The sequence below is a fragment of the Adiantum capillus-veneris genome, chromosome 7 (genome assembly GCF_014529385.1).
Source record: "Adiantum capillus-veneris isolate H3 chromosome 7, ASM1452938v2, whole genome shotgun sequence".
Lineage (NCBI taxonomy): Eukaryota > Viridiplantae > Streptophyta > Polypodiopsida > Polypodiales > Pteridaceae > Adiantum > Adiantum capillus-veneris.
In genome coordinates this window covers 26,077,663-26,221,841 of record NC_140937.1, presented here as the reverse complement: position 1 = coordinate 26,221,841, position 144,179 = coordinate 26,077,663, and the positions used below count along the sequence as shown (strand labels likewise).

The 144,179-nt window shown below is 42.0% G+C and overlaps 1 pseudogene; it reads left to right on the top strand.

The window, feature by feature from the left end:
- The first annotated feature begins 18,574 nt into the window (after positions 1–18,574).
- LOC147453584 (uncharacterized) lies at positions 18,575–19,741 on the top strand (annotated as a pseudogene).
- Positions 19,742–144,179: the final 124,438 nt, after the last annotated feature.

The window sequence follows — 144,179 nt, the reverse complement described above, 5'->3', positions numbered from 1 at the left end:
AGTCATTTTGGTGGGCTACCAAGTTGCCAAGGAAAGTCTCCCTCTCTCTCTCTCTCTCTCTCTCTCTCTCACACACACACACACACACACACACACACACACACACACTGTAACAGTGACACGCACGCACACACAGAGCGTGTACACACACATGCAAACTATCACGTACACAATTTTGGCTACTACAATCTGTATGTTGTTGAAAGAGGTTGGATCTGCATATTCTACATTGTCTCTCTCTCTCTCTCTCTCTCTCTCACACACACACACACACACACACACACACACACACACACACAGATTGACAACAACTTGTGAGACTCACAAATTTGACTATTGCAAGTCGATGGGAAAGGATGGAGTTGCAATTTGAACTACTTTATGCAATTTTTTAAGGCTGGGACTCAACATCTTAATATCGGCATTGATCCAACGGGCCATGCAAATCAACCAAAAATGCGACATGTGGAGGCCCTCTCCTTCCTCTAATTTGTTGAGGCCCATTATAAAGAGTATAGATAATGGACTATTGAGTAATAGTAGAAAACTATTCTGTACCCAAGTGATCGAGAAAAACCTAGGTTTAGTGCAATCCCACCTACAAATTTCTCAACTATATCTTATGCACCTTGGAGGCCCCTACCATGTGACATAAGGAAAGGGCTTTGGGGGGGAGGGGGGGTGGAGGCCAAGGCAAAGAAAGAGAGAGAATGGATTGGGTGCCAAGGAAAGGGGCATCTCTCTCTCTCTCTCTCTCTCTCTCTCTCTCTCTCTCTCTCTCTCGGACGGGCCACACACTTGTAAAATGTAATTTAAAGATTAGGACACCCACAACATCGCAAAAAAAACATAGGTTTAGTGTAATTCCACCTACAAATTTCAAGATTTACCTCTAATTTTTTTAAATTTTTTGTTTTCAACAGCACTCACTCAACGATATTGAATTAGAAACATAAAAAATATAACATTGCCACGGTCCAACTGAGCCATGGATGCAAAAAGAATGACACTTAACATCACAACCTTAACTTTTAAATTGAAAGACCACCTCCAAAGTTCAAAGAAACGACAATGTTCAGGAAACCTAAATCAAAGTTTAGAGAATCTACAAAGGCAAAGAAGTATAGTGCAAAAACCTTCAAATTTTATAGTAAATTTGCCTCTAATTTTTTTGGGAAAAATCATAGTATAAACAAATGCTCGGAAAAACCTCGATATAGTGTAATCTCACCTACATATTTAGAAAATTATCTCTATATGTACAAAGTATTAAAAAATTGAGTGTAAAAGCCTTCAAATATAATAAAGTTATCCCTAAAATTTCTCATACCTAAGTTTTACATGTTTTTGGGAAAAAACATTGCGCCTCAACTCGATTTAGTATAACCCTTCTTACAAATATTTATGATTTGCCTCAAGAATTCTAATTTGCCTTTAAGCGGTTGAAAAAACCTAGGCTATGTGTAATCCACCTACAAATTTTGAGATTTACTTTTAAATTCTAAGTCAACCCGAAGGAAACCACAAAGCTCACAAAAATGTAACGTAAAAACCTTCAAAAATATCGAAGAGTTGTTGGAGTTGCCTCCCATTGTCCGCCTTTGCCATCTGTTGAGGTCCGCTCCTGCCTTGGGTATGCACGCTTTCTGCCTTGGATTCATTGGATCAAACTTTTTTTATTACGTGGATTCTCGATTCTGTAGATGTCAATTATCAACTCTCAATTATAAATTTCATCGATTATTGATGTAAGACCAATGTTTATTCTCCCTTCCCTTCGACTCTAGTTCCGTTGTGAGAGCCCTCTCTCTCTCTCTCTCTCTCTCTCACACACACACACACACACACACACACACACACACACAACATGATTCGCATGGACCATTCTCTATTTCTCAGAACACTCATCCACACATAAAAGTATAGAATGGTTCTCTTTCTCTCTCTCTCTCTCTCTCTCTCTCTCTCTCTCTCTCTCACACACACACACACACACACACACACACACACACGCACACGCACACGCATGCATGCACGCGCACATACACACATGTACACACACAATGTGTCTAAGACATCCAAAACAAATTATTAGACTCCCATGGATGAATTGTCGAGCTCATTGCACTTCATTAATGCAATGCAAATGTGGAAGACCTCCGCAACGCTCCAATACCACAGCAAATGGCACGCCAAACTCTATCTCTCATACACACACCTACCAACGGGTCTCTCTCTCTCTCTCTCTCACACACACACACACACACACACACACACACAAAAACAGATATGCCGAGATCGAAGATCATTTACCGCATGGAAAATTCATTGTGAAAGCATGTTGAGAGAGGTTCATTGTGCAAGCGTGTTGAGAGAGGTTAATTGGGTGACACATAGAGGGGACTTCTTCATGGCTTTGAAAATGCAAAGTAGAGCTACTCTTCAAATGGCTTTCAGCACCCTTGACATTTTGAGGGTTCAAGTGAAACTCCATGGCCTTCCCAAGAACTGTAAATAATATAAATGTAGATAGAGTACTACTTTTTTGACTTTGAATTACTAAGATTAAGTTCTAATCTTTTGACTTTACATTGTCAACAATCAATCAATCAAAAAGTCTTTTCATTTTTTACCATCTAAGTACTTAACTCTTCACTTTTGCATTTCAAATGAATCGAGTGTGACACGTGGAGGCTCTCTCCTTCCTTCAAAATTTTAAGCTGCATTATAAAGAGTATAGATATAGAAGTATTGATGCTAAAGTGAAGCTTCACCTTGCATAATTCTAATAAATTCTACACACACATATATTAATTAGTTCTTTTTATTTCACCTTTCATTTCACAACTTCTCATGCCTTTATATTTCTTACATTTTATAGCTTGATTCCAATTAGTGTTAACATTCAAGAAAATCTCTTTTATTAAGCGGCTTATATTAATTAGTTCTTTTTATTTCACCTTTCATTTTACAACTTCTCATGGCTTTACATTTCTTGCATTTTATAGCTTGATTCCAATTAGTGTTAACATTCAAAAAAGTCTCTTTTATTAAGCGGCTATTGAATCAAGTTTCTTCCTCACAAAGAAAAAACGAGAATACAGTTTCTTCCTCACAAAGAAAAAACGAGAATACCAGCAAAAATTTTGAGATTTACAAAATGTTTGTACGACTTTCTCACATATTTTATCCGTTTTTCTTTCGTTTATCATGGTTTGCACCTAGCTAGTCTCGATTTTCAATCGGCTCAAGACTAAGCTAATGCAATCCTTTCCCAAAAAACTGTTGCCACTTTAAACAATTTTATCACTTTCTTACTGTTTTTGAAAGCCGTCGTGACCCTTTCACTTGTTACCAAGAGCATTAGGTAGTTCAAAATTTTTATAGTTTTTTCAATTTATGTGAATGTTGAAATCAATCTTGTCTACTATGTCTCAACGATTTTGGAAGGGCTTCTTTAGCGAGAATCAAGAAAGACGTTTTTTGTTGCTTCGAGGGAAAAAACAAGGGGAAGAGAGAGAGAGAGGGAGAGAGAAAAACATTTTCCATGTCACTTGTGCAACAACGATAGCGAGAGAGGAAACACAATCGCAAGTTGCCATCCGTCAGGACAACCGGGAATTGGGACAATTGATAGACACCATCCGTTAGAGGATTTCTCACCAGCAACATTGGAAACCTGTCAATCATCCTTTCGCTAACACAGCAAGCCTCCCGTGCATGCCTTGTTGCACACCAGGTGCGTCACCTTATTCTATACCAACTCGCCTTGCATGACACTCCTCAACCCATAATAATTATTAGGAGGTAGAGGGAATATAGTAGTGATCCACCTCATCGACAGAGTGCTCAATTGAGCAAGTTGCAACAAATGCAAGTCGTGGGATGGATTGCTGACGGTGGCAACGCTTGTGTGGAGAGACGAAGGGCATGGCGGGCTGTGTTGGTGCATTAGCATGGTTGGGGGCAGGGCAGGGATGACCAAGAGCGTCGAGCTACAGGGCGAGGGGGAGAGTGGGGAGGATGGGCGTCATGCATGTCAGTGACGTCAGTGATGGAAGGGCATAGCATCAGCCGCAACTAGGGGAGCATGATCAAAGTTTGGGGCGACAACCTGATTTTTTCATTGTGGACGCGACATTTTCATTGGGGCGCGACAAAATCTGTTTAGATTCCAACAAATAAAGGTGAAATGGAGTCGGTAGTAGGTATGTCTAGTATATCCTTTTCTTCACCTTTAGTATGCCCATCATATCTTTTTCTTCACCTTTTTTCTTCACGAGTGTATGTAAGGTTTAAACACTCACATTCAAGGGTGGTACATTTTCCTGAGTCAATATTATTGTGTAGTGTGTTTGAAATAGAACAATCGCTCTAGACCAAAGAGTGTTGTGCGTTTCGACGAAAGGGTAGTCACTTTTGTGACTTTTACCCTTCCGCTTACTACCGCTGTGTGCACGATTGGCTACGTGTCTCACCCGTTCTAAGGTATCCAGTGAATTGAACCCAGCACCTTTGTGTAGTGTGTTTGAAATAGAACAATCGCTCTAAACCAAAGAGTGATTACTTGCTCGAGAACCATAATTTTCAAAAAAATAGAGCTTTGATGGTGGCATAAAAGGTGAAAAGAGAGGAGGATCTCCTGACCTCGACAACTATGCTTATAAATCAAATTAATTTTTCTAAACTCTGATAATTTGGTGGCCTAAGCATGCTTAGCCTAACAATTACATGGCAGATTTTGCAATTTTATCATGTATAACCATAAGTGTGAATTAGTATATCATAAAGAAATAGTTGTTATATCCGAGTACCCAAAGATTGGTAGTAAATAAGAGGTGGTGTACAAAACATTCGTGAGGTGTTTTTTTTTTTTTGGGGGGGGGGGGGGGGATACACTTGACATTTTGTAGCCCGAGCATCTATCTGAGCCAATCCTCTGGCAAGAATCTTGATGCATGCTAGCAATGCCCCCCAAAGCACCTTCCACAAAAAGATCTTCATTGATAGCGTCCACTGTGGATATCAAATGTTATTAGCTACCACCACCCATCTAGATTCCGGCCATTGCATGCTCCATAGAACCAATCAATCATGAAAATTAAAGTGTTGTGTATACTCTTGATTTGCGATTTATAGAAAGGTCTGCTCTTGGGCCATCTCCAAGCTTTCTACTAATAAGAAGCCATTGAGGTGAAACTTACTGCTAGGTATGGAGTCCTTTGTTATTAACCTTTCTAGCAATTTCTCTCTAGAAAGGGCTTGTCAATTTTATTCTTTCTTAAGAGAGCCAAGGGGACCAATGTGATATGGAGTTTTGGAAATATCCAACCATTTTTTCCCACTTCGGTATTTTTGTTGCTCTAATACACTTGCGTATCAGTTCGCCCATTGTGCCAACTAATCTAAGACTAGTCGACTGAGGGTCTAGCAATTTGTCATGCACCTTTATCTCTTTTCACTCACAATTGTGAGTTAAAAAAAAAAAGATGTGTTTTGAGTGGTAGTTGGTAGCCCATAGTTAACACTTTGTGAGTATTTGTGTCAAAGATTGCTTCTTTCCTTTGGATTCCTTAGAGTTTTCCACCGGTAGAGAGAATGCATTCCTTTCTTTCGTAAATGATTTATTCAAACTAGTACAATCGTCCCCCCCCCCCCCCCCCCCCCCTCCCCTGCCCCCTCCCTTCTCTCTCCCTTCTCTCTCTCTCAGAGCTGCAAGCCACACCCACCGCTTGAAGTTGTTGCTAACGCGTGACAAGGAGGGGGCCACGGAATCCCTCCCCCCATTATGAGTAGTATAGATTTGGTTGTGTCACAAGGCTTCTTTCAAATATTCAAATGTTTCTTTATTTCCAAGCTTCTTTGGTATAGCAAAAGCAAAGTCTGTGCAAGTTAGAATGGTTTGGTTATCAAAAACCTTTTATGATAGAATTAGACCATTCTTTTGAGCACTTCTGGGACAGTGTCAACGAGAGTTGGAAAACCATTGACCTTATGATTGCCCAGTACCAACTTAATAGCTTGGAGGTCTTGCTTGTCCACAAAGTGATGAAAGAACTTGACAATCTAGTGATGTCAATCTGTGACTCGGAGTTGGACTGGAAAGCCTGGGAATGGCCCGGAAGCAGTCTCTTGGGGAAACCCCATACCAAAATCATTTATTAGACAATGATGCAAAAGAAGAATTGGTCTAGACCCCTTAATAAGCTATGGAAAAAGCAATGGCCGGAGGAAAGGTGGGAGCATATAATGGAGAACATATGGAAGCCAAAGGTTCCACAGTACATGAAGGTGTTCCTATGGAAGGTTATTTCGGGTGCTCTACCGACGAGGGTGAAGATTCAGGAGAGAGGGATTGGGTCAGATCGATTCTTGGGGTGCAGGTTGACTAGTGAAGATCTGGCGCACCTTTTCATGGACTGCCCAGCTATAAAAGGCCTCGTAGGGAAAGTATGCAAGTGGGTGCAGAGAACATGGAAAATTAGGATTTTCAGCACTGACCTATGCTTTGGAGGTAAAAACTCAGGTAGTCCTGCACTCCTCGTCAGCACCCAGATTGTCAGATACTTCTTCTTTCATAATGTATGGAAAACAAGGAACCGCCGTGTTTTTGAAGGTGGATGTGAGGTGGCAAGCTTTGCAGAAATTATACAAGAAAGCAAAGTGTTGATATGGACACTCGGGCGCAAGCATCACTCAGAGGCTTGGTCTAGGACTACTTGTGCCTTGTTGTCAGCAGACGAAATACCTAGGAAGGGGGCAAACCTTGGCCATCTATAGGAGTGGCTACCCTAATAGCCGTTGTAATTATGATTCCTGGATGTTATCATGGCTTAACATGAACATGACAAAACCTTGTAATCTTTTCGGCTGCTCAATATAATTCACTCACAATTGTGAGTTATGCTATAAAAGAAAAGAAAAAAAAAAGAATTAGACCATTCTTGATCTTCCAAGTCTTTTGCACCCATTTGCAAATTTCACCTCTAAGACCTCCTATGGCCATGTAATGTAGTCTTCGAATAGGGACAAGGTATTCAATTATCACTTTGCATCCCGTAAGTTTGTGCCTAGTCCTCTACCTCTTTTTTTTTTTACACACCAGAGGGCCCATCGCGAGCCTCAACACTAAGTAACACCCATATTTAAGAGGGGGACGCAATGGGATCAAAGGCGGAGAAGCTCACACGTGAAAGCCAAGAAGATCATAGTCGCAAAAATCAAATAAAAAACGAAACGTGGATACACACTAAACCTAGACAGCCTAGGTAATGCATGTTAAATTATAATATAATGTTGAAAAAATGGTTGTGGATACACAATGCATGCACGGGTGAGGTGGTTAGCCTATGTGACCCTAAACTCAAACAACCAGGTCTTGGGTTCAAATCGCCCCATCGTGTCGCATTTTTCCCGCTGGCCATGTTTAATATGCCTCGCTTTTCCCGCTGGCCATGTTTAATACGCCTCGCTTTTCCCGCTGGCCAGGTTTAGTGCGCTTCAAGATCCCGTCCCCCAGCCCCGACTGTTGATCCCATTACCCCTCCCTGTATTAAATATAGGTGTCACTTAGTGCCAAGGCACCGTGGGAGGTGCTTATCCCTTCCAAAATATTAGCCATGTTACATGGTCGGGCAAGGGCCGCGTACGATCAGGCGCAAGAGGCATGCATAGGCATCACCATGGCCACCTAATTGATGCACCACATAATGGGAACCTTCAAAGAGAACTCGTAGTAACCAGCTAGGAACCTCCTCCTCGGATGACCCACCCGAGGAGGAGGATGCACTTGAGTGTCCAAAGGCAAGAGCCCTAGCAACTTGAACATCAGGTGAGCACAGGGTGTCCCTCTAGAGTGTGACCCAATGGGGGATTTGAACCCACAACCCGTAGGTTGAGAGGCCAAAGAATTACCGTTAGACCAAATCTTTGGGGACAGTCCTCTAGGTTTTAACTTTATCCCTGTTGGTAATGCCCCCCATAGCACTTTTCAAAGTACTAACATCATTATGCTAGGCCATGGAGGATCCCACTTGTTACTTTCAACTACCGCCCGCTTTGGCTTAGGCCACATGAGCCTCCACTGTTTGTTAAGTGGTGAGAACTAATCTAGTTTATAACTAAGCTTGATGTATGTTCCCCTTATTTGTGGTAGAGAAAAATTTCTATCTATGGACTGACGTCAAATTAGGCCTCACAAATAAGTGCTTAAATATTACTCACACATTTCGATCAAATTAGGCCTCACAAATCAGTGCTTAGATATTACTCATACTTTCAACCACTTTGTTTAGAAATAGACTTTAAATTTTTTCCAGATTGTACTGGATAGCTAGCTAGTGTGTTTCTTTTGAGCTTAAGCTGCTTCCTGTTAGCCCAGGCTGTTTTTGTCCCAGAATTGAGTTCGAAGAATTAATCCTTGGTTGTTGATTTTTTTGGCTATTTCTCTCTAAAAGAGATTTACTGAATCACCTCTAATCTTGTTGAGCTAGGGGGATTAGTGGATGATAGAGTTCTTGAAGTATCTGGGTCCCCCCCCCCCCCCCCCCCCCCCTTCCTCTAGTGCTTTTGATGCTTTGGCGCACGTGCGTGCACACACACACACCATGTCACATGTGATGCCTCCTATCTTCACATTTGCTAAGAGTGACCAGTTCGTTGTGAATCCTCAAAAAACCTTATAAGCCTTATCAAAATAACAATAATGAAGAATTTCTTGTGAGGTAATTCTTGACGGTGGCATGTGAGCATAGATAAACTTTAGGTAATTTATATGAAACTAGTATGAGACCCGCGCGTTGCTGCGGCCAAGAAAAAGTAAGTCCCAATTTTGGTAACCCTCCTCTTCCCCTCCCCCCTTCAAGGTGAAAACATGTGCAAACATTCTCAATGCGTCCACAAGGTAGTGCCAATTTTATCTTGAATGCTTCATTATCAAAATAAATTATCCTATCCAATGCTCTAATAAGGTTCTCCATTCAACTATCAATAAATAGTGATCTTGTGTAGGAGGTGGCATCTCAAAAAGACAATGCAATGAAGAGCCATCCATGTGCTCAACTTATTTTTCTTTTGTTGTTGAAATATAAAATTAATTGCTAATTTTTTAAGTAGTTACATTGTCCCATGGAACTTTATAATGTTAAATGTTGTTTGATAGCGATATGGACATGAGATACAACTTGGAGCTCCTACGATGATAATTGTTTCAGGGTCTAGATAGTATGTATAGCCATGGTAAACTTGGTGTTTAAGCTATGAAGATTTATAGCTCTACATAGCGTGTCCTATTCCAAACACATTCGAATGATTCTTCAAAACACAAGCAAAGGTGAATGCATTTGGATGTTGCATATCTTCTTGCATTTTCTTATGACCAAACCTTCCTCATCTTGCCCTTGTAGTGGGCATATCTTGCATTCAATGTAGTTCAATAGATGCTAGCTCATACTCAAATTGTAAGTAAGTCAAAGCCTTATTGTACTTTCAAAAGAATGAAACACTTTCAAAATCGTCTTGCCAATACTGCCCTTCACCTCCTCTGAAAGCATCACACAACTTCCTTATCATTGTTTGCAATTGATTGCATATCAAGAGAAGCCCTTGCTTTGCCTTCCCTAAAAATAGCAAAGAGCTTCCTCACCTTTTTGTAGTGTTTCCCTCATTGAGCATAAGCACAGTCCAAGAGCATATAGCACAACAAACAATGCAATCATAGAGGAAAAGTTTGGAATGAGATCCGGGAAGAAGCCCTTTCTTTTCCTCCTTTGAAAGGATCCTAAAGCTAATTGAGAAGCCCTATCTTTGCCTCCCCTAGAAAGAGCCCATAGCTTCCTCACCGTTCTCTCGTCTTTCCCTTGCTTGGAATACAGGCAACCAAGATCATATATTGCAACAAACAATGCAATCCAAGAGACAAAATTTTGCATAATAAGACCTCATCAATGGCTTTTTAAACATCACCACAATTGACATACATGTTGGCCAAATAATTGCCAAAACATGATGTTTTCTTCTAGGAGCCCCAATTACCATCACATTATAAATTTATCTGTCATGTCAACTTCTTGCAGAGTGGCAAATTCCATTAAGTTGCAACATTGCAAAGAAGCCCTTTCTTCAACTCGTCTAAAAGCATCCCAAAGCTTCATCATCATTCATAGGTAATTGTCTAGAGAGAAGCCTTCATGTTGTCTTCCCTAAAATAGCCCAAAGATTTATCACCTTTCCCTCATGTTTCCCTCACTGGGCATAAGAGCACTCCAAGAGCATATGCTAAAACAACCAATCGAGTCCAAGAGGCAACATTTCAAAATGGTAGTGCAGTGTCAAAATCTCATGCTTTCAACAGTACAAAAAACTTGAAAAACAAAGCTCCGCCAAGAACGATGATACTACTTTCCAATAGCCCTTGACTACTCATCTCATCATGAATGTGCTCACCCATTTTATCTTCTTGCATTATGTTGTGTGCCTTCAAAATGCAAGTGTAGATGACTGCATGAAGAGAGGGTCCCTAACTACATATTTGTTTAAAATAACCTGCCTGCCCATGTCGGTGGACCGTAAAGTAAGAGTAGTCCAAGATCTAACATCCTGGACATGAAGCTCATCACAAACATGAAATTTCATTTGGAGAGAGTCTATCCCTATGCATTAGATGACAACGATCTACAACTTGTTTCATGTGTCCCACACCTGACATAAATCTCAACTAAAGCAATGTCAAGGTCAATCAAGATTGTCATCGAGAACTCGTTGTGCTTCAAGAATACACCACACTCGAAAGACACAACAACCAAAGCTCTGCCAAGCAAGATGTTGTTTTCCAACTGCCTATATAGATTAGACTTTGTCCTATGCTTTACTCGTCAAGGCTATAGTAATACCTTGTGTGTACATGTGTGCAAGTGCCTATGTATGCATATGAAACTTGTGAATTGATATAAAGTCATGATTGACACTTGAAGTGCTTGCTTTTTTCATGAAAAAAGAGCCAAAATTGTGGTTGTAGATCTTGTGTGAGTGCAAGGTGCAATTCGGGGACAATAACAACTTCAAGTTGTAAAAAAACATTAAATACAACATTTCAAAGGGGAAAGGTGCAATTCGGGAACTATAACAACTTCAAGTTGTAAAAAAACATTAAATACAACATTTCAAAGGGGAAAAACATTGACAGCACATGAACCACACCAAAAGATGAGATAGGGATAAAGGGATAGCCTTCATGAAAAAGTTTCAGGAAACTTGAATAAGAAAATCTAACAATTGCTTTCATATTGGTAAGGGTAACAAAAAACTCTATATGTGAAAGGACCATCATACAAACTTGTATATCTAAAGTACATTTGTAAAAGTTACTTGTGGCCTTGCTAAACATGTAAAGGAAAACCAATTCTTCAAGTGATAAACCTCATATAGATGACCTCTAAACTGAAACACAACATAGAAATGGAGTATTGTTATCCAATGTGATTGTAAGAATATGTAAGGAAACTCTTAGCTTTTGCATGAAGAAAACAAAAATGATGACATGCACTTGACTTTCCACATGCAGATACTATCTTGCAACAACAAATTTATCAATTGCACATCACTTTATAAAAGATGGCAACACACATGCTCTCTCTCTTGTGCTAGATGAGAACTTTTGTGTGTGTGTGCAGAGCGAAGGGAGTCGTGCATGGAGATTTAAGAGAGAAGCAAAGAAGTATTGGCTCTCATAGATACATCATATATGTGGGCTATCGTTTATAGCTAAACATTGAGCGGGAGATCATGCCATTTTGGTCCTCAATAGGCCATGTAATCGCGAGCATCTACTACACGCTCAATGCCACCGTGAAATGCTACAGGCTCCTCTCCCAACACACAATGCATAGAGGTGTTCTCTCTCTCTCTCTCTCTCTCTCTCTCTCTCTCTCTCTCTCTCGCACACGTGCGCACACACACACATACACACGTACGTGCATACAAAATTGGGTTGCACATGCACGTTCAAGAGTGAAGTGATTTGACGACGCATGGGAGTCTCCATCGCTTGAGAATTTCTCAAGCTCAATAAAGGATAGTAAAGATAGATTTAATTTAAAATTATTTCAATCAAGAAATTTTTTATGGCACTCTCTTTGAGAACCCCCCCCCCCCCCCCCCCCCTCTCTCTCTCTCTCTCACACTCACACACACACACACACACACACACACACACACACAAACACATACACACACGAACACACGCTCACGTCCTTCTTTTGGGTTTATTCGAAACCAATGTTCGATTAAAATTGGACTTTAGTGTATTAATTAAAAAATCCGAGCTAGATTTCAAGTTTATCTTTCGACAAAATTTTGCTAGTGTGTATACGAAGAATTTCTTAAATTTTAAAATTCTATGGCTATTGGCTTTCCAAAAGAAAAGTTGAGCCATCCTTCAAATAAGGAAAAATAAAGTTGGAATAGTACAATCAAAAAAAAATTTAATCCTTTGAAAGGTTTAAAATTGAAAGAATAGTATAGATAGATTTACTTTAAAATTATTTCAATCAATTTTTTTTTTGCCACTCTCTTTGAGAGACACCCCTCCCCTCTCTCTCTCTCTCTCTCTCTCACACACACACACACATAAACACACACGCACACAAACACACAAACACACTTATACGTCCTTCCATTTTGGGGTTATTCGAAACCAATGTTCTTTAAAATTAGACTTTAGTGTATTAAATAAAAAATCCTAGCTAGATTTGAAGTTTACCTTGAAGCAAACGAACAAAACTTTGCTAGTGTACATACGAAAAATTTCTTAAATTTTGAAATTTTATGGCTATTTGGCTTTCCCAAAGAAAAGTTGAGCCATCCTTCAATTAAGTAAAAGTAAAGTTGGAAAAGTACAATCAAACATTTTTTTTATGCTTTCAAAGGTTAAAAATTGAAGGGTTGAAAAGGTTCTTTTCTTTGAAGTGAAGTAGTGAGTGACACATGGAGGGTCTCTCCTTGCTTGAAAATTTTAAGCTGCATTATATATAGTATGGTACTAGTATGTGACCCGCACGTTGCTGCGGCCAAAGAAACATTGTTTCTATTCTTGTAGGGATATCTTCTCTTCCAAGTGAAACACTATCAATACTGTATTCCTACATGTATATTCTATTATATTTCTAAAAGTAATGCATTACACAACCGCTTGAGGATTCTAATAAACATAAATATATGTAAGATTATACAAAGCATTCCTTGATACCAAGCTTGGGAGCTTCTCATAGACATTGTTTTCATAAGGTGCTAGCCCTTGTTTAAAAAACTTAGGAGTGCTCTAATTTTATTGTGTTAGAGAGAGAGAGAGAGAAAGAGAGAGAGAGAGAGAGAGAGTCTCCTCCTTCTGGTGTATCTTGATTTAGCAATGCTACCAATGTTGATTATACAGATTAGGTAGTTATCATGGTATGAAGAGATGAAAGCCGTCTGAAATCAATATAACAATAAAGTGTTTTTTGAAAATGGAGTGGGTTCTAGGATTGGTTTCAACAGTATGAACACAATTGAATTTAATGTCTCTACTCCATTCTCTTACTTACTTCTATCCTTGCGTCTTTTTTATAAGCAAGACATGGTAGAAGTGTGCATCATAACTTCTTATATGGCAAGAAGACCATCTTTCCCTTGATCTATCTATAGTTGACAAAAGTGGTACCAAGTTGAGAAGTATAAACTGGGTAAGCCAGCAAGTTTTTAAAGATGAAGGCCCATAATTGCTACATTGTGTAATTATAAAACTTTTAATGTCTAAGAGTAAAGTTGTGAAAATATAAGGGCTCACAGTTTCCTATGTACCAAAAAAGCTTCAAGTTTCAAAGACATGAGATGACGTTCTTTTAATATTAAGAATGTGATTACATCTATGCTTCTCTCTAGATGCTTCCCTTGGATCTCTATCTATGTTCACAAGCATGGTAATGGTTTACGTCATCACCTAATCACAACAGTGCATAAGCAACTTAGTATAATAAGGTGCGCACTATTTGTTCATGTACACTTTCACATCATTTGCATCTTAAAATGTGATAGAAATGAAGGCAAAGTAAGGTTGCTCAATTGTTTATTTTTGTAGGAGTTTTGGGCATTATGCTAAACTGAAGGACCTGGTGTAAAATTGAAGCTGTGACTAAAATCATGCATGCCATTGATATCTATCTATCTTTATCCTCTAATTACAAAACCATATTCCTCTTTTAGAGAGCAGATTGTATTCAACCAGCTTGAGCCTATTTCCTTCCGTACAATCTATATTATACCAACCATTTGGTTTAATTGTTGCTCTGTTAAATGTGTGACTGCACATTGAGGCAATGTAGGACATCCTCTTTTTATGTACACATTAGGTTCCTTGAAAATTTTAGAATATGAGTATCATACCCTACTTGAGTAAACACACACACACACACACACACACACACACACACACACAAATACATACTACATATATGTATAAAGATATGTACATACATTTATATATACACGTGTGTATGTACACACACACACACACAGAGCCACACATACATGCATATATGTGTATTTGTGTATGTGTGTGTGTGTGTGTGTGTGTGTGTGTATATATATATATATATATATATCTATATATATATATATAGTGTGTGTGTGTGTGAGAGAGAGAGAGAGAGAGATAGATAGATAGATAGTTCTATTATCGTCTTGGGAGGTCAAATATGACCTATGGGACCAAATGAACATGTCACGTGGTGTGAGTGGAGTTCATAAGTGACTCTCTATGCTAAAAAATGGCTGAAATGAGCGTTGCAATAGAGAGTCCACATCGTGGTTGGGAGAGGAAGGTATGTAGGGAGAGACCATGGCTGAATATATGCGGAAAAGAGGACCTAATGTGGTCAAAAGCTGAGCACTCAAGTAGTGTGTGGTACTCACTCTCTCGCACTTGACGAGGGCATAAGGTGCAAAGTCTATGACACTCCTCGCCAGTGCCCCAACGTCCTGTCTCGCAGCGTAGAGAATGGGAGCTAAGACGAATGGAGGCAATGGTGCGGATCACACTCAACGGGATGGGCTCAAGGATGTAGGAATGGGTTCGGTTACCTTGTTCCGAGAAGAAGAGAGATTTGTAGTTTGGGGCAACATGTGTGGTGTAATGGCTGAAGCGAGAACCTCCGGATTTCTCCCAAGCCATGATACATTGGTGTTTTAAGAAGGTTTCATTAACTTGGGAGTCGATCGACGCATCCTTGACCAAGTGACATGCATCCCATCTTCCAAACCATTTCTTGATATCAAGCATCCACCCCGAACTTAGTATTTTGCTCTTGCATGTCTTTTGACCCATTTGATTTGCTTTATATGCGATTCTAGGAAGTCGATGCAAAGGGCTACGTTGTGTCTTACGTATGTACTCCACAACCCTTTGCATGCCCAAGACCTCAATGGGAAGCAATTCGGACTCAAGAAGTAAGAGCATGTAGAGTGTTTGTGTCTTGACTTGGAGAGAGAGAGAGAGAGAGAGGGTTTGGGGAGGAGGAGGGGGGGGGGGGGGGGGGGGGGGGATGGAGGGAGGATAAAAGTTTTAAATGTCATAGTTATTGTACTATAACAACAACAAGAGGCTTCAAGACCTATGTGATAAATTTTGATATAAGAATACACACACACACACACACACACACACATGTATTAGATGGATAGCAGTTTGCATGGAGCTCATGTGTGCATACACGTATGACTTGTCAGAGTGGTATAGTAGTTGAAAAATTGGCACTGCGGTTAAGGTCATGACCTCAAGTCAATGCATGAAAAGGATGACCAAACTCCTTTTTCTCAATCTCTATAAAGAAAAGCATAAATGGCTATGATTGGTCTCTCTCTCTCTCTCTCTCTCTCTCTCTCTCTCTAAGGTCTTTGAACTTAAGACCATCGAATAGATCTTTGAGATCTCATTGGATCGCTCCTACAACATTTTAAATTCTTCTTCTTTCAAGACGTGTGTGTGTGTGTGTGTGAGAGAGAGAGAGAGAGAGAGAGAGAGAGAGAGAGTTAGAAAAATAACTTTATTCTCATCCAAGTTTCCATTTATATCTTCTAGGATTGTTCCTAAGGGATTTTTTTAAAAAATTATTCTTATTCTTCTTCTCTTCTCTCTCTCTCTCTCTCTCTCTCTCTCTCTCTCCTTCCTTTCTTTCCATAGATATTCAAGTGTTAAAGACTTGTTGTGTAACTTTAACGTCTTTTTAGATTGTTCTTACGTCCTTAAATATTTTATTCTCTCTTTCTCCTCTTCTCCCTTCTGCTTGCTATGTCATTTCTCGACGCTAGAACATTTTTCTCTATGTGTGTGGGGTTGATTTTTGATAGTCACCTTTGCCTATCAAAATTTAAAGAATTTATTGTTTTTTAAGATTTTTCCACGGTTTAACTCTTAAAACCAAAAAGGACAAAATATTCAAGAACTGGTAAAAGGTACGTTAACTGGGCAATCTCTCTCCCTATTCGGGGTGCTAATGTGAGGGTTGATTTTTGTTGGGCATTTTATTTATTTTCTATGGGTGGAAAATGTTAGCTACCCTTTTGAAAATACATTATTACTCTAAGAAAACCATAATATCTTGGAAATTTGACTTGGTGTGTCACTAAATATAAATTTTGTATATCCGTGCGTTCAAGGACCATTTTTAAACTCCTTATCTTTGAATTTTTGACAAATAATTTAGTGTGTAAAAGAAAAATTTCAATTACATTTTATGGTACCTTTTTGTATGTGAAAATGGGAGAAAAAAATTTAATAACCCCTTCTACTGTACTCACGTGATAGTCGCATAAATATTAAGTGACCCCCCCCCCCCCCCCCGATAAATTTAAAGGGCTTGAAAGGTGTCCTTGGTGAGACGGAGCCTTATGAGATTGAAAGAAAAATCTCTCTCTCTCTCTCTCTCTCTCATGTACACGTACACGCACACACATGCAATGCGACTCTCTCTCTCCCTCTCTCCCTCTCTCTCTCTCTCATGGTCAATAACATGGATAACTACTCCTTCATTTGCACGTATTTTCTCAAAGTGAAACTACCCCAAGTCGACATCACACAAACTATTTTCTCTTTTTTCAATCTCTTTAAAGAAATATTTTTTTTTTACAAAAATATATCAATATTGGTTTTGAAAAAGACCTCTTGAAAAGAAAAAACCAAATATATTTTCAAAAATTAAATTCTCATTAAATGATAAAATCTCCACTAAATTTATCTCCTTTTTGTTATGTGTATTTAGACCAATAAGTTTATTCTATGTAGAGGAGAAAGTCTTTGAATTTCCATGACTAAAGCACTTTCTACTACGAAAGAGAAAGAAATTCTTTTGATTTTACATTCTGACAAAGCTGAAAAGCTGCTTGCTTGTTGTTTCTTACAATCTTACTCTCCCTTTTGCATTTTAGAGAGGTTTTCTCTTAAGTGAAGCAGTGAGTGACACATAGAGGGTCTCTCCTTCCTTGAAAAATTTAAGCTGCATTATAAAGAGTATAGAAGTATAGAAGGGTTTAGGTTTTGTAATATCAAAAACTCAATTTTAAGGGATAATTTACTTCATAGCTAGAGAAGGATCAAAATTTTAACTTTAATAGTTTTGACTCATGCTAAGAACTTTTTGAATGCTAGGGGTCAGGGATCTCCTTAATTATCTAAGAAAGTGTTTTTTTTTGGTTCACCCCTTTGTCTTCATTACCCTAGGGAGAGTTCATAAGACACTGACATGACTTCTCTTGTTATCCTTTAAGACATATTTTGGTGCAAGACCTCACTACACTTGTACTAGGGGGGGATTGTCTCATGACTAACTTACACGAGGTCTTAAGTGAAGGGCGAGAGGTGGGATTGAGGGCAGGGAAGCCGGGCGCGAAGGGAGAGGGGATCTCGACGCTTCACGTCAACGTAAAATTTGTAAACATGGACAGGCCTGCTGATGTGGCAGGGCTGGTGGCGTGGTGGGACTAAGTTGGACAAAAAATTTGGATTTTCGTTGGGCGCGAGGCATATTTTTGAGATTGCAAACGCTAAGGGAACGCTATGCGCACCTACTTCGGGTGCAGGGTGATCCTTGCTTGTTGCAGATCAGGCATCCTGTGCACTCCTGCTTCTAGTGCAGGACCACCCTCCTTGCTTGTTGCAGAATATGGGGCTGGATGCAAGCTGTGCCTGTCAAAGAGAGGACTGTCGAGTAAGGCAGCGGAGGCTCCTCAAAAATAGCCGTTAAGTTTTAGGGCTTGGGAGGGGCACCATCTGGTTCTTGTTTAGGGTTTGAGAAAGAACAGAAAAAAGTGCCCTTGACAGGCTACACGCAATATAGTCCGATGGGCATGTCAACCAGGTTCTATTTTGATCTTTTTCTCTACAAATGTCTCTCCCTTGTGTGTGCGTTGCAATAAGCATCTAATGTCTCCACTATTTTGCATGTCTCTTTGTCTACCAAAGACTCACTAATTTGTGCATGTTTAATATCAGCAAGTTGGGTTAGTTCGGTTGCCTGCAAGGGGTTAAAATCATCAGGCTTGCATTGTTATGCTCCTGCAGGTGCATGAAGCCAACAATGCAGCCAATCTTTCATTTAAAGATTACCTTGGTTTTGCGACCACTACGGAGGGTGAATCAAGCGATGATGATTTGGATCAATACGGGTTTTTGGAACACCATTCTCTTTGGGATGAGATGGATGTTTGTATGGATTCATTGCCTGATGTTGAGGACCTGGGGGATTCATTAGATGCATTTCAATACTTATCAAACACATTCTTCTCATTTGATGAGAAGATGTACTCCTTAATGGTGAATAATTTGGCTGGGACAGTCAGAATGTCGCTCTCAATTCTAAAAGCAAATGATGTGAGAGGGATGATGAATCTAAAGAGGTGGAATAGAATGAGAGATGATCTCTCCCTTTGCCCAATTGCCACCTCACAAAAACTCTACTTGCAAATCATCAGGCCTAAAAATCGCATACATAGAAGATTGGGCGCGCATTGTACGTGCAGCCCATTGTCCCTCAAGGCATGAAAAACACTTGGGAGTGGTTGCCACTATTAACGCAATCAAGACCGAATGGTGCATTGACATGAGAAAACATGGGATATCTCATGACTACATGAGAGATTCGGTAATTGCGTGTGGTTGTTTGTTGGAAGAGAAAGCTATTTCCCATGATGTCTCCTCTTGGCCTGCTTGTAGCTGGTCTACTACTACTTCGAGCACATCGATTGAGACAACACTATCCCAAGAGGAGCCACAATTGGCAAACATCATGATAAAGCATCAAACAAGGCTTGTCTTGGTCAGATCAACAAAGAAGCATGGATTAAGCAAGTGGGTGCAAGAATACATGTGTCATCGATGGGGTACAGAATCCGACTAATAGTTCAAAATCACTTTCCTCAACTTCTATGTATTTTTCCAGTTCTTGATAGCATACATGCCTTCAACCATGTGGTTCGAGAGGCCAATGCTCAAGCAAGGGAGCAAGATGCAATGATGGGGGACCAAGATATGTCAAGCCAGCTACCCACCATGGCCGAGGAAAGTGTAGCCATTATTGATAACCAGATTCTTGGATGCATCTCAGACTTGAAAGGACCTTTACAAAGATTTGAAGAACAGTTGGGACAGCGTGATAGTGACCTAAAACTGATCCTCTTTAACGGTTGTGCAACTCAAGGGATTGCCTCTCCACTCTGATTGTCCCAAAGCGCATCGACTTGCCAGCAAACATGCTAAATTAGACATATCCAAGCACATGTAACACAAACTCGTCTTGGTCATGGTGTGGCATGAGAAGCCGATGGATGTGGAGCTGAAGTTGGGCTGGTCTCAGTTGTCCCTCCAAAGTCTAGGACTACTGGCGTTTTAAGACGCAAATATCAGCGAGGGAGGAGCCGAGTACGCTTCGAAAAGAGACGTAAAGTGTTCTGCTTCCATTGTTGTAGCAACAGTCTTTTTCTTGATCCAAGAGAAAGCCACTCATGCCATACATGCCATGCTCTCTTACCCTTGACACTTCAGCAAGCCCCAGCTGGTTCAGAGTCTCCTCTTCTAAACTGACATGTTACTCTCTTCAATGATGTCATTCAGAGGGGGCAAGTGATTAGATGTGTACATGGAGATCTTGGTACAGAGGAGAGGAGGTTTACAATTCGATGTGGGGACGGATCAATACTTGATGGGGTCCTTGCATCCCAGCAACGAATGGTTCTCATAACATGAGAAGCGAGGCTGCTACCGCTCTTTGCCCTTCGAAAATATTGCTATTGGATAACAAAGCAGTACATGCCGTGGTTTACGCCGCCGAGCCAAGATTGTAAGTGGCTCTTCATAATGCATGTTTGTATTCATACTACTTTGACTGGGAGTTTTAGGGATGTAGTGTTGTCTTAAATTGTCATTGCTAGGCAGTCTTGCTGGATGTTGACGGTTTTTGTCTTCCCTTTTCTTTGGACATGCAAGGATTGCTTACATACCAAATTGGTGGACAACTAACAATGCAGTAATTTTTGGATCAATATTTGGAGATTTTAATGCGTGGTCATTTATTCAATTGATGTTTGCATCGATATCGGTAGCTTTGGAGGCCTTCTTACATACCAAACTTTTGGGCAAATGAGCAATGTTGGGTCTAAGGTTGAAGTAGTGGTGGGTTGATATTTGTAGCTTTCAATGCCCGGTCACTTATTGCATCAATTTTTGGATCGATATCTATAGATTTTAAGGCCTGCTTACATACTAAACTTTTGGGAAAATAAATAGTGTTGTGTCTAAGGCTGAAGTAGTGGAGATGGGTTTGGAGGTTGATGGCAAATTGCAATTATTGCATATTTGTCTGGGTTGATATTTGTAGCTTTCAATGCATGCTTATGTACCAAAATTTTGGGCAGATGAATAGTGTTGTGTCTAAGGCTGAACTTTTGGGGAAATGAATGTAGTGTTGTTTCTAAGGCTGAAGTAGTGGGGATGGTTTTGGAGGTTGAACATTAATTTTTGCATCGATTTTTGGGTTGTTATTTGTAGCTTTTAATGCCAGTTCTCTTATTGCATCGATATCTGTAGATTTCAAGGTGTGCGTACCATGCTTGGTCACGTATTGCATCAATTTTTAGATCGACATCTCTTAGCCTCGGAGGCCATACAAAACCGTTGGGCAAGTCAGTAGTGTTGTGTCAAATCGATCCATCATGTCTCAATGTCTCATGCATTGAGGAGTCAATGCTATGTTGGTGACAATAGCCGTAAACAAGTTCGAATCCACCATGGTCAAGTTTCGGTGACCATAGCCAATGACAAGGGCTAACGCCATGCTGGCTGTAATGATTATAACCTATAAACGTGGAGAGCGACCAAAGCCCTAACTCTATCTATTGAGAATACTTGCATAAGAGACTTAAGACTTGAAATAAAGAATGCGAAAACCATAACCAGTGACTAGAGAAATGATGATCATAACCAACATATTGAGACTTAGCAACCTTAACTAGAAAAATCAAATGTGCTCGAAGATGGCAATGGTCGCAACTTCACTTCTGAGAACACAATCGCATGCTATAACCTTGTTGCATACCAAGCCCTAACCAACAGATTCAATGGCCAGGACTTCAACACATTTCAATTTTACCTTTACAGAATGCATTCGCAAACCATAACCTTCAAAGCATAACCATAACCAACAAAGCCGGGCACTGCGAATTGAAATAAAAATTTTGCAACCACAGGCAATGACCTTGGTCAATGCACAGTTCGCGTAATCACTGATCATATTCGAGACGTAATGGGCGCACAACTAGAAAATTTAAATGGGCGCACAATGAGGCGACAATGGCCATAACTTGTGAGTTCGAATATGAAGACAATCGCAACCTCACTTGCGGAGAACACAACCGCATGCCATAACCAACAGATTCAAAGGCCAATAATTCAACACATTTCAATTTCACATTTACGGACGCAAACCATATCCTTCAAAGCATAACCATAACCAACAAAGCCGGGCACTGCGAATTGAAACAAAAAGTTTGAAACCACAGGGAATGACCTTGGTCAATGCACAGTTCGCGTAATCGCTGGCCATATTCGAGACATAATGCTAGAGACAACACAAAATGACCATAACCAGCATAAAACTAGAAAATTTAAATGGGCGCACAATGAGGCGACAACGACCATAACTTGTGAGTTCGAATATGAAGACAGTCGCAACCTCACTTGCGCAGAACACAACCGCATGCCATAACCAACAGATTCAAAGGCCAGGACTTCAACACATTTCAATTTCACATTCGTGAACTACATTCGCAAACCATAACCTTCAAAGCATAACCATAACCAACAAAGCCGGGCACTGCGAATTGAAACAAAAAGTTTGAAACCTCAGGGAATGACCTTGGTCAATGCACAGTTCGCGTAATCGCTGACCACATTCGAGACATAATGCTAGAGACAACACAAAATGACCATAACTAGAAAATTTAAATGGGCCCACAATGAGGGGACAATGGCCATAACTTGTGAGTTCGAATATGAAGACAGTCGCAACCTCACTTGCGGAGAACACAACCGCATGCCATAACCAACAGATTCAAAGGCCAGAACTTCAACACATTTCAATTTCACATTCGTGGACTACATTCACAAACCATAACCTTCAAAGCATAACCATAACCAACAAATCCGGGAACTGGGAATTGAAATAAAAAGGTTGCAACCACAGGCAATGACCTTGGTCAATGCACAGTTCGCGTAATCACTGACCATATTCGAGACATAATGCTAGAGACATCACAAATGAGAACACATATCAATTCAAATTGCAACACATTTCAAGTTCACTTTTCAATCGACGACCATATTCGAAACATAATGAATATAACTGACAGCCCGGGAGAAGGCAACCTAAACCATAAAACCCCCAACCGAGACATAATCTGGGATGACATCCCAGCATTAAACCATAGCATTTTTTAGAGTGAAACCTTTGCGAGATAACGAGTATAACAGTAAAAGACCAATAAGTAAAGCATCGATTCAGAAAAAAATACATATAGCCATGGTCACAAAGCTTCTATTACAGCCGAAAGCCCAAAATCACAAGTTGTAAAGCAAATCATATATTATGTCGCTTATACAGTTGTCGTAGTCATTAATGTTGTTAAGCCTAAGTAGAGTTGGGACACAATAACCCTATATCGAGGACAAGCACTCCATACACCAATCATGGAGCTGTTGCTTCATGTTGCATACTTCGTCATGTTGAAACCAGTTCCGTGTCAGCCAGTTCCTTCGTGGCCTCTCCTCCAATCCTCCCACAATAAGCTCCCTACAAAACAACCCAATTGTTTGTAAACCTTCCAAGAGATACACATAAAGTACACTTGATGTGTGCCTTGGATAGTCAGCTACTTGATGTATTTCGTGACAGAAAATCCACAATCAATGCTATTCGCCTGTTGCGGGGCATCCACAAACTTGAGCTCAAGCTGTGACTCATCACCCAAGGCACGCTGAAGGGCTGTATCATCCACCACTTGAGCAAGGCTCTGAAGGCCACTACAAAACATTCATGGCAATAAATGGGTTGGTTGCTTGAGGTCATGTAGAAGAAAGGAATGTTCATACATAGGTATCAAGAATACTAACATGTGCATAGCGTCAAGGCACTCAAACGGACTCGTGAGATGTCAAGAGTCAAAATACAGAAAATCGTGCTTCTTTTCGGGCAAGCGAAGGAGCTTTGCACCTCTATTAACATAAAGAACAAATAACGACCAATGGTGCCTAAAACAAGAAGATCACAACTGTGAGTAAGAGTATTTAATCTTGAAGTCGTGCATGGTGTCTTTCTTGGATGTGACCAATACCTGCAAATTATTGGCCAATAACATAATACCATTTCCGACAAGTCAAGGCTAGCAAACTGTGTTGATAGAAATTTCTCGAGAAGGTGGCTAGAAATTGTGTACCATAAAGCATCAACAAAGAAAACCTTCTTAAGAATAGAAGGTGGCAAAACATGTTCCATCCACCTGCATACAAACAACCCCTCCTGGTGATAATTAAAAGAAAAATTTGCAAGCAAAGAGAGAGAGAGAGAGAGAGAGAGAGAGAGAGAGAGAGGGAGAGAGGAGATCTTACTGGCCAAACAAGTCTATAGTCCGAGAGCTAGCCTCTCCGTGCAATATAGCATTGACTAGGGGCTAATCTACATTCGTGGACAGTTTGAATCTTGCGGAATTGAATGTGATGCTAGCATTAGAAGCAAGCCTAAAAGAACAACATGCAAGACTTAGAATAATGTGAATTAGTACTGACACTCTTTAAAAATGCAAAGCTGGGATATGAAATCACCTGGCTTTCGCAATATTTGTCCGTGAGGTGACAACCCTACCGCCCCCCTCCTGAGAAACGCACACTTGGCCATTCTTGATGGTGAACTTAAGAGATACATGGGTCTCATGGCTCGGTGATGAGACATCGATAACCACACTTGTCTTTGAGATGACCGAATTGGCAACTTTTGCCGATGTTCCATTATGAGTCCCTGCACAAAGTCATATTCAGCCCATCGAACAAAAGCACAGCCGCCATCAGTGACAACCTCAAGATCTAGCAAAAAAACACAGCCATAATTATTGACAACCCAGAAAACCAGCAAAAACACAGCCATAATCAGTTTTACCTCATTTTGGAAAACACCGATGTTCAATGTCATGGAAGAAAATCTATCAAAGGTGTCCACAATGTGCTCATTGTTGGGGTCATCACATTGGTGACCCTCAGCCTCGACCACTGGAAGATCCTTGGCATCATCACGGGGTGGCATCCCGTACAGTGGTGTATCTCCAAGACCATAATGGGAGCTAGAGCTAGTAGACCCGCTACTAGTTGCAGCCTCACCTTCCTTCGCCTTGGACCCTTCTCCCTCCAAGACCCCTCCATCTTCCTTCTTCTCTTCTTGTAGATTGTCCTCTCCTGGCTCATTTGGGATCTCATCATCACCAAGGTCATCTCCCTCTTTCTCTCCTTGGAGATTGTCATCTCCTGGCGCATTTGGGATCTCATCGTCACTGGAGGTTCCTTCCTTTTTCTCTCCTTGGAGATTGTCCTCTGCCTGCTCATTTGGGATTTCATCATCACCAAAGTCATCTTCCCAAAACACATCCTCATTGTGATCTTCTTCACTGGTTTCATTCCCCTTGTCGCCTTGCATATCGTTGTTTTCCTTTTCTTCCTCAATGTCATCCATCATCACATTCAGGCAGGGTGGCAACACCTTCACTCTCCTTTGCATCAAGACCAAGCATAAAATAATGGGGTCAATACATTAAAAAAAGACTCAAACTCCAGAAAAACAATGCTTTGGATCAGTCATGAAGTGAGATGTCCAGCTTCTACAAGACCAGACATAGAGAAACTTCAACAACGCATTAAAATCAAACAAAAACTGGACATGTAGAATCCTTGTCATGCACATGTGCATCAAGACTAGACATAGACAAGCTGCATCAATGCATTAAAACCAAACAAAAACTTGATAAACCATATAGCAGGATGCACGGGTTCTTTTTTATTATGGGATGCATGTAAAATCCTCATCATGCACCTCAGCATCAAGACCAGACATAGTTAAATGGAATCAACGCATTAAATTCAAACAAAAACCTGATAAACGTAATGCAATAAATCGGCCATGGCGTGGGATGCACCTGTTCTTTTTTATTATGGTGTGCATGTAAATTTTCCTCATCATGCACCTCTCTATGCATACCAAACATAGACAAATGGAATCCGCGCCTTGAAAACATAGACATAACAAAAATGCTGAAAAGTAAACTTGAACCTAAAAAGTAAACTCGGACACATGTAAGGGTTCGCCTTTAGCTTGGCACCCCCACCTAGGACAATCGAGGAAGAGTGTAGATAAACAATGGAAACTCAAAGTATACGTGAACATGGTTTACTTGGACCACCTCTCCTATTGTGTCCTCAACGAGCCTGAGGCCAGCCTCATGACTAAGTAACACGGGGTCTTAAATGACCCCGAGCGGTGGGATCAACGACTGCGGCTGAGTGAGGAGAATCCCGAGGACGGCGGACGACACACAAAAAGTCAACACGAGGTCGCAAACAGGATTTGAACCCAGGCGGCTGCAGGGAGAGGGACACGCTCTAACCTCGTGCACGCGGGCGTTTGGTTGTCCATGATGGGAAAACATAAATATATAAATTAAACAAAAATGTTGAAAAATAAACTAGGACAAAACTAGGCCGCCTGGGTTGAAATCTCGCTCGCGACCCCACGTAGACTTTTTGTGTGTCGTCCGCCCTGAGGACTAAGTAACACGGGGTCTTAAATGAAGACCACGTCATGGGATCCATGACGAGCAACTATGCGCACAAAAGCAGAGGCACACCCGGCCGTCTGATTTTAAACGGACGTGTCCGTGTTTATTTTTTTCTGTCCGTGTTTACTTTTTCCCATTTAAGTTTAGCTTATATAGTTTATTTGGCGCCTTGTTGACACCGAAATGCATGCGCATGCGTGGTTAGCTCACCAAGCTGCCATGGCCAAGGTGTTGGGTTAGAACCACCAGACGGACGTTGAACTTTGTTTTTTGTTGGACGTCCATCTCCGTCGGGATTCGCGCTTGCCACACCCGCCGTTGATCCCAAGACGGGGTCTTCATTAAATACCCTGTGTTCTTTAGTCATGTGGGTCGTCCTCAGGACTAAAGAAGACGGGGTATTTAATGAAGACCCCGTCATGGGATCGATGGCGGGTGTGGCAAGCGCGAATCTCGACGGAGATGGACGTCCAACAAAAAATGAAGGTCAACGTCCGTCCGGTGGTTCGAACCCAACACCTTGGCCATGGCAGCTTGGTGATCTAACCACACATGCACGTGCATTTCGGTGTCAAGGAGGCAAGAAATAAACTGTATAAGCTAAACTTAAACGTGGAAAAGTAAACACGGACAGAAAAAAATAAACATGGACACGTCCGTTTAAAATCCGACGGCCGGGTGTGCCTCTGCTTTTGTGCGCATAGCTGCTCGCCATGGATCCCATGACGAGGTCTTCATTTAAGACCCCGTGTTACTTAGTCCTCAGGGTCGTCCGTTGTCCTCGAGATTCTCGCCACTCAACCACAGCCGTTGATCCCACCGCTCGGGGTAATTTAAGACCTCGTGTTACTTAGTCATGAGGCCGGCACGGGGCCATGGGATCGACGGCGAACGACAGATGGCGTGGATCTCGAGGAGTTCCGACGGTAAGTCAAAAATTGAGAGCTAGTGCCCTCCTAGATGGGAGCCTTGGCATCCATTCCCCTAACCGGATGCCGCGTGTGCATTTCATTGAAACGTAGGTGTGTTTACATCTGCTTATGCTGGTTTGAGGTTACTCTCTTGGGATGTCGGAGTTTACAAAACTTGTATGAGTTTACTTTTTGGGAAGTAAACTCAGACAAGTTTTGTAAACTCGGACATCCCCAAAGAGTAACCTCAGACAAGCATAAGCATATGTAAACACACCTATGTTTCAACGAAATGCACACGCAAATCCGGCTAGGGGAATGGCTGCCAAGGCTCCTGTCTGGGTTTGAATCTAGGACGACACCCGCCACCAACTTTTTGTTTTCCGTCGGATCTCCTCGAGATCAACGCTATCCACCGTCTCACCATTGCTTCTCTAAGATCAAGAAGGCTGCCCCTCATCCAAAGGCCAAATGCTCATTCTTGATGGTGACAGGCTGATTTCAACCCACAATCCGATTGCCATGAAAACTATAACCCAAAGTTCCCTGTGGCAAAAAAAATGGCGCTTGGTAAACTAGGACAAGTATAAATGAACAAGGACAAGTCTAAGGATACTTGAACCATAACTCGCTGATTTCAAGGTACACCCCAATGACCTCTTGGGTTGTCAGTCCTCGATTTCATGGACATCAAGTGCTGGGTTTCATGGTCATCGAGGTCCCCATGGCAAAAAGGGTGAAGATTGGTAAACCATGACCTAGGACAATCAATGACAAATATAGATAAACAAGGACAGAGTATACTTGAACCATGGAGGCACACAACATATGGTTGGATGGGGACGGCATGAGAAGAGAGTGGCTACTGCCATCATAGTGTGAGAGCTCAGTATAATGAGCTTGGGCTTGAGGGTATGGGCTGAAGTTGCATGCATTGAACCTTTGGTGGATGAAGCTTCAGAGAAGTCCTCAGGCTACTTGCTCATTTTCTAAGGACAATCTTTCTCTAGATGGCCATATTTGTGTCAAAATTTGCATTAAAAGTAAGCATGAGGATTGCTCTTACCGCCATGATGTTGTCGCTAATGACACCATGATTTAAGTTTGAATGGTAATAGGGGGGGAGCGTACTGGTGTTGCAGGAGCCTTGGTGTTTGGAGGTATTTCCGTGAGGCTTGGCCGGCAAGTGCCAGTGGTTGGGCTCCCGTAGATTGACCGAAGAGAGCTTCTCCTTGAGTATTTTGGCCACCAAGGGTTGCACTTGTAGGTCCACCCTATGTGGTGATGAATGCCTACCAAGAGGATAGAAGGGATACCATCAAAATAATGGTTTGTAATGTCTCAGGGATGGCCAATCCCCAGATAATGACCTCATCAAGAAGAACCTACCAAGCATCCATACACTTGGCAGTGATTTGTCCTTCTTGCATGTTGGTGTTCACCAATCTCTTGATCAAGTAATCTTAGTAAACTAAGTCGGTATGCTCATATGTCTTGTGAAAGAAAGACCGTATAGCTTAAGCCGACTTCAAAGCACCATTGGCACTCGTCAATCTCCGCAATGGAGAATGATCACATAGACTCCACTGACACAAGACTTGGACCTAGAGTCGAGACAACATCCCATAGTAGGAGCTCCTTGACACAGAGCTCCATCTTCAACCCTCATACTTGATAGTCGTTACCATTAAGTTTGTCTATGGTTTGATGTCTAGCTTTAAGAGAAGGGGTAGAAGAGATCTCTTCCATGCCTTCAGGTTACGGATATCTTGGAAGAGAGGAGCAAGCAGCATGACGAATGTCACTAAGAGGGATTTTTCGTATGCCTTGGAAGAGAGGAGCAAGCAGCAAGACGAATGTCGCTAAGAGGGATTAAGGATAAAGGATCTAGTTGCTTGCAAGCTTGAGTGAGCTATTAAGCTAATAGGGGCTCTGATACCATGTAGGAAAAACCAAAACAAACACTAAAACAATAATTGAAGCTAATGACTAATGTGCGTAATGAATAGAAAAGAGTACTCAGATGAATGTATTGCCTCAATTGCACAATAACATGGCGAATTGATGCAAGACTTGTTTATATACATGAATGGGAGTTCATTGTGCGTGATATCTAGAGATAACTAGGGCTGCAATGTAGGAGCTAATATAGGAAGGTAATTGGCCACTAATTTAGGCGTGATTCATGAGAGAAAATAGGACCTACTTTAGCTAAGAAGTGGGATGGCACTCCCAATTACAAAGAAAGACAATGGCCATGAAACTTATAACTTTCTCACATGCTTCATGAAGCTTCAAAACATGCAAGGAACTTAAACATTCTCATAAGCAAATGGAGCAACACTTGGACAATGGTGGGTGGGTAAAATAGGCCCATAGTAACAAACAAGCGCGAGGAAAGACCTAGTGGCCATGAAAGCTACAACCAGCTAACATGCTTCATGAAGCTTCAAATAATACAAGAAATGTAAGTTAAATTGTAGCATCCATAAGCATAGAAACAGTTTGAACATGCTAACAAGCTGCCCTTCAAAACATAAAAGCTGTGAAATTACCTAACCTTTGAGACTTAAACGCTTGTCATAGCAACCATAAGTAAACAAGGAACTTAACCATGCTAACATGATAAAACTTCAAACATACAAGGGACCTAAACAACATACATAGGCATGCAGGAAAGAAGTCACTTAACCAATTAATTAACCAGCTTACATGCACATCATAGCCTTCGTCGATACGTTTTTGAATGCGTGCAAGGCGCAATTGAGCTGATGCATGGTAGGCAGTCATGTACTCCTTCATAATATTCTCCACAAATTGCTCCTTTGGCACAATTCTAAACTCTGGTCTGAGCTTGTCCCATTTCTCAATTGCTTGAAGACGATGAAGATCCTAAGCTTTTTTTACATTTATTGTGAACTTCCTCTCTTTGTCCTCAAACCGCTTCTTTGCCCACTTCTGCCATTCAGCTTTCTCTACTCTCGACCTTGGTGCCTTGGATCTTGAGGGCAATTGAGCCTGGGAAGCACGACCCGACTTTCGTACTGGGATGTGTATGTCAAGGCCATGTTCTCTCTTGAGATGCCTCTCCATTCGCCACCTCACCAACTCAAAGCGAAACTGTCCAGGGCATTCATCACTTGCAGGACATTGTCGGGCAATCTTCCCATCGGGCAAGAACACCTCCACATATGGCATCAACCCGAACGACGTGAACTGCATGCTACTACCCTCAATCTCCTTGTCATCTTCTTTGCATTCACCTGGCTGGCCTGCTTTCCTTTTTGTATCATTCGGCTGCCCCTCCTTCAACTTGGTGTCACCTACCTCCTCATCAAGGACTTGTTTGCCTTTCCTTTTTGCAACTACAGCCTCTGCTGCTTTTTTGTGGTAGGACATGCGTTGTGCTGGCATCTTCTCATCCTTCTCCTCATTCCAATCAAACGCCTTCTCCAACTTCTTCCTAGGTTGTGGATTGGTAGAAGCAGGCATTTGGGGTCGGCCTTCTTCAAAAGGGTTGGCTATGGGGTTGGCGTTCAGGTCTATGATCTGCCTTGCTCTTAGACAGGGGCTACTTCGGATAAGTTTTGTAGGCGTGGCCACCCCTGCAGCCTCCCCAACCGTGGATGCCTGCTCAACACCATGCCCGCTCCTGGCCCCTTTCTTGCTGGAACGCTGTGTTTTTCCCCTTGTTGGCACCATTGGGCTTCTCCAACACCCCATACTTCCTATTGCTCACCTATCCCCTCCACAAAAAGGATATGCCAGACTCACAGCGCCCTCCTTGTGCGCAATGCCCCATTGGAAATCCCTCAACAATCCTGCTCGATAAGAACCGCTCCCTCAGATTTTGCATGCAGAGCCTCTTGCATGCCCAAGGACACCTTCCCTCTCCCCCCAATCATGTGCCCCGCGCCCAACGCCAATCCAATTTTTTTGTCCAACTCAGCCACCATTCGGACAGCTCAGCCCCGCCACGCCACCAGCCCCGCCACATCAGCAGGCCTGTCCACGTTTATAAATTTTGTCCATGTTTACTTTTTACGCTGACGTGGAGCGTCGAGATCCCCTCTCCCTTTGTGCCCGGCTTCCCTGCCCTCGATCCCACCTCTCGCCCTTCACTTAAGACCCCGTGTAAGTTAGTCCTGAGGGGGGGATTGCTCCTGAAGGGATATTCTCTTTATTTAGATCAATCATCATCTCCTTGACCAAGTTATTTACCTGGACGTCAAGGTCAAAGGAAACTTCTTGATCTTCTCATTCAAAAGAGTCTAAATCTTGTCAATCACTAGTAAAACAACATGGCCCCTCTTACCCTCAAGCTCCTCACTCTTCACAAATTTCTCGAACACTGCTCATGATGCTGCCGAGACGTCACTGTTTAGAGAAGTAGGGCTTGTAGACATAGGAAATGATCATCAACGCTGAGGCTCACAACCCAACTTTCATATCAATGCAAGGACCTTCTAACTCAGTGGGTAGAAGCGTAGAACCGTTCGAAGGTATGACTGCTGAGAGAGAGAGTGACTGAGAGACAACGGAGCCGTTTTGTGAGTTTAAACCCGCCAGCTTGCGAATTACAATCTCATAGATAAAAGCGAATGCTTTTCAGCATGTCAGGAGCACTATTAGTCTCTCTCTCTCTCTCTCTCTCTCTCTCTCTCTCTCTCTCTCTCTCACGCACGCGTCACACAATCTCTCTCATAACGGCTTGTATTATACATTTCTACGTAGGAGGAGGGCAACCAACGATAGTGTGGCAGGCACCTCGCGCGCACTGTGTGGAGTCTCCCTGTGTGGTCCCTGTGTCGCTCAATTTCATAATTCACTCGCAGGAGCAAGGAATGAACAACACGTGTCCGATCGCCTCTCTCTCTCTCTCTCTCTCTCTCTCTCTCTCTCCGCACAGGCAGTCCATGTCTCTCTCTTTTAGAGCGCACAACTACAGGCTACACTACCAGATGAAGCTCGTTCCATCACATGGCCGAGGGGGAGGGGGACCGGAATCCCTCCCCATTTTATATTATAGATAGATTGTCATAAAATCTAATATCTAACCAACCCAAATCATTTTCTCATATTAAACTGATCATTTAATGTGGGATAATAAACGGGAACAAGGGTTAGAATATAGACATGTGCTTACGGATCTATCTCAACACGGGGCCAATGGTAAAGGGGTCCAAATGAGAGATGGTCTATCAAAGCAATGCAACCTAATGGAGCTTTAAAAGACCTTAGGGTTAGCTTCATTAAAGACCTCCAAAAGTTATTGTTCAAAAATCCTTTGACCTTACGCAAGCTAGGGCTAACCTCGAAGTGGGAATCATACCCAAGAATGAGGTGCTAAGACGCTTAAAGTGAATGTGAGAACCTTGCCCAAAGCTTGAGGTGATTTTTATGTTTAAATGATTAAGGTTTTTGAAATGTTAAATTCAAAGATAAGTGGATGTCCATGCTTGATTGAATAAGTCCTTGAAGTATCCCATTCAACCAAATGACTTAAATAAGCATAAAAGACACATGCTTGCTTGATTGAATAAGTCCTTGAAGTATTAAATTCAACCAAATGACTTAATAAGCATAAAAGACACATGTTCAAATGATCCTCCACATGTGGCCCTCATGATGTGCTTGAATGCTATTGGTTAGGTATCAAAGGGGTCCAATGAGAATTTAGATACATAAAAATAAATAATTAAGTTCTTTCTCTCAAAAGAGGAAAAAGAGGACACATGTCCAAAGGAAATAATAAAATAATATAAGAGAGAGAGAGAGAGAGGTGTGGACCAAGCATGAGAGGGGGGAAGGTATACTCTCCCACACATACACACACACATTATCTCATTGTGTGGATTGCAAAAGACAAGAGCTCCATCTCCTTCTCCAAGTTTGTTGAGAAGTGGAGAGCCTACACCAACACTCATGGCTATGGAATGCAAATCCAACCAAGAGCCATGCCTCAATGCTTAAGCTTGCCATCTTCTTCATCTTCATTACTATGCTATTAAGCTATGCTAAGCAAGAAGAGTGATGATAAGTGAGAAACTATTTCTTCCTCTTCCCTACCCTCATTCCCCGCTAGCTCTCTCCACCTTCGAAGGTGTTTGAGGCCTTGGGATAGTTAATGCTTTTTGCAAAGTTTATGTTAAGCTCGTGATGCATGAAGATTTCCATCTTCATAGTATCACCAAGGTCACGAAGAACACAAAGATTGTATTGTAACAAAGTCTCTCTTGATGGGAGAATCTATAATACAAGCGCCTTTTGGAGGGGGGACCGGATCCAAGTAAATCCGGTCCTCATCTATTGTCATGTTCTCTAATATTCTCTCTCTTGTAAAAGTATTGTTCATGCCAATTTAATTAAGTACTATGTTTATGTTGCTACCATCAATTAAGTTCACCCTCCATATTCTCAAAGTAATCTCACAAAAATGCTCACTCTTATTCTCTTAATTTCATTATTCTCAAAGTTCATAGGCCATTTGCAGTACATTGATATCAAAGCCTTTGGTTTCTCTTTTCTTGCTTAAGAAGATAGGTCCTTAAGTAGCATATTAATGGTTGATTTTGTTAATTATACTAGGGTAAGTGGGATAGGGATTTATTATCGGTTTTATTGAGTCCACTATGTGGGATATGGTGCACACCTCGGGATCTTTGGTCTTAATAATGGAGTCTTCTTAGACTTGCGTACGGCTTTACCATTATTGAGCCATAAGAAGTCCGAAAGGAGCTATCCCTTGGCAACTTCTCTATGCTAGACCCACTCCACTACTCTCTATAATTAACCAAGCCGAGCCGTGGGTGTAGATACTTAAGTGCCTATTTTCAAAGGCTAAGAGGAGTAGCAACTAAGGTTTTGAATTGCCGAAGCATACACTAAGTAAACACATAAGTTTAATTAACATGGCTGACAATAACCAAGAGAGTAGAATGAACATTAACAACTTTGATTTTTCGGATGAAGGTGCTAATGATGATGCCCCCATGTTTGTTAATTATCTTGTTACTAGGTTGCAACAAGCTATGGACAACCCCACTTTGCAAGCCGAAGTTACTCAACAACTTCGTGATTATGGGATTTCCTTTCCTCTCCAAGAGGAGAGAGAGCTTAGGAGGCCTCTTGATGAGACCCCCAAAAGAAGACTCTCTCCCATACGAGAGGAGGAATCCAAAGATCAAGAAAGTAATGAATCCCTAAGTTCCTCCGAAGATGTGGCTCCATGAAGAAGGCAGACTAAACGATCGCCAACTCCTTCCAAGAGGAAACGGTTAACCCATAGTCCTTCTCCTCGTCACTCCAAAAGGGAAGAGAGGAAACAAAGGAATAAAAGGGCAAGAAAGAGGTCACCCTCTTCTCCTTCTTCTTCACCTTCCTCCTCTACCGATGAAAGCTATGGCTATTCTCCTAGAGAATACAAGAGGGGAGGAATCTTACCATGCATGGTGAAGGTCACAAAAGCTAAAGAAGTTCAAAGAAGGAGGAAAGAGTATCTCTTTTCTCACCTATGATGGCACCTTTGGTGCTACCGACAAAGTATTGGCCTTCATCCAACAATTTGATGCAGCCTTTGGAGACGAGGGCTTCATGGAGTCCTCCAAGCTACGCCATGTAGCTATGCACTTCCAAAAATCGGCTCGTCAATGGTGGGCTAGCCTTTGTGGAAACGGTGAAGCCCCAAAGACATGGAAAACTCTATGAGTTTCCATCACGAAGCAATTCCTTGCAAGCAATGCAAAGGACAAAGTGCTCACCGAATGGCGGAGATTGAGGCTTCTCTCTCATGAGTCTATGCACAAATAGGTGGACAAGTTTTGGGATCTACATCTCAAGGCTACTGTCTTTCAAAAGATAGACTTTACCGAGAAAAAGCAACAATTCTGTGTGGGATTACCCGAAGAGATGGCCGAGCATGTCAAATCTCAATGGCCTAGTTCTATCAGCGAAGTAATCCACCATACCATGGTTGCTTTGTGCATAAATTTTCAACAAGTGGCTAGACAGAATGTCAAGCCCATGGAAAATAAAGACAAAAGTGATGCAAAGGGAAACATTAATGCCCAAAATTCTTCCCAAGGCCATTCCAGCAACAACAACAACAATCAATCCAAGGAGAAAGGAGTTTACAAAGGTAAAAATAAACTCTCTCATGAAGAGCTTGAAACTTTTTGCAAGGATCACAAATGTTTTAAGTGTGGGGAGAAAGGACATGGTTGTCGTTCTTGCCCCAAAAGAAATGCTCGTAATGAGACTCCTAGAGCTTTCACTATCGAATCTCCAAAGGAGGATGCTCATTGCAAAGGATCACCTCTCTCCTATGCTTGGGGAAAGGTAAGGGAGCATGACGCCTGCATCTTATTTGACCCTAGCTCTACTCACAGCTTCATATCAACGGAGTTGGCCACCAAGTTGGGCATTCATGCTTTCGAGATGGGAGATATTGTAACGGCTGACACATCTTGCAAGGGACACTGAGCCTCCGTTACTCCCTTGATTGGGAAATTGAGGCTTCATGTCCAAAGTCGACAAAGAAGACTTTTTCATCTCTCATCTCCAACATGAGGATGCTATCCTAGAGGCGCCATGGTTTGATCGCATGGCTGTCAACATGAAGCTCTCTAAAAGGAGAATCTACTTCACCTACAAGGGAAAGAACATGTATAGAGATGCTAATGAATCTGGTCGTACTATACCACTTGTAAATCCACCAGCTTTTGATAAGTCAATGAAAAGCTTGATTTCTGCGTACATGAATACACTAATGATGCTAATGGTTTATCAAGTGAAAATAGTAGGAATGAAGAAGAGTTAGACTTTTCTAACTTTCTAAAAGGATTCCAAGATGTGTTCATTGATGATATCCCTATGGACTTGCCTCCAAAACGAGGGGATGATGACCATCAAATTGAGCTCCTATCAGGAAGCTCACCACCTAACAAGCCTCCTTATTGAGTTTCCCAAGCTCAACAAGATGAGACTATGAGGCAAGTACAAGAATTGGTGGACAAAGGGATGGTGATGCTTAGCTCCTCTCCCTTTTGTTCTCCAGTCCTTTTAGTGCAAAAGAAAGATGGTACATACCGCATGTGTGTGGACTATCGCGCACTAAACCATATCACTATCAAAAACAGATTTCACGTACCTCGGGTAGAAGATCTGTTTGATAAGCTACAAGGCTCTACCTACTTCAGTAGGATTGACCTTAAAAGTGGCTATCACCAAATAAGGATAGTGGAGGAAGATATCCTAAAGACCGCGTTTCGTACCACGTTTGGTCTTTATGAATATCTAGTCATGCCTTTTGGCTTGACCAATGCACTTGCCACATTCAATTGTTTGATGGAGAAAATATTTAGACCCTACCGCAAGTTCATTGGAGTGTTCTTTGATGATATCATCATCTACTCCAAGTCCTTGGAGGAACACAAGCAACATCTCCAAGTGATTTTTCAAGCATTGAGGGAGAACAAGCTTTTTCTCAACCAAAAGAAAAGCGAATTTTTTCTTCAAGAGATTCAATACTTAGGTCATATTATATCTCAAGATGGTATCCGTATGGATCCATCAAATTTAGAGGTAATAAAAGCATGGCCTAATCCAAGGAATCTACATGAGCTAAGAACCTTTATTAGTATGTGTGCATACTATAGACGCTTCACAACAAAATTTTCTCAAAGAGCAGGACCATTACATGACTCAACAAAGAAGAACATTAAGTATTCATGGACTGCTAAAGAGCAAAAATATTTTGACAAGCTCAAAGAGAAGCTTACCTCTCAACCACTCCTCATGCTTCCGGATCTCTCAAAGTCATTTGAGGTCCAATGTGATGCTTGTGGTGATTGCCTTGGAGCAATCTTGCTTCAAGAAGGGCATGCCATAGCATATGGGAGCCGAAGGCTCAATACGGATGAACAGGTCTTGGGAATTTATGAGAAAGAGATTTTAGCTGTTCTACATGTCCTAGACACATGGAAGCACTATTTATTGGGGACTCCATTCATTTTACGAACAGACCATCAAAGTCTCAAGTACTTCATGACGCAAACAAAGCTTTCTGACAAACAAATGAAGTGGACAAATTTTCTTTCGCAATTTAATTTCCACATTGGTCACATTGTTGGTAAGCATAATCAAGTGGCTGATGCACTTTCAGGACGACCAAAAGTTAATGTTGTGTCTATAGCAACTCACAATGATCTATCTTCTATGATATATGAGTATGCTACTGACCCTGACTTTAAAGACATAATGTCCGCCCTTGCTTTGGGGAAGAAAGAGGAACCATTCACCTTGCAGGATGGTTATCTTCTCCATGGCAATAGGCTATGTGTTACCCACTCCCTTCATGAGAAAGTCATGTATGAATCCCATGCTCCTCCATATGCGGGGCATAGAGGCATTCAACCTACTCTTCGAGGAGTAGAGACGTACTTTTATTGTCCTACCATGAAAGTGGACATACAAGAGTATGTTTCAAAATGTGTGGTATGCCAAAAGACTAAGTATGATAGAGGGAAGCAACCTGGATTACTCCAACCATTGTCAATCCCTAATTCACCATGGGAGAGTATATCCATGGATTTTATCTTTGGATTACCTAAGTCTATCCATGGGAATACGAGAATATGGACATTAGTCGACAGGTTTAGCAAGCAAGCACACTTTATCCCTGTCAAGAAGACTATTAAGGCACACCAAATGGCCACTCTCTTTATATCCTAGATTTTCAAACACCATGGATTTCCAACATCCATCGTATCGATAGAGATCCTAGAATGACCAGTAATTTTTGGAAAGGTCTCTTCAAAAATCTAGGTACAAGATTGAATTTCTCTTCGGCCTATCACCCACAAACAAATGGCCAAAGTGAGATAGACAATCTTACGATTCTTGATCTACTAAAGACCTATGTTACAGAAGTAGATCAACACTCACAATGGGAAAAGAACTTACCTCTTGTAGAGTATACGTATAATAATAATATCCATACTTCTATCGGAAAAGCACCTTTTGAAATCATAGAGGGAAGACCTAAAAGTCCCTTGCTACTTAAAGTACATGGGAAGATCTTCGTTGTCGATGAATATAGCCGTGACCTGCAAGCATCTTTTCAAAAGATTAAGGAGGCTATATCCATCTCTCAACTAAGGCAAAAAGTTGTTGTGTTGACAAGCACAGAAGGGCCTTAACGTTCAAAAAAAATGATTGGGTCTTACTTAAGTTTCCTAAGGCTCGATTGAGGCAAACGATGGGCAAAAATCCTACGGGCCATCAAAAGTATTATGCTAAACTATCAAAAAGATACTATGGTCCTTTTCAAATTTTGAATCCAATCAATGAGGTGGCTTATCAACTCAAGTTGCCTAACCATTGGATCATACACAATGATTTTCATCTGAGCTTACTTAAGCCCTACAAAGGAGAGCCTCCAAATGAACCAATTATTGAAGACCCTCCCGAAATTGAAGACCAAGAAGAGGTACTACAACCCGAAGCTATCCTTTGGCATGAAGATCAGGTACTACAACATGGTAAGATTATCCGAAGGTATCTTATTAAGTTCAAAAATTATCCTTTTGAAGATGCTAGATGGATGCAAGGAATCCAACTTAAGGATAGTACATGAACCTTGTTAACGCTTACAATGCTACATTAGAGTAAGAAAATGTACATGTTTCTTTTAAATGATCAATTTTTTAATCTTACAAGACTAATTCTCTCTTTATTGTGCACAAATTTAAGTAGTATGCATACTAAGAATCATGTTTATGATGACGACGTCTCTCAAACACCATGTAGAATTTGTCACTCTACTTAGGAGGTTGAAATGGACTAAAGAGCATGCTTACGGCAGCTATGTCGCCCAAGCACCAAATGGATTAGTCATCCATCTTGGAATGATATCGTAGGGTAAAAAGGGATCCTCTACCCGCTAAGACAAATTGACTAATGACTATGGCTTTATTGCTTTTACCTCATAGTCGAGGACGACTATGATTTCAAGAGAGAGGTAATGTCATAAAATCTAATATCTAACCAACCCAAATGATTTTCTTATATTAAACTAATCATTTTATGTGGGATAATAAATGGGAACAAGGGTTAGAATATAGACATGTGCTTACGGATCTATCTCAACACGGGGCCAATGGTAAAGGGTCCAAATGAGAGATGGTCTGTCAAAGAGCAACACAACCTAATGGAGCTTAAAAATACCTTAGGGTAAGCTTCATTAAAGACCTCCAAAGCTTAGTGTTAAAAAGTCCTTTGACCTTACGCAAGCTAGGGCTAACCTCAAGGTGGGAATCGTACCCAAGCATGAGGTGCTAAGACGCTTAAAGTGAATGTGGGAACCTTGCCCAAAGCTTGAGGTGATTTTTATGCTTAAACTATTAAGGTTTTTGAAATGTTAAATTCAAAGATAAGTGAACGTCCATGCTTGATTCAATAAGTCCTTGAAGTATTCCATTCAACCAAATGACTAATTAATAAGCATAAAAGACACATGTTCAAATGATGTGCTTGAATGCTATTGGTTAGGTATCAAAGGGTCCAATGAGAATTTAGATACATAAAATAAATAATTAAGTTCTTTCTCTCAAAAGAGGAAAAGAGGACACATGTCCAAAGGAAATAATAAAATAATACGAGAGAGAGAGAGAGAGAGAGAGAGAGAGAGAGAGGTGTGGACCAAGCATGAGGGGGGGGAAGGTGTACTTACACACACACATTCTCTCATTCTGTGAATTGCAAAATTCAAGAGCTCCATCTCCTTCTCCAAGTTTGTTGAGAAGTGGAGAGCCGACACCAGCACTCTTGGCTATGGAATGCAAATCCAACCAAGAGCCATGCTTCAATGCTTAAGCTTTCCATCTTCTTCATCTTCATTACTATGCTATTATGCTATGCTAAGCAAGAAGAGTGATGATAAGTGAGAAACTATTTCTTTCTCGTATAGAATGTTTCTTCTTCCTCTTCCCTACCCTCATTCCCCGCTAGCTCTCTCCACCTTTGAAGGTGTTTGAGGCCTTGGGACTGAGGCTTGGGATAGTTAATGCTTTTTGCAAATTTTATGTTAAGCTCGTGATGCATGAATATTTCCATCTTCATAGCGTCACCAAGGTCACAAAGAACACAAAGATTGTATTGTAAAAAAGTCTCTCTTGATGGGAGAATCTATAATACAAACGCCTTTTGGAGGGGGGACCGGCTCCAAGTAAATCCGGTCCTCATCTATTGTCATGTTCTCTAATATTCTCTCTCTTGCAAAAGTATTGTTCATGCCAAGTTAATTAAGTACTATGTTTATGTTGCTACCATCAATTAAGTTTACCCTTCAAGTTCTCAAAGTAATCTCACAAAAATGCTCACTATAATTCTCTTAATTCCGCTATTCTCAAAGTTCATAGGCCATTTGCATTACATAGATGTTCGGGAAAAATGTGTCTCAGCTTAATATCATGTAATTTTCAATTTAAGAAATGGAGATTGAGGGCAAGGGGAAAAAGAGAAATTCCACCTCAAAATAGATAAATATAGTGTGAAAACCCGAAAAAAAAACCTAATATTATGAAATTTCCTCTTGACAAAACGAAGGAATGGAAATTTGTATGTTTGGAAAAATGATTTTTCTCTCATTGCTGGTACCGTTTGCTAACCTTACTCCCCATTGGTACTTGGTAGTATTCTCTCTCTCTCTCTCTCTCTCTCTCTCTCTCTCTCTCTCTCTCTCTCTCTCTCCCCCCCCCCCCCCTATACTGGCCAAGAATGCATGCAGTTACCACTGATCAATGTTCGGGGAAAATGTGTCTCAGATAAATATCATGCCATTTCCAATTTTATTAATGCCGATTGAGGGCAAGGCGGAAAGGAGAAATTCCGCCCCAAAATAGAGAATAATAGTGTAAAACCCTAAAAAATACCCTTAATTTTCTCTTCGCAAACTGAAGGAAAAAGGAAATTTGTATGCTTGGAAAACTTCGTGCACACCCACTCACCAGTATCCTCTCTCTCTCTCTCTCTCTCTCTCTCTCTCTCTCTCTCTCTATCCTCCTGTACGGGCCAAGAATGCATGATAGTTACCATTGACCAGTGTTCGAGAAAAATGTGTCTCAGCTTAATATTGTGTCATTTCCAATTTCAAAAATGCTGGTTGAGGGCAAGGGGGAAAGGAGAAATTCCGCCCCAAAACAGAGAAAAATTTTGTGTGTGTGTGTTTGTGTACGGGCCACAATGCATGTAGTTACCATTGACCAGTGAATGTGTATCAGCCAAATATTGTGCCATTTCCAATTTCAAAAAATTCCGGTTGAGGGCAAGGGAGAAAGGAGAAATTCCACCCCAAAATAGAGAAAAATAGCGTAAAAAACCTCTCTCTCTCTCTCTCTCTCTCTCTCTCTCTCTCTCTCTCTCTCTCTCTCTCTCTCTCTCTCTCTCTCTCTACGGTCCAAGAATGCACGCAGTTACCACTGACCAGTGAATGTGTCTCAGCTAAATATCGTTCTGTTTCCAATTTCAAAAAATTTCTATTGAGGGAAAGGGAGAAAGGAGAAATTCCACCCCAAAATAGAGAAAAATAGTGTAAAAACCTCTCTCTCTCTCTCTCTCTCTCTCTCCCCTCCTGTACAAGCCAAGAATGCATGCAAGTTACCACTGACCAGTGTTCGGAAAAAAAGTGTCTGAGCTTAATATTGTGTCATTTCCAATTTCAAAAATATTGGGGGTACTTTGGGAATTTATGACAGAATATTGGGGGTACGTTGGGAAATTTTTAAATTGGAAGGGTATTTTGGAATTTCCACAAATTAGAGGCTAAGGCGGGGGGAAGTGGATAGACGTCATGCTAGGTTACCTTGTTGAGAGACCTGAAATCAACGCAGAAGCGGTATGAACCATTGTCTTTTTTGACCAGATGAGGCTCTGATGCCCAGTCGCTACGTGACGGAACAATCACACCCTGCTGGAGCATGTCATCTACAGCTCGATTTATATAATCCGTTTCAGTTGGGGACCTTCTTCTCATAGGAGTCTTGATTGGAAATGCATTGCCTATGCGGATGGAATGAGTGACATGGATATTTATTGTAGAAGATGCGCTGGTTTTATGAAAAAAAGGTGGAAACAATGTGTAAGAGGTTTCGAATATCTTTTGTGCGTTGAATAGTGTCTAATGTTTTGTGCTTTGCGTGAACAAATTTGGGACCTATGAGATGAGATAAAAGGTATTGTTAAACTATGGGGGAAACCGAGCGTCTTTAAACTATGGGGGAAACTGAGCGTCTAAGTGTCAAAATTAAGGTGTGCTCGAATTGACACGAACCAATCGCACCCTAATGTTATTAGAAACAATTGACGAGGCAAGACATAAAATGCATGAGTGAACTGTATTTGATTGATGTAAAATGACAAGATAACAACAGAATCGGAATGATAAAGGGTCTGGCTATCACCAAACAAGACAAAGATTGGGTCGACTAGTTGTGAGACTGAAGGTCTAAGAGCTGGACTAAAGATTCACTAATGGATGAAATTGTACTGCCTGAGTCTAAAAGGGCTTCATGAGAACTAGATGCTATTAATTGAGCTAAGATTGAAGAGACAAGATGGCCGGAAGAAGTTGCTGCTTGAATGTGACGTGAATGGGTGTCTTCTAGCATCCATTCACTTAGATGTTTCTCAAGAGTTCTGCCATAGTGGCAGCATAACTAAGTTGCACTTGTACATTTTGAATTTGATTGTTGGCATTATGGGCTCTCAATTTCCTACAATACTTATGCACGTGGCCATAATTGTTGCACTAAAAGCACTTTGGTCTACCTTGTGTATCCCGGTCAGGTAAGCTCCTCCGAGATGCGCATTTTGAACATCGATCTCCATGGGGTTGGGATGGTCCTGCAGAATTCGCCCTGGAATGATAGGTTGCGAAGGCGTTGGAATTGCCTCGGGTTGGCTACTGTTTTCAATCCTCTGTGTGATCTGAACTGCATCATGAAATGTAGTTGTACAATGATCCTTGATACGCCGAGCAATGTGGTGTTGTAACCTTGGCCAAAGAAAGTATAACTTCGAATCTTCCGACATCGAAGAATCAGCACGCAAAAACAATTGATATAACTTCACTGCAAACTGTGCAATTGGTTTGTGTGACTGTTGGCGGAGAGTCTTTAACTATTGAAGTGCAGATTGAGTGATGTTCTGGTGGGCAAAGCTTTGCACAAGCTGTTATTTAAAAAATGCCAAATTACCTTTAACCTGTGGTGGTTGCTGCATGAACCAGGTGGCCACGACTCCGTCAAGTAGTGTTCGGATTTCCAAAGCCTTTTGTTGCTCGTCCCACTGATGGTATTCTGCAACATTCTCCAGGTGATCAAGCCAAGTGAGCACGTCCTCAGAGGGGAGGCAAGAGAAAGAGCGAGGGCGAATATTGGAATCTATGTGCTGTCCCTGATTGTGTGCAACTGTTGGAAGAGACAGTCCCCGAGTCAAATTTGTGTCCTTAGATCAATCCAATCCCTCAGTAAAAGAGATGTGCATCTTTTTTCCCCTAAGGGGGGAGGTGTGGGGTGTGGGTCTTCTAGGTGTGTCCGACCACCTAGTGTGGGAGGACACTAGGAGGTTCTTGGCATATGTAACCAACTCTCTCCTCTCTATAAAAGAGGCTCCCGACTCCAAAGCAGGCAAGCCGAGTTTGGTCCCGTTGTCATGCCATGGCACGTTCATAATGTGAAATTAAAATATCTACCTCACTCTTAATGCTTTTGTTATGTGGGACCAAATGCTATAATGTACATAGTGTGATATATGCGAAAATGAATGCCACGGTTGCAGCCGCGTACATACCTTGCTGGGTGGGCGAGGCCCTATACGTGGCGCTATGTAATGCTTTTTCACATAAATATATGCCTATTTTCTTTAGGAATGTACAAATGTCATGTGTTTCGAAGTGGCACGCTTGTTTTGCCTAGAAAGTTCAATGCGGACAATCTCGGCCAAAAATAGCAGGTTTCGTGCGCTGGCATAAGAGACGTGTCCAAAGTGCTTACCAAGTATTAAAATGAGGTTCAACATGAAATTTGAGCCCAATGGGATTTTTCCACAATTTTAGGGATTTTTCCTAGCTCTTTTGGGATTTTATTGGATAAACAATGGCTAAAAATGGCCTTAAAATGGTTAAAAATATCTTAAAAATAGCTCAAAATGCCACATCAATGATGGTTCCATCGTTGCTCAAGTTGTGTGGGAAGTTTTAGAGCCAAGAATGAGCTCATTTGGGCATATGAGCAAGGAGATACATCCATTCCTTTACAGGGTGCTAGTGTAGTCCTGTGTTGCTTCCACTACATGGTTGAGGCTATGAGGCCTCCAATTAGGGTTTCCCCTCCTCAAATAACTACTTGGTCTTCTCCAATGAAGTATTGAAGCTTCCATGAAATGGTCACAACAAAGAATCTAAGCGTAAATTTAGGGTTTTTACAATGAGCACTACATCTGTGCAATGGGAGCGAGGCTACACCTAATCTTTACACACACAAGAGTTCTGAGTTAGTATTGGTTCTTTTTCAAAGTGGAGCTTTGATGGATGGAGTTTTTTCTTTTTTTAGTGTGTTTTTGGCTTCAAATCGTCTACGCCTTGCTTGATTTTGTGACGAATCCTCACAGTCGGAGGCCCGATGCTTTCCTAGTCGCACCGTGCACTTCTTGACACATTTTTGGTGAACCCGACGCGAATTAGGTTAGGGTGAGGGTTCAAAAGCTTCATTTAAAGTCTCAAAATAAATTTTTAAATCTATGGAGCAACAGGGGGTTCAGTTTGATCCAGTCACAATGCAAATGTTTCAAGCTTTTGCAGTGTTTATGCAGTAGCAACAAGCTGCGGAAAGGAGGGAGCTCTCCTCAACCAAAGTGCTTCAATCTGTGGTGAAGAAAATGGACCAATAAAGATGTAGCAAAATATCTTTGTGGATATGTAGGAGATGGAGCTTCATCGAGTGCTCGAAGCAAAGATGGTGCAAAGTTTTGAACTGGCTGTAGTTCCCGATATCAGAGAGCATGTAAGGGGAATGAGAAATGAGCATGGGGCAACTTGGGAAGCATTCAAATTAGCCTTGAAAAAAGAGTATTTCATGGAGGACTCCAAAAGGGTAACAAAGAGGAATTTTTTAGAGTGGGTAGTTCGGCCAAAAGAGGGGCTTTCGCCTACTGAATTGCTAAGGGAATTTGAACGCTGATATGATCAACCGTCAAGGACTGAAAAGGCTACACTAAACTCAGAGAAGACATAGCTTTTTTTGCAGGCTGCAGGTAAAGAGATTCAAGAGAAGTTAGAGCTATTACTTGAGGATAAGGATGTGGAACAGGTCTTGAAGACCAATTGGAATGAGGTCGAAGATGCCATTTCACTGCTAGCTTAGTGACAACGACGAAGAGACAAGATGATAGTCAACCCTAGTCAAGTCCCAAAAGTTCCCGAGAGTCCTATAATGCCTATGATTGTGGTTTCAAAGAGTGACAAGTCCATCCTAGATGATATTGTCAAAGGAATGCAAGAGCTCAAGTTAAAACTTACAAGGCTAGAAGAAAAGGGACAACCATCAGGACAATCTACACGGCAAAGACCTCAAAACAGAGAAGGCTTTGTAAATAGATGCATATGGTGCGATAGTACTGACCATGGAAGGAGGGATTGTGAAAGTTTTAAAGAAGCTTTGACAAAGGAGCTCGTTTTCTTTAAAGATGCCAAAATTCACTTAAGTGAAACGGGTAAGCTCTTGGGAACATGGAAGAAAAAACGTCGGTCCAACAGATAGTGTCAGAATTTCTTTACTGAATAAATCATCCCTAAACATTCCCTTTCGGTTACGGAATAATTTCTTTTTGCGGATGATAATCGTCTACTAGCGTAATAGACAGGTCGGAACCATCCTTGACTTTGTTCCTGCATCAACACACTGCCAATAGCACGATCCGAAGCATCCACAAACACATGAAAATCCTGACCCCAATTCGGTGCAAGCATAATCGGAGCTTTGGATAGCTGAAGTTTTAATCTTTGAAAATCCAAGTCACATTCCTGTGTCCATTCAAAATCTATAGCATGAGTTACCTGAGTGATCGGAATTGCTAAATGCGCGACAAACCGCAAATGCCTCCCATGGCAACGAGCTTGTTCCAGGAAAATCTGGCACTGTTTCTGGTTCCGAGGTGCAGGTGCTTCCATAATTACGTCAATTTTATCCGGATCCACAGAAATACCATCTTCAGAAATGATATGCCCCAGTAGCCTGCCAATGCGAACCGCAAATGCACACTTTAAAGGATTCAAACTGAATTTCACCTCTCTGCATTTCATAAAGCATAACTGTAATTGCTTCAAATGCTCCAATTTTGCTCCAAAAACACTGAGATCATCCAAAAAAATTCTCATAAAATCCGTCAAATAAGGACCAAAAATTTGAAACATATCCCTTTGAAAAGTGGAAGGTGCATTCCGCAATCCAAACCACATCACTGTGCAGGCAAACACACCCCATGCGGTAATAAAATCTGTTTTTGGCTGATCCCTCAATGCCATTCGGATTTGATTATATCCACTAAATCCATCCAAAAAAGTATACATCTCGTGTCCTGCTACATCATCCAAAATGGAATCCAAAAACGGAAGAGGAAAAGGATTTGGAATAGTAGCTGCTTTCAATTTCCCGTAATCCACACAAATTTGGATTTGCTTATTTTTCTTTGGTACTACCACAATTGGAGAAATCCACTCCGGATTATCAATAGGGGTAATAAAACCCACTTCCAACAGGCGATCAATTTGCATCTTAACTTGCTTTGCCACATTCGGATTCATCCTGTATGAGTGCTGCTTCACTGGCATCGCATCCGGTTTCAGATTGATCGTATGCTGATAAAACTTAGGATCCAATCCCTGCATATTCGCATATTCCCATGCGAAAAAATCCTTAAACTCAGTCAGTAACTTGATCAAATCATCTCTAAAACTCGCCTCCAGTTGCTTATTAATGTATATAGGCTGCGACTCCGCTTGCTCCCCAAGAAAAACCTTCTCTAATTCATCTTCTTTAACCCTTGTAATTTTATCCATTTGCGCCTCAAACGCTCGTTCTTGTTGAATCACGTCCTCCAATGATTCGGGACTTGGAAGCACCTGTTGTTGCTCCCCTATTCCTGTTGGAGTACCTGAAACCCCCACCGAATTCCCTTTCAGAATCAGATAAATATCCGTAAGATATAAAGAAACCAAATCCGGATTAGCTTTGAGAAATTGTTCCTCTTCATCTTCTTCTAATCCTTCCAACATATTGACTGTTTCGGCTATCACCGGCCATGCTGCGTGAACTGGCTGTCTGCATGTTCCCAACATCACACGCACTTTTCTTCTACCCTTATTTACTGTAAGCATATTTGCTTCCCAATTATGTTTTACCCTCGCTTGTCGTAACCAGGGTCTCCCCAAGATAATGTGATAATCCTGATTATCATCTTCAATATTCAAGACTACTAAGGAAACAGCAAAGGATAAGCCCGCTACATCCAAAACAATGGCCCGAAGTAAACCCACTGGTTGCACTCTTCTTTGATCTGCCATGCGGACTACAAAGGGTGCAGGCTCCCAATCACTGAGACCAAAATGCTCACAAGCTGCTTGGGTGATAATGTTTACTCCCTCTCCACCATCCAATAGTACCTTGTCAATGTATGTTCCATGGTATCGAATTGAAAGCTCCGGAATGTGGATATCAGTGATCCTATTCGCCGGCAACGGGACTGAATCATCCTCCTCGCTTTCAACTTTCCCAATGGCGACTTCCCTCAGCTCAGTGATCGTTTGTCGCAGCAATGCATTATGGAAATTTGGGACCAATTTCAGCAATGAACCCAGAGGTACTTGAATTGGTGACATGAGGACCTCTTGCCAAACTGAATTCCAATCCTCCTGTTCTTTAATATCATTCTCATTTCCAGCTTTTCTTTCCTCTATTTCCAGGCCCACAGTCAATGGCATAGTCGATGTCGATGGTCCTGCTGTCTTCACTGATGGTGCGGATTGTGGCAGCCAGGACACAGTTTTTTTCCGCACTTCTTCCTGAACCGTCCAATCCGGAATTTTCACATCGGGAGTTGGAACCACATTTTTACCCAAACGTGTGATTAATGAAACCACTGGATTAGACTCCTCCGGTCCTTCAATCTGAACCATAGCCACACTAGGCTGTTTCCTTGCAGCGCGTTCCTGCTTTTTCCAATCGTATTCCATAGCTTCAGTACACTCAGATCGCCAGTGTCCATCCCCCAAACAGAAAAGGCATGTCTTGGGGCGATTAGAATCTCCGACACCTCTTCCGCGACCTCGTCCTCCCCCTTGACCCCGTCTTCCTGCTGGACCTTGCACAGGCGTCTCTGATGTATGATCATGAGCCATCACCACAGCAGGCTCGTGTCCCTACCCTATCTGTGGTTGTTGCCAGGTAGAAGAGTCCCCTCGACTCCGACGACCCCGGCCATTGAAATAACATTCCACTGTATTATGAGTATTGGTCGTTCAAATCACACACCACTTCTGATTCATTGCGTACTCCTGAGCAGCATGGCCCAGATTCCGACATTGGGTACACCATAGTTCCTTCAGACTTTTAGCCACCGCAGCTGATTCCGACGATCCGGATGAAACACCTTTCTCGTGACGTTGGGATTTTTTCCGCGGTGTCTCTACCGATTCTTTCCCCGAATCGCTGTTGCCTGAGTCCGAGGAATCTGATACTGCGGATTCGGACTCCGAACTATCAATGCCAGTGTCTTGCGACTTGCGATGAGATTTCTTCCCGTCTTTTTTCTTTGACTTCTTTGGAGATTCCGTATCCTCTAAAGCCTCTCCTGCTACTACCGCCCTAGCGATGACATTATCCAGTGGAGTAGTTACCTTATCCACTGTTTCCATAGCCGTTCTGAGATCGTTATTGAGCCCCCACAAAAAATAATCATTCAGCACTTTGGATGCCGGCCTTTGTGCCTGAGGTACTCTCTGCAAAAGCATCCAAAATTTTGCAGCGTAATCCTCTACTGGCACTGACTTCTGCCGGAGCGTTCGAAGCTTCTCCGAATGTTGAGGGACTGTCTTTTCCGTTCGAAACCTTCACAGAAACGCTATGGATCCATCGGCATATGTCTGGAAATGATCATCAGGGTATTCGGACAACCATTTCGTAGCTTTCCCTGAGAGTGTAGATTCAAACACTGATTGTTGATGGAGAGGAATCACCACCCCAGGATGATTCAATCCATAAGCTTTATTGAATTGGCGCAAATGTGCATCAGGGTCTTCACTCGAAAGACCTCGAAACCGACTATACTTAATCTGAGGATGAGCCATCACCCCTTGCCCAACTGTTCCTCCTCCTCCCGGGAAAAGCTGACGAGCACTAGGAGGTGGAGACAGTGGCAGAGATACTCCCAGACTGCTTACTGGAGATGGTGGTGGAGCAACCTGTGTGGGTGAGGGTGAACGTACGATAGGAGGACATGACTGACTGCGCGGAGTACGTCTCGCTCGCTGCAATCGCCTACCGCGCACCGGGCTTGGTGATGGAGATACAGATTCCTCAATCTGCGGTGAAGAAAAAATAAATTCATCTAAACTGCCTCTCCTCCGTCGTCTTCCTACAATTGGAACCACAGGGTCAGGCGGACCGTGGGACCTAGTGCGCATGCATATTCATCGCAGGCCGTCCATCACGCATGGTGGTCGCCAGATGTAATGGCTATTTCCCACACAGGAGCAATAGTCATTACGGGAATGATTACTCGCAACTACATTATGTGAACATCAACATATAGAATTACAAGAGAAGGAAGTACACAGTACACAGGCACAGAACACCTCTTGCTTCATTTATGTATAATCCAGACTCAGAGTTACAACAATAGATGCCATGAATATCATAGAGATTGGTTAAGTTACATCAAAAGATAGGTATGCCCCTCCATATACAGCCGTTGCTCCAGTGCAGATCGGGAACAGTGCACACACTCCTGTCCCACGATATCCCGTGAAGAACTGCCGCTACGGTCGCCGCATACCGCATGACTCCTGATCCGCAGTGTCCAGATCTCCGCAGGACCGCATGTGCGGCTAATGCCGTAACATCAAACTAGCTCAAAATGCTACATCAACAATGGTTCCATCGTTTCTCAAGTTGTGTGGGAAGTTTTTAGAGCCAAGAATGAGCTCATTTGGGCATATGAGCAACGAGATACATCCATTCCTTTATAGGGTGCTAGTGCAGTCCCGTTCTGCTTCCACTACATGGTTGAGGCTGTGAGGCCTCCAATTAGGGTTTCCCCTCCTCAAATAACTACTTGGGCTTCTCCAATGAAGTACTGAAGCTTCCATAAATGGTCACGACGAAGAATCGAAGCGTAAATTTTGGGTTTTTACCAGGTCGAATGAGCACTGCATCTGTGCAATTGGGAGCGAGGCTACACCTAATGTTCACACACACAAGAGTTTTGAGTGATCAATATTGGTTCTTTTTCAAAGTGGAGCTTTCATGGCTGGATTTTTGTATTTTTTAGTGTGTTTTTGGCTTCAAATCATCTACGCCTTGCTTGATTTTGCGATGAATCCTCACAATCAGAGGCCCGACGCTTTCCTGGTCGCACTGCGCACTTCTTGACACCGTTTCCATGTACACCACATTGTGGTGGGTCTCGTACGTGTGTGCGACCACCTAGTGTGGGAGGACACTAGTAGGTTCTTGGCATATGCAACCAACTATCTCCTCTCTATAAAAGAGGTTGCCGACTCCTGAGCAGGCAAGCTGAGTTTGGTCTCGTTTTTCGTGCACCATATTGGTGGAGGAGACGGGCTTTCGTGCTAATGAGCTGAATTTTTTGCCCATATTTTTACTTTTTTATTTGGAGCCACGGTTGAGGAGATATGATCAAAATACTGGACCCCAGTATGCCCACATCATGCAGGGACAGCTCATTTCCAACTTTTCCAATTTCTGTTCACACTGGCTCTTCTCTTCTTGTGTAAACCCTTGGGGGTTCCCTTCACCTATAAAAGGGGACCTCTTCTTCCTTGAAAAGAAATCAAGCATTCAAGCCATTGATGAGAGGAATTCATGAGGGAGGGAGTAGTAATGCCAAATTGTACTTAGTCATTAACATAAGCCTAAGCCTACACTTTCTCCTAGAAGAAGACTAGCCATTCTTGCAACAAGCTAACCTTGGAAGATCAAATCTAATCAAAGAAGGTCTTGCACTTGGTGTATCAATCAAAGTGGAATTATCCACTCTTCTTCTCTCTCCATCAATAATGGTGCCGAAGGGTTTGTCAAGTAAGATGTGTTCTACATTGATGTTTTCTTTTTCATCTCTAATCCAACATATATATATATATATATATATATATATATATATATATATATATATCTAATCTCATCTCCTTAACCAAACCTATCTCTCTCACTCTTAGTAATTCATCCTCTCTGCAAATTTTAGGTTCTCCTTGCTACAGGTACATCTCTCCCCGCAGTATCCTTATTGCCTACGGGCAAGAATAGGGCTTGGGAGGGAAACTTCTCATCTCTTCACTTCTCTCATATCTACATTTCTCACATAATATCTTATATGAATAACCCACATGATGATCATTTCTATCGCTTTCACTCTGTACGATCTATTAGAATTAACGTATGGATTAGCCGTAAAATACACTTTCAACAACGTATAGTGTTTCTCTTTGGCCCAGAAAGGCTCAATGAAATACTTCTATCACTGGATCCCATTATACTACCTCTCATAGACTATAACTTTTCTTTTGACGTAAGCGTAGTTATCTTGCTACTATGAACCAAGAGGATTTGTATACACAATTAATCCCCATCACTAGACAAAACATATATATTTGGTCAGCCAAGATTAAATGCCATTAAATAATCTATTAACCCTTTCATACTACCCATGATACAATATGACTATAGCCTTGATGTTTTCATCTTTGTGTTGTTTTGACATTCTCTTTTGTGTTCTTTATTTGTGTGTGTGTGAGTGCAAGAGAGAAAGAGTGGGTCTTCTTTGATTGCACTACTTTCCAAACCCTAGTCTTCATGGCATCTATGGTTTAACACTAGGTTGGTAACCTAACAGGACATAAAAGTGTCCTTTCAGGGTTTTGAAAAAAACCTCCAAAACCATAGTAGATCCACTCATTTTGTAAAATCCTTTCATGAGGTTATAGTTCAAGGCCTACTACACATGGAAAAAATAAGAGACTTGTAAAATTTCTCATCTTTTGGTCACACCAAGCCTCCAAAGTTGATGGACCAGTACATTTTCATCAAAACAGTCATTTCTTACGTTTTTTTGTATAAAAATAAGACTAGGGATTTTTGTAGGACTTGAGATAAATTCCCTTGTTAACTTCAATGGGTTGGTGATCAGAACATATGATTGCTTCTCACTCACTATTTTTTGTTTTGCCAAAAGAAATAGGTACAAAAAAGTTGAATTTTTACCATTCTGCAAACCTATCATCAAAGTTTCTATAGCCACGCTGAATACAAATAATATATGCATGTTTTCTTAGTTCCCTATTGTCCTTTAGGTTCATAAGGATCCATGGAGCATGTCAAAAGAATAATACATGTCTTACCAAGGGGAATCTTGGGGACAAAGATGAAGTGCAAAATACAGCAAACATGAAAAAACTGGGTTCAACATTATGAGTTGTAGAATCCCATAGAAACTATTGAATATCTAGCCAAATTTGATCCTTATGACTAGATATGGTTACTACCTACAAAATGCATATAGTTGTCACAAGAAACTTGCAATATTGAAAAATCTATACTTGATATACTAGAATGTTTTGTTTTCTTCTATAATAGAAAAAACCAACCATCGTTGTGTACTATGCAAAATAGGGTATTAGGTGCCCAAAAACTCAAGGAATATTAGCTTTATGTTACAATATGAGACATAGAAAATCAAAACTACATTTGGATATCATGAAAGCCCCCAAAAAAATCATAGAAGAGCTAATATTGGCTAAAAAACAGGATTTGATAATTTTTGTAATTTGGTCATAACTTACAACTTTAACACTCAAGGGGAATCTAGGGTTCAAATTTGGGCCAATTCTGAGCAAAAAGACATCCTACCCGTAGAATGTCTCCTGCATGATTTTGGACCCTAGACCAACATTTGACAATACTAAAGTGTTTCATAGCATCTTATAATCCTGCCAGTCAATTTTGGTCCAATTTGGAGCTCATTTGACTTGACAAATCAGCTGATAAAGTATCCAACTTCTGAAACAGATTCTTGAGAATTTGACCAGCCTAGAGGTATCAGAAACAAAAAGTGAGGATACCTATGGGTTCAACACACCAAGGGGAGTCTCTAGACCAAATTTTATTCAATTTTGAGCAAAAAGACATCCTACCGTAGGATGTCTCCAAGCCAGTTTTAGGGTCCAACTATAATTTTGACCATACAAGGGTGCTCACAGTGTCACACAGATCCCAAATCTTCTTTTAAAATTGAATTTGGACTCATTTTGACCATTCTAAACTTCATTTCACTATTTTGGCCATAACTTTCACAAATGGTATTGGATTGGAAAAGTTTTTATATCAAAACGTAGCTTGAGAGCGACACTACAGATCTTAGAGCATTTGACCAGCCTAGAGGTTTCAGAAAAAAAAAGTGAGGATACCTATGGGTTCAACACACCAAGGGGAGTCTCTACACCAAATTTTATTCAATTCTGAGCAAAAAGACATCCTATCGTAGGATGTCTCCAAGCCAATTTTAGGGTCCAACTGTAATTTTGACCATACAGGGGTGTTCACAGTGTCACACATATCCCAAATCTTCTTTTAAAATTGAATTTGGACTCTTTTTGACCATTCTAAACTGCATTTCACTATTTTGGCCATAACTTTTACAAACGCTATTGGATTGGAAAAGTTTTTATATCAAAACGTAGCTTGAGAGCGACACTACACATCTTAGAGTAAAACTTGAACTAAATGTATGACTTTGGCAACCATTTAGGTCAACTTTGAAAAAACAAAACGTCGTTTAAGGCCTCAAAATGCATCCGAAAGTCAGGTGTGTTTAAAACCGACAATTCGAAAGAATTGTGAGAAAATGGTCACGGTTTTGAACATAGTTTTGACTTTTCCCTAGGAGAGCGGCTAGTGAGCCATAAGCGAGGTCATCGGCTAGAGTCAACCTAGGTTCTGGAACAGACCGCTCAAATCGACCTAGAGAGGACACGAGTGCATGTGAGATTTTCATCATCGAAAAGCTAAAATTTGAAACCAGATTTGGTCTCTAGGCCTTCTAATTGACCATTAAAGACTGCTAAGTTAGCAGATTGAAATTATTTTTTTGGGAACACCATCGTTAATTAGTGAGCAAGAAACTAAAGGCAAGAAAGTGAACGCCTCAAGAAAGTTGTGCCCGCTGTCTCCACCAATGTGGTGTGCTCACATGTAGACACAAGAGAGACCCAAACTAAGCGTCTCCAGAGCTGGAAACACACATGTACTAGATTCAGTAGAAGGTCCACCTAGGAGTTGAGTCAGCCAAACCGTTAGTAGGTAGTTTACACTTCTTGAACTGATGAGGTTTGGCCCCTCTTGGAATATCTTGCCATGTATTGTACGCTTCCTATAAAGAAACAGAGAAACATGAACGCTGCAGGTTGAGCACTTTTAAAGAAGGGAACTCATTTCAATTGGAGGGCCACTTGCCAGTAGAGCTTTGATCAATTGAAACAAGCTATCCAACGATCTGCCATGTTAGCTCACCCAGACTTTCAAAAACCTTTTTTGCTGCAGACAGATGCGTCTAATTCAGGTTTAGGTGCTGCTTTGCTCCAACAAAATGACCAGGGACGATGGCAGCCAATAGATTTTATCAGCAGGGCCCTTACGAGGCCGAAGTACTACTCCACAACTGAGAAGGAACTCTTAGAAGTGGTATGGGCTTGCACCAAATTCCACCCTTATCTCCATGGGACCAATATCACTATCAAAACTGACCACTAGCCCATTATTCCTCTTCTCCAAAAGGTACTTCCACCAGGACGACTTCTTCGATGGGCCTTGGCGCTTCAAGAATACCAATTTACAATCAGGTATAGGAAAGGATCGACCAACTACATCGTTGATGGCCTATCCAGAATACCCAGCAACACAGCATACCCCAAGCCATTGATCTCAATACTGGCCGTCCATTACAACAACAAGATCCTAAGATTCAGGCCATCATCCATCATCTTAGATCCTCTACGCCACATAAGTTTCACAAACGAGCCTTACCAATCATCGAGCGAACTAAAAACTGAGCAAAATCAATTTAAGAAACAACTTCATATGTGCTTGTATATGTTTAAATATAATACATGTGTATATATTTGTATTTTTTGTGGGCTATACATATATATATATATATATATATATATATATATATATAAGTAATGTGCATTAATGCAATGTTTAAATGATTATTTTCAAAGAAAATTTGATAAATAGAATTTATGTGTGAGTTGTGTTGTTACTTGTGTAACCAAATCAAACTCTTCAAAATATTAAAAGGAGAAAAGAGCGCACTTGCTATAATATGATAGTAAAACCTTAAAGACCCACCATATTTTAAACATTACATCTCTTCATTTTGCACACTTTTTATTTAAAAAAATCCATAATCACAAGAAGTAGATACTACAAATATCCACTACAAGTGTATGTATGGTATCCATGCTAAGTTAAGTGTCAGACATCATACACAAAAATACATTGCATCATTATCGTCCATTTAGAGAGCCATAATCTTACCATGTAAGTAACCAAATTGAACTCTTCAAAACAACAAAGGGAGAAAAGAATCAATTTGCTATAATAGAGTAATAACACCTGAGAATTTCACCACATTTTAAACATTACACCTCTTCACTTGAACATTTTCGATACAAAAAATCCATAGTCGCAAAAAGTTGCTACAAATATCCACTATAAGTGCACATATGGTAATCATGTAAACTAAGATGAATCGCACTCTCATCCACAAAGAGATTTCATCGTTGTCGTTTATCTCGAAAGACATAATCATACTGATTGTTTGATGCCATCCTTTGAGCAACATCTTCGATGTACATTGGCAATACACTAACATAAGACAAGAAACAATAATAATCACCAATCTAACCACAAAATTATACCATACACAAATCATATGGAAATCAAAATACATAGCCATCAAGTCTCAAAAACAAAAGTACTCTAAAATCTCTCAAAACCATAAACAATGTCCTACTAGAGGGTGGAAGCCTCACAAATCATCAAACGGATTACCACCTAAGAATCTGTCTCCCTCATCATCCAGATCTATGGAAGTAGAAGCCTCCTCTCTGTCTCGCTTTTTTGAGTGAAGAAAAGGCCACACGCATGATGCAATCAAATCCTCATCACTATCAATAGAAGCACAAGCGCGTCCTGTAGCCAAACAAACACTAGAAACATGAGTGGTACCACACCCAAATTCCAAACATATGCCCTTCAGCCTACACAACATCTCCACAAAGCATGCCGATAGCCCATGGCTCCTCTGTAATGTACCACGCCATGGCTCTCCCAACGAAGATAAAGCTCGAGAATCATCAGGGAGGTAATGCTTCATTAGCGAATCTGTTGGCTTCATGCCCAATAAGTGAAACATTGGTGTGCTCTCCATAATGAAACATGGTGGATGGACACCCCTCCTATAAACCAAATATAGCGTAGAGGTTTTGCACTACATGTACATAAAAATAAGAGTGTCACATTGTGAAATATTACCACATATCACCTAATGCAAGTTTTAAAAAAAGTTACCTCAACTCTTTCTCCATAGCTCTCTATGTAGCCATATGAATCATGGTGCATAATAATAATGCGACGATGCACATGCATATCAACTCCTCCACATAACTTCTCAACCCAACGGAGAGTATCTCCTAAAGATAGCCAACTAAATTTTATGAGCTATAATATAAAATCAATATAGCCAATTAAAAGAGAAAAAAGTTGCAATCGATAGAAAAACAATAAAATATAACAACAACCTATTGAGAGCAAAACCATACCTGCACCTGAAGCCATAACAAGTAACTACCCTGAATCTGCAAGTGTATTATGAGCCAAATGGACACCACTACGAACATGCTCCTCACTACCAACATCCCATGGTGTTTGTGTGCTTGATGGACGATGCAAACCTCCAAAAGGCAAGTCTAAGAAAATGAAATCTACTGCCCATGCCACCGTACATCCACATCTAGTATAGAGTATATCCGGTGCACGTACCTTGAGCATATGCTCATGAATAGGTACCCATACAGGATTACATATACCTGCCTGAAAATCACCTGCGATAGCAATGTAATCCCCAACCACTGCCATACATTTCCATCTCCCAAAGAAGCCAAAGAACCGAAAGAAATATCCACAACATACGCATAAGATAGCACTTTCTTTAGTCTCTACCTCTTCCTACATTAACACTCACAAAAAGTAGTGTCAAATAAAGATTCATAATGTAAATTAGTCTTTGCAATGTGAGGCAAAGTCTCAAGAAGAAGACTATAGTGAAAAGAAAGACAACCGTGCAATGGTAAAGTGTCCTCCATCGTCTCCTCATTGGCAAAATCTCCTTCTACGCCTATAAAGTGAGCATCTCTAGAACAAGACATGGCAAAAAAATCATAACACAAAGCACCACTTATGTGTATTAAAAATAATGCAATTTTTAAACCATAGCCACCTGTTGGTATCTTTTCTTGGGCTTGATGCACAAGTGGAGGATTGTTGGACCCCTTGATTCCTTCTTTTGTGCATCGTACATCTCTCTCTCGCGGGTTAGGACATGCCCATGCACCATGTCCACCCACCAAGGACAATTATGCAACTCCCACTTTGAGAGTTGATGCATAGCGGGAGGCCACATGCATCCTTCTCCACTCACAACCATCCATTGTTTCACCATAATAGGAATGGGGACAATGTGACCTTGAGATTTCAAATGAGAGAGGTATCTATGTAGAAAACATAGAATCTAATCGAAGAGCACAAAACCAGATGAATCATGATATACACCTATAGATCACATGTTGAGCTGCCATCCACAAAGCATCAACCCTTTTCAATGTTTTAATTTCAGGATCCTTTGTCCTTGATTCAAGAGAAATCTCCAAAGGAAAGATATGTACCCTTGTTCCAACTTCACCTCCACAAAATACATATCAATTGTACAATCAAGAGGCACAACAACACCTCCTGGCACATTGACATAATAAACTAGTAATCGAGTGGCTCTATCTAGAATTCTATGTAGCAAGCCCTCATGACGTAGCCAACTATACGAAAAAATTTTGCATCATTGAATGAAAAATATATTAATTTATAGAAACATTTTCACTTGAGAGCCTTACATGCGAAACATGTGATCTCCTCGTTTCAATCCATAAGCAACTCGAGTAATTTTATCCACCTCCAATAGACTAACCCATAAAACTTTATTCTCTTTGGAAGCATTATGTAAAGCAATGAGGTTAAGCTTCTCTAGAGTAGCCCAGCTATCTGGTCCCCATTTGAGAGCCCAAATGCGATCCAACCACTCTTTTCCAAGACGAGGATCCACAATATTTAAAATCTATTACAAAAAACTAATTATTCTAACAATCAAGAGAAAAAAATCTTACAAGAAAAAATCTAGATTAAAGTTCACCTTCCCAATTTGATCTCCATATTTGCAAGCAAGACCATTTAAAATTTTCTCCTCCTCTTTCATAAGATCATCTTCGGATATTCTCAACTTTGATTACTTCATGCGAAAATGGAACTCCTTCGACATTTGCACCTTTGTATTAAACAACAACAAACACTATTTATTTAAACAAAATTATCTTTTATTAAATCAAAAGTTTATACAACAATAAAAGAATGTTTACATCATATAACAGCTTCTCGAGGTATCGCCTCGTTAAAGGGTACCAAGGCTCATCTCCCTTGGAATACTTCTTTCTCACAAATGCAATTATTTGTTGATCTTTCTCTGGCAAAGCTCGTAAATAGTCATCATGATTGGCCGCACAAATATTTGAACAATTGACCATTTCATCTCTCAAATGAGTTGCAACCAAGGCATGTTTATTCATGCTACATAAAAAAACAAGCAACTTATTTTTCACAATAGAACATCTCTCCAATAAATTCATGACTAGTAGAAAAATCCAATTACAAGTTCATCCTTTGAAGACTTGTAAGCAATGCAATCTCAGAAACTTTGTAAGATCAATAATTGTGCATAGCACACGACAATGTTTTTCTTTCACCATACTAAAATTCTCCTTGATTGCCACTTGCCATGCAACCATTCGATGGTTGCAACCCTCGCAAAAATAAAACATCTTGTTTGATAAAGATTGCAAGTGTGGCTTTGCTGCCAAGTCATCCTCAAACTCGTTGTTTATTTCAAGCCAATTTGGGTCCCAAGTTTCACAAATATCATCTAAAATACAAAAAATCCAATATACTTACAACTTTCTACAAGAGAGTACCATTAAAATTGAAAGCTCAATAAAAAAACATGATCATACTTGTCACTAGGGTTTGTTCTCTTTGACAAGTCCAAAGCGATACAATAAAAGCTCCCTTTTTTTTGCATGTAGCCTTCTTTTAAAAATGCCGCCTTCAAACCAGAAATTTCATCTCTCAATCCACGAACACTATGGAATTAATCGACAAAGAGGTACGACTGGACACTCAAAGCAACTAAATATCCTTGTCATTTGCAAAATATCTTCTCCACTGTGCATATATAATTTGTTGTCATCCCCAAGAGCATTTGAAGTCGCTACCTTGGGTCGAACCATATAAGGGCGATTTGCATTGATGCTTTTTTAGGGCCATAGACATTGTCAACCTCACGAATAGAACCAATCCCTATTTCTTGACTTACACCTTCTTCTTGGGTCTCAAAAGTTTCTTGAGTGGCTGAAACTGAACTGACTTGATCACTAGATTCAATTGTACTGGATGATCTTCCACCACATTTTCCCTTTCTCCTGTTGCCTCCTCGAGAAGAGGGGCTAAAATTATATAGAAAAATCTTCTTTTAAAATATGAATGATAATGAAAAATTTATAAACAATAAAGATGATGCTTTTAAAACTAGCACCTATTGACAATAATTATGACAAAAGAAAGAAGGACAAGAAAAGCTTCCGATAATAATCATGCACAATTCCCATCCCATTTGCATGCCATGCGTGGCTCCTACTCTAGATTTTCTAGGCCAAGCTCGGGCTCTGTTTCTAGGCCAGGCTTTGGATGTCTTCACTTTGGATGAGCACCGACGACCTTTATGAAGTTGCGATGGCCATTACTTATTTGACAACAACAAGCACTACAATGACAAAAAAATGCAGACCAGGGTTAGATAAAAAAATTAAATGACAAGCACTACAATGAGGGCTTTCTTGCATGGGCATTACAAACTCATTCAGAGAGAGATAACTTAGCAAACAAAAATCCCTCCAATCCCATATGCGTCGCTGCGCACAGATTTCGGGCTTTCTTAGGACACAACAGAAAGTTTGAGTACTATCAAACTCACCCACTCTACCACTACTCCCTCTCACATAAAAAAGCTCTCAGAATCTATCTGCGGCGCCGAGGATAGAATTAGGGGGATATTTGGCACTGAATTGACCTCAATTTCACCCTTCAAATTTCAAGACTTTCCTATTGTATTGTCCAATTGCTCAAGCCATTTGCATTGGAAAATATCCAATTTATCAAGGAATTTGCATGTGAAATATCGTTCGCTTTCGGTAAATGAAGAAAGTGTGTGCCTGAAGTAGTGAAGGGCATGGTGATTAGTGTATTGTAGTGGGGCTGATGATCATGTTACCAATTCAGGAGTTTACTTGCATCGGGACAACCAAACCCCCTCACAAATCCATCCGCGTCACCGTGGATAGGTTTCAAGGGTTCTCATAACGCAATACACACAATCAGCAAGCTGTAAGCACTACGCACAAACATAACTAAATACAAGAATTTGGAACCTCAACACGGCATTGAAGCCTCAAAAGTGCCAAGTGACAAGCAGGTGGGTGGTTTAGGAAGACTTGTCCATGTGGAAATACACAAAAGTCATAGCCAATCATAATGCCCAAGGCTCATTTTTCTAATGGCATTAAACTTTGTTGTTTATGGTGGTTTGTTTCCAATCATAAGGCGACCATGACATCTTGTGGATAGACCACTAATGGCCAGCAATGCGGGCTCATCTCCGGCTGAGAACAATCTGCACACCCCCCCCCCAAATCCACTCGCATCTCCGCGGACAGGTTTCTGGGACTAAGTATGCAAGAAAATTATTAAGCAATAGATAGCTATTGCACAATAAATCAATACGCAGTAAACAGTTACGCAGTCGAACAGTCACGCAGTCGAGCAATTATGCAGTCGAGCAGTAACGCAGTAAACATGTACGCAGTCGAGCAAGGAAACATGTATGCAATAATACAGTAAACAGTTGGCAGTGAGCAGTAAGCAATGTAATCCCCAACATCAGAACGCAGTACATCAGAACGCAGTAACCAGTTAAAAACAACAGTAAGCAGTAATAGATACATCAAAACGCAATAAGCAGTTAAAAACAACAGTTAATGCAGTACGTAGTATAGTTAATACAATACGCACAACGCAGTCAAGAACTGTATGCAGTCTCCCAAATCCGTCCGCGTCGCTGCGGACAGATTTTGGGGTTTTTAGGGCAAGGTTTTTGCACATAGGTTTTGCGGGTTTACCTCAATGGGGGTCAACCTTTGCGGGGCATTTTGGCAGGACTTCAAAGAACTTCAACAGAATCAGGCTAGACTTTGACAGTTGCCTCAGCTTCAGCTCGCTCAACTCTCAACATTAGAGCAATAGCATTAACCTTCACTCCCAAACCTTTCATATCAATTTAAGATCATTACCTAAAACTTTACAATAATATTTAAGACGTTGTCCAACCTATTTTATTTAATACTGTGACTTCAAATAATTTTTAGTGTCGTCCAATAACTTTTCATGCCGTCGAATATCTCTTCATCATGATTCGAATGGTCCCCAATATCTGTCAAAAATTAAGGCGGTGCCTTAATAGAGTTCAACTTTTTACAATGAACTCAACTTTTGTCTCTGTTTGAAGCATTTCAACAATTCTATCTATTCGAGCTACAAAAGATGAGCCGGCACATCACCATCTATGTTCAAAGCTCGGCCTCAAACTAGTGATACTATTTGAGAATCGTGTACAGGAGATTAAGGTCAATATACAAAGGCAACACTTTGAGATGAATGACAATGCGTTTACTCTTCGTCCACTTACCCTTTCTGGTCCACAAATCAAACTAGAAGCTATTAAAAATAGTTCTAGAGATGATGTTTTTTTGCTAGATCATGAATTTAATCAATTCTACAAAGTCCTTTTGAACTTTTCAGAAACATTTGCAGAGATAAAAGGTTCAAAAACGTCTCCAATCCATATTTGTGATGATTTTCAGAGTGCTTCTAGCGCTGTAGTTGAGAGTGTGATTGATAAGATCAGGGCCTTGCCCCTCCAAAGTAACCTGCTAGTTGCACTTGAACAGGTCAAAGATGTTGTGAAACTGAGTGAGCTTCCTAAACAGTATGATGGTTACATTGCATTTGAGCTGCCGCCTGCATGTCTTAAATCAGAAATGTTTGGAATGGAGCAGAGGTATGACAATCACATGTGGATTGATTATGTTACATGTAGTAGTGACAGTTTCAAAGGGATAGTCCGATTTAGCAGATGCTCTAGCCACATACGATGTGCAAATATTGATTGTCCATTCTTTTTAAGATCTAAATTTTATAATGAAACTCAATGGAAGGGAAGGTTATCTCGTTCTCCAGCAAAGGGACTGGTGAGTGGCGAGCATGGAACACTTTCTCGCACACATTGTGGACAGATGCCAGAGTGTGTTGGTCCGTGTCTTGCCGTCATTTATTATTGTATTCCTGCAAATAGAATCCCTGCTACAAGGTGTGCAATCCACTTGGGCTTTCACAAACACCCTGTAGGTGAAGGACATAGTCGAGCTATAGAGCAAGGAATTGGTGAAGCATTGTTTACACGAGCAACTTTAGACCCATACACCACTGCAAAGCAATTGGAGCGAGGTGCAACAGAATACATTATCATGGACAAGATCATGGATTTGAATTCAGACAAGATAATTCATATTGGGGATGATGAATTTGCAAACTTTCTTGATAGTATCACTCCTCTTTCAAGCAAGCACCGTGTGCAAAGAAGCTTGGATTGTGCAAAAAGAGCTAAGGGTGTTTCATCAAAAGGGTTGAGGTTGTTCTTGATCTAAAGAGAAAATGCAGATACCCATTTGTGCATAGTGTTTTATTTCCAAGACAGTTGGGAGGTGGTCAACAGCCTCACGTTTTTAAAATGTCTATTAAAGTCCTTGGTAGTGGTGTGGATTTGGTCAATCATATGAGGCGAGGAGGAAATCTGCAGGACATGTGGCTACACGTCGACCATGTGCATCATGTTTTGGCTGGCCCACGATGGTAGCCCATGTGTATGACCCCTTTGTGCGTGAACTTTTGACTTTGGCTACTTGTGAGTTCAATGTTGAGAACAAACATGCACAGATTGAGTTTTGGAATATGCTAAATAAAGTTGTCATGGAGCAAGGATTTGAGAGACCTGAGGTTAGAGATTTTATGGCAGATGAGGTGAATGCAAATTGGATAGGAGTTAGGACAATGTATTTTGGAGGAGCAAAAAAATCTATGCCAGAGAAGGAAAGGTCATGCATTTTCCATTGGGAACAGAATATGATTAGACATACTGATAAATGTATTTGCCCCTCCTTTCAAGAGGACCATAAAATTTTGTGCCACAAGTGGATACATGACCCTATTGAGAGTGCAACTGATGTTTGCAAAGGCGAGTTGCATCATTTTTGGAGAGCAGGACATGCTATTAAGAGTGAGATACCAACTCTAGAAACATTGTTGTCTTGGTGGGATGTCAGCGTGCCACATTGGGGGGGGGAGGTTTGTTGCACAAGATGGGTCTGGTGTTTTTGTTCCAATGACAAACTTGTCTGAAGCAAAACATGCTAGTATGCGTGCCTCCGTGAGATACAAGTCTAATATAAGTTTGTTTGAGGCCACTAGTGCAGACATGGCTTTGGCAATTATTCAAAGTGTGAGATACAATGTGTATTTAAAGGGAATGAGATCATGCACTGGGCCAGATGTTAAGGATCTTGACGAGTGCTTTATGGGCCAATCAATGGGTTCTGGTTCTCAAATCAAATTGGTCGAGTTGGCGCACTCAGCAATGCATGAGATGGGAATTTTAAGTCCAAAGATGAGCAGAGCAACAGTGAGAGAGAACAACATTAAAAAAGAACGTCCTATTTTAGTAGACTCTGATGTAATTTTGGAAGAGGATAGTCATAGGCATGAGTTTGTCACCATTACTACACAAGTTGGACAAAATACCAAGGCACCTGGAGTGAGTGCAAATCAAGAGGCATGGCCTGAGCAGAGTGTTCCCAAGACCGTGTGGGCTATACGAAGGATAGAGGCGGGGAGAAAAATGACATGTTTTGGTAATCTAACAAGACAAGGCACAAGATGTGGTATATTCATTAATGATTCTGTGACTGCAAGCATCAAGCACGGTGCTGCTACTCCATGCTTTTGGGGATGAAGAAAATATCCTCCATGTGGTGCACATCCAGGTGGCTTTGTGGAGAGTTTTGTTTGGTTTTGCAATAGTAGCAACACTCACTCTTGGAACATCATGATGAGATGATCGTTGGCCCTCCAGGACCGACTCCAGGTGTGTGCATGGTGGAACAAGGTAAAAACTTGCTTTTTGAAGAGGCTGCAATGCTTCAGAGAAATGGATTTGTCCTTCAAGGAGGAAATAGATTTCCACAAATGCCCCAAGGTATGCCTACTACTGGTCGTGTGCCAACTAGTTTTCACTCTGCGCGTATGTCGCACGTGTCAATGCAAGGAACTTACCGATACACCGCGTGCAAGCCACAAATGGCTCCAAGCACACAACAAGCCTAAACTAGTAAGCTCAAAGATGACGATGGTGTGTCACTCACCGCTCTATGCTTGCTTCGTGGAGGATTCGATCCTTGCCGCGAAGAAGAGGGAGACACTGCTATGCCACACTCAACTGCTTCACCGCCGCCTTGCCGTCGTCGCAATGCTCGATCGTAAACACTCTCTCTCTCTCTCTCTCTCTCATACACACACACACAAGGAGATGAAGAAGAAGAAGATGGAGATGGAGCAAGTGCACTCTTCTATTGCACAAATGAGAGAATGAGTGAATTTTAGGTTTAGTTGACTTTTATATGAGCTCGCCCCATTCACACTTGGGCATCCATGCTTAGCCAACTAATCCCTTGAATGTTCCAGTTAGAGTGCGCCTCTCATCGGCGATCACTCTTACCCTTTTCCTATTGGACCGACAAGCCCGGTACCTGACTCTACCAAATAAATAATACAATGTCCGCCGTAGGTTACAACGTCCGTCGTAGGTGATAGGGTGTCCGTGATCCATGAGGGTTAACATGCCCCCCTTCTTGATGTAGATTCCGTCCTCGGAAGCTATTGAGTTGAAGCTCGTTCGTCGAGGTGGAAGAGCATTTGAGATGAATGTCCTTAGCCTTCTTCAGTCTCACTGCAAAATCAAACAACGTGGCACACTAATTGCATTCTCATATAGAATTAAAAAGCATATGCAGTTGTAGGCAGACAATGTGATTGGTAACAGAATTTTAAACCATTTGTCAGCAATAAACATTAAACTGCAATATAATCAAATGCATAAACAGATGTAAAGGTAAAAAATTAAACAAGTCTGGGGTCGCTAATTTAACGATCGAAAGGCACTAGAGATCGACTATTAATACCATGGGTAAGCTTCTTAATTTTCTCTGGTCAATTAAGTTGTTTAATCGCGAGAGCCAAGTATTTCATGTTGGAGGGCTGACTAGAGGCTATACCTAGAAGACCTTGTAGTTAAGCTACGATAAAAGGAATTTCTCATAAAATCATCGCCTGACTGATTACCTTTTCTTTGACCCCCCAAAAGTTTTTTCACAATGATTCAATTTTGATGTATGCTTATTTTGTATGCCTTGGGTTTTTTGCTTTTCAAGGAAAAGCCCCCACACTGGGAATCTCTGGGGCTCTAGTACCATAGGCGATACATGTGAGTGAAGTACCAAATCAAAGCTGAGATTTCTCAATCCGCTTTAGATTTTGCATTGTGGCACTTTGATTTTTTGTTTGTTCATTTTCAGCATTTTAATTTTGTAACTTTTGGGGGGTCATATAACACTGTTACACCTCCCCAGGCTCATCACACTAGTAAACTCCCTTTATAATACTTAAGATAAAGTTCAATAGGGACTAAGCCCACTAGAAAGCCCTAGTACATTTCACACAATGCTGCCTAAATTCGATTAAGAACCTAAGTAACCATTAATTATTAGGAAGGCATTCCCCATGGTATTAAGAAAAGATCTCTAACACTTAGCTTGGTCAAACTAGCTTAGTCGGATTGCTTGATTTGTAAACCTAGACAAGTGATTATGACAAAAAATTACATTGAATTTAATGTTTGATACTAAACAAAGGCACTAAATATTATGCTACCAATCACAATCAAAGCAGACAAACATAGATGCAAAAAAGATAAGGGGCAATGCTAATGGACAAGAAACACCTGTTTGTGTTGATGGTCGCGCTTAATTTGAAGAGTGAGTCAAGATAAAAATTCCATGAAGGTCCAAATCCTAATCACAACAACACGTTCTTGTACACACGAGGAAACACAAAGAATACCTCTAGGAGGCACATCAATGGGAAAAAGGAACTTTGCTAATCACTCAACTCTAAAACAGAAACACTCCTATCGTACTAATTATACATACCCTCCATCACTCGAATGATGAGGATCAAAGGGGTTTTATGGCATAGGTTTCTGTTTTAGTGTACCATATGTGAATGTGTAGGTCTGGTCAATGTTTTGACTTTTATTGTGCATACTCGTTTGCTCATTGCTCTTGCTCTTTATTATTTTTGTTTTTTGTGAGTATAAGGCTATATATATACACTCCCTAAGATTGGTGATTGAGAGGTCAGGGAGGAAGGTTGAGAGGGAAGCAAGTGAATGATGACTGTCAGCAAACACTCCCCCTTCCTTGGGTAGATCATACCGTTTGAAATGAGCTTGTCACCCTTTGAAACCAATTGTTCCAGTTGGTCATAGGTGGGGATTTTTGCCAGTAGTTTTCTATTACCTTAGGTGCCTCATTGAGTTGCAAGGGTGGTAAGGTACTCTCCCAGGATCGAACTTGAAGTTGTTCATCAGGTGATTCTTGAACACTGGGAGCTGTGGATTCCTTTGTAGCTTTATGGAGGTCCACTGTTGTACATGGAGGCTGTGGAGAAGCTTTGACCTCTATGGATGCATTACATGAGGAGCTAGAAGCTTCATGGGACTCCCCCCTTCCTGAGCTAGGTGGAACAAATTGTTCTTTCTTCGGTACCCAAACTAGCTCTGGAGCGGGTGTGTAGCATTCTGTGATTTTTTTCTTTCCACGATCGTCAATTCGTTTTGGAGCTACGGGATTGGTCTCACATGGGGTCAAGTGACAGGTAAGAACACAATTTACGTTTTGGCACCCAGATTTGATCATTTCCTTGGGCTTCTAATAGTTTTTTAGGAATCCAGCGCAACGTTGCTTTACATTTCTTGGGGCAAATGGGACGTTTCTTACAAGGTGTATGTCTTTTAGCACTAGCTATGGTCGCTAAAGAAGCTTTAGGGACCCACTTGTATGTTCTCTTTGTTATATGAGGATGAGTCTTGTCAGAAGCTATATGCATTGCTTGTAGCATATTTAAGGGTACAAGTGATGGAATTTCGTCCCCCTCAGGTGTTACCCAGGTCGTCCCCCTATTTCCCCAAGTATCTATGGTTGCCGCTAGGTGGACCCAATCTACATTGTCCGACTCAGTCATCCCAGGTAGTGCATCCATATAAGGAGAATCTTCCCCAACATCAGTGTCCGCTTTACACGTGTAACAATACTGCAATGGGGCAGAGTGAACTGTGGTGTCAGATCTATGATCAATTATAAACCTGTTTCCTAGAGGATGTGCTTGACCCGTCACAAGATCTACTCAAATAACAGAATCTTAGAACTGCAAGTAGACATGGTTTTTAGACCAGTCATGCACCAGTTTTGCTTCCTCATGAAATGACGTCCTAAGATAATCTCAGATGCCATAGTGTGCTTGGAGAAATCCATAACAATGAAGGTAATTCATATTTTATGTCCAAAGACCTTGATCTTGAGATCTTCTAGCATCCCAATAGGTTTAACAATAGAGCCATTGGCCATCTTTACTACTACGGTTGTGTTCGCAAGGTGAGGTCTTCCCATAGTTTCCCAACAATTTTTAGTTACAATGCTAACCCCAACGCCACCATCAAGGATTCACTTCACAGTTAATCCCTTGGTAGTGATTGGTATGGTTGCATTGGATTCATCTCCCTCGAAGTATTGTCCCAACTTGTTAAGAGGTATTTCTACAACAACAGGGTTCTCATCTAGGTTGGGTTGTGGATCTAAGTGTTCCTCCTCTATTGGCATCTCCCTAGCTCCATGTGGTAGCCTGACCTTCAGTTCTCCATTGAGAAAAGCTCGAAGAGCTAAGAATAGCTCTGGGTCTCCATATAGTTTGGACATGATGGTGGTTCTAACTTCGGAAGCCATGAAATCCATCAATTTGGCAATATTTAATGGCATCTTTTGGGCCTCAGTCCCTTGACGTGGGGAAGATGGGATCTCCATTTCTTTGATAGGATCAGGTAGTCCCTCTGTAAACATTCTTTCCAACAAGAAGTGAGTACGCCCACTTTCCCATGACTTTAAGTCACTTTGTTCTTGGATGACACTAGGTATGGCTAAGGGTCTATGGACTTTCTGAGGTTGTTGTTGCGTAGGGAACATTGTGTCTATAATCGGGATCTGTCTAGGTGCTAGCTCTAGATCCCTTTGGGTATCTTCTACCAAACTCCTTAATTGCTTGACTCGCTCAATCTCCTCTGTAGGGTTTGGATAAGTTCCTATCTTCTTCTTGGATCCTGTCCATTGTGGCTCATAAAGGTCTTCCTTGTTGGTTTCTATCTTAGTGGTCCTTTTGGTCTCCATGGTTTCTCCTAAATTAGAATCCTCTTCAGCGTCATTCATATATACGGGGTCGTCACCAGTCCCTATGTTGGTCTTTGAACTGGGGTCTGACTTCGCTGCTTTTTGCGATCTCTTCCTTCGTGTTTTCTTATTTTTCTGAGATTGGGCAATTGATGCCATGTCTCTTTCCTCAAGAATATATATATTTTTTTGGAGCATCGATCGTGTGAGTACGTTTACTAGTACCACAGGTGTACTTTGTGATGGATCCTCGATAACCTCAATCAAGTTTAATGGCATGATCTTCGGCACATTTGGATTATTCGGACATTGGGCAATCAAATGATCTATGCCACATCGATTACACATGAGTATTGGCATTGTAGGCGTGCTCACTTGATTGGTTTGCATTAGTGTGGCGTTCTTTTGTAGCCTAATAGGACACTCGGCTACATGATGTGGACCTCCACACTCATAGCATTGAAGAGGTGGTCTCTTGGCAGTGTAATTGATATTTTAGCCTCTTGCAGCAAGAGTAGCTACTTGATAGATAGGTTTGACTTGTCCCCAATAGTCCTCCATGTAGTATTGTGGACTTTCTTCAAGCGCATCCATCCCATAGGCAATATTAGGGTCTATATCTTCCTCACAGCCTTTCAAACAAGCAATAGATGACTCACAACCCACTTGATTCACAAAAGTGATTCTTGGATGTGGTGGTTGCGGTCCTAACACTGGAGGTGGTAAGGGTGTTGTTTGAACAACATTTTGGGCCCTAGGGACCATGTGTTGTGACGTTTGTTCAAGAGGTGGGGCCGGCATCAATGCAGGAACTCGCGGTGTGTCTATCCATGCTAAGGTTGGTCTATTGGACATCGTGCACTTAAATACTATGTAATCCTTAGCTTGATGACCATACCTCCCACAGGCATTGCAATTCCCATTGAATTTCACTCTAAAAGTAGGGCATTCACTGGTACTATGGGGACCATAGCATATTGAGCACCGTTGCTCCCTTCTTGGATACATATGAGTGTTTTGCGGAGCACGATTGTCTCTAAGACTCTCTTGAATAGCCTTGGTGAGATCTGCTAAAGTCATCTTAGATATCTTTGGCTCCTTAGCAATAGGCTTTAGAGTCATTGGTTGATGCCCCGATGCTTGTGAGCTAAAAGATTTAGGCTCAATAGACACTCTTTCTCCTTGAATCATTAAATTATCCTTCAATTGGATTGCATTAGTGGTGACTGCTTTCCAAGTGGTGATACCTCTAATGACTAGTCCATTGTAGATATCCTCGTGTCGTAATCCCCTAATGAATCTGTCAAGAAATTGATTATTATTGAAGTGCTCATTTAGATTACAACGAGAATTCAAATGCTTCAAGCGACTTATAAAGTCTCTCACCGACTCTCCTTCCTCTCGTTGGGCTTTCTGGAGCTGAGAGGCAACCCCCCAAAGCACTCCCTCTCGTATGTATTCTTTCAAAAACAGTCTCCTAAGAGTAGGGTAAATCATTTTTTCTTCCACCCTTAGGGTTCTATACCAATCCCCTGCCTTCCCACTTAAGGTTATGCTTAAAGCATTTCTCTTATTCAGGTCATTGTGTTCTCCTAGAGAATCACATATTTGTTCAAACACTTTGATATGCTTTCGCACATCCCCGTCTCCACTAAATTTTTGTGTAAGCTTGTCTATTTGTACCTCCTTACTTCTAGGCTCTCTATCAGGCGTGTTACGCATATTCTCAGCAATAGATCGACCGATAGCTTGAGCAAATGTTGCCAAGTCACCTAAGTGAGCAGGCACCGTGGGTGAAGGTGCTCCAGAGACTACATGTGGAGTAGGTATTGGCATTGGGCTTGGCATATAGGAATCCCTTGGGTTCCATGGTTGGTACGGTGTTGTGCCATGTGGCAGCCCAAAGTTCATATGTGTGGCTCTAGGCATAGCAGCTCTCGGATGTGACATGCTAATGCTAGCCGCCGGTATAGTCCGATGGAAATAAGAACTTGGGTGTTGTGGTTGTGGAGCATAGGTAGTTAAAACAATGGGAGGGGTAGGAACTACATGAGTCCGTGGACCCATAGGTGCATACGATTGGTACACACTTGTAGGTATTGTTGCAGGCATTGTGCTACCATGTAGCGGTGCTTTACTAACAAATGAGGTTTATGGCGTGTTTCTCGACATGCCCATCATTGGGGTAGGCATGGTAGCCGTGGTGTCATCAAGGGAAATATGAGCTAGACTTGGAAAGGTGAAGCTATCACTTATGGGCTCAGATTCCACTGAGACCCCTGGCTAAACATTACCGAGGGAGTCTCCATTTGCGATAAGATCGATTGTTTAGCCTTCTCTGTATCCAAGAATCTCATGAGACCCGTTGAAGGCATGTTGATCCCCTTGTTCTGTCTCTCTAACTTGATAACCCTATGGATGACCTCACAAACTCTTTGTTGTTGATCCTCCACACTAGTAGCACCCATTGTGGATTGTAGGACATCTAACCAACCCACGTGATAGGTGTGACCTGTGTATAGGTCTGTCAGAGTCTCTGTTTGTAATTCGTACTCCCAGTTCTCATTTAAGAACACTCCATCTAGGATTGAGGTGCTAGGGATGTCCTTTGAGCTAGATGCAATGTTGCTTTCTAGGGGTTGGCCCTTAGCGGTTGCTAAATTAGGAGCACTTGGTTGCTCTCCTAGCAAAGATATTGACATAGAAGCTTTCTCTTTTAACTCTCTTCGTTGCTCCGCCTTGCGTAAGCTCTCGACTTCCTTTTCCCTCACTGCAAGGATATGTCGCTCAACCTCTTGCACTTCGGCAAGGCTTCTACCATCGGGTAGTATGACATTGGAGGGAAATAACTCTGAAGAGTCAGAAGGTGCAGTGAATGAAGTATTCACGTGCACATTCTCTAACAGTATAGGGTCTACGTTTGTCACAAATGGAGAATTTACTTCCCCACCCCCCTCATTTACATCATTAGCTCCATGTTCAGAGCGAGTGGCTCTACTAAAGGTTTCCTTCAGGCGGCTAAGCACGCTCGGCCCCGACCAAGGACCCATGGCATGCATGTCTTGGCTCGAGCTATTGGGATTAGGCATTGGGAAACCCTCCATGACGGCGTAGTCAGAGGAAGAGTCACTAGCCGCTATGTTCGGGTCTTGGTTTGCGGGTCTTGGTTTGTACTACCTTGGGTCCTTGCTGAGGGTCCAGAACCTAAAGTAGGTGGATATTGAGAACTCACGTAAGTCAAAATGCTCTCTAGTTTCTCCGTCTCTAGCACACGACCAGAGCGCAGATGCATAAGCCTTTGGCACTTTACAAACATCGGCGAATAACCTTGAAGGTTAACCGCTTATCTTGTTTAAGCGTCCGTTTTCACTCATGTTTTTTACGTTTTTAATGTTTTTTAATGTTTGATATTTTTTATTAAAGTGTGTGATAGCTCGAAATGAGCCTATCACTTAGAGGGTCGCTGTGTGCTTTACAGCACAATTTTCGGGCATCTGACGTTCCGTTGGTCCTCCAAAAAATCGATTTTTAGCTACGTGTAAAGCTAAAATTTGTTTTTTTAAAAGGCGACTGAGGCCTAGGCTTGAGCGTGAGCTTGGTCTTGGGTCTGGGCTTGGGTTTGGGAGATATTCCCGATCCCGGTCCTACCTTTAAATTTTTGTTTTTTACTTTTTTTTTTTTAAAGGATAAGGTCGCCGCGGCCTGCGCGAGAGCACACACACACACTCTATCTACCTACTTCTAACTAATACACCTACTGTTACACACTAACACACTCTATTAACTCTCACAGATCTACTTCCTACTTACTGTACACAGAAAACTAACAACCTTAGTACAGAGAGAATAAACACAGTACCTTTGAAAACTCCATTAACAAAGAAAACTAACAACCTTAATACACAGAGAATAAACACAGTACCTTTGAAAAGTCCATCAACAAAAGAAATACAAAGTACAACACCAAATCCTTCTTCTCAACACACACACCCTCTTTCCTTACCTTTCCTACAATAGAAATTGCACCACGAAAGAAGCACAGAGTGCCATTCAAGCTTAGTGTATGGCATTCCCCTGTAGCGGCACCAAAAATGTGCGCGTATGTGCCATTGAAGCTTAGTGTATGGAATTCCCCGGTAGCGGCGCCAAAAATTGCACCACGAAAGAAGCACAGAGTGCCATTCAAGCTTAGTGTATGGCATTCCCCGGTAGCGGCGCCAAAAATGTGCACGTATGTCGCATGTGTCAATGCAAGGAACTTGCCGATACACCGCGTGCGAGCCACAAATGGCTCCAAGCACACAACAAGCCTAAACTAGTAAGCTCAAAGATGACAATGGTGTGTCACTCACCGCTCTACGCTTGCTTTGTGGAGGATTCCTCGCCACGAAGAAGAGGGAGACGCCGCTACGCCGCGCTCAACCGCTTCACCGCCGCCGTGCCGTCGTTGCAATGCTCAATCTCACTCTCTCTCTCTCTCTCTCTCTCCCTCTCTCTCTCTCTCTCTCTCTCTCTCATACACACACACACAAGGAGATGAAGAAGAAGAAGATGGAGATGGAGCAAGAGCACTCTTCTATTGCACAAATCAAAGAATGAGTGAATTTTAGGTTTAGTTGACTTTTATATGAGCTCACCCCATTCACACTTGGGCACCCATGCTTAGCCAACTAATCCCTTGAATGTTCCAGTTAGAGTGTGCCTCTCATCGGCGATCACTCTTACCCTTTTCCTATTGGACCGACAAGCCCGGTACCTGACTCTACCAAATAAATAATACAATGTCCGCCGTAGGTGATAGGGTGTCCGTGAGCCGTGAGGGTTAACATTCACCCAAAGTATCAAGATGGAAAGATTGTCAAATGGAGGTCTAAACTAACAAAGGAATTCCATGATAGGATAGAACCTGGTATAATAATGCAAGCCAGCTTAATTAAGGAAGTGATTGTGGTTTGCAACGAGTCCCATGTTTTCTATGTTAGCACAAAAGGTTCGGTGGAGAAAGGGGTGACTTATTTAGTGACTCTTTCTGATTTTCCAAGGTGTACTTGCGAGGATTTTTAACGCAGGGAAAGCAAACGGCTAACCTATGTTCCATGCAAGCATCTTTATTATGTTTTCTTTGAGATTCTTGGGCTTGCCTCGTCAGCTCATGAGTTTGTACATCAGTCTGCTTTAACAAAGGTTGAATTGTACCAAGCACTAGGAGGAGGAACTAGGGTATGTGTGAAACCTTAGTTAGAAGAACAAAAGTTGAATTACGCCTTTTTGTGCCCTTGTTGGTTGTGGCAGCTAGCTACACTATACCAAAACCAAACTAGATGAATCAATAACTCAAAATGGTTATTACATTAGTATTTATTAACTATACTTACCACTTGTAGAGATAAAGTTGTAGAAGTCAAACTGCTCATGAGAGATATGATTATTTTCCAACAACCATCATCAAGTATCAAAATCTATGTGTCTCGCTTGATACTTGACCATATCTCTAGTAGGACGAGTCGGAGTGATATTTTTTTAAGTTAAAAATAATCAAAAAAATTCATAAGCTAAAATATATCCTATACAGAAGCTTACATAATTACAAATTACTTACACATATTTATCTTTTCAGGCTGCTTTACCTCCTGAACCATAGTGCATGGGAGTTTGCCAAGCTCGATCTTTATGTTTGCCACTTCATCAATCTTTTCTTGCATGGACCACTCTTGTGCTTACATGCCAAAAAATATTTGTGTGTAGATTCTCTCTTTTGAAAATCGAGACAGGTGCAACTAGGTTCTACCTTAATGTCTACATCATAACAACTCTCCGTCAAAACCCGAAAAACTATGTGCTATTCCAATCTAAAAATACCTTTTAATCTAAAAATTACACTACAAGAGGTTATGCGCACTTGTGACGCTTTTAGGAATGGAAATACATTGGGTTTTTATACTTCCCGACGTCCCTAAGACTGTCGCTAATAGCGTCGCTATGGGAACATCGTTATTAGCGTCGCTATATGGGTTGCTATATAGTGATGCAAATAGAAATGATTGCATGCTTCCTATAGAGACGCTCATAGCGACGTTATAGAGCCTTATATAGTGATGCTTATAGCGACACCCGAGAGTAAAACATTTTGGGTGGCAGGGCATTGAATTCCCTGCCACGCATCAACCATATTGAATGTTTCAATATTAGAGTAAACCTAAATGAATCCAAGATAAGCCCAGATTCACCTTTGAAAGAAAGTGCAAGGTATAGACCCAAAGTAGTCACTCACAAAACAATATAACCATTAACTCCATCATGCATAGTATTGTTTGCAAAAAAAAGATACAAAACTCAAAATTGAAAAAAGTAATTGGACGAAATTAGATTGACAAAAGTAAATCAGTGACAATTATACACATCATAGGCAAAAGCACTTGATTGTTAAGCTTTGAAAATGTAATAGATACAACACAATTGTCATTATTGAGAAAATACATGGTTTTCCGATAGTTACAAAAAGACGTATACACATCATCTCAATATACAATCTATGAAAAAAGGAAACTAATGCTATCTGGCTACGGTTACGGCTAGACTGATGTCGTCTAATCAGACGTCTCATCGCGTCCAAGCGGCGTATCTGTTAGATTCTACAGAAAAAAACAATAAGACATACTTTCTATAAGTATAAATGTATAATTACAAAACAATTTATTTTCTTAGCTTATCATTGAAATACAACAAATGTAAAAGAGTAAAGTGAAATACTAACCATGCTGCCGTGAGAACTCAGAATGTCCATCAGGGCGTTTAAGCCCTTTCTGCCTGCGTACTCATGCTTGTACGGTGTGGGGTCACGTCCTCATCGACCACTGTTCAAAACATACAAAGAATCCATTATGTTACAATTTAAAAGTACAAATAGACGTAACTATCAAACCTAAAGAGCAATGCAAAAACATTTACAAAATCGGCCTCGAATGATTTCCACCCGCTGGTCCCTAAGTGGTGCGAGCTCCCTGCCTCTACTCGCGCTTTGGCTGCCTCTTTTTGTTGCTTCCACTTGTTAGGATTCTCGCGTGCTGCTCGCTTCGCATTCTTCCAATCTTCTTTGGCAAGACAATCTGGTCTGTTCCACCCATGCTTTATTGCTTTTTGTACTTTAGAATGCTTTTGCTTGCAGTATTTGCGCATTCGAACCTTCATCAGGTCTTCATTGAAGCGCTCATCTAGACTTGACACGGGAAACTCGTCATACAGCATGCTGATGAATCTGTCTTTTAATTCACTTGGCACTTCACTCCAGTGCTTAGTATGTAGTGTCTAAACACTTGAGAGCAAAGACCGTGCATATGTAAGATCACCTTCTTGCCTTTGTCATCCAAGATGATGCCGCTGCTGATGTCGACCAAGTACGGCAAACCCTCTCACCTGTGACGCGTGAATCTCGATGTCTCGACAGGGGTCTCTAGCAGCATCGCAATGGGGGTACGGACGTCAGGTTTCTCCATTGGAGTCTGGGCCCCGAAGCGAGGAGTGTCGACGACTGGGGTGACTCCGGGAGGAGTAGCTAGTGGTGTGTAGCCAGGAACGGCCGGTAGCCACACAAAACCTGGTGTAGATGGCAATGTTGTGGCTGGTGTGGGGGCGGGTAAATAAGGGGAATATAAGGAGTCTCATCGAACACAAGGCAGAGTTGAGGCATCTATGGCGGCATCCCAGCAGCAATTGCCATCGCCACCACTAGAGCGTTGGTGCCTAGAAAATTGTGAAGATCATCGACACCGAAGCTTCGGAGCGTGCTGAATTCTCCAAAAAAGAGGGAGACAGTGAAGAAGTGGAATGACGTGATGATCTCCAGATCAATGACATGCCTCGTACCACCTCCTCTTCTAGGGTGACAAAGACTTGAAAGAAAATCATCATCATCCATACCTGCATTAAACACACGAACATTTAATCTTAATATTGAATAGAGAAGAAACATGAACAAATTATATTCTATACTATAGATAATAGGAAGAGGGATTCCTCTGGAGGGGAGAAGAGAGAGAGAGAGAGAGAGAGAGGACTCATAAAGGGGGAGGGATTCCTGTATAGAGAGATTCCTGTGAAGTTCTTGTGAATTTGTCTCCGTGTGCATTCTACATATCTTGTAAAAGGATGAAACTTGTACTACGATGGAGACTGAGGCTGCAATCGCGAAGGAGGTGATCCATCCCTGCTCATAGATGGTGCTCGTCCCTCCACTAGATCTAGTGGAGGGACGAGCAGCATCTTTGGGCAGAGATGGATCACCTCCTTCACAATTGCAGCCTCAGTCTCCATCGCACTCGGAGCGCAGTGCTGTGTCGGCATATCATACTTTCACGACACAACGAGGAGTGTCCCTCCTTGTGAGAACATACCTGGAGCATATTTGGAGTGGTAGCAATGACAATTAAACACAATTTAAATTTCTCAAGTATAGCATATAGATAGGAATGGACAAAAAGCCACATGAATACAATATATATTATAAAACGGAGCAAAATTGTTCAAATACAATGTTTATGGCTTTAAGAGGTCTCTCTCTCATCCTTGCATAGCTCATCATAACTCCCTATGTCTATATAGAGCTCTCCGTTTAGGCAAATGTTTGTCGTTTCATTTTGTAGATCCTTTGCATGCACCCGATAGAGAGTAGCAGCTTGATGCTTGTCTGGCACCACCTTAGTGGCTTCTGATTGAGCATCTTCTTCAATCTCCTCCATTGATATATTCCACTTCAAACATACCTGACACATTTTATGCCAGTCATGTGACTTCAAACCGGTAAGCTTCCCTTCTTTAGTGAAACACGTTTGGAGCGAGTACATTACGCCAGTGGGGGTCTGCACAGATTGAATGGTCTCTTTTACTTTCCGTTCTTGGGCTCCTGTCAAAATCCATGGCACTTTAGGGAGTCTTATCCATCCATCGGATGTTGTTTGTGGCCAATATTGCTCCATACAATCCACATTTCTAAGGTCAACGCTGGCTCCTAAAGTATCTTTCTTGCCGGTCAGATGGTCACACAGCAGACTACCCACATTCTTGAATATGTGCATTGGATCGAGCAAGTGATTGATCATGAGTCTGGGCCAATATGGTAACTTGTAGTATAGAGAGAGTCTCTTCATCCCTGGGGGCAAACCGTCATCACACATCTCCTTCTGCTCTGACCATGATTGTCCAAACATCCTTGGTGGCTCTCTTCCCAAAAATCCATTGTGTAACTCATGATTCTTTGGAAGGTACGCTTGATGACCTATGTAGATTTGCTTCTTCAATGAGGGCGCCCAACGTGTTTTAAGTCTAGGTCCACATGTGACACATGCTCTGTATCTACTTGTTTGAAGCCCTGCATGTATACACATGACAATAGATAAGATTAAGAAAAACCAAGATTTACAGTGTTTGAGTTTGAGTGTAAATCACCTGAGCATTCTGTTAGTCCGGGATAGTCATGCATGATCCACATAAGAATGCCTTTGATCAAAGCATTCCGTCGACCTCTGTGTCGGATCATATCCACAACTTCTATGCCAATCCACAATTGTTGTAGCTCTTCCAATAGGGACGAAGATACACATCCATATTCTTCACTTTATACCGCCTGTCACAATCAAGCTTAGCCACAGGTTCCCCATCTTGGTAGTCAGCCACGGGGGAATGTTGTATTTGACGATGACAATGGGCCATACACTGTAAGATGTTGATCTCTTACCAAATGGATTTACGCCATCCATAGCCAGGCCTATGGGAAAACTTCGAGCTTTCCTAGAAAAATCCGGCCATGTATTGTCTATATGTTTCCAGGCTACGCAATCTGCAAGAATTCGTAACACACCATCCGAAGATCTATTCTCCTCGTGCCATGATGCTAGGGCGGACATGGACTTGCATTTGAAGAAATGCTTCATGCGAGGAAGCAGAGGAAAATGTCGCAAAACCTTTTGTGGAATTTTTGTTCCGTGGAGATCTAGTCGATATCTCTCAAAATCACATTTTGGACACTTACCCTCACTACTTGACCAAAAATTTGTGAGGTCACATTTGCTAGATTCCCCCTTTTATAAATCTCTATGCCACCACATGCATTGCCATTTCTCTAAACCATTGTATGGATTGTGACACAAGGTGTCAACAAAGTTCTTGAATGCCAAAGCCTCAAATAAGCTTTGGAGATTATTCTCTCACGCAAAATATAGCTACAAGAAGATAAACTCCTCTATAAATCAATGCTCTAGTTTTGTGAGCCAACTGGCCATGATGTGCGGGGTTCATACATTAGATGTGCTCCAATCACATATTCATAAATCTAAGAAAAAGTAAGCAATAGATGATTTTTTAAGAAAAAATCATTGACATGATGACAATTTACAATCTAATGCAATACATTGTCACCATACAACAACACAATCAAGAAAATTGAAACGGGGAGAGAGAGAGAGAGAGAGAGAGAGAGAGAGAGAGAGAGAGAGAGAGAGAGAGAGAGAGAGAGAGAGAGAGAGAGATAGATAGATAGATAGATATTATCGTCCTGGGAGGTCAAATATGACCTATGGGACCAAATGAACATGTCACGTGGTGTGAGTGGAGTTCATAAGTGACTCTCGATGCTCAAAAATGGCTGAAATGAGCGTCGCAATAGAGAGTCCACATCGTGGTTGGGAGAGGAAGGTATGTAGGGAGAGCTCATGGCTGAATATATGGGGAGAGAGAGAGAGAGAGAGAGAGAGAGAGAGAGAGAGAGAGAGAGAGAGAGAGAGAGAGAGAGAGAGAGGACGAGGGATAGATTGAAAGAGAGAGATAGGGAGAAAGAGTGTGAGAGAGAGGGATAGGGATAGATAGAAAGAGAGAGACAAAGAGGGATAAAGAGAGAAAGAGAGAAAGAAAGAGGGAAAGAGAGAGATAGGGAGAGAGAAGAGAGAAAGAGAGATAGGAAAGAGGGAGAGATAGAGAGAAAGAGAGATAGAAAGAGAAAGAGAAAGAGGGAGAGATAGAGAGGGAATGAGAGAGAGAGGGATAGAGAAAGAGATAGAGAGAAAGAGAGAGAGAGAGATAGATAGGGAAAGAGAGAGAGTAGATAGAGATAGAGAGAAACAGAGAGAGAGAGATAGAGAAAGAGAGAGAGAGAGAGTAAATAGAGAGAGGGAAAGAGAGGAATAGAGATCGATAGGGAAAGAGGGAAAGAGAGATAGATAGATAGAGAGAGAGAGAGAGAGAGAGAGAGAGAGAGAGAGAAAGAGGGGAAAGAGGGAGGGAGAGAGAAAAAGGGAGAGGGGGATATATATATATATATATATATATATATATATATATATATATAGAGAGAGAGAGAGAGAGAGAGAGAGAGAGAGAGAGAAATATACACGGGAAAGAGAGGAATAGAGAGAGATAGGGAAAGAGAGAGAAATAGGTAAAGAAAGAGAGTAAATAGAGAGAGAGAAAGAGAGGAATAGAGATCAATAGGGAAACTGAGAGAGATAGGGAGAGAGAGAAAGAGGGGACAACGGCAGGGAGAAAGAAAGAGAGAGAGAGAGAGAGAGAGAGAGAGAGAGAGTGAGAGAGAGAGAGACAAAGAAAGACTCAGTGAGAGAAATGGAGTTACTTATTGCATTACATTAGAATTGTAATGTTATGATTAATTGATCACTTAGACGTTGAATCTAGGTGCAGCCAACACAAAACCATGGCTACATTTACAACCATAACATATATATGTGTGTACATATACATTTGTTTATGCATCCATGTAGGCACTAAGTACGGGAGCATAGCACCCGAAGGTTAGACGCTTCCTCTTGGGTATTGTCCTTTTTTAATCGTGGCGTTGCGGTCATTGATCCACTCATGCATGGACTACCGCAATGTACCTTTGGTTTTACCACGGTTGAGACTGCAATGATATCTAAAGAGGTGCAGTTGACCTTTGGCACTACTAGCCTCTACTTAGGTCTACTAGTATGTATATGTATCTACGTGTTTGTGTGCTCTTTGTAATGTAGATGTCAGACGAGAGACCAACTGGTGAGGAGCAGCTAGCTGGCTCTTCTTTTGGTTGGTTCACAGCCAGGTGGGCTCCCACCCGGGGTGGACATCACCTCTAGTGGACCCGAGTCTTGAGTCGATGAGAACAAGCAAAGAAGTAAAGAATTTTTCTACGTAATTAACCCTAAACCATGAGTGTTATAGGTTTATCTTTGTTATTTGAAGGCATGGCCATCCTACACCTACCCTTCTCAGGTTCCTCCACCGGTCATAGATCCAGACCTTACGAGAGCAGTACCTTCGTTCAATGGAGGATTGTTTGGCCGCTACACTCCACATAAGCTTGCGAGGTATAGTATTTCTCCGCAGACTACACCGTGGGGGAGTCAGGGAGGGACTCCTTATCTACAGAGCCTCGCACCGACGGCACCTCCCTCTACTCTACCTTCCTATCGTCCTACTCCTATTCCATCGCAGGGTCCTACTCCCCTTGCATTGCAGGGTCCCACTCCCATGGCATCACAGGGTCCTACGCCACTCCATTCTACTCCTGCTTCATTAGAACATCATCGATGGACTTCCTCTAGTAGCGCCGTCGACGCTCGTCTCAGGGCAGCGAGCACCGTCCCTGACGTAGAGGACAAGGATACTAACGCACCCGTGCCAGACATGTATGGACGCTAATATAGGGTTAAATATGGTGGGGAGGTGGACTTTGGCACAGCACAGGGCTGGGCATTTCGATGCCATCTACAAATTCTTATACATTCGATGTATAAGAATTGTTTTATAAAGTTTAGAGACCAACTACCCGATCATGCATGGTACATTGAGGACAATCTGTCAGCTATATTTCCGAACGTCCTTGATCAACGTTTTTCACAACAATGGTTGGAGGGCTACATAAAGACATTTCTAAAAAACAAGCAGTCCACTGTGCAGCATGCAGCACCCAACCAGGTCAGAGATCCAGACAGGAGTTACCATGGTGGAAACATGGCAGACGCGGAATGGGAGTGGGCAATTCAAGACAAGAGAGATCAAGCTGCGAGACGGGCTCATCATACAGACAACAACGAGAGGCTCGCGCAAAACAAACTCCCACGCACTATGGCTCAGGAGGCAAGGGAGCTTGGAAGGATAAATATGTAAGATTAATTGAATTATAACGTCGATCGGTGATTATAAAGATTGTAGTTGATGATTTGGTATTGTTATTGCTAACTTAGAAAAATATCACTCTCTCTCAACCAACCAGAGAGATGGTCAAGTATAGGGAGCGATATACTGAATTTGATACTTGGCGATGGTTGTTCGAAAACAACCACATCTCTCACGAGCAACTCGACATGGCGGTTGGACCACTCAAGCGGTAAGTTTAAACAAGTAATTTTGTATCAATTGTTTTGAGTTGTTGATAATTGTTTAATTTGGTTTGATTTCATGTAGAGTCAAAGTGATCCAACATACGTGCCTCTGGACGATGACGACATAGAGGAGGATTAGAAAGAAAAATGTTTTGTCCAAACTTTCGTAAAGTCCCAATATGGCACAATGTATATATAACTATTTACTTTTTATTGTAACCTTTTTAAATAGTTGATCTTCTACATTTTAAATTGTCAAGGTAAAGTTAATTCAATTTCAATTCTTTGGTATTTTTATACTCTTCCAAAAAACAATTGATGTTTCATTGTTTTATGCAGTCAAAAGTAAAGGTGCTCATTTGGGCCACCCAAAATTGGGTGGCCCAAATGAGCACCTTTATTTTTGAATTAGCGTGTAGCGTCAATAAGTGCGATAATAAACACAACAACTGGTGTGGTAATAGCAGTAGGTATATTACCGCCACAATTACCGTGCTTATTGCTGAGAAACCACTGTCGCCACTACAAGAGGCTATTCATATTAGCGACGCTCACACAGCGACGCTCGAAAAAAATTTTCCCGGCGTCGCTATGAGCGTCTCAAATTTACAAAGAAATTTGTGACGCTCATAGCGACGCCGGCTGGGCTAAAAAAATAACCGAGCGCGCCCAAAAACTCAGATCTCAGATCTGAGTTTTTCGGCGCCCTCAAGCAAGGAGCAGGTAACGCTCTCCCTCACTCACTCTCTCTCTCTCTCTCTCTCTCTCTCTCTTTTTCTTCTCCACACACACACACACACACACACACACACACACACACACACACACGAGGAGAGGAAGGAGAGCCAGTATGCTCCTTCCCTCTCCTCATTCTCATGTTCCCTTCCCCTCTTTCTCTCTCCCTCTCTCTCTCTCTCACACACACACATACACACACACACACACATAGTGTTTTTGAGAGAGAGAGAGAGAGAGAGAGAGAGAGAGAGAGAGAGAGTACAAACAAAAACAAAAACGCACACACACATACATAAACAAAGAATGTACACACACATTGAGAGAGAAAAAGAGAGAGAGAGCATGCATAAACAAAAAACGCACGCATTGAGAGAGGAAAAGAGAGAGAGAATATGCATAAACAAAAAACGCACACATTGAGAGAGGAAAAGAGAGAGAAAACATGCATACGATCCAAAAAAACGTACACACATTGAGAGAGAAAGAGAGAGAAACTAATTTAACGTCGTAGGAAACTAATTAAAATTAAAAGACCTAAAGATCTAGCCGACGAGGAGTTGAACTCAAGACCTATTATTCAAGAGGGAAATGGCATAATCAATCTATCATACTTGGCATGGGTGATAGAAAGGTTATACCATTTATCTCTTTTTATTGGCACACACATCCACACATGCGCACACACACAAGAAGAAGAGAGTTATAACGTCGTAGGAAACTATCTTAAAAGACGTTAAAGATTAGGTTATATGTAGACTTACATTAAATTAGATTTAGGTTTATTTTTAACTAGATTTACGTTTATTTACGCTAGATTTAGATTTACGTTATATTAGATTAGATTTAGGTCTCCATAGACTGCGATGCCTGCATGAAGCGGGTGAAGAAAGCCCTCAATGGAATAGAGGGTATTGCTGCCTTCACTCATGGTGGGCTCCGTCGATCCAAAAGTACTGGTGAAATGTCTTCAGAAGATAGGGAAGAAGGTGGATCTTCAGGGCGGCAAGAATCACTACATCCCCGACACAATGACTATCTAGACAACCTCTAGTCATTCAACAGCAACTTCAAAGTTAGTAACAAGAGCAAGAACGGTCTAAAGGGCCAATTGCTGTCGTCAAATGTGGATGGAGATGAGGCAGCGTCACCGCCGGAAGTTAACTCTCACATCTTTAGTGATGAGAATGCCAATTCTTGCCGAGTTATGTGAAAAATTATGTGTTAAATCAGTTTTAAGATTCTTATAATCCCTGTTAGTTTAGTTCTTTGTTTTTAATATAACATAATTTACGTTAGATTTAGATTTATGTTATATTAGATTAGACTTAGGTTTATTTAGGTTTACCCACACACACACACACACACACACACACACACACACACAAGAAGAAGAGAGTTTTAACGTCGTAGGAAACTATCCCAAAAGACGTTAAAGATTAGGTTAGATGTAGACTTACGTTAAATAAGATTTAGGTTTATTTTTAGTTAGATTTACGTTTATTTAGATTTACGCTTATTTACGTTAGATCGAGTCCATGCAAGAATTACTTACGGTTTAGGGTTTAGAGTTAGACGAACAGTGAAAAGATCTACTTTGAAAAGATGTTAAGATGCTGTGAAGTGCTACAGCTAGAGAAGAGGCAAAGGGGTTTTGTCCACTACATGCAGTATCATGTAGACGTGGGTGTGTAGATTTCTTGTACCCACAAATATAGGTATTGACCAATAAAGACGAGATTATAACCCGGTGGTTCTGATCTCCGTGCACCTCTAGACCGAGGTGTGCGGGGATTGGACATGACTAGAGAATGTGAGGTAAAGAGAGAGAGAGAGAGAGAGAGAGAGAGAGAGAGAGAGAGAGAGAGAGAGAGAGAGAGAGAGAGAGATAAGACGAAGAATGCCAATAGAATATTAAATTTTTTGTCCAGGTTATAAGTTTTTTATCCTCATTATGAGTAGCGACGAGGATGTGGGACCGTCCAACCGAAACACCTATCTCTCAACGAGGGTCTTATGTCCTTGTAATCAATGCAAGCATGCTGTGCGACGGACAAGACGTGTTTCTTTGGAGCACGTTCGCGAATTTGGCGAGTTCGATCCATCTATTATAGATCGAGTTGTTGCCAATTATAACTCGTCGGACTCTGACGCTGGCCAACAAGCAGCAATCTTGCAACCCAATAGACGTGTTCGCAGGCGCTTTGGTCAAGCAACATATGTGAGGCCACAAGATGTAGCCTCTGATAGCTCGGGGGATGATCATGCAGAGCACATTCCCAACGAGGCAATGTTTGAGCCCGAGATTGATGAAATGATCGAGACGATCATGGATTCAGAAAGGCTTATCTATGATGATATGAAAAGTGAAGCCGATACGCCATTGTATAATGGAGCACGTATGTCTAGATTGAAAGCACTCCTGGTTCTTCTCAACATGCAGGCAAAGTTTGGATGGAGTGACACTAGCGTCACAGCGCTTTTCATGTGATCTATTACAATTAGTTTACTTTAATAAAACTCTAAATGTATAATGATCTGATAGATTTTTACACGACTGTATCATATTTTTATGTTGTGTAGATTGCTGAAAGAGCACATACTACCAGCTGACAATGTGATGCCAGATTCCCGAGATGAAGCAAGAAAGATTTTGCGAAACTTGGGGATGGATTACAATTCTATCCACGCTTGTCCTAAGGACTGCATTCTTTTCAGAGGGGAATACATAGACATGGAGAAGTGTCCGAAATGTGATTCCGAAAGATATCGAGTAGATCTCCACGGGACAAAAATTCCACAAAAGGTTTTGCCACATTTCCCTCTACTTCCTCGCATCAAGCATTTCTTCGAATGTAAGTCCATGGCCGCCCTAGCATCATGGCATGAGGAGAATAAATCTTCGGATGGTGTGCTACGAATTCCTGTAGATTGCGCAGCGTGGAAACATATAGATGGAACATGGTCGGATTTTGCCAGGGAAGCTCGAAATTTGCGCTTAGGCCTAGCTATGGATGGCGTAAATCCATTTGGTCAAAGATCAATACAGTGTATGGCCCGTTGTCATCGTCAACTACAACATTCCCCCGTGGTTGACTACGAAGTAGGGGCACCTATGGCTAAGCTTGATTGTGCCAGGGCGATATAAAGTGGGGAATATGGATGTGTATCTTCGTCCACTATTGGAAGAGCTACAACAATTGTGGATTGGCATAGAGGTGGTGGATATGAGCCGACACACAGGACGACGGAATGCTTTGATCAGAGGCATTCTAATGTGGACCATGCATGACTATCCCGGGCGAACAGAATGCTCAGGTGATCTATTGACACTCCTCACTCAGACACTGTAAATCTTGTTTTTTCCCATAGTTGATCTATTATCATGTGTATACATGCAGGGCTTCAAAAAAGCGGATACAGAGCATGTGTCACATGTGGACCTAGACTGAATGCACGTAGGGCACCCTCACTGAAGAAGCAAATCTACGAAGGTCATCAAGCGTATCTTCCAGAGAATCATGTGTTACGCGACGGCTTTTTGGGAAGAGAGCCACCAAGGATGTCTGCACAAGCATGGTCAGAGCAGAAGGAGATGTGAGATGACGGATTGCCTCCAGGGATGAAGAGACTATCTCTATGGTACGAGTTACCATACTGGCCCCGACTCATGATCAATCACTTGCTCGATCCAATGCACATATTCAAGAATGTGGGTAATCTACTATGGGACCATCTGACCGGCAAGAAAGATACTTTGGGAGCCAGAGTTGACCTTAGAAATGTGGATCGTATGGAGCAATATTGGCCGCAAACAACGTCTGATGGATCGATAAAACTCCCTAAAGCACCATGGATTTTCACAGGAGCCCAAGAACGCAAAGTAAAAGAGACCATTCGATCTTTGCGGACCCCCACTGGCGTAATGCACTCGCTCCGAACGTGTTTTACTAAAGAAGGAAAGCTTACCGGTTTGAAGTCACACGATTGGCATAAAATGTGTCAGGTACGTTCATAGTGGACTTTAATATCATTGCATAAAATGTGGACTTTAATATCATTACTGCACATACTTTACAGTTTATTTTACCAGTTGCCATTGAGGGATGTTTGTCTCTCGACATCCGTAACACAATCTACAAACTTGCAAAGCTGGTGCAATGGATCTCACAAAAGGAGATCAACGTAGACTCCATACCATTCGCCAAACTAAATGCTGCAGAGCTTGTGTGCATGTTTGAGAAACATTTTCCTACTACAATGCTAACCATTCAGGTGCATCTTCTTGTTCACATAGTTGATGAGGTGGAAATAGCTGGCACAGTTCATTCCAGATGGATGTTCTTCTTAGAGCGTTTCATGAAAACGCTTAAGGGATATGTGCGTCAAAAGGCACGTCCGGAGGGTAGCATGGCAGAAGGTTGGTTGGTATCAGAGTCCCTAGTGTACATTGGAGAGTGGCTAGACGGATTTGATAAATCCCGGGACACGCTATGGCGAACCATAGATGATGAGCGCATATCTGGGATTGTCATGTGTAATCTCGGTGTTGAGAAGAAGATGACGGAAGATCTAGAGGCTAAAATCAACCGATTTTGCATGCTTCACAATCCAGTGATGCAAAAGTGGATTTCACAATATGAGGACGCAAAGCAAGAGTGACAAAGGGCACAAATCGAGTGGAGACGGGGAAGACGACCACCGATGCACTATCCAGCGGTTCTGGAGATCCTACCAACCTTCATGAGCTTAAGATGGTTGCACAACCAATTGAAAAGTGCACAACAATGCGGTGACGAAGTGGCTGAAGAAGAGTGGGAGTACTCTCGGGGTTGCGCGACCAAGGTAAGTTTGCAATGTACGACTAGCAAGTGACTTTATTTATAAACGTTTGAACGGCCACTCATAATCTTTGTTCGTTGTAGTATAAGTCATACATAGCAGCATGGTGTAAAGGTCGACATTTTAGGGTGGAACGAATCGACAAAAAGCGTTTTACTCAAGATTGTGGAATCATGGCAAAATTTGAACAGTCTAGTCGACGACGTTCCTCTGATGCAGATCCTGTGGTGGCGGAACTTACTTACTTCGGCACGCTGCAAGAGATTTTTAGGATCGATTACAGAGGATTTTTTGTCGACTTGTTCGACGTGCAATGGTTCAAGATAATCATGGAGGGTCGCAACGCTACTGTGCGTAGAGGAGAGTCTGGTTATCTTGAGGTGGATTCTACTAAGAAATGGACTGACCTAAGAGACACTTTCGTACTACCCGAGCATTGTGAACAAGTAAGTATGTAAATAGTTAACATCCCCCTTTTACAAGTTATGTGCTTGAAAGCTCTCATGTAAGTTATGTGGCTCTGGCAGGTAATATTTCATCCTACAAAGTCTACATCAAACTGGTGGTACGTCATAGAGGTAGCCCCTCGTAGGGCAAGGATGTATGAAGGCTACCATGTGCCAATCACAACGACATCAATGGAGGAGATCAGAGAAGATGCTCAATCAGAAGCCGCTGCGGTGGTGCCAGACGAGCATCAAGATGCTACTACTCTATATGGGGTGCATGCAGAGGAGCTACAAAATGAAACAGAGGATATGTGTTTAAACGGAGAGCTCTATATAGATATAGGAAGTTATGCTGAGTTATGCGAGGATGAGAGAGAGATCTCTTAAAGCCACAAATATTGTATTTGAACAATTTTGCTCCGTGTTGTAAAAGCTCTGGCTCTCTAAGTACCTTCCATGGTGTATAACGCTCTTTTCTACTCGCGCTCACATCTTTTGATTGAAAATTCTGACTTTTCGACTTGCCTCTTCTATCACTCAATTCATTGCGTCATTGTATTTAATGGTCTTTGCGTCATTGTCTACTCTATTCATTCAATATTAAGTTTAAATATTCGTGTGTTTAATGCAGGTATGGATGATGAGGAGTTTCTTTCTTCTTTGTCACCGCAGCAGAGACACTGGTACGTGGAGCGTCATCGCTCTGGCGCATCATCGCGCGTTCCTACTCCATCCGCATCTCCCTCTCTTTCGGAGCATTTGGCGCGCTCTGAAGCTTCGGCGTCGATGAGACGAGCTTCACACTCGTCTAGACACCGGCGCTCTAGTGGTGGCGGTGGCGGTTGTTGTGGGGATTCCGCCACCGATGCCTCCACACTGCCTCGTGTTCAACGAGGCTCTTTACCCTCCCCTTCTTTGCTCGCCCCCACACCAGCCACAGCATCGCCATCTACGCCAGGTTTTGCACGGCTGACTGTTCCTAGAAGCTACACACCTCTACCTACTCCGCCAGGAGCCACCCCACTCGACACTCCTCACTTCGGGGCCCAGACGCCGGTGGAGACACCTGACGTCCGTACCCCCATCGACACGCCGCTAGAGACCCCTGCCGGGACACCCAGGTTCATGCGTCACCGGCCAGAGGGCTTGCCTTACTCCGTCGACATCAGCGATGGCATCATCATGGATGATGACGGCAAGAAGGTGATCTCGCGTATGCGTGGTCTTTGCTCTCAGCTGTTTAGACACTACATACTAAACAAATGGAGTGAAGTACCAAGTGATTTAAAAAACAGAGTCATCAGCATACTTCATGATGAGTTTCCCGTTCCAACACAGGATCAGCGCTTCAATGAAGACCTGATGAAGATTCGAATGCGCGAATACTGCAAACACAAGCGTTCCGAAGTGCAAAAAGCAATCAAGAATGGGTGGAACAGGCCAGATTGGCTGGCCAAAGAAGATTGGAAGAATGCGAAGAAAGCAGCGCGCGAGAATCCCAACAAGTGGAAGCAACAAAAGGATGCAGCCAGAGCGCGAGTAGAGGCAGGGAGCTCGCACCACTTGGGGAGCGGTGGATGGGCATCATTTGAGGCCGATTTTGTAAGTGTTTTCACATTGCTCGTTATGTTCGATAGTTTAGGGTTTATGAGTTTTTTAATTCTAACATAATGAAATCTTTGTATGTTTTGACAGTGGTCGATGACAGGACGTGATCCCACAACGTACGAGCGCGAGTACGCCGGCAGGAAGGGCTTAAACGCCCTGATGGACATTCTCAGTTCTCGCGGCGGCATGGTTAGTATTAGGGTTTACTCTTTTTTATTTTTTGTATTGTTTTATAAATGTCGTTATATGTTTATACTTACTGAAAGCTGTCTTATTGTCTTTTTTTGCAGAATCCGACAGATACGCCGCTTGAACGCGATGAGACGTCTGACTAGACGACGTCAATTTAGCCATAGCTAGATAGCATTAGTTTAGGGTTTCTCATAGCTTATGTATCATGAGACGGATTTTATACATCTTTTTGAACCATGTATATTATTACATTTGTCACCGCAGTTCCTTTTGCCAATCAATTCTTTATGCCTATGATGTTGTACAATTGTCATTATTACATTTGCCAATCAATTCATTTTGCCTATGATGTGTACAATTGTCAATTTTGCAAACAATGCGTCTTGTGGGTGACTATTTTGGGTCTATTATCTACCCTTGCACTTTTTTTAAAAAGTGAATCAAGTACAATATGGTTGATGGATGCCCTGCCACCAAAAAAAAATTTCTCTCGGGCATCGCTATAAGCGTCGCTATTTATGGCTTTGTAGCGTCGCTATGAGCGTCGCTATAGTCTTCTGTGTAAACATCGCTATAACCGTCGCTATGAGCGTCGCTATGTGCGTCGCTATATAGCGACGCTTTTAGCGACGCCTATAGCGACGCTCTCGTAGCGATGCTCGTAGCGACGGTTTTAGCGACGCCGGGGGTTATAAAAACCCAGTGTATTTACGTCGCTAACAGCGTCACAAGAGCACACAACCTCTTGTAGTGCGCGTCCATAGCCGCGGTTATTGCCGCCCACGCAAATTTTTCTCTCTTCTTTTTCCTTTATTTTTCCACGGCAATACTAGAGGTTATAGCAACTCCTCTTATAGTGAATGCGGAGAAGAACTATATATGGCCCAATCCATATGTGCATGAAGGATTCGGAAAGGCCAGGTTGTCATATAGGATAATATAAGCTGAGTTTGTCACGTTCTCTGTATTCCTGGGGTGTCGGCCGGCATCATACATCTTCTTTTGGCGTGCTTGAGCTTGAATTAGGTTGGACTTGATGGTCGTTCTGAGGAGGGACTGAGTTCTAGATAGAATTTCCATCCAGTCAACTACATCTTGCTTAAGTGGTTGAACCTGAACCATTCCGAGATCAGGGGGGAGGGTGGGGTCGGGGCCATATAAAGCTTTGAAAGGGCTGACCCGGGAGGAAGCTTGCACAAAAGTGTTGTAAGCATGTACTACCAAGGGGAGGGTTTGATCCCAATGTTGATGAAGCGGGTCGATGTAAGCTGTTAGCATCTGTTTGACTGTTTTATTTAAGCGCTCAGTTAGCCCATTGCTTTGAGGATGGTATGGTGATGTAAATACCTGGGTGATGCCTAAGCATTTGGTGAGAACCTGCATGACTCCTTGCTTTTTCCCTTCGTACCTCTCTAGCCACTTTTGCATGATGTCTAAGTTGAAAAGGCAAAATCTCATAACCTTTTCTCGCATTGTGATGTCCATCTGTCAAACAACCCTTTATGGAAATTGGTAAGATGAACTGTAAAAATTTGTGCCAATCATGGGACTTAAGACCACTGAGATTGTCATCTCTTGTAAAAGCCGTTCTCAAACTTGGCATGCACCCTATGGGAGTCTTGAATGAAGATATAGTCTTCTTCACTTGTTGCTCTTCTGCACGACTCAGAACCCATGGACCTTTTGGTATAGCAAACTTTCCATTGGGTTTAAGTCGAGGCCACATCTCTAGCATTCGACCCACAAACTACAGGTCATCTCTTTGGGCATTGCTCTTCCTTTTTCTAGTGATGGTTTTCCATATGATCTCCCCCACATTCTTGAAGATGTGCATTGGGTTGAGCAAATGATTAATCAGCAGGTCACTCCAGTACGGGTGTTCATGGAAAATAGAAAGTCTTTTCATTCCAGGTGGCATCCAATCTCCCTGTCCAGCCACATGTTTTTCCAATCGCTCGCTTTTAGTGGATGCATGTTCTGTTTGTATATGTTTGGTCCACGTAGCTCATGTCCTTCAGGTAAAAATCTATCATGCTCCTCGTAAACTGTCTTTCTCAAATGCTCAAAGCGGACTGATCCCCGCACACCTCGGTCTAGAGGTGCATGGAGATTAGGACCAGAGGGTAATAATCTCGTTTTTATTGGTCAATGACTATATATTAAGGTTCTTGAAGTCTGTGTGCACTTTTGAAGTTCGATTGCATTTTTCTACTATTAATTTGTCGCTAGATCTAACCTAACCTATAACCTAAACCTAACTTAACTTATAACCTAAACCTAACCTAATCGAAGTCCGTTTGCATTTTTTGAAGTACATGAGTCATCTTCGAAGTCCGTTTGCACTTTTTCTATTATTAATTTGTTGCTAGCTCTAACCTAACCTATAATCTCACCTAACCAATAACCTAAACCTAACCTAACCTCTACTGAGAAAATTTATCAACAAGCTATACAGACACACAAGAGAGCGCATACACTTTTGGATAGTGAAAAACGGTTTGTAAGTACCTTGGCACCTAAAAATACTCCAATTTTGTGTTAAACATGTAGTGAATATTTTGCCTTTTATGCTTACCTAGTCCATTGGTCACATGCATACAGATTTGTCAATTTAGGTAGTGTGTATATACTCATTTTGGTGTAGATTCACCAATTTAGGCAACACCAGTTGTGTGTGCACATTTATCTTCTCTACCCCATAGTAAACGACTATGATTTCAAGAGAGAGGTAATGTCATAATAACTAATATCTAATTCTCCTAAATGATTTTTTCGTGTTAAATTGATCAATTAATATGGGGAAGTACCAGGGGAGAAAAAGCTAGAATATTGGTTAAGCTGGCAGACCAGCCACAGTAGGATCCAAAGGAGGGAAAATAGGGATCCAAAGGGGGGGCCATCTGAAAAAGAGCAATGTGCAACAATGGGCCCACAAGACCCTAAGATTCATCCCATTAAGACTTCCAAAATGCTAAGGTTCCAAAATTCAAAGGTTGTGTCCATGGTCAAAAGCTTAGGAAATTGGATGCTTTGTGTGTGTCCCAAAAAGTCTTCACAAACTCCTACATAGGAGGGGGCGAGCCCAAGAAGTAGGGGATGAGACAAAAACGCGCACACACTCACAAGCTTTCTTTGTACACAAGGGGAAAGAGGGACACATGTCATCTCCCTAGGCGAGATGCCCACAAGGTGTACTCAAATCCTATTGGATGGCCTTGAAGGTGGACCAATGAGAATTAGGCTAGAGTAAATCTTGTTTAATTAATTTTAAAACACTTAATAAAAGAACCAATAAGAATTAAGCTCTCTAGAAGACTATTGGACAGTCTCCCAAGGGGTCCAATGAGCATTCAGTAGCCCAATGGCTTGCCTGGTTCCTATTGGCCAGGAGACAAAGGGGTCCAATGAGAGTTGAATTGCATTTATTAATTACCTAAAGCTCCCACAAAAGGGGAAAGGGGGACACATGTCAGAAAGCTATCACTTATGCTCCTGAAATCCTATTGGCTAAGCCTGGGGAGGTCCAATGAGGTGCTAGCAAGAGCAAATAGCAAGAGGGGTCGACCAGGAGAGAGAGGGGGCTGATTTTTCAAAGTCAATTATCCACAGACACTCACACAAGCTCATGTGTAGAGTAAGAATACTCTCTCTCTTCTCAAGCTTTAATGGAAAGCTTATCACCTACTCCAAGCTTGTGAGAAGGGAGGCCTACACCAACAACTCTTGGATTTGTGATGCAAATCCAACCAAGAGCCAAGCTTCAATGCATGCTCATCTCCTCTACGATGCTAATTACTAAGCTAAGCTATGCTAATATGAGTGATTATGTGAGGAGATGTACATCTTTCTTGTAAGACTACTCCTTTTTCCTCTCAATCTACTCTCATACCCCGCTAGCTCTCACCATCTTCAAAGCTGTGTGAGGTCTTGGGTCTAAGACTGTGAGGGAATCGATGTTGTGTTCGATAAGTGTTTTGCTTAGTGCTTGAAGTTTCCATCTTCATTGCACTAGCTAGTATTGAATGAACACAAAGAATTGCATTGTAAAATGTCTCTCTTAATGGGAGAAACCATAATACAAAGCCTTTTGGAGGGGGGACCGGCTCCATGCAAATCCAGTCCTCAACTATTGTCAATTGCTTAATTTCTCTCTCTTTTGAAGTATTGTTCATGATATCAACTATTGTCAATTGCTTAATTTCTCTCTCTTTTGAAGTATTGTTCATGCTATCTAAGTAGGTGTTATACTTTTTGTTGCTCTCTCCACCCAAGCACTCTTGTTATTCTCATTAGGAATCTATTCTAATGAAAATCTCACTATGTTCATGCTATTTTCTGCTACACACAAGTTACTAGACCATTAAATGTTACAATAACTAGTGAGTCTAGTAGGCCCATTAGATATGGGCCTACTTCCTCACTAAAAGACAAAGTAATGTAGCATCAAACTTGACCCCAGGCCATTCTTTTTCACTCAGAGCCGTCGTTATGGTGGATATCAGAGATCGTTTTTGGAAGCCTTTAGCTTGAAATTTTCTAATAAGGACCCCGCTTTCTTCAAGGACAAAAAATATATTAGAGAAAGAGTAGATAATTAAGTGAAAAATACCTAAACAGGTATGTAGAGCCATTTTGAATGGTCTTTTGCTCTTTTTTAATGCAAACTCAGCAACAATAAGCCTAAGGTGATCCCGTTTCCAAAAACTTAGTAGAAAAGTTACCAATAGAGAAATTATCAATCAGCAATTCAATGGACAAATAATTAGTACGCTTAGTGAAGGTAATACCATTGACTGTATCTTGTTCTAAAAAGGTGGGTTCAATTGCTAAGCAAGCTGGATAGATGTCCAACACCTACTGGGTAAAGTTGGGATTATTAATACTTAATATGTCATCCATAAATCTAAAGGTGTGATTACACTTTATAAGCATAGAGAGTCCTTCTGCTTGGGAAGTTTGCGTAATAATCCATTTATAATCAAAATATAGTAAACAAAGGATACATGTAGCAGGGGAACAAGAGAATCTTATAGGAATGCCACTTGTTTGAGGAAAGCAGTTATTACCAAGTATAATGTAGCAATGGTTCAGATTCCACTGAATGATTATTTTAAACTGACTACTATTCATGTGAAGAGGTGAAGCCTTGCTTACTTTCTTCACCCACCTGGTTGTGTTACCAAAGGAGATGCGAGAGAATCCATCTCTTGCTTTATTAGAGTAGGCCAAGTCTACGAGACAATTTCATACATTTATAAGACCATATTCACCAACTAAAGGGATATTTTCATAGCATTGGGTAATATATGCTATATAAACCAAATATGTCATAAAATATAATATCCAAATTTACCAAATGATTTTCTCATATTAAACTGATCATTTAATATGGGAGAATAAATGGGAACAAGAGCTATAATAGAGACATGTGCTTCTAGACCTATCTCAACACGGGACCAAAAAGAGAGATGGTTACATCTCAATAGGGGTCCAGAAGCAGATGGTCTATCAAAGAGCAATGTGCAATAAGCACTTCTAGACTTACCTCAGCAGGGGACCAAGAGGAGAGATGTTTACATCTCAATAGGGGTCCAAAAGGAGATAGTCTATCAAAGAGAAATTTGCATCTAATGGAGCTTAAAAGACCTTAGGGTTAGCTTCATTAAAGACCTCCAATGGTTAGTATTAAAAGTCCTTTGACCTTAGGCAAGCTAGGGCTGAGCTTGAGGTGGAACCCAACCTAAACTTACCTTTGACCTTAGGCAAGCTAGGGCTGAGCTTGAGGTGGGAACCCGACCTAAACTTGCCTTTGACCTTAGGCAGAGCTTGAGGTGGGAACTCCACCTAAGGTGCTTATCATGCTTGATGACTAAGTTACTTGAGGTACTTGTCAAACTTAATGAGGAAGTTTCTTGAGAAGCTTCCTATGTATGGGGGGTAAGATGCTTGAGTCAAACAGAGACCCTACACATTTAATGAGGAAGTTGCTTGAGAAGATTCCTATGCATAAAAGTCCCAAAGTTAAGGGAATATTTGACCTAACCTTCCACTCATCCAAGGGGCACCCATTTTCTAAAAGGGCACATGGGACACATGTCATACTCTCACTAAGCTTAACCACATGGTGTGCTTGAATGCTATTGGTTGGGCTGAAAAGGGGTCCAATGAGCTTCTAGTTCCATCTAACAAATATCTAGATATTTTCAAGATCTCTCTCTCTAAGGGGTAAGGAGAACACTTGTCAAAATACTATCCATGTACTTGAGTGTATGCTGCATGTGATTGGCTAGGGGGAGAGGGGTCCAATGAGCTTGCAGCATGTGGAAAATTAGTTGCAACTCGCCCCAAGCAAGCAAAGGGAGTGATAGGGGGATATACACCACACACACACTCATTTTGTGGACCATTCTCACTTGGTGAAAGTTGAGGAACACCACCTCCTTCTCCAAGATTGTGAGAAGTGAGAGCCTACATGAACACTCTTGGCTATGGAATGAAAATCCAACCAAGAGCCATGCTTCAATGCTTAAGCTTTCCATCTTCTCCATCTCCATTACTATGCTATTATGTATGCTATCAAGAAGAGTAATGATAAGTGAGGAACTATTTCTTTCTCCTATGGAATGTTTCTTCTTCCTCTTCCCTACCCTCATCCCCCCCCCCCCCCCCGCTAGCTCTCTCCACCTTTGAAGGTGTTTGAGACCTTGGGACTGAGGCTTGGGATAGTTAATGCTTTCTACAAGTTTATGCTATGCTTGTGATGCATGAAGCTTTCCATATTCATTGCATCACATAGGTCACAAGGAACACAAAGATTGTATCGTACCAAGTCTCTCTTGATGGGAGAAACTATAATACAAACGCCTATTGAAGGGGAGACCGCTCCATATGAATCCGGTCCTCAACTATTGTCATATTCTCTAAACTCTCTCTCTCTTGCAAAAGTATTGTTCATACAAAGTTAACTAAGTACCATGTTTATGTTGCTACCATCAATCAATTTCACCCGCTATGCTCACAAAGTAATCTCTCAAAAGTGCTTCACCTAATTTCCTAATTCCGCTACTCTCAAAGTTCATAGGCCATCTCGATTACATTGGTATCAGAGCATTTGGTTTCTCTTTTTTTGCTTAAGAAGAGGGGTCCTTAAGTAGCCTATTTGTAAAATTTGTAGAATTTTTTTGGATATTTTGCGGATAATTTTTGTAAATTTTGGCAATTTTTTGCTAATTTTCTTTACAAGCTATTTTGTGTGTGCATATTTACGACATCATTTTGTTTCCATTTGTGCCCTCCGTTGTCAAGTTTTGAGTGTTTCAATATTTCCGGGGACAGGGTGGACAATTTTATTGAAATTGGCGTTGTCAAAAAAATCTGCTATTTTCGGTGTGCTTTTGCGTGTCGGAAATGCTCGGTTGTGAATGACTATGATTTTCTAAGATTCCTAGAATTTTTTGGGAATTTTGTGGATTTTTCTAGCAACTTTTGGGATTTTCTGGCAAATTTTAGCGTTTTCGACTAAATCCGAACTAAAATTGGCTTTTTCGGGCATTAAAAAATTTAAAATTTGAAATTAGTTGCTTCGACGAGCATCGGCCGGTTGATCTTGAGCTTCGGCTCTTTTCGAGCGTGCCTTTTGTTGCATGAATGGTCTCCCGCTTGCGCGTTTGTAATTTCCTCTCTCCTCTATTGACGTCGCAAAAATTGAAAAAAGTTGCTTTGACGAGCACCGGCCGATTGATCTCGAGCTTCGGCTCTTCTCGACCGTGCCTTTCCAACGCATGAATGGTCTCCCACTTGCACGTTTGTAATTTCCTCTCTCCTCTATTGACGCCGGAAGCCACCACTTCGGTCTTTTGCGATAATTTCCTTCGACTGAAAAAACTCTTCTTTTTCTTCTCTCTTGAATAACAGGTTTGGTGTTCAACTCCTCATCGGCTAGATCTTAATGGTCTCTTGGGATAATTTCCTACGACGTTAAAACTCTCTTCTTCTTCTTTTTCTCCCGTGCGTGAACGCCACACACTCACCCATCACACACACACACACCCTGTTCACCCACTCACTCTCCTCTCACTAACCCCTTACTCAACAATCACCTCTCTCTCTTCCTCTACTCTCTCTTTCTCTCTCTTACACTACTCTCTTTTTCTCTCTTAAACTTATTCTCTCTCTCTCTCTCTCTCTCTCTCTCTCTCTCTCTCTCTCTCTCTCTCTCTCTCTAATTTTCTCTCTACTCTCTCTCTCTCTCTCTCTAATTTTCTCTCTCTACTCGCTGTCGGCCCACATTTGTCCTTTTCGCTACACACACTTCACACCTTCTCTGTCGTGTACCCTTTCGCAAACCATTGCCGCCAGGCGTGCAGCTGCCACTCAGCCGAGTCAGCACGCTAGCAGGCCGTCGTCGCATGCACTGCCACTTCCCCCTGCTTCGCTTGCATGGTGCGTTGTGTTCGAGTTCCAATTGGTCAAGAGCGCTGTCATCCGTACGTTCGAGGTGAACTCCCAGGTAGGTAGCACTGCAACAGGTAAGTTTTTTAAAAATATATATTATTATTAGTAAAGAAAAGAAAAAATTCACAAAAAAGAAAAATCAAATAAAAAATAAAAAACATAAAAACAATTTAAAAATCAATACTCAATAAAAAGAATAAAATTCACAAAAAAGAATTGAAAAAAATTCAAAATCTAAAAAAAAATTCAAATAAAAAAGGGTTTAAAAAAATCGCAAAAATAGGAAAAAACATAGAAAATCCAAAAAAAAAAACGTAAAAAATTCAATGAAAATTCAAAAATTTCACAGAAAATCACAAAAAATATACAAGTGACACAGATAAATCCCTAAATAAAATAAAATTCATAAAATACACAAAAATTTCTAAAAGACTCAAAAAACGGTCACTAAATTTTTTTACAAAAAAGTCCAAAATTGACCAAAAAAATAAATAATGTTGGAATTAGGGTTGCAGAGAAACACACACATCTTGGAGAAGACGAAGGAAGCTCAAGGCACACAATAGAGAGTGTGTTACTTAGTGTGCAATGGAAAGATAGATAGCCCTAGAGTGATGGGCGTATATACAATGCACGGGGGAAAAAACCTCCTAAAGAGGGAAAAAATGCCCCGGCGGTCCTAGTGTGTTCACACACATCACTACCACATGTATATGGTAACAAATCCCCCCTGGAGTGATGCGGTGAACGAGAGCTGGCACATGAGTAAAGGGAAGTGCCATGCCCTGAGGACAGGATCAGTCCACAAAGGGGAGTAAGCCCAAAGCTTTGCGGAAAGCTTCAAGCTTCTCACGAGACAATGCCTTTGTGAAAAGATCTGCAAGGTTGTCCTGTGTTGGCACATAAGCCAAGCTGATCTCTCCTTCTGAGAGCCTCTCCCTAACATAGTGGTAATGCACCTCAATGTGCTTTGTGCGAGCATGAAAAACTGGGTTCCTCGCAACTGCCAATGCGCTCTGACTGTCAGTGTAGATAGTGTTGGCAGTGTCCTGCCCAACACCCAAATCATCCATAAGGCGTCTGAGCCATACACACTCAACCGTAGCTGTGAAGACTGCCCTGTACTCAGCCTCACAACTCAAAGTGTCCACAGTAGGTTGCTTCTTGCTCAACCATGATATACATGAACTGCCAAGCATGAAACAAAAACCACTTGTGGACACTCGCGTGTCAAAACAACCAGCCCAATCTGAGTCCGAAAAAGCATGTAAGTCTGGCGGAAATGATCCCCCCTTGGGATAAAACAAGCCAAGATGTAAAGTGCCACTAAGGTAGCGGAAAATCCTCCTGATAGCCTGCCAATGCTTAGACCCTGGGCTATGCATAAATTTGCTGACCTGTGAGACTGCAAACTGAATATCCGGCCTCGTGTTGCATACATAAATGAGGCAGCCAATAGCAGTTTGGTAAAGAGTGACATGAGCAGGATCGCCAGCATCATGTAGACTCAACTTCAAACCTGTTTCCATGGGAGTGGAAATAGGTTTGCAATCCTCAAGTCCAAACTTACATAGCAATGTCTCTATGTAACTTTTCTGACACAAGGAAATACCACCATCACACTGCTTAAACTGTATACCCAAGTAATGATGCAACAACCCCAAATCTTTCATCTTGAAAGTAGCATTCAAATCAGCCTTAAATTCAGCAATATGTCTCTCATTTGGTCCAGTGATCAACAAATCATCAACATAAAGAACCACGATGAGAAATACATCACCCTCACGCTTTACATACAATGTGCTTTCTGTTGGACTGTTACGAAAGCCTTGTTTGACCAAATGAGTGTCATCTTTCTCATACCAAGCACGAGGAGATTGCTTCAACCCATACAAAGCCTTGTTACATTTGCACACTTTGTCCTCTTGTTCTTTTATGACAAAACCGCGAGGTTGCGTTACATAAACTTCCTCAAATATGTCACCATTCAAGTAAGCAGTAACAATGTCTGATTGATGTACATCCCAACCAAAATGAGCTGCCAATGCACATAGAAAACGCACAGTAGTCATACGACAAGTGGGAGCAAAAGTCTCTTCATAATCTATGCCTTTTTGCTGTGCATAACCCTTTGCAACAAGTCGAGCCTTATGGAGATCAATCTCACCATCCGGCTTGCGTTTCAACTTGTAAACCCACTTCGTACCAACGGCCTTTTTGCCAGGAGGCAAATCACATAAAGTCCATGTGTCATTTTCTATAAGTGCATCATATTCTGATTGCATGGCAGCCATCCAATTTTCTGAATTCTGTGCTTCATCAAAAGACAGAGGCTCCTCAACATCATGTAAACTAGACACATCCAAATCATAACAATCTGATGCATAAGATGCATGGCGAGAGCCTGAACGAGTAAGACTAGACAAAGGTGCATCCAATTTACTGTCATGCAAAGTGTGCACCAACCATTTTGGCATACCTCTAGCTTGCTCATTTTCAGCCCTTTCCTCATCAAGTACATCATGTACATCTGCATCAGTAATAGGCTGATCTAAAACATTTTCAGAAACCCCCATAGGATGTATCACCACTGAAAAGAGGCAACAAAGTGTCATAAATGTCCTGTGAGCTTACATTACTATCTCTAGTACATGACAGCAAGGTCTGAACAGAATCTTCCACAAACACTACATCCCGAGAAACCAGAATACGTTTTGTTTGCGGATGATACAACCTGTAACCTTTGCTTTCAGTACTATAACCAACAAAAATACATTTGACAGCCTTATCATCCAATTTTCTGCGCTGCACTTGTGGCACCAAAGCATATGCCAAACAGCCAAAAACACGCATGTGCTCAATAGAAGGCTTTCTATCATGCCATGATTCATATGGAGTAATAGACTACAAAGCTTTTGTAGGACACCTGTTAAGTACATAAGTGGCACACATGATGGCCTCAAGAATGCGGCAAAGCTTGACTTTTGACCATACATCGTGCCATTTTCGTCAGTGACCTGTTTTTCCTCTCAGCAACACCATTTTGCTGAGGTGTATAAGGCACTGTACATTGGTGTTTTATCCCACGACTAGCCATAAATGCATTAAATTCATGAGACATATACTCCCCCCCTCGATTGGAACAGAGGGTGCCCATAGTACATTTCGAGACATTTTCAGCCATAGCTAGAAATTGTTTGAAGCACATAAAAACTTCGGACTTTGCTTTAAGCGGAAATACCCATGCATGCCTGGAGTAATCATCAATGAAAGTCACAAAGTACAGGTAATTGCCCAAAGACGGAGTTTGCATGGGCCCACAAACATCACTAACCTGCATGTGGCCCGAACTGAACCATCCTTTGGAAACTTAGAACGCTGCATCTTACCCAAAATACAGCCTTCACAAACATGTTTGACAGGTGCTTCAAGAGGTGGCAAAGAAGCAACCATGTCAGATTTCTGCAAACGCAGCAAACTGACAAAATTCAGATGACCAAAACGTGCATGCCAAAGTTTTTCATATGAAATAGCCCTTGAATCCGTAACAACATTTGCAAATTTTTGTCCACACTTGTCATACAAAGTGAGCTTATACAGCCCACGGCACAAAAGCCGAGATGCAACAATTTCATCACCAAAATTGAGATCATGAACTGTACATCTGTCATCCACAAATTTGACTACAAGTCCAAGTCTAGCAAGTGCGCATATAGATAAGAGATTCTTCTTGATCCCAGGTACATAAAGTGCATCAACAAGTGTGAAAGAACTGCCATTAGCATCAGTGAGCACAATCTTTCCAACTGAACTGGATAAGAGGCGTTGTTGGCACAAGTGACTGAATTCCCATGAGGGACATACTCAAGAGAGGTAAACAATTCACGATGTGAGGTAATGTGCTTTGTAGCCCCACTGTCGAAATACCACACATGTGAATCTGCAGCAACAACTTACAAGCATGCATCATGGACAACAGGATTGTAAGTGCACTCTGCGCTAAAAGCCCATTCTGCATCAACATCAGCATTACAGTCTCCTTTCATAGAAGACTCAACAATGGCTGCATTTGTAGTGGAACCAGCATTTGTAGTGGAACCACCCTCTTTCTTCTTAGCCTCTTTGGCCTTCAACTTAGGACACGACTTGATCAAGTGATCATTGGCTTTACAATAATGGCAATGCATCTTCTTTTTGCACTTATCACCAGAATTTCCAGACGAATTGCTGCCAGCAGAAGCATTAGGAACATAATTTTTTCCACTCGCAGCAGAACCATAAGAAGTGGCTGCATTACTGTTACCACCCTTTCTTTGAGAAGCAATAAAAGCCTGTTCAACTACACGCTGCTTAGTCCTGTTTTTTCTGGAAAGTGACTCTTGCAACAGCAATGTGCATAATGCATCAAACTTGACAACTTCAGGATTTCCTTGGGTCATCAGTCTCCAAGTACTAGCAAAAGTCTGGTAGGAATTTGGTAAGGCATCAAGAACAGTCTGCAGAAGGGAACTGTCTAAAATGACTTCACCTGCAGAAATAAGCTGCTCATTGATATCCTTGACACTAGCAAGGAAAGTATCCATATCATCTTCCTCATGCATAATCTTCGACTCCACACTACAAGAGGTTGTGTGCTCTTCTGACGCTGTTAGCGACGGAAATACACTGGGTTTTTATAACCCCCGGCGTCGCTAAATCCGTCGCTACGAGAGCGTCGCTATAGGCGTTGCTATATGAGTCGCTATAAGCGTCGCTATATAGAGACGCTTATAGAGACGCTCATAGCGACGGTTATAGCGACGTTTACATAGAAGACTATAGCGACGCTCATAGCGATGCTACAGAGCCATAAATAGCGACGGTTATAGCGACGCCCGAGAGAATTTTTTTTTGGTGACAGGGCATTGAATGCCCTGCCACCCATCAACCATATTGTACTTGATTCACTTTTTAAAAAAAGTGCAAGGGTAGATAATAGACCCAAAATAGTCACCCACAAGACGCATTGTTTGCAAAATTGACAAGCGTAAAATTGACAATTGTACACATCATAGGCAAAATGAATTGATTGGCAAATGTAATAATGACAATTGTACAACATCATAGGCATAAAGAATTGATTGGCAAAAGGAACTGCGGTGACAAATGTAATAATATACATGGTTCAAAAAGACGTATAAAATCTGTCTCATGATACATAAGCTATGAGAAACCCTAAACTAATGCTATCTAGCTACGACTAAAGTGAAGTCGTCTAGTCAGATGTCTCATCGCGTCCAAGCGGCATATCTGTCGGATTCTGCAAAAAAAGACAATAAGACAGCTTTCAGTAAGTAATAAACATATAACGACATTTATAAAACAATACAAAAAATAGAAAAGAGTAAACCCTAATACTAACCATGCCGCCACGAGAACTGAGAATGTCCATCAGGGCGTTTAAGCCCTTCCTGCCTGCGTACTCACGCTCGTACGGTGTGGGATCACGTCCTGTCATCGACCACTGTCAAAACATACAAAGATTTCATTATGTTAGAATTAAAAAACTCATAAACCCTAAACTATCGAACATAAAGAGCAATGCGAAAACACTTACAAAATCGGCCTCAAATGATGCCCATCCACCGCTCCCCAAGTGGTGCGAGCTCCCTGCCTCTACTCGCGCTCTGGCTGCATCCTTTTGTTGCTTCCACTTGTCGGGATTCTCGCGCGCTGCTTTCTTCGCATTCTTCCAATCTTCTTTGGCCAGCCAATCTGGCCTGTTCCACCCATTCTTGATTGCTTTTTGCACTTCGGAACGCTTGTGTTTGCAGTATTCGCGCATTCAAATCTTCATCAGGTCTTCATTGAAGCGCTGATCCCGTGTTGGAATGGGAAACTCATCATGAAGTATGCTGATGACTCTGTTTTTTAAATCACTTGGTACTTCACTCCATTTTCTTAGTATGTAGGGCCTAAACAGCTGAGAGCAAAGACCACGCATGCGCGAGATCACCTTCTTGCCGTCATCATCCATGATGATGCCGCCGCTGAAGTCGACGGAGTAAGGCAAGCCCTCTGGCCGGTGACGCGTGAACCTGGGTGTCCCGGCAGGGGTCTCTAGCGGCGTGTCGATGGGGGTACGGACGTCAGGTGTCTCCACCGGCGTCTGGGCCCCGAAGCGAGGAGTGTCGAGTGGGGTGGCTCCTGGCGGAGTAGGTAGAGGTGTGTAGCTGCTAGGAACAGTCAGCCGCGCAAAACCTGACGTAGATGGCGATGCTGTGGCTGGTGTGGGGGCGGGCAAAGAAGGGGATGGTAAAGAGTCTCGTCGAACACGAGGCGGGGCGGCGGAATCCCCACAACAACCGCCACCGCCACCACTAGAGCGTCGGTGTCTAGACAAGTGTGAAGATCGTCTCGTCGACGCCGAAGCTTCGGAGCGCGCCGAATGCTCCGAAAGAGAGGGAGATGCGGATGGAGTAGGAACGCGCGATGATGCACCAGAGCGATGACGCTCCACGTACCACTGTCTCTACTGCGGTGACAAAGAAGAAAGAAACTCCTCATCATCCATACCTGCATTAAACACACGAATATTTAAACTTAATATTGAATGAATAGAGTAGACAATGACGCAAAGACCATTAAATACAATGACGTAATGACGCATATAAATACAATGACGCAATGAATTGAGTGATAGAAGAGGCAAGTCAAAAACTTAGAATTTTCAATCAAAAGATGTGAGCGCGAGTAGAAAAGAGCGTTATACACCATGGAAGGTACTTAGAGAGCCAGAGCTTTTACAACACGGAGCAAAATTGTTCAAATACAATATTTGTGGCTTTAAGAGATCTCTCTCTCATCCTCGCATAACTCAGCATAACTTCCTATATCTATATAGAGCTCTCCGTTTAAACACATATCCTCTGTTTCATTTTGTAGCTCCTTTGCATGCACCCCATATAGAGTAGTAGCATCTTGATGCTCGTCTGGCACCACCGCAGAGGCTTCTGATTGAGCATCTTCTCTGATCTCCTCCATTGATGCCGTTGTGATTGGCACATGGTAGCCTTCATACGTCCTTGCACTACGAGGGGCTACCTCTATGACGTACCACCAGTTTGATGTAGAATTTGTAGGATGAAATATTACCTGCCAGAGCCACATAGCTTACATGAGAGCTTTCAAGCACATAACTTGTAAAAGGGGGATGTTAACTATTTACATACTTACTTGTTCACAATGCTCTGGTAGTATGAAAGTGTCTCTTAGGTCAGTCCATTTCTTAGTAGAATCCACCTCAAGAAAACCAGACTCTCCTCTACGCACAGTAGCGTTGCGACCCTCCATGATTATCTTGAATCATTGCACGTCGAACAAGTCGACAAAAAATCCTCTGTAATCGATCCTCAAAATCTCTTACAGCGTGCCGAAGTAAGTGAGTTCCGCCACCACAGGATCTGCATCAGAGGAACGTCGTCGACTAGACTGTTCAAATTTTTCCATGATTCCACAATCTTGAGTAAAACGCTTTTTGTCGATCCGTTCCACCCTAAAATGTCGACCTTTACACCATGCTGTTGTGTATGACTTATACTACAACGAACAAAGATTATGAGTGGCCGTTCAAACGTTTAGAAATAAAGTCACTAGCATGTCGTACATTGCAAACTTACCTTGGTCGCGCAACCCCGAGAGTACTCCCACTCTTCCTCAGTCACTTCGTCATCGCATTGTTGTGCACTTTTCAATTGGTTGTGCAACCATCTTAAGCTCATGAAGGTTGGTAGGCTCTCCAGACCCGTCGGATAGTGCATCGGTGGTCGTCTTCCCCATCTCCACTCGATTCGTGCCCTTTGTCGCTCTTGCTTTGCATCCTCATATTGTGAAATCCACTTTTGCATCACTGGATTGTGAAGCATGCAAAATCGGTTGATTTCAGCCTCTAGATATTCCGTCATCTTCTTCTCAACACCGAGATTGCACATGACAATCCTAGATATGCGCTCATCATCTATGGTTCGCCATAGCGTGTCCCGGGCTTTATCAAATCCGTCTAGCCACTCTCCAATGTACACTAGGGACTCTGATACCAACCAACCTTCTGCCATGCTACCCTCCGGACGTGCCTTTTGAGCACATATCCCTTAAGCGTTTTCATGAAACGTTCTAAGAAGAACATCCATCTGGAATGAACTGTTCCAGCTATTTCCACCTCATCAACTATGTGAACAAGAAGATGCACCTGAATGGTTAGCATGGTAGTAGGAAAATGTTTCTCAAACATGCACACAAGCTCCGCAGCATTTAGTTTGGCGAATGGTATGGAGTCTACGTTGATCTCCTTTTGTGAGATCCATTGCACCAGCTTTTCAAGTTTGTAGATTGTGTTACGGATGTCGAGAGACAGACATCCCTCAATGGCAACCGGTAAAATAAACTGTAAAGTATGTGCAGCAATGATATTAAAGTCCACATTTTATGCAATGATATTAAAGTCCACTATGAACGTACCTGATACATTTTATGACAATCGTGTGACTTCAAACCGGTAAGCTTTTCGTCTTTAGTAAAACACGTTCGGAGCGAGTGCATTACGCCAGTGGGGGTCCGCAAAGATCGAATGGTCTCTTTTACTTTGCGTTCTTGGGCTCCTGTGAAAATCCATGGTGCTTTAGGGAGTTTTATCGATCCATCAGACGCGGCCAATATTGCTCCATACGATCCACATTTCTAAGGTCAACTCTGGCTCCCAAAGTATCTTTCTTGCCGGTCAGATGGTCCCATAGTAGATTACCCACATTCTTGAATATGTGCATTGGATCGAGCAAGTGATTGATCATGAGTCGGGGCCAGTATGGTAACTCGTACCATAGAGATAGTCTCTTCATCCCTGGAGGCAATCCGTCATCGCACATCTCCTTCTGCTCTAACCATGCTTGTGCAGACATCCTTGGTGGCTCTCTTCCCAAAAATCCGTCGCGTAACACATGATTCTCTGGAAGATACGCTTGATGACCTTCGTAGATTTGCTTCTTCAGTGAGGGCGCCCTACGTGCATTCAGTCTAGGTCCACATGTGACACATGCTCTGTATCCGCTTGTTTGAAGCGCTGCATGTATACACATGATGATAGATCAACTATGGGAAAAAACAAGATTTATAGTGTCTGAGTGAGGAGTGTCAATAGATCACGTGAGCATTCTGTTAGCCCGGGATAGTCATGCATGGTCCACATTAGAATGCCTCTGATCAAAGCATTCCCTCGTCCTGTGTGTCGTCTCATATCCACCACCTCTATGCCAATCCACAATTGTTGTAGCTCTTCCAATAGTGGATGAAGATACACATCCATATTCTCCACTTTATATCGCCCTGGCACAATCAAGCTTAGCCATAGGTGCCCCTTCTTCGTAGTCAACCACGGGGGAATGTTGTAGTTGACGATGACAACGGGCCATACACTGTAAGATGTTGATCTTTGACCAAATGGATTTATGCCATCCATAGCCAGGCCTAAGCGCAAATTTCGAGCTTCCCTGGCAAAATCCGACCATGTTCCATCTATATGTTTCCAGGCTGCGCAATCTGCAGGAATTCGTAGCACACCATCCGAAGATTTATTCTCCTCATGCCATGATGCTAGGGCGGCCATGGACTTACATTCGAAGAAATGCTTGATGCGAGGAAGCAGAGGAAAATGTCGCAAAACCTTTTGTGGAATTTTTGTCCCGTGGAGATCTACTCGATATCTTTCGGAATCACATTTCGGACACTTCTCCATGTCTATGTATTCCCCTCTGAAAAGAATGCAGTCATTAGGACAAGCGTGGATAGAATTGTAATCCATCCCCAAGTTTCGCAAAATCTTTCTTGCTTCATCTCGAGAATCTGGCATCACATTGTCAGCTAGTAGTATGTGCTCTTTAAGCAATCTACACAACATAAAAATACGATACAGTCGTGTAAAAATCTATCAGATCATTATACATTTAGAGTTTTATTAAAGTAAACTAATTGTAATAGATCACCTGAAAAGTGTTGTGACGCTAGTGTCACTCCATCCAAACTTTGTCTGCATGTTGAGAAGAACCAGGAGTGCTTTCAATCTAGACATACGTGCTACATTATACAATGGCGTATCGGCTTCACTTTTCATATCATCATAGATAAGCCTTTCTGAATCCATGATCGTCTCGATCATTTCATCAATCTCGGGCTCAAACATTGCCTCGTTGGGAATGTGCTCTGCATGATCATCCCCCGAGTTGTCAGAGGCTACATCTTGTGGCATCACATATGCTGCTTGACCAAAGCGCCTGCGAACACGTCTATTGGGTTGCAAGATTGCTGCTTGTTGGCCAGCGTCAGAGTCCGACGAGTTATAATTGGCAACAACTCGATCTATAATAGATGGATCGAACTCGCCAAATTCGTGAACGTGCTGCAAAGAAACACGTCTTGTCCGTCGCACAGCATGCTTGCATTGATTACAAGGACATAAGACCCTCGTTGAGAGATAGGTGTTTCGGTTGGACGGTCCCACATCCTCGTAACTACTCATAATGAGGATAAAAATCTTATAACCTGGACAACAAATTTAATATTCTATTGGCATTCTTCGTCTTATCTCTCTCTCTCTCTCTCTCTCTCTCTCTCTCTCTCTCTCTCTTTACCTCACATTCTCTAGTCATGTCCAATCCCCGCACACCTCGGTCTAGAGGTGCACGGAGATCAGAACCACCGGGTTATAATCTCGTCTTTATTGGTCAATACCTATATTTGTGGGTACAAGAAATCTACAGACCCACGTCTACATGATACTGCATGTAGTGGACAAAACCCCTTTGCCTCTTCTCTAGCTGTAGCACTTCACAGCATCTTAACATCTTTTCACAGTAGATCTTTTCACTGTTCGTCTAACTCTAAACCCTAAACCGTAAGTAATTCTTGCGTGGACTCGATCTAACGTAAATAAGCGTAAATCTAAATAAACGTAAGTCTAACTAAAAATAAACCTAAATCTAATTTAACGTAAGTCTACATCTAACCTAATCTTTAACGTCTTTTGGGATAGTTTCCTACGACGTTAAAACTCTCTTCTTCTTGTGTGTGTGTGTGTGTGTGTGGGTAAACCTAAATAAACCTAAATAAACCTAAGTCTAATCTAATATAACATAAATCTAAATCTAACGTAAATTATGCTATATTAAAAACAAAGAACTAAACTAATAGGGATTATAAGAACCTTAAAACTGATTTAACACATAATTTTTCACATAACTCGGCAAGAGTTGGCATTCTCATCACTAAAGATGTGAGAGTTAACTTCCGGCGGTGATGCTGCCTCATCTCCATCCACATCTGACGACCGCAATTGGCCCTTTAGACCATTCTTGCTCTTGTTACTAACTTTGAAGTTGCTGTTGAATGACTAGAGGTTGTCTAGATGGTCATTGTGTCGGGGATGTAGTGACTCTTGCCGCCTTGAAGATCCACCTTCTTCCCTATCTTCTGAAGACATTTCACTATTACTTTTGGATCGACGGAGCCCACCAGGAGTGAAGGCAGCAATACCCTATATTCCATTGAGGGCTTTCTTCACCCGCTTCATGCAGGCATCGCAGTCTATGGAGACCTAAATCTAATCTAATATAACGTAAATCTAAATCTAGCGTAAATAAAAGTAAATCTAAATAAAAATAAACCTAAATCTAATCTAATTTAACTTAAATAAACCTAAATCTAATTTAACGTAAGTCTACATCTAACCTAATCTTTAACGTCTTTTAGGATAGTTTCCTACGACGTTATAACTCTCTTCTTCTTGTGTGTGTGCGCGTGTGCGGATGTGTGTGCCAATAAAAAGAGATAAATGGTATAACCTTTCTATCACCCATGCCAAGTATGATAGATTGGTTATGCCATTTCCCTCTTGAATAATAGGTCTTGAGTTCAACTCCTCGTCGGCTAGATCTTTAGGTCTTTTAATTTTAATTAGTTTCCTACAATGTTAAATTAGTTTCTCTCTCTTTCTCTCTCAATGTGTGTGCGTTTTTTTGGATCGTATGCATGTTTTCTCTCTCTTTTCCTCTCGCAATGTGTGCGTTTTTTGTTTATGCATGTTCTCTCTCTCTTTTCCTCTCTCAATGCGTGCATTTTTTGTTTATGCATGCTCTCTCTCTCTTTTCCTCTCTCAATGTGTGTGTGCATTCTTTGTTTATGTATGTGTGTGTGCGTTTTTGTTTATGTTTGTACTCTCTCTCTCTCTCTCTCTCTCTCTCTCTCTCTCTCTCTCTCTCTCTCAAAAACACTATATGTGTGTGTGTATGTGTGTGTGAGAGAGAGAGAGAGAGGGAGAGAGAAAGAGGGGAAGGGAACATGAGAGTGAGGAGAGGGAAGGAGCATACCTGGCTCTCCTTCCTCTCCTCGTGTGTGTGTGTGTTTGTGTGTGTGTGTGTGTGTGTAGAAGAAAAAGAGAGAGAGAGAGAGAGAGAGAGAGAGAGAGAGAGAGAGAGGGAGAGCGTTACCTGTTCCTTGCTTGAGGGCGCCGAAAAACTCAGATCTGAGATTTGAGTTTTTGGGCGCGCTCTGTTATTTTTTTAGCCCAGCCGGTGTCGCTATGAGCGTCGCAAATTTACAAAGAAATTTGCGACGCTCATAGCGACGCCGGGATTTTTTTTTTGAGCGTCGCTGTGTGAGCGTCGCTAATATGAATAGCCTCTTGTAGTGCCAGCTCTTTACACAGCAAAGCAATTTTAGCCTCATTGCGGCTTGCATAAAGACCTGCTAAAATATCCCAAGCCTGTTTTGCTGATTTTGTTGAACGGATGTGAGGAACAATAGTGCGGTTCACAGACAACGCAATCAATGCATGAGCCTGCGCATCCTTAACATCCCAACAAGCTTGTTCTGCCATAGGCAAAACAACTCTAACAGCTGCAATCCTTGCAGCAAGACCTGCAACATCCTCAACATCGCCTACATCCTCAGAACCAGGACGTACATCAATGGTCCAGACACCTTTTGACACAAGAACATGTTGCATCATATAAGCCCACATAGGGTAGTTGTCCCCATCCAACCTGTCCTCAGCAGCAAACATCTTGAACACATCTGTGTTGTTGTTGTCAGCCATGGTAAATGCTGCACCTGATGTGAAAACTGCTCGAAAATAGGAGAAATGGAGCGGGAACAACCTGTGCTATATAGAACAAACCGTAGAAGACTATAAGGCACCTGTTATGCAGAAAACGACACTGACAGAAATTCTGCACAAAATGACGAAATAGCCTGTGCAGTACTGCCTATAGTGAAAACGGAGGCCGAAATGAGCCCAAATCAAAATTCTGAGCAGTCCGAGCTCCTCGAGCTCACCCAAAATATTTGTTGACCTGCGAAGGCTCGCCAAATCTCACTGAAATATGAGAAAGTGAGCAGGCGTGTGGTGGAGCAGCTGGCGACTAAGCCCGGGAGGACGTGACCTGCTCTGATACCAATTGTTGGAATTAGGGTTGCAGAGAAACACACACAGCTTGGAGAAGACGAAGGAAGCTCAAAGCACACAATAGAGAGTGTGTTACTTAGTGCGAAAAGACCAACTCAAAGCCGTGAGGGGAAGACAAATTTCTAAATTTGTCAAAATTGAGCCAAAAATCGACAAATCAGAATTGTAAACTCATCGAAGCTCAAAATTTCGAGCTAAATTTTGGGATCTCCTTGGGAACTGGGATTGAATTAATTTGGCCAAGAATATTAGTATTCTATCTAAATTGTGACAGAGTTGTCGCGATTCGGTCAAGGAGCTAGAAGTGAATATGTACGCTAGAAATTGGCAAGTGCAAGCAATTGCATTGACAATTAGCTTCTAATTGGACAAACAGGAGCACAACTCGCATACAATTGCAGATTAGGCTAGTATGAGCAGCAGAAATTCTACTAATCAATACTAGAATCTGCCAATTGACAGTTTTTGTAGATTGATCCAACATGGACTCAAATCGAGCTAAGAATTCAAGTACAACAGAGCAAGTTAGTAGTAGTGGAAACACATGCACAACTACAACAGAGCACATTTTATAGCTATATGGCTACAATGGAGATAACTTTTTGTACACAGATTCAGAAGGCCATAGATACTTGATGAGCAGCAAAAGCAACACGGGAGCCAAGATCCTATTGATCAGATATTAACCCTCACAGCTCACGGACACCCTATCACCTACGAGACGGACGTTGTAACCTACGGCGCACATTGTATTATTTAATTATTTGGTAGAGTCAGGTACCGGGATTGTCGGTCCAATAGGAAAAGGGTAAGAGTGATCGCCGATGAGAGGCGCACTCTAACTGGAACATTCAAGGGATTAGTTGGCTAAGCATGGGTGCCCAAGTGTGAATGGAGCGAGCTCATATAAAAGTCAACTAAACCTAAAATTCACTCATTCTCTCATTTGTGCAATAGAAGAGTGCTCTTGCTCCATCTCCATCTCCATCTTCTTCTTCTTCACCTCCTTGTGTGTGTGTGTGTGTGTGTGTGAGAGAGAGAGAGAGAGAGAGAGAGAGAGAGAGAGTGTGTGGGCGATCCAGCATTACGAAGGCACGGCGGCGGCGAAGTGGTTGAGCACGGCGAAGCGGCGGCTCCTTCCTCTTCGCGGTGAGGAATCCTCCATGAAGCAAGCGTAGAGCGGTGAGTGACACACCATCGCCTTCTTTGAGCCTACTAGTTTAGGCTTGTTGTGTGCTGGAGCCATTTGTGGCTCGCACATGGTGTATCGGCAAGTTCCTTGCATTGACACGTGTGACATACGCGCACATTTTTGGCGCCGTTGTCGGGGAATGCCATCCATTAAGCTCGAGTAGCACTCTATGCTTCTCCGTGGTGCAATTTCAATTATAGGAAAGGTAGGGAAGGAGTTTGTGTGTGTTGAGAAGAGGGATTTGGTGTTATACTGTGTGTTTTTTTTGTTAATGGAGTTTTCAAAGGTTCTGTGTTTATTCTCTGTGTATTAAGGTAGTTAGTTTGTTTTGTTAATGGAGTTTTCAAAGGTTCTGTGTTTGTTCTCTGTGTATTAAAGTAGTTAGTTTTGTGTGTACAGTAAGTAGGAAGTAGATTAGTGAGAGTTAATAGAGTGTGTTAGTGTGTAAGAGTAGGTGTATTAGTTAGAAGTAGGTAGATAGAGTGTGTGTGTGCTCTCGCACAGGCCGCGACGACCTTATCCTTATTAAAAATAAATAAAAATTAAAGGTAGTTAGGACCGGGATCCTCGGGATCGGAAATATCTCCCAGACCCAAGCCCAACCTCACACTCAGGCCTAGGCCTCAGTCGCCTTTAAAAAAAAAACGAATTTTAGCTTCAACGTAGCTAAAAATCGATTTTTAAGGACCAACGGAACGTCAGATGTCCGAAAATTGTGTTGTAAAGCACACAACGATCCTCTAAGTGATACGCTCACTTTGAGCTATTAAAACACTTTAATAAAAAAAATCAAACATTCAAAAACATTCAAAAAACATAAAAAACAAGAAAAAATCAAGTAGAAAACGGGGTGCAAAACACCCACAAAACAAAGCAAGTAACCTTTAAGGGTACTTGCCGACACTTGTAGGGCACCCAAAACACATGTATCTATGCTCTGGTTGTGTGCTAGAGTCCGAACGACTAGCTAGTGCTTTGATTTACGGGGGTACTCACTATCCTTCCACGCTAGGGTCTACGCTCTCAGCGGGGACCCAAGGTAGTGCAACCCAAGACCCAAATATAGCGGCTAGCGACTCTTCCTCTGACTACGATATTATGGAAGATCATCTTACACAAAGCCCCGGGGGAACAAATGAAACCGTGCCTAGCTGGGCCCAACAACCTGGAACTAGTGTTTTTAGCCGTTTGATGGAAACTTTTAGTAGAGCTACGCGCTCTGAACCTACAGCTAGTGAAGTAAACGAAGGGGGTGGGGAAGTAGAATCACCATTCACATCTCCTGTAGACCCCACACTCCCTCAGAGTGTCCACGTGGATATTCTACCTGTTAAGTATGGAGCCTGATTTACCCTTGTAATTTTCTGTGGTAAAAGCGCACATTTGTAAGGCCCCGATTATGAAGAGAAGCCATCGTGCGTGAAGGAAAATCACTCACCGGAAACCAAAATTTTCACGGACAAGAATCAGGGGCAACTTTAAAGGCCTCGGGGGAGGAGGCCTCCGAGACTTGTTTTTTCGCCGGAATATTCTTTTTCGCCAGAATATTATGGCCGGACGGCGGCCGAAAAGTGGTCGGAAAACAACCGGTCGGTTGGCCGGTGGCCGGTAGTCAATGGCCGATGGCCGGTGGTCGAAAGTTAATGGCCGGTGGCCGAATTCAAAAGCGGACTTGTCTTCTCAAGGGCGGCCACACATGGGCGGATTGGAGGGTCCGATTTGGACTTATTCGCACAAGGGCGGCTACACATGGCTATCTCTCATAAGAGAGGGCAGCCCTTTTGTCCTATAAAAGGAGGCCATTTCTACACACATTTCATAGTGTGAAGTTGATGCAACAAGGTTAGTGTGAGGTGGTGAGAGTGAAGCAAGGCGGGAGCTCCATTAAGGGTATAATCCCTTTGTAAACTACTTCTTGTTTTGAAGTACTAAAGCCATTGAGTGGCTGCTTTCCCATGGACGTAGCCCACATTGGGTGAACCACGTATATCATGTGTACTCTCTCTCTCTCCCTCTATTCTATAATCTCGTGTATATAAATCTGTCTCTCTCCATTAAGTAATCTACTCAATTATCTATTTAGCTACATCTTATTTCCTAACAACTGGTATCAGAGCAAGGTTTGCTCGTAGCTAAATTATCTCAAGGAAAGGATTCCTTGGATTGAGTGGGAGTTATGGCGGAGGAAGGGAATCTCAGGATTGAGAAGTTCAACGGCAAAAACTACCAACATTGGAAGATGCAGATTGAAGACTATCTCTACCAGAAGGACCTCTATTTGCCACTAGGCGGTCTTGCGAAGAAGCCAGCAACAATGGCAGATGAAGCATGGATTGTCCTTGATCGAAAGGCACTGGGAACAATCTGGTTAAGCTTGGAGTCAACGGTGGCCTTCAATGTTTCGGAGATGAAGACCACGGAGGACTTGATGAAGTCACTTGACGACTTCTACGAGAAACCATCGGCATCTAATAAGGTATTTGTTATGAAGCGCTTGTTCAATCTAAAGATGGCAGAGAATGGTTCAGTTGCAGAACACCTAAATGACTTTAACACAAACATAAGTCAACTTCGATCAGTGAAAATCAATTTCGATGACGAAGTGCGAGCTCTCCTTATACTATCATCTCTACCGGATAGTTGGGATAGCCTTGTGATGGCTGTAAGTAATTCTATCTCTGGCACAAATACTCTTAAGTTTGATGATGTTGTGGGTGTTCTCCTAAGCGAGGAAATGCGAAGGAGAAGCACAGGAGAATCATCAAGTGCTGCAGTATCAGTGAAAACAAGAGGAAGGCCTAAGGAGAGGTTCAAAAACCAAAAGGGTCGTGATCGCTCAAGGCGGAGCAAGTCACGCACAAAGTCAGTTCTTGAATGTTGGAACTGCGGCAAGAAGGGCCACGTCAAGAAGGATTGCTGGTCCAAGAAGAAGAAGGAGACAGAGTCTCAAGACAACAAGCCAACATCGGAGGCCAATGTGGCAGGTAAAGTAGAGCAAGATGCTCTAATTCTCTCATTAGACAATGTGTCTAATTCCTGGATAGTAGATTCCGGGGCTTCATTCCATGCGACACCACACAAGCAACATTTCCAAGACAACACCAAAGGTAATTTTGGGTATGTATACTTGGGAGATGATGAAGCTTGTGAGATTTTCGGCGAAGGTACAGTTTCTATCAAAACTGCTAACGGAAATGAATGGAAGCTTAAAGATGTTAGGCATGTTCCTTCTCTTCGCAAAAATTTGATCACTACAGGACAATTGGACGATGAAGGTCACAACATTGCATTCGGAAACAAACGGTGGAAGATCTCAAAGGGATCTTTGGTGGTTGCCAAGGGAGAAAAAGTCGATACACTTTACTTGTGTACTGTTAGCACGCAACCTTCAGCTTGTGCAGCAACTACAGAAGTTGACAGTGCGGTGTGGTACTACCGACTTGGGCATATGAGTGCCAAAGGAATGCAAATCCTTCAAACAAAGATGCTTCTACCAGGTTTGAAATAAGTGGACTTAGAGTTCTGTGAAGATTGTGTTTATGGTAAACAAAAGAGGGTAAAATTTCAAAAAGCAGGAAATGAAAGAAAAAATAAAAAACTTGAGTTGGTTCATTCTGATGTTTGGGGTCCTGCAAGTACACCATCACTTGGTGGCTCATTGTACTATGTAACATTCATAGATGATGCGACTAAAAAAACATGGGTTTATGTCATGAAGAATAAATCCGATGTATTTTCCATATTTCAAAGGTGGAAAGCCTTTGTGGAGAATGAAACAGGTACCAAGGTTAAATGCCTCAGATCCGACAATAGAGGCGAATATTGCAGCCAAGCTTTTGAAAGCTTTTGTGCTAGCAATGGCATTCGGAGGCAAAGGACAACCCCAAGGACACCTCAACAAAATGGGATTTTGGAAAGGATGAACATGACAATCATGGAACGAGCACGAAGCATGCGGCTACATGCAGGCCTACTGCTTGAGTTTTGGGTGGAAGCTGTAAGTACGTCTGTGTACTTAATCAATCGGTCACCCTCAACGGCATTGGATGGGGGAGTTCCAGAAGAGGCATGGACAGGTAAACCGGTGAATTATGCATTTCTCAAAGTGTTTGGGTGTGAGGCTTTCATGCACATAGATAGCATCCTAAGATCAAAGTTAGATGCAAAGTCCAAAAAGTGTTTCTTCATTGGCTATGGAGAAGGAGACTTTGGGTATCGCCTATGGAATCCTGAAGATGGTAAAATCTTAAGGAGTAGGGATGTAATTTTGAATGAACAAAATATGTACAAAGATTACTTGGAAAGAAAACAAACAAAAGAAACAGGTGATGAGTACATGGAGCTTGAGGACGGTGAAGACTCAAGGACTGCAAACGGTGACAATGTGCAACAACGTCAACCAAATGAGGAGCCTCAACCTATTCCCCGAAGATCTACAAGAGCAAGTAGACCTCCAAAAAGGTTTGTTCCTTCCTTGAACCATCTCTTGATCTCAGATTTTGGAGATCCGGAATCATATGAAGAAGCTATGCAACATGAATCCAAAGAAGAATGGACGAAGAGTATGCAAGTGGAGATGGACTCACTACATCGCAACCAAACATGGGAGTTGGTTGAGTTGCCTAAAGGTAAGCGGGCACTTCGAAACAAATGGGTGTACAAGCTAAAGGAAGAAGAAGGTGGGAAGAAAAGGTACAAGTCTAGGCTTGTGGTAAAAGGTTTTTCTCAAAAGAAAGGTATTGACTTCAATGAAATATTTTCTCTTGTTGTAAAAATGAACTTAATTAGGCTTGTCTTAAGCCTTGTGGCTGCTCATGATCTAAATATCGAGCAAATGGATGTAAATACGGAATTTCCTCACGGTGACTTAGAGGAGGAAATCTACATGCTTCAACCAAAGGGGTATGAAGTAAAAGGTAAGGAGAAAATGGTTTGCAGATTAAAGAAGAGCTTGTATGGTTTAAAGAAAGCATCAAGACAATGGTACTTGAAGTTTGATCGATGGATGTTGGATCATGGATTCACAAGATGCAACTCGGATCACTGCGTCTACACGGAGAATTTGGGAGATGGGAAATTCATCATCCTAATGTTGTATGTTGATGACATGTTGATTGCAAGTGATAACATGCAAGACATCAAAGACCTAAAAGAGGAGCTGTCCAAATCTTTTTCAATGAAAGATTTAGGTGCTGCAAAGAGGATACTTGGTATGAAATATCAAGGGACAGGACGAAGAAGACAATAAATCTATCTCAAGAAGATTACATCAAGAAGGTACTAGAAAGTTTTGCAATGCAAAATGCAAAACCAGTTTCTACACCTTTGGCTGGTCATTTTAAACTAACGACGGATATGTGTCCAAAGACATAAGAGGAGATAGCCTATATGTCTAAATATCCATATGCTGCAGCGGTAGGTTCTCTAATGTATGCTATGGTCTGGACAAGGCCAGACATTGCACATGCAGTGGGAGTTGTGAGTAGGTTCATGGACAACCCAGGTAAAGAGCATTGACAAGCTGTGAAGTGGATACTTAGGTATCTAAAAGGGACAACAACAAATGCTGTGTATTTTGGAGGAACTGATATTTTTCTAGAAGGGTATGCTGATGCAGATATGGCAGGTGACAAAGATACTCGAAGGAGCACTACTGGCTATGTGTTCACGATTGGAGGCACAGCAGTAAGCTGGGCTTCAAAGCTGCAGAAAGTGGTTTCACTTTCTACCAGGGAAGCAGAGTATGTAGCAATGACGGAGGCAAGCAAAGAAATTCTGTGGCTTCACAGATTCTTAGAAGAGCTTGGATTCAAACAAGACAATTGTGTCCTGTACAGTGATAGCCAAAGCGCTATCCATCTTACGAAGAACTCAGCCTTTCATTCAAGGACAAAGCACATTGAGGTGAGATATCACTTCATACGCACTCTTTTGGAAGAGGGACAACTAAAGCTAGGAAAGGTGCATACAAGTGAAAATCCTGCAGACATGTTTACAAAGGTGGTCAACAAGGAGAAGTTGAGCTTTTGCTCATCTTCAATCGGCATTCAAGGATAAGAAGCCAGAATGGAAAGCAGTCACAGGTTTGGTTTGGAGATCAGTCTCCAAGTGGGAGATTGTTAAGTATGGAGCCTGATTTACCCTTGTAATTTTCTGTGGTAAAAGCGCACATTTGTAAGGCCCCCATTATGAGGAGAAGCCATCGTGCGTGAAGGAAAATCACTCACGAGAAACCAAAATTTTCACGGACAAGAATCAGGGGCAACTTTAAAGGCCTCGGGGGAGGAGGCCCCCGAGACTTTTTTTTTTGCCGAAATATTCTTTTTCGTCAGAATATTATGGCCGGACGGCGGCTGAAAAGTGGTCGAAAAACAACCGGTCGGTTGGCCGGTGGCCGGTAGTCAATGGCCGATGGCCGGTGGTCGGAAGTCAATGGCCGGTGGCCGGTGGCCGAATTCAATGGCCGGTGGCTGAATTCAAAAGCAGACTTGTCTTCTCAAGGGCGGCCACACATGGGCGGATTGGAGGGTCCGATTTGGACTTTTTGACACAAGGGCGGCTACACATGGCTATCTCTCATAAGAGAGGGAAGCCCTTTTGGCCTATAAAAGGAGGCCATTTCTACACACATTTCATAGTGTGAAGTTGATGCAACAAGGTTAGTGTGAGGTGGTGAGAGTGAAGCAAGGCGGGAGCTCCATTAAGGGTATAATCCCTTTGTAAAATACTTCTTGTTTTGAAGTACTAAAGCCATTGAGTGGCTACTTTCCCATGGACGTAGCCCACATTGGGTGAACCACGTATATCGTGTGTACTCTCTCTCTCTCTCTCTCTCTCTCTACTCTATAATCTCGTGTATATAAATCTATCTCTCTCCATTAAGTAATCTACTCAATTATCTATTTAGCTACATCTTATTTCCTAACACTACCTACCTCATTTAATGAGGGCCCTACCGAGCTACCACCTTCCAAAGTCGCCTCTAAGGTAGCGGTGACTAAAAGTCAAAACACGGGAAGCAACAGTGCATCCACCTTACAGCAACCCTCTAGTACACCAAGTTTGGACGGGGTATTTCTCGATGAAAATTGGGAATATGACCTACACACGGAGTCTTTGACCCACCTATACATGGGCTACACATACCATGTGGGTTGGTTAGAACTTGTACAATCCACATCTAGTGCCACTAGTCTAGAGGAACAACAACACATGATATGCAATGTCATCCATAGGATTATCCAATCCGAGAGGCAAAATCGAGGAATAAACATACCTTCAATGGGTCCTGCGCAATTTTTAGACACGGGCAAAGGGAAACAACCCACTCTATCACAAATGGAGACTCCCCCAGTGAGTCCCATCGATCCCCCATATGTTGTTTCGCCAGGGGTCTCAATGCAATCTGAGCCCACAAGTGATAGCTTTACTTTTCCAAGTCTAGCTCATCTTTCCCTGGATGACACCACGGATACCATGCCTACCCCAATGATGGGAATCCCAAGAAACACACCATGGACCTCGTTTGTTAGTGAAGCACTGCTACATGGTAGCTCAATGCCTGCAATAGTACCTACAAGTGCGTACCAATCGTATGCACCTATGGGTCCACGTAGTCATGTAGTCCGTACCCCTCCCATTGTTTCAACTACCTATGCTCCACAACCACAACACCCAAGTTCTTATTTCCATGGGACTATACCAGCTAGCATTAGCATGTCACATCCGACGTCTGCTATGCCTAGGGCCACCTATATGAACTATGGACCACCACATGGCACAACATTGTACCCAACGTGGAACCCAAGGGCTTCCTATGCAACAAGCCCAATGCCAATACCTACTCCACATGTAGTCTCTGGAGCGCCTTCACCCACGGTGCTTGCTCACTTAGTGTTACGGCATTAGCCGTACATGCGGTCCTGTGGTCCTCTAGACACTTCGGATCGGGAGTCAGGAGTCATGCGGTATGCGGTGGCTGGAGCGGCAGTTCTTCATAGGATATCATGGGACATGAGTGTGTGCACCGTTCCCGATCTGCGCTGGAGCAGCGGTTGTATATGGAGGGGCATACCTATCTTTTGATGAAACTTAACCAATCTCTATTATATTCATGGCATCATCTATTGTACTCTGTGTTTGGATTACAGATGAATGAAGCAAGGGTTGTTCTGTGTCTGTATACTTTGTACTTCCTTCTCTTGTCATTCTGTGCATTGATGTTCATATAATGTAGTTGCGGGTAATCATTCCCGTAATGCCTATTGCTCCTGTGTGGGCAATATCCATTCCATCTGGCGACCACGATGCGTGATGAACGGCCTGCGATGAATATGCATGTGCACTAGGTCGCAGGGTCCGCCTGACCCTGTGGTTCCAATTGTAGGAAGACGTCGGAGGAGAGGTGGTTCAAATGAGTTTTTTTTTTCTTCACCGCAGATTGAGGAATCTGTATCTCCATCACCAAGCCCGGTGCGTGGTATGAGGTTACGGCGAGCGAGACGTACTCCGCATAGTCAGTCATGTCCTCCTGTCATACGTTCACCCTCACCCACACAGGTTGCTCCACCACAGTCTCCGGTAAGCATTCCGAGAGTATCTCCGCCACTGTCCCCACCTCCTAGTGCTCGTCAGCTTTTTCCGGGGGGAGGAGGAACAGTTGGGCAAGGAGTGATGGCTCATCCTCAGATTAAGTATAGTCGGTTTCGAGGTCTTTTGAGTAAAGACCCGGATGCACATTTACGCCAATTCAATAAAGCTTATGGATTGAATCATCCTGGGGTGGTGATTTCTCTCCATCAACAGTCAGTATTTGAATCTACACTCTCAGGGAAAGTTGCAAAATGGTTGTCCGAATATCCTGATGATCATTTCCAGACGTATGCTGACGGATCCATAGCGTTTCTACGAAGGTTTCGAATGGAAAAGACAGTCCCTCAACATTTGGAGAAGCTTTGAACACTCCGGCAGAAGTCATTGCCAGTAGAGGATTACGCTGCAAAATTTCGGATGCTTTTGCAGAGGGTACCTCAGGCACAAAGACCGGCAGCGGAAGTACTGAATGACTATTTTTTACGGGGGCTCAACAAGGATCTCAGAACGGCTATGGCGATAGTGGATAAGGTAACTACTCCACTGGATACTATAATTGCTAGGGCTGTAGTAGCAGGAGAGGCTTTAGAGGATACGGAACATCCAAAGAAGTCAAAGAAGAAAGATAGAAAGAAATCTCATCGGAAGTCACAAGACAACGGCAGTGATAGTTCGGAGTCGGAATCCGTAGGATCTGATTCCTCGGACTCAGGCAGCAGCGATTCGGGAAAAGAATCGGAAGAGACACCATGGAAAAAATCCTAGTGTCACGGGAAAGGTGTATCCTCCGGATCGACGGAATCAGCTACAGTGGCTAAAAGTCTGAAGAAAATCTGGTGTACCCAATGTCGGAATCTGGGCCATGCTGCTCAGGAATGTGTAATGAATCAAAAGTGGTGTGCGATTTGCACGACCAATACTCATAATATAATGGAATGTTATTTCAATGGCCGGGGTTGTCGGAGACGAGGGGACTCTTCTACCTGGCAACAACCACAGATAGGGTAGGGACAAGAGCCTGCTATGGCGATGGCTCATGCTCATACACTAGAGCCGCCTCTGTAATGTCAAGCAGGAGGACGGGGTCAAGGGGGAGGACGAGGCCGCGGAAGAGGTGGCCGCGATCCTAATCGCCCCAAGACATGCCTTTTCTGTTTAGGGGATGGTCATTGGAGATCTGAGTGTACTGAAGCTATGGAATACGATCGGAAAAAGCAGGAACGCGCTGCAGGGAAACAGCCTAGTGTGGCTATGGTTCAGATTGAAGGATTGGAGGAGTCTATCCCAGCGGTTTCATTAATCACGCGATCGGGTAAAAATGTGGTTCCAACTCCCGATGTGAAAATTTCGGATTGGACGGCTCAGAAAGAGGTGCGGAAAAAGACTGTGTCCTGGTTGCCACAATCCGCACCACCAGTAAAGACAGCAGGACCATCGACTATGCCAACCACTGTAGGCCTAGAAATAAGGGAAGGGAAAGCTGGAATTAAGGGTGATATTAAAGAACAGGAGGAGTGGAATTCAGTTTGGAAAGAGGTTCTCACGTCACCAATTCAAGTACCTCTGGGTTCATTGTTGAAATTGGTCCTGAATTTCCATAATGCATTGCTGCGACAAACGGCCACTGAGCTGAGGGAAGTTGCCATTGGGAAGGTTGAAAGCGAGGATGATGATTCAGCCCCGTTGCCGACGAATAGGATCACGGATACCCGTATTCCGAAACTTTCAGTTCGATACCATGGCACATACATTGACAAGGTACTCTTGGATGGAGGAGCGGGGGTAAACATTATCACCCAAGCAGCGTGTGAGCGTTTTGGTCTCAATGATTGGGAGCCTGTACCCTTTGTAGTCCGCATGGCAGATCAGCGAAGAGTGCAACTAGTGGGTTTACTTCGGGGTATTATTTTGGATAAAGCGGGCTTGTCCTTTGTTGTTTCCTTAGTAGTTTTGAATATTGAAGATCATAATCAGGATTATCACATTATCTTGGGGAGACCCTGGTTACAACAAGCGAGGGTAAAACATAATTGGGAAGCAAATATGCTTACAACAAAGAAGGGTAAAAGAAAAGTGCGTGTGATGTTGGGAACATGCCGACAACCAGTTCACGCAGCATGGCTAGTGATAGCAGAAACAATTAATATGGTGGAAGGATTAGAAGAGGATGAAGAGGAACAATTTCTCAAAGTGAATCCGGATTTGGTTTCTCTATACCTTGCGGATATTTCTCTGATTCCGAAAGGGCATTCGGTGGGGGTTTCAGGAACTCCAGGAGGAATAGGGGAGCCCCAAAAACAGGTGCTTCCAAGTCCTGAGTCACTGGAGGACGTGATTCAGCAAGAACGAGCGTTTGAGGTGCAAATGGAAAAAATTACAAGGGTTAAGGAAGATGAATTAGAGAAGGTTTTTCTTGGGGAGCAAGCGGAGTCGCAGCCCATATACATTAATAAGCAGTTGGAAGCAAGTTTTAGAGATGATTTGATCAAATTACTGACAGAGTTTAAGGATGTTTTTGCATGGGAATATGCGGACATGCAGGGATTGGATCCTAAGTTTTATCAGCATACGATCAATCTCAAACCGGATGCGGTGCCCGTGAAGCAGCATTCGTACAGAATGAATCCGAATGTGGCAAAGCAAGTTAAATTGAAAATTGATCGCCTGTTGGAAGTGGGTTTTATTACCCCTATTGATAATCTGGAATGGATTTATCCAATTGTGGTAGTACCAAAGAAAAATAAGCAAATCCGAATTTGTGTGGATTACCAGAAATTGAATGCCGCTATTGTTCCAGATCCTTTTCCTCTCCCGTTTTTGGATTCCATTTTGGATGATGTAGCAGGACATGAGATGTATACTTTTCTGGATGGCTTTAGTGGATATAATCAAATCAGAATGGCATTGTGGGATCAACGAAAAACAGCTTTTATTACCGCATGGGGAGTATTTGCCTGCACAGTAATGTGGTTTGGATTGCGGAATGGTCCTTCCACTTTTCAACGGGATATGTTTCAAATATTTGGGCCTTACTTGACGGATTTTATGCGGATTTTTCTGGATGATCTCAGTGTTTTTGGAGCACAATTGGAGCATTTGCAACAATTACGGTTATGCTTTACGAAATGCACAGAGGTAAAATTCAGTTTGAATCCCCTTACACTAGGTTGGTAATGGGACACTTTTATGTCCTGGGACACTTTTATGTCCTGTTAAGTGACCATTTTCCTTGAATTATGTGTTTGCAGAATGGTAAAAATTTAACTTTTTTGTACCTATTTCTTTTGGCAAAACAAAAAATAGTGAGTGAGAAGCAATCATATGTTCTGATCACCAACCCATTGAAGTTAACTAGGGAATTTATCTCAAGTCCTACAAAAATCCCTAATCTTATTTTTATGCAACAAAACGTAAGAAATGACTGTTTTGATGAAAATGTACTGGTCCATCAACTTTGGAGGCTTGGTGTGACCAAAAGATGAGAAATTTTACAATTTTCTTATTTTTTACATGTGTAGTAGGCCTTGAACTATAACCTCATGAAAGGATTTTACAAAATGAGTGGATCTACTATGGTTTTGGAGGTTTTTTTCAAAACCCTGAAAGGACACTTTTATGTCCTGTTAGGTTACCAACCTAGTGTTAAAGTGTGCATTTGCTATTCGCAGTGGCAGGCTCCTGGGGCATATCATCTCTGAAGACGGCATTTCTGTGGATCCGGATAAAATTGCCGCAATTATGGAAGCGCCTGCATCGCGGAATCAGAAACAGTGCCAGATTTTCCTGGGTCAAGCCTGATGGCATGGGAGGCATTTGCGGTTTGTCGCGCATTTGGAAATCCCGATTACTCAGGCAGCTCATGCTATAGATTTCGAATGGACACAGGAATGTGATTTGGCTTTTCAAAGATTAAAACTGCAGCTCTCCAAAGCTCCGATAATGCTGGCAGCGAATTGGGGGTAGGATTTTCATGTGTTCGTGGATGCTTCGGATCGCGCTATTGGCAGTGTGTTGATGCAGGAACAAAGTCAAGGATGGTTCCGACCGGTCTATTATGCCAGTAGACGATTATCATCTGCAGAAAGAAATTATTCAGTAACGGAAAGGAAATGTTTAGGGATGATTTATTCAGTGAAGAAATTCCGGCACTATCTGTTGGGCCGACGGTTTTTCTTCCATGTGGACCATTCGGTTGTGTTATACCTGGTAAGGCAACAGAATTTGACGAGAAGATTGGCCCGATGGGTGCTTCTTTTGCAGGAATTTGACTTTGAGGTCATACACAGGCTAGAGGCTCAGCATGCGGTGGTTGACTACCTATCCCGGCTAGACTCTGGAGAGCCGCCGACGGGGGTCGCTGATGAATTTCCGGATGCATCTTTGTTTCTAACAGGAGTCGCTGTAGAAGATATTACCGTCACGAGTCACGTAAGGGTCATTTCGAGCATTCCATGGACATGGTATGAGGAGATATTTCATTTTCTCGACAGCGGCGACATGCCTTCCTTCTTGACCAGCCATCAGAGGAAACGTATGGCTATTAGAAGCAGTAATTTTGAGATCATTATGGGGAAGCTCTATTACCGCACTGTGGCAGAGGTGTTAATCCGATGTGTGCTACCACAGGAGCAGGAAGCAGTCCTAGAGGCAGTACATACGGGTATTGTCGGAGGTCACTTTGCAGCACTAATTACAGCTAAAAAGGTTCTCCAATCAGGATTATGGTGGACCACATTGTTTCAAGATGCGAGAAACTATGTGCAACAGTGTGATGTGTGTCAGCGTTTGGGGCAACCTACCAAACGGTCGAGAATGCCTTTTCGTCCAGTCTTGCCCCTGGAGCCTTTTCAAAAGTGGGGTTTGGATTTTGTTGGTCCTTTTAAACCAGTGGAAGCTCACACAGGGAATAAGTATATCTTGACAGCCACGGATTACGCTACCAAATGGGTGGAGGCATGGCATTTGAGGGATAACACTACAATTTCTGTGGCGGGATGCTTATATAAGGATATCGTTTCTAGATATGGCTGCCCTATTGAGCTGGTTAGTGACCGGGAAAGTCATTTTTTGAATAAGGTGATGGAGAGAATGTTGCGGTTTTACTTTGTATTGCACAGGAAATCTTCTCCATATTATCCTCAGGCGAATGGGCAAGCAAAATCAACCAATAAACAATTGATTCAAATTTTGACAAAGTTAGTGAATATGAATAGAACGGATTAGGATGTGAAACTTCCTTCTGCCTTATGGGCCTATCGGACAGCTTACAAAGTGGCAACAGGATTGACTCCTTTTAAGTTAGCATTTGGCATGGAGGCAATCGCTCCGGTGGAGCATGTGATTCCCAGTTTGTGGATGTTGATTGTGGATCGGCTTCTTCCGGAGGATTTCGTGATTTATCGATTGGATGTTTTGCAGGAACTGGACGAAGAGAGGCTGCAGAGCTTTGCGGTGCTGCAGGATCTACAGTCTAGGCGAAAAAAATGGCTGGATCGCCCAAAAGCACGGCAATTTGATCGAGGACAGCTGGTCCTTGTCTTCAATTCTCGTCTCGGGAAGATGCCGGGGAAGCTTAAATTAAGGTGGCCAGGACCATTTTGGATTTTTCAAGCATGCGGGCCTATTTCTTTTTATTTGGCGGATTTGCGGGGGGAGGTTATTTATGTGCTGGTCAATGGTTTCAGACTGCGCCATTATGTTTCACCTACCACGATTCAGTGCCCCTTTGCTGCGGTACAAGAGCCGGAAGTCGCCTTAATCATGATTGGGGATTCTTTTGCATGCAATCTTGGGAAGCGGGAAAAGATCTATGATGGTTGCGACACTGTGGATCGCCCTATTTTGGGAACTCATTGTGGAAGGGTGACTATTGCATACAGACGTTTTTTATTGTGGTTCTCTAGTTTTGTGTGTCGCGTGCTCTTAGTGTTTTATTGTCTGCTCCTGCATCTCATCGCCACCATGACAGCTTCTCTTCTGCAATGTGTCCCTTTCACTCCCGTGCAGCAGCTCGCGCTTCCACGAGTGGACGCATGGCTGCAAGACTTGCGGCTGCGTGTGTTCGCCAACCTGGATTGGCAAGGAATCCCAGAGGCATCACGTTTGATCGAGTAACTCGCGGCTGGTGATATGGTGGTCCTCAACAATCAACAGATACAGTTGACAGCAGAAAGAATCTCAAGATGTTGTTGTTTACCCAACGATGGCATGGTGGGAGCCTCCCATGTGATCCCTGCTGCAGATGTCGAGCAAGAATTTGGATTGAAGGTCAAAGGGGATTATAAACTGTCAGGGTTGTCAGATGTGGCAACCAGGGATGCATATCGGTGGTTCCTTGAGGCGATTTGGCTACAGGCCAAAACGTATACTATTTCGATCCGAGCTAGAAATGTGTTGCATTCGGCCAACTTTGGGCCAGTAGCTTGGGCAGCAGTGGTCAGAGAGCGACTACTGGCGGAGTGCCAACGAGTGATGGCACAGTTGGGGAGGGGTACCCCAACCAATACAAAGGTGGCCTAACTGCTCACATTGATCTTTCCTTTGAGAGAAGTGTTTCCTCTCGCCCTGCGTCCTCTTTGCCACTTTGAAGATGATCGCTTGGTGGTCCAAGGCACTAATCCTCCTCTGTCGCAAACACAAAGCTTGGCAGTGACGACGGAGAGGGAAACATAGCAGCAACAGGTGGGTACTGTGGAATTTCTTGGTTCATCGACGGAGGTGGTATCCTCTGGAGCCCAGGAGATGGCCACTGCAGGTGTAGGATCAGCAAGCCGCAAGCGCGGCTGTGAGGAGCAGCAATTTTCAACACCACCTCCAACAACTGCATCTGCTATTGCGGAAGATTCTGCGCTGGCTCGCTAGCACTGCAGAATGCAGGAAAGAGTTAGCAGTACGACTCCCTTGAGGATGAGCTTTGCGGTTGCGGACGTCCCCGCTCAACCGGAAACGTCGGGTATTACGAATGCGGCTGCCTCGACGGGAGGTATTCTCCCTGTAGCGCTACCCTAGGAGGCTACGACAGCAGCGACCCCTGCTGACCAATTACAGGCATGCGGCACATTTTTGAGCAGACTTGTAGAGTCTATTCGTGCAGCCTGGCCAGCCCCAGCCACAGAGGGACGAGTCAATGAGCTGGATTGACGAGTTAAACACTCAGAATGAACAGTTGACTGCCACTACTAAGATTGACGAGGGGCTAATGCTGAGTTTGTAAGGTCTATTCAACAAGAACTTCTTCAGTTGAGAACACAGCATAGCCTAGCTTCTTACTTAACCTCGCACCCTGGCGATGTAATGATCAACATGACTGATTTGGATGCATTGGCAGTGGAGATGCAAGAGGATCTCCGAACTTTTTTAGATAATCAATTACAAAGCTGGAGCACACGCTTGGCTGCTGAGGTGGGAGCACAGCCACCCGCTTAGCAGGTTGTGGTGTACCAAACCGAATAACTGAAGTTTGGGCTACCACAATTTGCACAGATGGATGGAGCTGGGGAGATGCCAAAAGAGGAGGAACACTTAGATCCACAACCCAACCTATATGAGAACCTTGTTATAGAAATACCTGTTAACAAGTTGGGACAATACTTTGAGGGTGATGAATCCAATGCGACTCTACCAATCACTACTAAGGGATTAACTGTGAAGGGAATCCTTGATGGTGGCGCTGGGGTTAGCATTGTGACTCAAAATTGATGGGAAACTATGGGAAGACCTCACGTTGCAACCACAACCATAGTAGTGAAGATGGCCAATGGGTCTATTGTTTAACCTATTGGGATGCTAGAAGATCTCAAGATCAAGGTCTTTGGACATAAAATAAGAGTTACCTTCATTGTTATGGATTTCTCCAAGCACACTATGGCATCTGAGATGATCTTAGGACGTCCTTTCATGAGGGAAGCAAAAATGGTGCATGACTGGTCCAAAAACCATGTCTACCTGCAATTCCAAGATTCTGTCATTCGAGTGGATCTTGTTACGGGTCGAGCACATCCTCTAGGAAATAGGTTTATAATTGATCATAGATCTAACACCATAGTTCACTCGGCCCCATTGCAGTATTGTTACACGTGTAAAGCGGACACTGATGTTGGGGAAGATTCTCCTTATATGGATGTACTACCTGGGATGACTGAGTCGGACAATGTGGATTGGGTCCACCTAGCAGCAACCATAGACACTTGGGGAAACAGGGGGACAACCTGGGTAACACATGAGGGGGATGAAATGCCCGTACCCTTAAATATGCTACAAGCAATGCATATAGCTTCTGACAAGACTCATCCTAATATAACAAAGAAAACATACAAGTGGTCCCTAAATCTTCTTTAGAGACCATGGCTGATGCTAAAAAACAGAAGCCTTGTAGGAAACGTACCGCTCGCTCCAAGACAAGTAAGAAAACGTGGCGTTGGATTCCTAAATGGCTATTGGAAGCCCAAGGCTACTATCAAGGAAATGATCAGATCTGGGTACCAAAAGGTAGATTGTGTTCTTACCTGTCACCTGACCCATGTGAGCCCAATCCCATAGCTCCAAAACGAATCAACCATCGCGGAAAGAAAAAAATCACAGAATGCTACACACCCGCTCCAGAGCTAGTTTGGGTACCAAAGAAAGAACAATTTGTTTCACCTAGCTCAGGAAGGGGGGAGTCCCATGAAGCTTCTAGCTCCTCATATAATGCATCCATAGAGGTAAAAGCTTCTCTACACTCTCCACCTATAGTAGTGGACCTCCATGAAGCTACAAAAGAATCCACACCTATAGTAGTGGACTATCCATGAAGCTTCTAGCTCCTCATATAATGCATCCATAGAGGTAAAAGCTTCTCTACACTCTCCACCTATAGTGGTGGACCTCCATGAAGCTACAAAAGAATCCACACCTCCCAGTGTTCAAGAATCACCTGATGAACCACTTCAAGTTCAATCCTGGGAGAGTACCTTACCACCCTTGCAACTCGACGAGGCACCTAAGGTAATAGAAAACTAATGGCAAAAATCCCCACCTATCACCAACTGGAACAATTGGTTTCAAAGGGTGAAAAGCTCATTTCAAACGGTATGATCTACCCACGCAAGGGGGGAGTGTTTGCTGACATCCATCATTCACTTGCACCCCTCTCAACCTTTTTTCCCTAACCTCTCAATCACCAATCTTAGGGAATGTATATATAAAGACTTATACTCACAAAAAACAAAAATAATAAAGAGCAAGAGCAATTAGCAAACGAGTATGCACAATAAAAGTCAAAACATTGACCTAGACCTATACATTCACATCTGGTACGTTGAAACAGAAACCTATGTCATTAAACACCTTTGATCCTCATCACTCACGTGATGGAGGGTAGGTAAGATTAGTACGATAGGAGTGTTTTTGTTTTAGAGTTGAGTGATTAGCAAAGTTCCTTTTCCCATTGATGTGCCTCCTAGAGGTATTCTTTGTGTTTCTTAGTGTGTACAGGAACGTGTTGCTGTGGTTAGGATTTGGACCTTCATGGGATCTTTCTCTCGTTCACACTTCAAATCAAGTGTGACCATCAACACAAACAGGTGTTTCTTGTCCATTAGCATTGCCCCTTATCTTTTTCGCATCCATGTTTGTCTGCTTTAATTATGATTGGTAGCATAATATTCATCTCATTTGCTTAGTACCAACATTTAATTCAATGTCATTTGTTGTCATAATCACTTGTCCGGGTTTAAACATCAAGCAAGTCCGACTAAGCTAGTTTGACCAAGTTAGGTGTTAGAGATCTTCTCTTAATACCATGGGGAATGCCTTCCTAATAATTAATGGTTACTTAGGTTCTTAATCGGATTTAGGTAGCATTGTGTGAAATATACTAGGGCTTTCTAGTGGGCTTCACCCTATTGACCTTTATCTTAAGTATCATAAAGGGAGTTTACTAGTGTGATGAGCTTGAGGAGGTGTATCAGTGTTATATGACCCCCCAAAGTTACAAAATTAAAATGATGAAAACGAACAAACAAAAAATCAAAGTGCCACAATGTAAAATCTTAAGCTGGAAGAGAAATCTCAGCTTGATTTGGTACTTCACTCACATGTATTGCCTATGGTACTAGAGCCCTAGAGGTTCCCAGTGTGGGCGCTTTTCCTTGAAAAGCAAATAACCCAAGGCATACAAAATAAGCACACACATTAAAATTGAATCACTGTGAAAAGACTTTGGGGGGTCAAAGAAAAGGTAATCAGTCATGTGATGATTTCATGAGAAATTCCTTTTATTGTAGCATAACTACAAGGTCTTCTAGGTATAGCCTCTAGTCAGCCCTCGAACATGAAATACTTGGATCTCGCGATTAAACAACTTAATTGACCAGAGAAAATTAAGAAGCTTACCCATGGTATTAATAGTCGATCTCTAGTACCTTTCGACTGTTAAATTAGTGACCCCAGACTTGTTTAATTTTTTACCTTTACATCTGTTTATGCATTTGATTATATTGCAATTTAATGTTTATTGTTGACAAATTGTTTAAAACTCTGTTACCAATCAATTTGTCTGCCTAAAACTGCATATGCTTTTTAATCACTTATGAGAATGCAATTACTGTGCCAATGCTGTTTGATTTTGCAGTGACTAAAGAAGGCTGAGGACATTCATCTCAAATGCTCTTCCACCTCGACGAACGAGCTTCAACTCAATAGCTTCCGAGGATGGAATCTACAATAGGAAGCGGAGCATGTTAACCCTCACAGCTCATGGCGGACACCCTATCACCTACGAGACGGAGGTTGTAACCTACGGCGCACATTGTATTATTTATTTGGTAGAGTCAGGTACCGGGCTTGTTGGTCCAATAGGAAAAGGGTAAGAGTGATCGCCGATGAGAGGCGCACTCTAACTGGAACATTCAAGGGATTAGTTGGCTAAGCATGGGCGCCCAAGTGTGAATGGGGTGAGCTCATATAAAAGTCAACTAAACCTAAAATTCACTCATTCTCTCATTTGTGCAATAGAAGAGTGCTCTTGCTCCATCTCCATCTCCATCTTCTTCTTCTTCACCTCCTTGTGTGTGTGTGTGTGTGTGTGTATGTGTGTGTGTGTGTGTGTGTGTGTGTGTGTGTGTGTGTGTGTGAGAGAGAGAGAGAGAGAGAGAGAGAGAGAGAGAGAGTGTGGGCAATCGAGCATTACGAAGGCACGGCGGCGGCGAAGCGGTTGAGTGCTGCGAAGCGGCGGCTCCTTCTTCTTCACGGCAAGGAATCCTCTAGGAAGCAAGCGTAGACTGGTGAGTGACACACCATCGCCTTCTTTGAGCTTACTAGTTTAGGCTTGTTGTGTGCTTGGAGCCATTTGTGGATCGCACACGGTGTATCGGCAAGCTCCTTGCATTGACACATGCGACATACGCGCACATTAGAGTCAAGCCAGAGTCAAAAAACTCCCAGATGTTCACAGACTTCAGTGGATCCAGGTATTGCAAGCTCAAAGACGAGGTGCAGATAGAAGTTCAAAAAGTTGACCCAAGTGGTTATCCAATAATCTGCACAAGCCAGCAAAACATATAGTTAGTGCATATGCAATCAAGGTCATTGTACATAGATTATAGTGGTTGGATCTATAATCGAAAACCAAAATTGCAAGATCCAACAAATCAACCAATAGAAGCCAATCTAATGGGAGAACCAAGCCAAAGATGGTACATAGGTCAATATGGAGCAATCTACAGCTTGATTCTTAGTGTTTTGAAAGAAGATGTCGACAACTTGGCAAGAACAGAAGCAGAAACTTCTCTGCAAGAGCTTGACATGACAAAGCCAGTTGAAATACCACCAGTCATGGCGTATTGCTCAGATTGTGGACGAAAAGGTAGACATTTTTATGAAGATTGTCCAAGAAATCCAGACAACAGGGATACATCAACCGTTAAGCAAGCTACAGAGCAAATTGGAAATGCGAATCTCGATGTAAGTGCATCTAACTCGACACTTTTAATGCAATCAGATGATTATGCATTACCAATAAAAACACCAATAAAAGCACTGCAAGTTCAAAATGAGCATAAACATGCACAGACACCTGAAAAGCTTAAAATTGATTCTTTGAACAACAAATTATTGCATGAATTTAGTCAAGGTGTCGAGATATCACGAAGGTTGAAAAGACTGTTAAATTTGCAAATGATTCAGCATCCAATTCTAGAAGTGTGGAATCATTCACGAGTCTAAGGGACACATCAAACAGAATGATGTTAGCTTTGTATGGTACACATAATTCATATGCACACTATGTAGACCAAAAAGAAAAACTGTACAAAAAGGATCAACCTGTCTTTGAACGGCCCACATACCAGCTCATAGAAGTGCGTCCGGTGATAAATAAAAAAGGATGGTTCATTTCAGAGGAAAGAATATATTATAGCCCATCCTCTCTAGATTTGAAGGATATTACCCAAGTGAACCCAGAAATCTATTCAGAGCCAAATTATCCTCCATTAGAAATCAAGCTTCGATGTTGTGACCAAACGAGCATATACTTTGACCAAAATAGTCACAGATATAGACGAGAATCTAGCATCTATGATGCCGTGGGTCGTGAAACCACAGAAGCTCATATCATAGGAGACCCATGGGATAGACAATATCAGGGCAAAGATAATGCTATCTACAGCTTGACTTGGGGAGTAATTTGTCATGTTTCATAGAGATACATAGGAAACTATGTAGAAGGTTTGCATTTGCCGAATTTCAACAGTGCTACCTAGAGTGTACCTTCACAGTCCCAAAAAGTGAGACTAAACCAGAGCCAAACAAGTTTGAACTCTTACAATGAAGCAGGATATAGTGATCACCCTAGGAAGGGGGGGTTGTAAATCCATCAAGCTCAGCTCTAATACCACGAAATGCTACAGTAGTTAAAATCCCTAAAGCTTCTAGCCAATAGACCCCTTCAAGGAAGAAACCATTGAAAGATCATATGGTTGTTGGAAGTTTCCAATTGACCCAGGTTCCATTAGAATCTGCAGACAAAAAATCTTATATGAAGATTATTAGGGACAAAAGTTTCAGTTGATCTCCACAAGTCAAATCCAAAAGCCAACAAATCCAATAGTGTTCAAACAGTTCCAACTGATCAAGCTCACATATGCATATCAAGATGCACATGGTAATGAATATCAGCAAGGTCATGTCTTTGTACAAACCCCTATGGATGGCCCGACTGAAGTCAAAGACTATTTGAAGATGATGCAAAACCTCAAGCTGCCAGAACAGGTAGTAGATAAGTCAAAGTCAATGAAAGCTAAAGTCCAAAAGGATATACAAAGATCACCACCAAAATCTCCTCCGAAGAGACAGATTCTGCCATACAGTACCATGGATCTATTAAGATCAAAGGTTACTCAGATGCAGGCAATATTACAACCAATGGAGTCAACATCAATTGAAGCAAGTGATCAAAGAAAAGAAAATGCAGATAAGGTCCAACCAAGGGATGTTGCCATAGCAAAAGAAGTCAATCCAGACACAAATCCTGAGAAGATCAAGTGCAACATTGTTGGTGAAAACGAAGAAAAGTTGTCAAGAGAAGTAAAACTAGATTTTCAGTTAGACAAGAACCTCATATCTTTTTGCACTTGGAAAAGATGTGGTCAACCACAGTTGGAAGATGCTCCTCAATTTGTGAGCATATCAAAAAACAAACGAGCAGAATGCTAGGGAATCATCTCCACCACCATTGAAGTAAGTTCACAGATCATAATAGCTCAATTTCATGTGATCACAACAAAAGATTTGCTAGACAACATCAAATGGGGGAATGCCAATGGCTCAGAAGATGTCAGAGATACAGAATGCAAACATGACGGAGTCATCATATACAACAAAGAATGAAGACCAAGACTGGTCACTCGTGGACGACAGCACAATGTCCGCAAGCAGAGTTAAAATGGAGACTAAAATCAAAGAAAATATTATTGAAGATGATTCATCTCCATCGAACAGAGCTTTAGAAGAGCTTAAAGCAAATCAGGCAATATCAAGTGCAGATCAAACAAAGCAAAAAGCAACCACGGAAGCTATTGAGCAGAGAATGCCATCAAAGCCAGAAGTTAAGAAGAACGGGGTTGCAGACAACCAAGAAGCAATAGGAAGTCCAAAGATCAATCACTCATTGCCAGCAGAATCAACTGTTGTAAGTCAGATTGCAACAAAAAGTCTCAAGCTACCCACCATAGAGACACAATTAGATCAAAATGAGACCGTGGCAAAAGCTGGACAAATATTTTCAATAGAACCAAAAATTCCATATTCAGAGTTGCAGAAGTCACAAGGATCGGAAAAAAATCTTGCAAACAAAGGTAAAGCTAAAGTGGACCTTCCACCATTTAGCACAAAAGGTGTGACAGCATATGCCTCTACATCAAAGAACCCTCATGGATCAGCTTCTTCAAGCAAGTCAGTCTTTCAAGATTTAAAGTCAATTGCTAACCCAACGGAAACCTCAAAGGGGACACCCAGAAAAGAAAAGGTATATCAGTCAAAGTACTCAAGAAAACAAAGGAAAGTCAAGCAAGTGTTTGTTCCGAGCAGTTTAGTCAAAGTCAATGATCCAGTTTGGATTAAGGAGGAAAACCAACACAGACAGACAAACACATGGGATAGATAGCATCACAATGGAGCTTAGAAGCGCTGGACTACTATGGAAGTAACATACAAATATGGGTATCAAAACTGCAGGTAAGGGCATATGAAGTAACATCAAGTCCCTCCCAAGAAAGAAGGCCCACAAGGTATCAACATCGACAATATCCTAGGATACCTAAGAAGCAGGTATATAACAAAACAACATTGAAAGATGCTAAAGTCAACCACAACTCTCACGAGGATACAGAACAGAGACAGATCTCAAAGAATCTTCCTCTTGGACAAGGATTCTACACAAGGTATACAAAAGATTTGGCTACCAGTCAATCACAAGCCAACTGCAACTACACCAGACTTGCATGAAGATCACAAGAAATCAACAATACCTAGACTGAAGTAAAGTCAACAATGGAGAAACAAAGGTCATTAAGAGATTTGGATTCCTAAGTCTTCCAATGCTCCTAATCAAAAGCCAAATGCCAACAGCCAACAAAGGCCTACAACAACATCAAAGACTCCTATCAACAGGCCTAATTGGAGAATCAAATGGATAATGGAGTCTTCACAGTCAAAGAAGGACAACTCAACCAACGAGAATGCAGATTCAAAGATGAGAAAACAGGTATGGAAAAAGAAACCTTCAATGACAGCTTGGTCCTTTACTAATCCTCTTTTTGAGGATTCAAGCTTACTTTTACCTGAAGAAATGTTTGTAATAAGCACAAGATTGTAAAAAGTCAAGTCCCCAAGGTGCAAAAAGCACTCTTTGGCATAGTCAAAGTCGGGCTGCTGAGCCATAAAATGAGCAAAGCATTAGACCCAAAGCTTCAAGTCATATTAAACTCTCTGCTAAGAGTCATAGTTATTAGTCTTACGCTCAAGCTGGAAGAGTTGAGCATATCTAAATCGTGTTGCTCATGCTGGATGAGATGAGCATAAGAGTCGAAGTCTACTAACTTACAATTGGTGGAGTGTCGTAGAGTCCAACACTCACGCACAGTGCATAGTAAGATGAGAGCACATATCCTCAACAAAGAAAACCATTCTTAAAGGGATGTCAGCTTGTAAATCAATTTCATATGCTTTTATAGCTACACCATCTTTCTGAAGAACCCCTCAAAATCTTTCTTGCACAACATATTATTTTCCATGCATTTCTGTGTATGCATAAATAGGATGTCCCATCATTGGACATATGCATTATATACTCTTTTTGCTTCCACCTATGCACCTTGAGTGGACTACAGCTGGCAAAAAACCAATGTCATGCTAACCAACAAAGCCATGTAGTGGGGTCACTACTGGGCAAATAGGACGCTTGGAGATTGCCCAATGCTCCCTATTGCTTGGTGCTGACCTTGATGTAACCGACAATGGAGACCATGATGATGTGATTATAAAAATACAGTTGAGTCACTACTGGGCGAAAAGGAAGCTTGGGGAAAGACCAACGCTCCCTATCGCTTGGTGTTGACCTTGATCTTAAAGTCATTACATACAACAGTTGAGTCAATACGGGGCGAATTGGCCGTTTAGGGACTGCCCAACGTTCCTTATCGCTTGGTGTTGACCTTGGCAAATTGGCGTTGGCCCAGTACACTTCCTTGGATATCACATTTTTTAATTCCATATCTATCAATGAATAATCCCTTGAGTACTTTATTAATATTTCCCATGCTAATAAGTACCCCAATAATGCACATATCCCAAAGGCAGTTTTTTCCCACTGGGTTTTTTCCCTTTGGTCATCCAAGTATTAGACCCTAATTTGGAACCTCATCATTCTCCTTCTCTTGTACATATTTTTGATAAATAAACAACAGCTTCCTCATTATGCTATTACAACGGACAAATGCAACATCATCTCTCACATCAGACATATTCAGACTAATGAAGATGCTACAGCAGATTGAATCTCATCAAAAAATCAGCCCATCAACAACCAATCAAAACCTTCCACAGCCTCCGCGGACACTTTTCAATAGTGCCTGAGGACGAGCATTAAAATCTGAAGGGGGAAATGTTAACTGAGTCAACGTCAATTAATAGAATCTGGCTAAAGACCAAAGACGTACGAATGCACATCAAAGATCAAAGTGAAGAAGCAGTAAAGATTGAAGTTACACATTTTTCAAATTTTCCCAAAATGATCATGTATTGTAAATTCCCGAATCATTTCAAGCCATTGTAATATTTTAATGTGTTATAGGCTCAATGGGAGTTCCAAGCTGTAAAGAATGGGTCATTTAATGTGCCTAGGTAGCAGATTCAGTAAGTGGTGGAGCCCTAAAGGCCTTGGGCACTCGGACATTGCATGTTTTTACCCTAGGTACATAAGACAGTGTGTAAATGAAATAAGGGTTCTCAACTCATTTGTTGAGAGCACTCTTTGGCGAGAGCTCTTGAGGTGTGTGGCTATGGATTCCTTGAGCTTCTCCTTGCTCATGAGACTTGATTAACACTAATCAATAGTTCATTCTCTCTCACTATGCCTCTCTCTTACTTCTTATGATTGCCTATGATGCTTAGATTAACTAGTTCTTAACTAATTAGGGGTTAATCACTCTCTAATCTTGTGTGATTGCACTCTTTTGCTTGTGTGTGCATGTAGGCTTGATTGGAGTGTGGTGCTCGATATATCTATGTGTGTTTGCTTGCGATTAATGTGTTGCATGATAGGATTAGTGTTGTGTGCGTCTTGCAATTGTAGTATGTGTGATTGGGTTGATTAGAGGTGAAGAGAAGTGGATATGGAGATTTCCCTTCATTGCGGCTTAGCTCCTCCGAGAATCTCACCTTGTAGAAGTAACCATTTGTGTTGCCATGATTAGCTCACTAACCATGTGAGTGTTTCCATGTCCTAGCCGGTGATAGCCGTTTTTCGGCTCTCCGTAATTGCCATAGTGAGTTAACCCACCCTACCAAAATCATCCAAACACTGTGGATATCCCTACCATTTCACTGTATATAGGTGTGTGTGAGTTAGGGGACTTTTTCCATATCTTCTTAAAAACCCTTAATTAGCTAGTCACTGGGCTAGTTGAGCCAAAAAAATAAAAAATATAAGTATATTATAGCCCATTTGTGTGTAAATATTTCATTGTATATAGGGCCTAAATAAAAAGATTTTTCATAATTATTTTGGTCTTTATTTGAATATTTCTACCTATGGTGTGTTATTTATGCTATGTACATTGACTCAACATTACCATATTTTTTCTTACCATTTTGCGTACTCTTTATTCTATATAAAAATAATTTCATGCAAGCTTCTCTTATATTTGGTGTAACTCCATCCTAACAAAAATCCAAAAAAACTAGTTCTATTTATATGTATATTTTTTCACTATTGTGATTTTTTCCTTCCTACATCTATTCTTTATTACTAGCATAAATTAGACCACAAAAAATATTCATCTTTTTATGGTAGACTTATAATGAGAGAGATTTATTTTGATCCCTTTATATTTTTTCCACCTATATTATTTATATTTGACATGTACATATTTTTTAGACCCCTCAATATTTGATTTTCTTAGTTGTACTATTCATTTATATCATGATCTCAAAAATATCCTCAATTATAGACCTACCAAATAAGGTCAAGGGTATGTGGAATGCATGCATGCACCATGGGGAGCTCACTCTTGGAGGTATTCAAAAGAATCATCCAAAGAAGGACCTCACAAGGACCTTGTGCAGTGGAAAAAAACAGTCGATTTTGCTGAATTTTTAAAGATCACATGCTCCCCGAATTTGAAAAGGTGATACAAACAAATGTTGTAGCTCGTGGTCTGAACTTTCACCTCAAATGTTTTCATATTTTTTTGAGCTACGAGCTGTGAGCTATGATTTTATTGGTGGACCCAAGTTTGCCCATGCTATGCAGCCACACTCCCTCTTCCACTTTATCATTTTCCTCTTTCACACACACTTCTCCACTCATCATCCCCACCTCTCTCACCACTCCTCTTTGCACCCTACTCACCTTCTTCTCAACCTTGAAGAATAAGAGAAACCATGGTGAACTTATGTCTCCTACACACACTTCCATTCCAAAATTGACCACCTAGTCTCATTTTTCCTCATCCATATTACCTATATCTATCAAAAAACCATAAAATTCAGCCTCTTCTCTTGAAAGACAGCATCATGGTGATTGATTACTCATGTTCACTTACCTTGGCTCCCAAGGGAGGTCAAGAGTGGAGAAAAAACCTACCGTCAAAGCTAGTGGACCGTCAACAAGCGTCAAAATTGATCCTACTCAAGACACTTGGAGCATCAACATTGTAATAAATCCATATTTTCTTACCTATTAAGAGTTTTTTCTTCCTTATTTGTATCCTACTTGGATACTCCCATTGTAAATATCCAATTCCATTTGTAAATCAATAAAAATACTAACTCTACTAACACTAACCTACTATGAAAAGTCCTATCACCTCCACTTCTCTCCTCTCTCTCTTCTTCATCTATCCCCACCAACTTCTTGATAATTCTAAGCGAAAGAAATTAGATAAGTGCTGAAAATTTAACCCAACCATGGTTAGAGGAGTAACCCTAGCCCTCAAACTTGCTATAAAAGGAGGGTGTAGCTAGCACAAAATGAGAGAGCCATAAGCAAGAGCACTATGCTATAGCTTGAGAAGCCAAGCTCAACCTCTCTAGAAGGAGCTCTTGAGTGGAAGCTCATTGGATTATGCATATGCATGTGTTGTAATAGGCGTGATTAGCAAGGGAACTCTATGCCATTGTAACCCTAGCCCTCAAAATTGCTATAAAAGGAGGGTGTAGCTAGCACGAAATGAGAGAGCCATTAGCAAGAGCACTATGCTATAGCTTGAGAAGCCAAGCTCAACCTCTCTAGTAGGATCTCTTGAGTGGAAGCTCATTGGCTTATGCATATGCATGTGTTGTAATAGGGGTGATTAGCAAGGGAACTCTATGCCATTGTAGGAGAGAGTGATCATTCAATTGAGAGTAGGAAATCTATCATTTCTCCTACTAGTGTAAGCCCAACATTTGTTGAATCAAGGAGGGTGGATTTGGACTAAGCTTGGATACTTTGTCTCTCTTCCAACGTGAAGTAATGGACAACAATGATGTGTAAGTGTCTTGGTGTTTTCTTTAAGTTCTTGATAGCTTGTCTCTAGGTGTTGTCATCAATTTAGCCATAAATCCCACATACTGTAAGAGGGCGATAGGGTGGAGAGGACTCCCCTGACCTTAAGACGGTGGTTGGGGTGGCTTTTCTTGTGATGTGTTGTGGTGTAATTTACTCAAGCTATGTTGAACAAATACTAATCTCACTTTGATCGGTCATGCCAGATTTCCAAGAAGGTATTAATGCAACAAGCACCCCCTCCCTCTTCTCTCTCTTTCTTACATATATAATTGTGTTTGCTTGATCATTGCCGATACATTTCAAAGTAGCCCGAGCACTATCTCTATCTCTCTCTCTCTCTCTCTCTTTACGCGTCCTAGTTCGCATCCAAAACTAGGTGATGCCCCAAATTTGTGTAGGGTCAGGTTGTGGGTTTGTGTGTGTGTTTGTTGTCTTTTCCAACCCCAACCCAATTGAGCAGCACGGGAGCCTAGAAGGGTGCTTAGAGGCCACTCGTCTTGTTGCCCGCCCCGGACCGCCCCAAATTGGTGCCCCCACTGAGGACGGCTTGTGTATGTTTTGTGTAGGCTCAACATTTAGCATAATCAAGTAGCTTGCATGAATCACGAGAATTTGTATGATCCCTTCATTCCCATTGCAAGGCAAAAGGTACACATAATTGTTAGTACTAAGTTGCAATTTCAAGGTGTAATTCGTAGAATTTTAGGTCCTCTTAGGTTGACAGAGATAAACGCATCAGTAAATCCTTTTATTTTGCCTCTCATTAGGTACGACCTTAGTTTGGACGTCTATATTTTTGTTTTGTTTTAAGAATTAGGTCATGCATAGACCATGGATAATGGCCCAGGAATAGAGGTTTTCCCCTTTCATTTCACTCCACACATTAGAGTAAACATTGCAATTAGTAGGAAAATCCATTTTCAACAACGTATGGTGCCCAAAGAGTAGGAGAAATTCTCACGTCACCAAACCCTGTCATTCTACCTCTTATTGATTATCATAGGTCATTTCATGTGAATATTTTTATTTTGTTGTAGAATAGATTGCAATTTAGAAAATATTATTGTGTAAATCTTTTTAAGAAAGAAAAACAAAAACGTGTTGTCACTTTGAAACCGATTCAATGGAGGCCCAGCGCCAAATGTCCGGATATCCTCTTTTCTTTTGAGAGCATGGAGAGGATGCAGAATTATTTTTAGCAAATTTCAAGATGTCTTGTCGTATCAAGAGGATAGTAATTGATTAAGAACGCGTAGAGATGTTTGAAGTGGTCCTTAGGAAAGATGCTAGCACTTGGTTTGACTTGTTGCCTGAGGACGTTAAAGGGAATTACACGGAAGTTGTGAATCATTTCAAGAGATACTTCTTTGATCCCCAAAACACTCAAAAACTATGGCAAGACATTGTTTCTCATAAGCAAAAAGACTTAGATGACTACTACTTGTACAAGCAAGAGTTTCTACGTCTTTGGGCTCTATGGATACGAAATGTTGCTAACCCTGGTGATGGTGCAGAATTTATAAAGAAGGAGAGGTTAATAGCCGGACTCTTTCCTAACCTTAAGGTAAAAGTTGAGGCGGGTGCACCTGCTACCTTTGATGCAGCTGAAACTAGGGCTGCTGAGAAATATAGGAAACTCAAGTGCCTAAGGGGAGAGGTTCCAATAGAAGGTCTTAGACCCAAAGGTAAGTCACAAGCATCAACATCTAAGGAGATTCCTGAGGTAACGGCGGAAGTGATTGAGAAGTTAAATGAATCTTTAAGAAGCCTGTCAATTCACCTTGCACAAGCTGTAGGTCCAAAGGGACAATCAAAGAAGTCTGAAGAG